This window comes from Anopheles nili, chromosome 2 (genome assembly GCF_943737925.1).
Source record: "Anopheles nili chromosome 2, idAnoNiliSN_F5_01, whole genome shotgun sequence".
NCBI lineage: Eukaryota > Metazoa > Arthropoda > Insecta > Diptera > Culicidae > Anopheles > Anopheles nili.
Window position 1 is genome coordinate 43963247 of NC_071291.1, and position 141031 is coordinate 44104277.

Genomic DNA, 141031 nt, shown 5'->3' on the forward strand with positions numbered 1-141031 from the left:
TGCGCTTGCACCGTACCATATCTCCCTAGAGCCCGTCCGATAAGCTAATGCTGTCGATGTGAGGGAAAAAAATCCTCAACCCAATTAATTAAAGCGTAAGCGTCCGCACAGCCCCACCCCCATCGTCGCCGCCAAGAATCCCCGCCACGCGGATCCGGTGTTGTACGTGTTAATGCGAAAAATCGCGTTGATCGCTCTCGTTCCGGTGGGACAAAATTCGGACATCGATCACGGCGATCGATAAGGGCGCAGCGACACAGGCAACCAGCAGCCGGTTGCCTGCTGCTGTTAGGCGTTTCGTTAGCTTGCTGTTGACCGAAACCCATAGCCCGGAGACGACCGGGCGGATCTCGACGATGACATCCCTACATCGGCCGATAACGCGGGCGTAGCGAGCGAGAAGCAGATCACACCACCCAGAGCCCGGAGGGTTTTTTTTTTGCTCGAAAAAGTCTTCCACCACAGAGCCGGAAAACGCCCCAAATCCCCGCACCAGATTTGGCCACGGAGAAAGGCCACAGAGCCACGAAGATGGCTCGAAAGGAGAGCGAAAGATAAGCGTCCGCGCGAGTGAGCGCGAACGGTGAACGCGCAAAAGGGCACGAGCGCAAAGGCGCGCTCGCGAGCCAACCCACGGAAAAGGCCCCAAAGAGGGAGAAGAAGCCCGTAAATGAATGCCAGCTTGCGGGTCGCGTTCAGTGGTCCGGGAAAACGCAGCTCCGAGAGAAACGGTCCAACGGTGCGCGCGCGACTTGTACCGATCCGGGAGATTGCACTTACAACACTCATCGCGGAAAAATATTGGTTTTGATGTACGCAAATAATTGGCCACCCACAAATGAGCTGGGACGTGCGAGGGACCCCAGACGCTGATCCGAACGTTTGAGACCCTTTCAAACACACACACACACACACACACTTCTTAAGGGGTCGATAAGAGTCCCACACAGGCGGACAGAGTCACAGCCAAACCCAGCAAATCGATCGATCGCATCGGCTGGCCAGTCGCGGGAAAGCCGCGGTCCGATGGCCAGACAAGGCGCGTTCGAACGTGCTCAAGTGAGACTTTGTTCGAGTGGGCCCGCTACAGAAAGTGTCACTTCATCGAGAGAGAGAGAGAGTGAGAGAGAGAGAGAGAGAGAGAGAGTGAGCTCTTGTAGTTGCAGTGGGACCTGATCGGTCAAACGACGGGTCCGATGATAGGCAGGCAGACAGCATCCGGATGGATACCCGAACGTTCCGGCCGGAAAAACGACTCGCTCGAGACCGTACGCATCCCACACGGAGACGGTGGATGATCGCGATAGGATCAGCGAAGGACCCGGACGACAGCCGAGAGCTTCAAGAGCCGAATGGTGGACAATTTTGGACCGTGCGCGGAACTCTTCCGAGAATGCACGGGTGCGTCGATGAGGACGTCTTGGCGCTCGAGAGCCCGCACGAGATTCGTAATCTTGCTCCCGGTGAGACTGCGATTTTGTTGTGGCTAGAGTGAGCGAGAGAGCTCGGCGCAACTGCCCTTAATTAACTCTTTAAACTGTCCCCGTACCTGGCGGTGAGCCACCACAAATTCGTTCCATCGCTCCAGAGGTCCGTTATCGGGCTGAGAAATTCTACCGGTACGTATCGGACGTACCATCAATGCGTCCGCTTGGGTTTACGGCTCATGTGTGTCCTTGTTTTTTCATCCCTTTACGAGAAGAAACGAAAACAATCTCTCCGCATCGCTGATCGTGGATTAGGCGAAATATGGCACATTGTTCGGTGGGCATTTTGTCGCCAGTGACGCTGGTATGCTTTTACGTAAATGATTCATTCTCTGCCCGAAACGCCATAGCATCCTGCTAGTAGATCGCGTCAACAAAGCCATCCACCAGTGTCCCACGGTGTACGATCGAATTGTGGGCAAAACCTAATGAATTGGACGGTCAATAATGGTCCACCGATGGCTTGATCGTTTTGCGCGCTCACCCTCAACCGAAGTGACAGTGACGAAAGAGTCGCTCGTGGCGTGAAGCCACGAACCCGTCAAACGTCCATCAGGCGCAAGTAAACCCCCACTGGTGGGAGTGAACGCGACGTTTATTACCCCCTGAATGGGATCATCGCAGGATCGCAGGCGCCCTAAGGGACAATGGGACACTAGCGCGAATGCAAGGGGCCCATATGGATTCGCCAGCAGAACGCTACGAGATCGATCGGTTGGGGGGGAGCAAAAATCGAAACAAAGACCAACACGCCACCAAACGCTGACAGTAATGAGTTCAGGTTCTCTGCTCCCACACCTCGCGGATGGCCTCGGACGGACAGAGGCAACGTCAGATGCGAACGGATCGATATGCAAAGTAGCGATCCTGCAGCACACCGCATTCGGATTCGATCCCCAGAGAGAGAGAGAGCCATCGGGTGACAGCTGGGAAATGGCCAATCATCGACGGTAAAAGGGGCCCTTCTTTGGGGCACATACATTTCAATCCCACGTGTCGCAACTCGTCGTCCTGACCGGTGAATGAGGACAATAAAACCGAGCGTTCACAATAGACGGTGATGATGGCGCCGGGAAGATAAGCACGTGTGTGGTTGGGGACAGTTCTCTCTTTGCTTTTTTTGCGGAATAAATTCATACAAAAATCACCAAAACCCAGAAGAGTGCTTTAATTGACTCTGACTCGTCGGTTGCGCGGTTTTGCGTTATTCGGTCGCGTATTAAACGGCTGCCATACGAGCTTGATTGACCCACTGTGGTGTGAATTTCGTGCGCCTCTGGGCACGCTTTTTCATGCCCTCCATCGTGCTAATCTCGGCCGAGTCTCTTAATGCCCATCGACAGCAACATCACACTTGTCCGCAGGGCGACAACTGGCGTGTCATGTGCAGTGCTGCGCGAGATAAATTACGCCTGTGTACGTGTGTTTGTATGTGCTGCACTTAGCCGGTGATCTATTTCCCAACGGGTAATAATTTTTTACCACCACCCTGTGTTATTTGCCGTTTTCCATCGCTCTGATGGTTTCTCGCTCTCTCTCTCTCTCTCTCTTCAACTCTACGGTTATTTACAGAGTCTTACCAATGCGTTATGCTCCCCCATGGGGCACAGTGGGAAAAGATATTTTCCAAGTGGCCACAGTATGGCCCTTAGCTAGTTGAACGCTCCCCATCCACCTGAGTCTGCATTCCTACCGCATCGGGTGGTGTTAGCAATTACCCGCAACGAAACCACACACAGACACAACTGCAGCGTGGCCCTACACAACTCTGCACTGCCAGCTCGTCCAACGTGTGAAATAACGGCGCGGTAATTATGTCGGACGAAATTATACGCCACAAACCATGCACTATCGATGCGTTATTGATGGAGCGTAAATGACTCATGATCGTATTTAAAAAGAACGCATCACGACTAGCTTGGATGTTTGATTTATTGTGAGCATCTCTTTTATTCATCCCTTCACACACTTTCGATGTCATCTTTCGATGCTCGCTTGTCTTCCAAAAATGAGCCCGAAACAAAACAAAAACACTAGTTTGCCCTTTATGGCAAAACTGCTGGCACGAGCGCGGATTTCGGTTGTTGTTGTTTCGGTGGATCTGCTTTTCACACCGAAATTAGAACCTTACTCACGGTGACCGGACTGCTGCGTCCTTCCGTTCTGGAACGTCACGTTAAGCGAACCCGCCCGGCAAGGTCTTGAGCAGGCTCGAACGCGAGTTCAAGACCATCAGACCGAGAATCTGCAGCCACACGGTCAAACAGCACGGAAGCAGGTCGCACGCGGCAGGTCAGTTCCTGGACAAAACTAGCTCACTCGGACGCGCTCGGAGGACATGCCAGGAGGGTAATCACCCGGTGGGTCGGTCTGTTTGCGTGATCACTTCACACCCAGCGTGCCGAGGTGTGGACCACGTCAACGCACTCCCGGGCGTCCGGGGCGCAATTAGAAGCGATGTGTGACTTATCGATCGCTGAGGTGAACCTGCGCCCGGTGGCAATTGGAATCGGTGTGGGGACGCGATGACCCCAGCATGCGATGCTGTCCGGAAAGCGTGGAGCTTCCCAAACCCTTCATACACCCCAATCCCGCCAAGAGAAAGTCCCCCAGACGGTAGAACTCGAGCGGCAAAAGGCCGACGAACGCAAAAGGCCAAAGAAGGTTCTGCCGACCGACCAGACGCCGGCAAAGCTGTGAAGTGGATTCGTTTTAATCGGCTCGACCCACCAACTTTCCACCCGACTTACACGTCATCTTCAGATGGGAGAGTGAGCGAAAAAGCGAGCGAGAAAAAGGGAAAGAAAACACCTGAAAGCCTGCCAGGCGCCCTCTGATCTGGCGGCCACAACGGAAAACAATTGCACCGAGATCAAGACGGCGCTTTCACTGGGCCACCGTGCGTCACCCAAATCGAGCCCGGTTTAGTAGCCACCCTGAAGAGGTCAAAACACGCATCGACACCTGCGTGTGTGTGTGTGTTGCGCACAGAAGTGGAAACGCTTTAAGGACTTGTCAATCCTGGAGCGCATTGGAAGGCCACGATTTTAAAGGCGCCCACCATCCAGGCATCCAGGCTGGTTACACTTGTGATCGCTTAAAAGCTTTTCGATTTTTGGCAGCCCAAAAGCCCCCGCCCTCCGGGTGGCATTCCACCTTCGGAGTGTTTTGATTGATAGAACTGTAACGCGGGTTAATTGCGCGCGCGCGCGTACACTTGGCCACACACACAATAGAGTGCTCGCGAGCCTTCGGTGGCTCGCGATGCTTCACCAGGGACTGGAGCGCCATCGAAGGGGACTACGGGTGCTGGAGAGGTACCCAATACTGCCTGACGGTGGTGGAAAGTAGCAAAAAATTGGAAGCAAAACAGAAAGAACAAAAGCAACCCGAACCCAAAGAGCCTTTCGGCCGTGCCGGTGCTGTCGGTCGTATAAATCACGCGCTTAGAAAGGCGCTGTCTGTCGTACATTATGTTTTAAATGGGGATCGAGATAGCGTATCTGCTACATTAACATCTTTGCGCCATCTTGTTTGTTGGCGGGATCGAATTTGTTTGCTAAATGTCAACCGTAAGAGAAGGTTTTTTTTTTGGTGCAAGACGATCAGCGCCATCTAGCGTAGGACCAAATATTGTGCCCAAGCATAAAAGGACGCAGCTACTTTGATCTCTTTTACGTGCGCCTATGGTAAATTACATTTTCAAGTGCATTTTTTGGGTTACCCATGTGATAGTTTCCGAAAAAATTGCTTTTTAAAATATACGCCTGCATGGACAGATATTAACATTCCTTTTACTTTATTTTTAAAAAAGGTCTGCAAAATATTTACGAAGCTCTATTTCATACGATAAACCAATAAACTTCTCTAATCATTAATAACAATGATTCACTCATGTTGATTGCTATCCATTTGTCAAATAATATCATGAACTTATTCGTCATAAAATTGTTCCTTGTATGTTGGCCTACTAAATCTCGCGATACCATTAGATAAAAACATAACTAACACATTTAGATTTATGAGCCCCCATACCGATACAAGGCGCTTTCAAACATGCGAGGACACGCATTTTTATGTTCCATTTTCTGTTCGTTCCGTTCGAAACGGTTAACCCTCAAAACCGATAAATGTCACCCAAAATGGCTACAAGTGTCAACCGTAAAAATCACCGTTGAAATCTCCCCCCGAACATCGGGTGGGTTCATTAAATGCCTCACTAATAAAATGAGAAAAAAGGCACACACACACACACACAGGCTGAAGATAAAAATAGCCCATAAAACGCACCGTCCAGATTCGAAGGGTAGAAAAATCAATAACCATCCCCATCGCTTTGCTCGACTTGCTCCCAAAGGTGAGTGGGGAGTAAAACCATCGTGTGACGAATTAATCTCCCTCCAGGAGAACCAACCACGAAACGCAGCTCCACAAAAAGTGGATCGACCGATCACATTTACGGAAGCCTATAAAATTAATTACCTTCCTCCAGCCGAGCAGCTGGGCCGAAGTCGCACGGACGGTGGGCCCTAAAAGTGGGCTCTTAAATTTGATTAGCCTAGCCATTGTTCACACATTAAGTGGAGGGACTCGGCTTTAATCCCATCAAACGCTTCCCCGCGGTCGCGGTGAAGGCGATTTTAAGTCCAAAATCCACTTGGCTTAGGAAACGCACTTGCGTGTACGTGTGTGGTTCGATTTGAAGTGATGGAAAACGAAGAACGAAACAAAACGAAGCTTGACACGGATTGGAAAAAAAATGTCCTATCCCAAGCGGGATGAGATTTCTATCAACTCAATAAATAAGAGGCAAACCTGCCTCGACGTCACCTTTAAGAAAATACACAGGTTACCGTTGAGTAGTACGCTATAAAATTTGGTTTGACACGAAAAAGATCACCCCAAAACTTGTGCGATCGTTCCAGCACCAAGGCAGGGCTGCAGCATGCCCGTGAATCAACAAGCATATAAAAGTGCCGCCTGCCAGGCTCGTGGAGGGTCGCACCTCGAGACGGCGACAGTGTGCCGTTCTGCTCTTACGCCTGTTACCGGCCTGTTTCTGGGCGGTCTATTATAATCAACGCCACACGCCAAACGATAATAATGAATGCCCGCGCGTCGGTGACGAGTGCCGCACGTCCGGGAAGGCGAACCTGGCCGCACATGTGGCGCGTGTAAGACTCATTTAAGGACCGACGAATTGTCGAGCGCCGGCCAGGAAGGGTAGAATTAAATCCAAATGGGGAAAGCGAGCGGCGAAGCGGAAAGACCGAGCGGCACGAGAGCAGCCCCGGTGTTCTAGGGAGGATGAGTATGCCGGGAAAAAGGGCCGGAGGAATACCGAAATGTTTTACGAGGCGCTTATGTTTGGGGAATGTTAATTTGCATGCTTCTGGTGGTGTTGCCGAATGGTGCGCGAGGATCGCCCGGTTTCGCTTTGTTTGGTTTGTTTCATTCGTGTACGCATTTTTCTTCGCCTTTGCTTCATTTCACTTTTCAAGCCACTGCCGTGCGATTGCTGCTAACCGCAACCCTAGCAGCGATGATGTTGTTGATTACTAATTAAAGCTATGTTGCCCGGTCGCGGTGGAGTTATAGGAATTTCTTGGCGATCACCCTGCTTTCGCCGAAATTTGACCCGTCGTGAGGGTTCGTCGCTTGAAGTCTTTTGATACACGTTTCGCTAAACGTACACGTGTTCGGTTCCGAATGGGACGGCTGGTGCGTGATGGAAAGAGAATGGCTTTTGCTGAAAATTTGCTGGCATTTACAAAACTCACCTGGTGAACATTTTGGGGTGAATATTTGGCCGTTTCGCTGCCGTTCGGATGAAAGACTGTTGCGTAATCGTATCACAGCGCTTCACACACGCAAACTCGTTCTACAACCGGCAACACTTTCGGCACAAATTCATCGTAGAGGTGGTTGTTTGTAAGATCACTAGCGAAATTGAACTATGTACGACACTCACTGCACAACGCACTGATATTCTAGTTCGGCACTTTATACTCTTGCGAATAGGAATCCGGTTGGTCCCGGTTACAAAAGGACAGTATGTCTTTCCTTTTTTCACATCTTTTATGATTTGAACGAGTATTGAACCTTTGATTTAAAATAAATAAATAAAAATAAAGTGATATTTCTAATTGAGACAATAACCAGTGCACAAGTTTTGTTGTCCCTCAAAGCATGGTAAAAGTGTGGGAGACAGACACGGTTCACTACCAAAATAAAACATTTTAATTCCACCATTCCAAGTGGCAAACGTTACTCTCACACGCACCTAGTCGCACTTTGCACCCAGTTTCCCAAAGCCGTGGTGATCCGCGATCGAAGGCACACTTCACAATCAACGCAGCCAACGCCGGCTCGCACGGTATCATCCCCGGGTGGTAACGCAAATAAATGGCATCCTCAGCGGACAAACTGCGTGTCTCGCTGGCGTCTGCCAGTGCAATTCCATTGACCATCGGTCGAGTTGGCCTCTGTGTGCTTTCTTGCCTACTTCTGCTCACTATCTCGCTCTCTCTCTCTCTCTCTCTCTCTCTACTGTGCACCCCCGGCGTGAAGTTGTCGTAACAAAGTGATGTCATTAAAAAGAAGACAAAAAAACTTAAACAAATCCACCGGTGGCCACTGGGCACTACCAGCTCCATCGTCAAGGGAGCCGAGTCTGGCACGTTCAGAACGCATCGCAGCTCGAAGCGCCTCCCAAAGCGACAGGACTGGGCAAAACCCAAAACAAACAAACGGATGGAGGCAAAAAAAAACACACACACACAGATCTAGAGGGAAAATACGACCCAAAGCTAGTACGGCGGGAAAGTGGCCTGCCAACGCCCTGGGTGAACCAACGTAGCGAACGTAGCAGCAACAATAACAGGAAAAAAAAACGACACAAACCGCAATCCGGGACGACAACGCGACATGGAAACGATCTTGTTAGTGTCAGCAAATGCGTTGTGCGGGTTGTTCGGTTGTCTACCGTTTCGCCCGGAATGGGATCGATAAATTTTAGGACCATCCCTCGGGTTTTCTCAGCCAGTTGCGCATGGCCGATGGGAAGCTGCGGTGGTTAGCCGCCGAAGGAGCTTTTCTCCAAGACGGGACGCGTAAATGAGAACCTTTCCCGGGCTCGCGGGCTTTCGAGCGGCCGTTTTGACCTACAAATGATGCGCGTCTCGTGAGATGCGGGTGGGAAAATTGGGTTCCAGCACTAGGGAAGCGTCTGTTTGTACGGTTATAATGAAGCCCTCCGTAGGACATGATCGGTATCAATTGATTGACGGCCCGTCGAGTTTTTCCGTACAGTGCGGATTGTAAATATTTCCCTCATAGGCATCCCGGACAAAAACGTCCGCTTACGGCGGTGTGCTTACAAAATCGAAATCGAAAATTGTAATCCCCTCAAAAAATTCGTACATTTTTTGTTGCTGTAAATATCTACAAAATGAACCCATGATTTATGCAAATACGCTGGAGTTTTTTTTTTTGCTTATGTTTCAAGCAGCAAAAGTTCACCACCCAAAAAACGTGTACCAGCCACCGCGCCCGTTGTTTTCGACATGTCCTCCTCCCAACCAAACCCTTTCTCTCTCTCACCAACCCTTGTTTCTCTTCCCTGAGTGTGTCGTCTTGTAATTGAACTGTTGCACGATACAACCGACTGCAATAGCGTCGAATAAAGGCACCACGGGCGGAAAAGAATCGCTGGGCGCGGACTCGACGAAACACGGCGAGGAAACTCTCGTACCGTTTCAATCTTACCGTGAACGCAAACGCATCCCAGGACGACTGGCTGTGGCGCACGGCTGACGGATGCTCGGAAAGCGGGAGGTTGAACACAAAAAAAAGTCACTAAACCCATGTCGCAAATAAACAAGCATCATGTAAAATAAAGTTCACTATTTTCCGTCCCGCCGGCAGCCGACCCGTGGATGCGTGCCTGCGGAAAGAAAATCACTCAGCTAAATGGTGCTATCTTCGGTCCAGATTTAGAGGCTCCCTGATGCGGACAAGCGCATCGTGGAAACATGCGGGCCAGCGCTTGTACCAGCGCAATGTGGAGCTGCGGGAAAACGGCTTGCGTCCCGTTTGCTGGCCGGTTTTCCATCAACACCCGAACCAACGGTCGCAGCTCGGAAGCGTGTTTGTCGTCGAATGTCGAAGCGCTTGCCACGACTGACGCATTACCGCAGGCTGCGATTGGTTCCATTCCGTTTTTGTGTGACAAATCGGTTACATTTTAATTTTTATATCAGAGCGTCGTAGTCGTTTTAGGGCCGCGCGAGCCAGCAACGACTAATCGAGTGGTCGGGTGAGCATATGAGCTGTGACATAAACTCGGGGACAGGTTTCGTGATAGACTCTAGGCCATGATTAATACACACCGGGCAGATGAATTCCATCGGGTGTCTTATCGCTCTGTTTCTTGTATTAGCCTTTTTCGTCGGGTGGAGAACATTTGGAGCTTTAAATTTGATAATTTTCTGTTCTGTTTTGACTTATCAAAAAATTTAACTGTATTAAACCCAATGAAACCAATACTGCATCTGGAATAAAAACCTTTTATTTGTTAACATTAGATCGTCTTCAATTAAATACCATTCGATTAAAATGCATTTTTTTGCTATCATTGTCCTTAACGGCCTTCAGCTTCATCTTCAGTTCAATACCACTTATGCCTGTAAGCTACACCCATTACCATTGCCAATGTCTCCCAGAAATTGTCCGGTCGTGAAGCAAACCGTGCTGGGGCTGGGAAAAATAAAATCTTAAAATACCACTCCGAATCGGCGCGCCGAATGTTGGCGCTTATCGTGACAACCGCGTGACCGAGCCACCGGGCACTAGCCACCGATTTTCTCCAGTGCCCGACGACCTTAGGATCGTCATAAAATTTTTCCACCCTCGATTGGGTTGGTCGTTAAAGAAAACGTGTCGTCCAGCAAGCGTATATGTGTGCCTTACTGGTGCTGCCCTAGCCACTCGATTCGCTGGATTCATTATCAGCGTTCATTTTCAGGCTCAAGAAGCAGTGAAATAAAAGAATCGGGCAGATCGTGCCGTGCCTGTTTTGTTTATTATTCAGCTCTAGCAACATGCTAGTTCTTTTATTAAACGTCATAGGCCGGAATCCATGCTGAAATCGGAAGCTCGCCAGCTTGGGGTGGTGAAATCCTTTTCAATGATAGAGCGAAGATTTTTCAACAACTAATGGCCCGATTGCACTCGATCGCACGGTTTCGTTGACTTTCTCGAAAGATGATAGTTTGCGAGAATTTGAGATTGCGATGAGAAAAATTCATACACGGTTAGGTATCGCTATAAATGCCTTTTTGTGTTTTTGTTTAGGGTTTGCCACACAACCCAGACAAGAAAATCGGCTAATAGAGCATTTCATATGGGAAATTATGATGGTGTTACATATTTTGGTTTACATTCCCAATAATGTACTGTTTGTACTAATTGGCCGTTCAATGGAGCATATATCATTCTGATAGAAAAAGATTACCAATACTTGCAACCAATACTGCTGTAGTTATTTTCAAATACCACCAAATTTCAATTTTTTCAAACAAAAATTGATATTTATAATAAATATTACGATTTCTGCAAGACGATCAGCTTAGTTTATAAATACGTTTCACGTATACTGTAACGAGTTCGCTTACGATCTCACTCACAACTTTAGAGAATTTCATGTTCTATGTACTTTACCGGTCAATTTCCCCACCGTTCCGGTAAATTTATTAATACAGTAATTGATAACGCTCAACCCCGATGGTTATCCGTTGCAGAACATTCTTCCCACGGTAGCTCCACCACAAAAGCTCGACGCAAGGATCAACAACTCCACCAGCTGGGCTATCGTTTGCAGTCAAATGCGAACTAATATTGCTACACCCGTTGGTCGCTCGGAGTGGCAATTTGATCTCATTTAAATATAAGCCGCCCTTTATACCACCCCGGGTGGTCACCATCCATCCATCCGCAATCGCTGACGGCGTTGATCGTTCGTAACTTCTTTGCGTGACAGTTCACTTCTGCTATTTTGTGTTGTGATTTGAGCTTTGTGTTTGTGTGTATGCGTTTGTTGGTCGTGCTTCCCTGCGGACATGGCGTCTCCGTTCCGTTGCATTGCCTTGCATTTTTTTTATATTATTATGATAGGTTGAGAGTTGCTGACGATCAAGCTGCAACCGAATAATACCTCCAACTCGTGCACAAAGAACGGACTACGCGAATGAGGTGCAAATGTGCGCCACCCGGGTGCAGACCGGCGCCAAATCCGATAGAACCGAACGATAAAACTGCAGCGACAAATGAGCTGCTTGTTGTTTGGGTTTTATTTTGTTTTCTTATGGCATCATACCCCGCAAAAGTGGTGATGATTTCGATCGCGAATTCGATACCTGAACGGTGAAAGCAAGAGCGCGTGGGTTAGAACATTTATGATTTATAAATAAGCAGCGCTTCAACGCACCAACACCAGCGAGCAACAGTGGTTTAGCGTTACAAACCTTTAGAAAAAGGACATTACTAAGGGACTCGATGATCAGCATATCGCACCAGTGCTCGTGCTGTAACGAACTCTCTGAAGAAGGCTCCGAAAACGGAAGCTTTAAGGAGAAAAAAGACAACCCTCATGCCGTTCGAACCCTTTGGAGCCCTACCATTTGACCCACACACACACACACACACACACACACACACACCGCCGCCGCCAAACACCCAACACCCAACGAACACATCCCGATGCCCAATGCCACCCAAAACTAGCAACCGAGCAGCGACGCTTTATGTTTGCTTTGCATTCGGATGTGTTTCCCGCGCTTGAAATATTACCGATTGTGCGGGGACAAAAGAAATCATTCGCGGTCTCTCGTTTCAATAAAATAAATTTCCCTCCCGGTTCGCTGCCCGGCCCGTTGCAACCGCACAACATGTAGCCCTTTTTTTTGTTCGCTTTCCCTAGATTCCGCGCTCGAGGGTGACTGTTGTACGCCACTTGCGTTGCCAAAGCGTTCTTCAATATTGTTCAGGCGAGACGATGGCAAAAAAGTAAGCCACGGGAAGCGGCAAGGAAGGACGAGACGGACCCGGGTCGGTGAAAACGAACCGAATGCTTCTGGGCTTCTGAGGATCCGGCAACGGACGAAATTAAGACGAGCGCAATAAAAATATAAACACAAAACGACTCAAAATGCTCTTGCCCACCGTCTGCTGCTGGTTCTCCCGGTTCAGGCCGTGCGCCACCCAACGATCGGGGCGCCCAAATGCTGCCGACATTCCGGACGCCACTCCTCCCCTTTATCCTTTCGTGGGTGAATGAAATAGCAAAATATCCCAGCCATGTCCTGCGAGCACTAACCCCTCGATCGCTTTTGGCTTTTCGGGCGCACGGATTTCGCGTACGGCGCGGGAATCATGGAACGAGTGCAACAAGGGGACACAATTTTCAAATATTATGTTGACAATATAGAAATCTCGAACAAGACATTGTTCTCCCGGACAAGGATCGAACCCAGCGGGGCAGACCGCGATCGGCTTTCTTCGCGACATGAGAAACGAAGGAGCAGCTTGGAGCTCTTCCGTGCTGCGTGTATATTTATATCCTTGCCTACTGGCGGCGACCGTGGCTTATGAAATGGTGTTCGCGATCCCTCTGCCGAGCGGCAGGATTCCTTTTCGAGCTGTTTGATTTCATTTTTTTTTTTATTCTTTTTTTTTCATTCCACTTCTTTCTCTTTCACTCCAGCCGGTGCGTCGCGAGAGATGAGGGAGATGCAATCGGATTGAAAGATTTTATACTTCGTTTGTTCAATTGTTGCTCCCGTTTCGTTCCCATCGGTCTCCTTTCTGCTGGCCTATCGCTAAATTGCACGCTGATCACAGCGTAGTGATTCGCGGTACTTGTCGCATTCGCGATCGGTCCTTATGGAAACTGGATGTTTTTTGTGTGATCCCGAGCCTGTTGTCGATGGAAGCGCCCCCACCGCGAGCGATCTTAACTACCGGATTGAATGGGAACAATTACTCGGTTGACTCTTTGGCGGTCTGGAACCGCGATCGTTCCATCGACCGCTCGTAGTACAGAGTTGTTTGAACGATTTTTGGCTTTTCTCTCTTGTGGGGAAGGTAAAGGCCGGATGGTGAGTGAAAAATGGAGCCAGTTATTAGTAGATCGCAAGCTACATATTTAATACTCGCAGAAGAATGGTCACACGCTTGATACATTTCGGTCGCTCCAGCTTTTTCTCTCATTTTTCCAACCCAACCAAATGGTTCAACAATGCATCAATAAGTAAGCCACGCGGTTGGTAAGTACGATCGGCTGGACGGCCGGGAGCTCACCTCACAAACAGGCGAACCGTTCAGCACGGGACGGGTCTTGTAGCAGATAATCGGGTCGCAGCAGGAAGCTTATCGACTCGCCGTCCTCCCCCAACACTAGCGACCGCCGGCGAGCCAGGGTAGGCTCCCCGAACCAAGCCCTATCTTGATGCTAATACCGATGATGGCTGATACGATCCGGTGTGGTGCATTTACCAGGCGCGGACAGCAGCACCGGCACAGGACTGATAGCAACAATGCATCGAGCTCGAGGAAAATGTTGCGCACGGAGCGTGTTGCGTTAGCGCTTTACGCGTTTTATTATGTTTTTTTTTTTACTCGCATGTACCGCTCACACTGCCTAGCCGTTTTCGGACTGGACCGTGTCCTACGCGAGCTGCGAGCTATCTGAAGAATTCCATCACGGTACCAATCCTTTCACAATTTCAAGGGCGATAGAGAGCGAAAAAAGAGGAAGAGAGAGCGGAAAACCATTCGAGGGAAAATAACGTATGCGGATAAAATGATATTCGCCCGTTATTACGCCTCGTAATGGATTAGTGATGTGGCTTAGATGAGAACAGGGGGATATTTGCCCGATGAAAGTATGTGAGATATTCCGCTAATTTCAGGCCCTTGAGGGCTTGATTATCTAAAGTTTGATTTTCTTTAACATAGACCGAAGAATTGATTAAAATTTAAACACATATTTTTATGCTAAAATGATGTTTGATGCTAAAAATACGACTAAAGCACTGCAAAATATTTAGTGAATCCACAGTACATGCGACTACCATATTCCTCAAAATGCACAGTAAATACGACGACATTGCTGCTGGTATAAAACAACGTCCACCAAGCTGTTCTTTGCATTGCTAACAAATCTTCCAACACTTCTTGATGGGTTTTTTTATGGCACAGAATACTAAAACAGCATGACTATGTCGGAAGTAATGTCAACAGCCGATCCCGTTCGCAATAATTCTCTAATTTCTGTCAATGATTTTCCTCACCAATGTGCCAACAGTACTCTAATTGGTTTTGTTTCTCGTTTATTCGCTTTCATTAGATTAGGTGAAATCAAATAGGCTGCAAAAAATGGCTCGCTAATTAATTACCACAAACATTTGACGCTCATTTCTGCTTATTTTTTCGTTTTATATGTATGCGTCAGATGTAATTTTGCCGATAAATGAAAAGCATCAAACGTTATCTAAGTAAAAGTCCTTGAAAAAAGGGTTCGTCGCTTATCCAGCGTATGTCGCTCATTGAAGTCACTTGTTTTAATGTCAACCTTAAAGAAATTATTTGTTTTAATTTTCACGGAATTCTTTCAAACCTTGTACACCATAATTCATACGTAAGGAATACAATTCTTTGAGAATAATGTAAATTCTAAATGTAAATGCACTCAGATGCTAAAAAATTTAAATGTACTTGGATGCTAAAATCTATTGCGGAAATAGTTGTACCCTGACACATTGTCGGTCAAACTTTCTCACACTGACACAGCGATCTCATCACCACCCTGATGTCATTTGCTCTCACATCAAACACATTTTGTCACATGCAGCAACACTACTCCAGAAGCACGCAAGCTTCGCTTCACTCTATTTCTTCTTGCAGACCGTCTGAAAGAGCATCGGACCAGAAAGCGTCACTTCCAAAATCAATCCGGCCGCAGTGCGGAAGCGAAAAAAAAAAATAAAACCATTTCGCGCTCACCCATTCACTCTGCATTGCTCTGATTTCACTTGCTAATTCAGCGCTAATCACCTCGGTCAACAGTTGGCTTATGCCTGAGCACTTGTTCATTTTTATTCTATCTCTCTTTCCACCACACTCGCTCTTTATAAGCACGACAGTGACGTGGACAATATTTTGAAGGTTTTTTTTTTAATTCTTCAATGAACTACATTAAAAAAACGTTATGTTTCTGCACAAGGAATGTGGAATGAAAACCGGCATTTTGTTCCACTATCTAGTTCCACTGGGGCACTTACAATAGGTGAATGTATTCACGTAAACCGTCTCACTTACTACTGGTTAGGCATTTCACGCAAACATTACTGCTTCACAATTTTAGCCAAACACATTAGCTAGTGTGTATTTTAGAAACTTTTATCAAGTACAGCTTGATTAGTTTGCCTGCGATTTTCCTGCAGCCTCGTCAAAACACACGATCGCGACGTCTCGAAACGATGGCGGTTCAACAGCACGCTACCGGCACGACTCCTCGTGCGACCAACTTCATCCGGGGCGATCGAGTAACACACTGATCCGATCGCGCACTGTTGCGTCCACATGGAGCGCGATCGCTCACCGGCTTCGAGAGGCAACGTTTGTGCCGATCCCGGCCCGATCGAAGCCGGTCTTGGGAGGCTCTCCACGTACGCAAAGCCTCTCCAGCGCGCATAGTATACGTGAGCATGGCTTGCGAGCCATACCGGATTCCGAGCATAGCCACCCGTCGACTGGTCGCCACCCAATCAGTAGCTTGCTGCAATTGCTAGTGGCGGACAACAGGGACAACCGGATGGCCAACTGGGGCTCCATCGCCCGGCTGAGTGAGCAGATCAGCATGATGCTTTAATCCACCGTACCGCTCACAGGCCCTTGGAAAACTTTTCACCTTACTCCTCCCACCTAGGCACGTTGGAGCGGCTGGCGTTATCACTAGCCGGCGCTCGCTTTGCGCCATTCTGCGACATTTTCCGCTACCCTTGGGCGAGGCTCGTCGATGCGTATCTGCAACCGATCGGTGATGCGATCAGTCGGATGAGATTTGAAGATTTGGTCACGAAAACAGACATTCTTTCTCGATCCATCAATCGGTCGAAAGAGTCACGATTGAAGGAGGACTGACGATTGATGCATCCTGGTGGGAAGATCGTGTGCACGTTCATTCAGCGTTTTTGGCGAGCAGCATTCGTAGGGTTTGCTTTACCAACCTGAGAAACGTTGTGCTTTGCTACCCAAAAAAAATGCTCGGAATATTGTAGATCTAAATCGAAATCATTTAGTGCCGATTATAAACCAAATAAAACCAAAATCTTTAAAGATAAACCAAATCGTTTTAGTGAGTTGCTAAGCATTGTATGTGTGGATTACCAGTATGCTTTGTTTTGAGTAGTCCAAAGAGCCGCCTTATTTTAAATCTTTACAAAATGTGCTTTCTAAACTTGAAACGTAGGGTAAATCCGTTTGTTCAAAACTTAGTTTTATAATGAACATTTACGCAGCTAAACCTCAAGTAGCAAGGATGCTGTTGTAAAATAAAACTTGCTATATGCGTTGTTGAACTCCACAACGTTTTTGTCAAATTCATGATGCAGCAATATCGATAGGGATCATATGATGGAACTGTTGTAAATCGGTGCATTTTACAATCTCATAACGGTTTTGTACATTGTATGCTTACAAATTAATTATGTTGATAATCATACAATGTATCGTTAGCTAGGTCAAAACTTTTTAGTAGGTTTTCAAGGGGTGTTGTGGATTTGAAAATATGAAATTGTTTTACAAAAAATAAGAAGAATGTGATAAATAAATTGTTATTTAAAACTTAAAGCTATCCGATACAACTTTACATAAATCACTGGGACACATGCACTGAAAGAACTATCTACATAAAAGAAAAGTGGAGTGTGAGCTGGGAGCACACACAAAAAACAAAAGTCGCTTGTCCCCCCTTTTTGTCACGACATGGGCGTGGTCGTGCGAACATTAACTCCACTGCGAGAAAAGGTATCATTTCAAGTGTTATAAATATTGAAACAACAGCAGAAGTAGCAAAAAAGTAGAAATTATCGCCACACGAAGAGAGCGAGCCAATGGTCAGCGTGGAATCGTATCGTTGGCATAGCGATCGTTTCTCCACAATGGAATATCAATCGCATGAAACATCTAATTGCTGCAATCCAAATTCTACATTGCTTATTTGAATCATTTTTAGTATCAAATTCTTTTGATAAGCTGATGCTTTCAAATGATGCCTCACAAAACCCTTCCCATTTTTCATTTGAAGTCAGCATTGACAGTATTTTGCTGAGAAGGAATCAGATTTAAATAAACACTCCACATTCGTGTCCCTTATGGGACTCTACTTTCGTATGCTTCATAGGTAGTAAGCTTTTACTTAACTCACGTTCCATTTTTGTCTCACCTTTTATAGAAAAAAGACCATGCGTTCGAGGAGGATCTTCCTGATAAATTGGGCAATTAAATTCAGAGCAATGCTACGGTTAACGTCGTGGAAGTAGTAACGGGTTTGAAAACGTCTAAAAAAATCTTCGAGAAACAAAGGCAAAAGCGTGACCAAAGAAGTCAACCCGTGCGTAGAATTGCTAAGTACCGTTCTTTAACATGTTGATGAGCTGACCACGGTATTCCACGACTGATGTCATCGACTGACTGAAATCCAAGTCGGAATTAAAAGGTGCGATAAAGCTCTTCATTGTTTGAACATTGGAACAAAATAAACTCGTCTTCAAGCTTAGTCAACAGGCTGCTGCAAAACACTCAATTCCAACAGCCAGAATATCTAGCAGTCAATTCCAGCAGTCAAATGTTCCAACAACCATTTCATAGGCTGCACAATTCAATTGCATTTTATTTACTCTTTGTAGACTTTAAGAATAGATTTTGCCGAATTTCTTTGTCATTTTTTTTTCAAATTTTATGAATGAGTAGTAAAAGTTTTACATTGAGTAACAATTTATTTTTGTCATTTGAAATGCGATCGCTGGAGTAAATTGGTTGCATTGAATTCATGGGTATATTGATTAGATTAGGTATCCTATCCTGTATTCAAAATTCAAAATTATATATCCACGTATCAGCACAATGGATATATTTCTTTATGCTTTTGGGCAGTGTTACTGGTTACGTAATGCATTGAACTGTTCTGACACTATTGTTATTTTTATTTTTTGAACCATTAATACATTAATTAATGCATTAATGCAATGAAAATAATGATATGAACGCAATGAAAATAATGATATGCATTAATGCAATGAAATATATTAATATGAAGTAATATTTAGTAAAAAACAACTAATTTAGACAATACTAAAATAACAAAAAGCTATCGAATAAACAACAGATACTACAATTTCATAATAAGTAAATTTTAAATATTGTTTGCCCATCACTATTTCTGATAGTAATAACACGCATATGTAGAAGCAAGGTTAGCTCAATTCGAAATGACACAATTTGATCTAGTGCATTGCAATTGTATGCCTGAGGAAGTGTTTTTGAATTATCGGTGCTGAAACTGTCAAAATGCAATTCAACATGGCAGCATAAAGGTTTGCCATGGCCGTACCACTTTAACGTGAACAAACCGTGGCAAAAAGTGAAAATCATCCTGAAATAAGATGATGCTGTAGTTTATTGTTTCAACAGACTAATACCCTTCGCTTTAGTACAGTGCAAATTGTCGAGTATTAATCCTTACGGGAAATATACCACCAATAGTTACGTAGTGCGCATCGGGAGGACGCGCGGACGATTACGAACAAAAACATTGCTTTCACTGAGCTGCAAACAAGTTCCGGTTGTATTCGAAACCATTACTTCTACCTTACCACCTCAAACTATTGAGAGATTAATTTAGTGGTAGTTTATTTTTGTTGTTCTCGTTCGTTTCTCTCAATTATTTTCTTCTTTTCTGTGACGTATCGCCATTCTCGCAGTGCGCCGTTGCGTTTACGTACAAATTTTGTCATTTTTTTATTGCGCTATGTTTTGAAATCGTCACTGTGAAGGACGCAACGCTATCAATAATATAAACAAACCCCCACATTTAACCAGCAAAACATACGTCAACGAAAACACGCTCATTTGTGCCGTAGCTGGGAAAAATGGCCGATAAGTGGGTTGGCAAATCGGTGTCGATACACTGCCGCAATGATCTCGGTATCTTCCAGGGCATAATTAAACGAGTCAGCCCGGCAGACGTGGTCATCACCAAAGCGGTTCGCAATGGAATTCCGCTTAAGAAAAATAACGTCGAGGTGACGGTGAGCGCACGGGACATCGTCAAGCTCGATATCATTTCGTGTAGTAACGTGCCGAGCATTCCGTCGAAACCGGTGGCCACTGTGGCGGCCAACTCGGGTATGGTCACCTCACTGGATGATCAGTTCGATGGGATGAAACTTATGAACAACGGCAAGCAGCACCAACCGCAACAGTTTCAGAATGGAGCCGGAAGTGCATTCAAGTTGGCCACAAGATCGCCGGCTCCAAACAAACTCCCAAACGCCACCAATAATGCAACCAGTGGCACATCGGGCAAGGGTGAAAATGTTGGCTCCAACAAAAGCACAAGCCATCCGATTGACATCAATGGCGCAACATCGAAATCCAATCACATGGTCGGCGCCTCGTCAATTTCGTCGGGCAGCTTTGTTGGATCCTTCGGTAACAACCGCCCAATGGTCACCAGCCAATCCTTGCCACATACGGATGGGAGCGCGAAAAAGAATGCCACCAATGGCAAGATGTCGCGTAGTCGAAAGAATCTTGCCAAAGACAGTACCTTCGGATCACCGGACGATGATCCGCTCATGATGGACGTTGAATTTGATTTCGAGAAAAATCTGGCCCTTTTCGACAAGCAGGCGATCTGGAACGAAATCGATGCCAAGGCTACCGAGGGCGATCGTAAGCAACGACATGCATCAAATTCAGCTGTAAAAACGAAGTACCGCCACGATGAAAATGTGCTTGTATCTACCCCCGCACAGTACAGAAGGATCGAGATCAAGTGTTTGGAGAACGTGGACCGGGACAGCCAGGAGTACGTGACAGACGAAGGATTGGTCATTCCATCGATACCGGAAACATTGCGCCACACGGTCGAAGAGTTAGCCGTGAACATGGGGTTGTCACACGAACGGCAAAACGATTTTCTGGCTCGCGGAGCCACCGAGCTCGCACTGCAACTGCTGGGAGGTTCCAGGCGACTAACGCCTAACAATCAGCACCAGTGGCCAAAGATTGTGATCGTGTGTGAAGGCGCGCTCGATGAGGTCGGAATATCCACAGCTAGGCAACTTGCCAGCCACGGCCTAGAGACGGTCGTATACTTATCCTCGTTGACGGAAGCCACACAAAACAGCACAGAGGTTCCGTTGTACATGGCTACAGGGAACAAATTTACTGTTGATGCTAATAGTAAGTAATATTGGAACACCATCCGTTCTTTTATCCGTTCCTACAGATATCCGTTCTTACACTATTTTCCATTTCATTCTCTGCAGCTCTACCTCCGTGTGATCTCGTGATTGCTTCGATCAAAAATCCAAAACTTGCGAATCGTTTACGCAAATGGATCACCGATTGCCGTGCGCCGGTTTTGGCGATCGACCCTCCCGGTACCGGTATCGAAGGCATTTCAATTAAATGCTCCATTCTACCGATTCTACCGGTGGACGGCATCGATCAAAATGATGCCTGCGGACGATTGTACCTTTGCAACATCGGTATCCCGAAACAGCTGTTTCGACGGGCCGGTATCACGTACAAAAGTCCATTCGATAAGTTCGTCATACCGATCCACCGAAGGAAAGATGATTAATCGGTGCATACCTCGTGTCATCATGAGCGAAGTAAGACAACGCGGATAGTTGAACGGAAGAGACATGGGCACTCAGCGCTACCATTTGATGCAGGAAGAACGATTACTTTTTTAATTCTATCATTTTTATTTATCAAACCCTGCATCAACATGGGAAACCACGCAAGACGACAAAATTTATCATTCAACCATATGACATTAAAATGCCAAACAAGAGCTATAAAATAGAACGGTACAATTCCTCACGAATCACATGCGCGAAACAAATTGTTAACGGCTCAATCACATCGAAATATTCCATCCAAAAGAACAAATAAAAATCCGCGCAAAAACAACAGCAAACCAAACAGTTTCGTCTTGAATCTGTCTTTCTATACATACAATGGTACTTTTGTTAGTTTGATTAGTTTTATTAACAAGATTATACGACTAAGTAACATAAAAAACACGGTAAATTAAAATTAAGCGGCGGACAAAAACGATTGTTCTATTTTCTCTGCTCATTGTTAATCATAAGGAATATGATATATTGTAATCGATATGTTTACTAGCTGAACATAATTGTCTCGATAAAATGTTACATTTCCTCAACTGTTTCCATATCTAGGAGTTTCAACAGTAGCTCCAATAGCTTAAAAATAGTTCTCAGCAAATGTAATCGGGCAAACATTACTGGTTCCAGTTTAGGTCTGTTTTCCGTTAGAATTCTTATCCTACAGTAATACTTGCTAACGCACTTTACCAAGCTCAATGTAAAATCAAGCAGGTGATAGGGGGCAATGCGAGCAAATTCTCCGTGGCCGAGAGTTTTTTCCAGTATTCGTGGGAAACGAATTAAGTACACGTACAGCAGATGCCATTCGTCCGGTTCGACGAGCAACGAGAAATTAATTTCATTCGCAGGCGGTACTTCCGACAAAACCTTTTGGTCTACCAGTCTAGCGTGCTTCTTGAATATCGACGCCAACCGAGCGTAATTGTACAATATAAATGCGGCTCCCTTAGAAGAGGTTTGTGTACGAGTCGTGTCATGCTGGTTTCGCATATCGATCGCGCTGGTTTGCTTCGTGTGTAGCATATCGACTATGGCTGCTGATCGACCCAAACTCGCAACAAGTTGCTCAAGTTTGGTATTATTAGCGATGCGCAAACCATATCGGTGCTGTGCAATTAGCTGCATATCATTCGAGCGCTGTTGTATGTATTGACTCGCGTTTTGCATGCTTTCTCCAGATAGCACAGGGCCGCATAGAACTTCCACGTGTTGCTCATCGGGTATTTTACTTCGTTTCTGAACAATTTTTACATGCCTAGCATCTTGCTGCAAGGCTATTTCCTCCTTTCCAATCATAGTGTATCCAGCATGAACGAAACAGTTTTTAATAACCACTCTCAAAATGTCCATACGGAATTCTGTCAACGTGGTTAAATCCATCGCTTTGGTGGTTTGATCTTCAACGGAAATTTTCGCGGTACTTGAACTGCGTCTTGTAGCCGGCAAATGCCAATCCATACCAGTTCCATCCAGCGCCATTCGGAATACTTCAATCCGATCAAACCAAATATGTGCAGCATTGCCGTTGAAACGAATCATCGTCACCGGAAAAGGCCAAGACTTACTGGCAGCAATGAGTGCCTGATCGTTGAACTGAATTGCGGTGTCCGTTTTGCTTTTTACTATCACATCGCCCATTTTGCAGAGGTTTTTATCGAGAAATGTTATTGCCGGCGAACAGCCAGCCGTGCTAAGGTAATCCAGCAGAAGTTTTTCGGTGGCAAGTAGAACTCCCTCCATTTCGTGAAACAAGTCTGTAAAACTGAACTAGTTTCGCATTCAACAGTAGCCTGAATGAAATAAACACAAATGACACAATTTTTGAATGACCTTTTATGCCAAGGTATAGACAAAGTACCCGGCAATCACCAAGCTTGCTGCGACAACTATAAATGCTTACCAATCAAACTGTAACAAGTGCGTGTTTTCTAGCTAAAGGACAATATTATGTTTGAATCCCCACGGGAATTTCCTAAAATACGCGTAATTCAACCGAAACGACTTACACGGTCCACCATCCAACTGAACAGCGTTTCTAACAATCTTATTCACATCAGCTGTCAACTATGCGCTGCGGATAACTGCGACCGTAGTTTTGTATAGACACCGAAAGAATTGTGCGGAACGGAAAGAACATAAAGAAATTGCCCCTAGCCTACTTGTAGGGGGGATTTTTGCTGCGTTTTCGTTTCCGGTGTTGATCTCCCCATGAAGTGCTAACCGTGAAGTGGTTTATATGATACGCGCCATGTGATATTCGTGAATGTGCGTTTCCAGCATGGGTTTCATATAGCGCCGCATTATAATTTCCATTGCCAAATTAACTGTTTGTGATTCTAGCATAGTGCAACACTAAGCAATAATCTCCTGCAATACGTAAGCGAAGCAGGCTAGTGAGGGCAGCGCGTAGACCGCAAAGTGTTAGTGCAAAAAGTAATATTGCAGCCAAATACTGCTGAAAGGTTCGTGACGTGAGGAAACCCCGTTCTGCCTCTTTCTTCTCCCGAGGTGATGCACCAATTTTGCTAACGCTTCCTGAAGGGCAATGGAATGCGTGTTCCCTTGCCCCCGTACGACAAACTGCCCGTTTCCCGTGTTCCCGTGCTTCGATGATTGTACCTCCTCTTCGCATCATCCGTCGCAAATCGAGTGCATCGCCTGTGCAGCACTACGGTAGGGCATCCGTGTTGTAAGCGGTGTGAGACCCACCCGTACGGGCATGCGATCGCAGATCAGCAACATTCATTCCACGATCCTGCAGCGTGGCTCACCATCCCCGTCAAATTCGCCGTCCCCGACCGCCGGTTCTCTCATGACTCCTCAGCGGCCACCAAGGAGAAGGGCTCAGTCCGTGGGCAACTCGGCCTACGGTTCGAGTCCCGCCCTGACCTCACACATACCCCGAGGGTCTCTTTTCACAGCCGTAAGTACATGGGGATATCGGTAAGCACAGATACACGCAAGCAAGGACATATGTCACTGATTCCTTTTTCCGTACATCACACACGATCCCGGCAACGGTACTCGTACGACATCGAGCTTATCGGAACAAAAGCCGAACGGTATTCAAAATAGGAAAAATTACATGCCCACCGATGCACAAAGACATATTTTTTGCTTCCATTTTCGAACCAGCTCAAAGCGGAAATGTGTTGCATTTCACCCGACAGCCCTGGCTTTGTTACATGACGCTCGAGAGCGCAATTGGACGCCCCTGTGAGAACGATAGCATTTCGATGCACTGATAAGGACCGCTCGCCGCAATGGATACATGCTCGACAATGATAATGACGATAACAATGAAAGCAATGCCTTTCGTGCTCGCAATAGCATAACACCGCACCAGGTGCGCACTGTTTGCTGCTCACTGTTATCATCTCACGTGGTGGATTTGCCTTAACCTATTGTTTTGGGGCTAGCGCGGTTTATGAGATTTTTAAGGGTGTCTTCTTGATTGATGAATTTAACACAATACACAGTACAGCTGCTATTTGATAGCTACTCTGATTCAACATTGTACGCTTTTCTCAAACATCGATATGTGGTTGTTAAGCCAACGAGCTGTTAATTATGTTTTGTGACCAAATGCTTTATTGGACCACATTATTGGAAATAAGGTAGGGGGTCTGTATGGAGATTTGATTTTTGTAATCAGTAGTTTGGGTTGACGTTTAAATTTAAATTGAAAAGCCCTGTATCGATAACTTCTTTTTGTATCACATTATGCATCATTTTTTAGTTCACTTTCGCTGGATCACGACCGGTTACACTTGCGATCATAGTTGGCTAAACCACTGTGAAAAATTCCGCATTCTGCGACAACCTAGCTGACAAAGGCTTCTAATTTGTAGGCTCTGGTACTTTTATCCAATCACCATGGAAAAATGTCTGATCCCATTTTTAATTGCATTTCTCTAGTCTAATAATTTGTCTATTTTTCAACAACAAACGCTGTTCGACCCATCGGTTCCGATCCCGATCGCACCAAAAAGAGCACTTGTCTGTACCGCAGGGTTGTGCACATTGCGGCTCCGAAAACCCGCACAGCCGTTACTACAAAGAATCAAATTGTTTCCATTCGAACCACTGCTCTGGTATACCTATTCACCCTATCCTATCATTCGCATACGCGTACGATTTTAATTTCATCGTCTCTCGGGCCAGACCGGTTATCTTGTTGGTTCGGGGAGTCTAGAGGCTTTGCTCCTTAATTCCGCTAGACTTAGCATATCGAGCCACCGATAAAAGTGTGACGGTGTGTAACGTCGAGGCTATAAGCGAATGGGGTTAGAGGACAGTGAGAGAGGTTTAGCGCAAGGATTTTCCGTCGCTTTTTCTCCAGCAGACGGTATTAAATAATCAGTGCGTACCTAACAAAAGTAGTAGACTTGTTAGTGACATCTCCCTGCATCAGTCAGGAGAACGTACGTGCAAACCGGCCGGATGTTTCCACCTCCACCGTGTGCCCCACTATCAGCAGCCCATTATCGGTGATAAGTGCTCGTCGCGTCGTTTCTATCGTGTTTGGTTTCGGCGTGTCATCATCCAGGCTGGTGGAGGGGACAACGACAACTTTCGTCGCGCCGTGGCATTGACAGCAGCACGGTAGTGTGTTGGCAAGGCAAAGCGCATGTAAAACGAGCGTCCGGACGACAGACGCATCGAAAAACATACCGTGTTCACAAACACTGCTCGCGAGAGCCACCCGAGCAGCTGGTGCTATTGCTGTTGTTGTTGCTGCTGCTGCTGTTGCAGCAGCCATAACCCCGCTTGCTAAGATATCCCTCTGAAGGGTACGCACTTACCACTACCAGCAGGCACGCGAGAGTCAGGAGGTAGTAGAACCAGAAATAGCTCCACTACGTTCGGGTGGTCTCGGGCTTGGTCTCGGTCAGGCTCCACCGCGCGCCGGGGAGTAATTTTCACGATGAGTAGTCGGTGATCGGTGCGTGTTTGGTGCGGCTGGCAGATGCGTTCGGTTACTATCGAAACGGGGGGTTTGATGGACAACAGCAAACAGTAATTCTGGAGGAATACCTGTGCCTACCTTTGCCGATTCGTGCCCGCAACCGTGATTCGGGACTAGTGTGATGTGGCGACCGGTCAGTGCACTATAGATATCGGTATCGGTGATTGTGATGGGGTTGCAGTGACCAAAACCGCGTGAAATAATTGCAAGATATTTCGGCAAACAAATCAGCAGTGGTGACATCAGAGCTGACACAAGGATCCTTGGCTAGTTCAAGTAATCCTCATCCTCAGCGTTGGTGACAGCAAACAGCAACCCAGCCTCATGACGAGAACCGGGATGTTAATAAACTTGGTACGAATGTATGACGACATTGCCAGGCAAAAATACCAACTCTTGGTGATGCCGCGTTGCCTTAGTTGGTGTGTTAGGCTTGCGAGGGAATTATTTGATAATACGCGCGTTCGATTCCGCAGGCGAAACGCGTTTGCTGATAAACAAATCTGTCCTCTGTGCTTCGTTTGGTCGATTAATTTGCAATCCACTATCGTTCTCATCATTCCGGGGATTCGCGATTCCATTGCGCTGCTTCAAATCAAAGTTTATGCTTATTTCCATCTGCTTCTGCTAGTTGATTCACCGGCGCTCCTGTATGTAATGGCAGATGACTGTTACATTACGCTCTCATAGATCAAGAAAGATGTTTGCCGATCTGTTGGCTTACCGCTGCTACTAACCATCGTTTATGTTCGATTCTATTCTCTTCTTTTCGGTTGAATCATATGCGCTGCTGCACACCACGGGATGACTATTACGTTACACTCGCAGAACGAAGAAGATGCCTGTTTCGTTCGGATCAAGGTGCTGGGGGCGAGTGGTTTGGCGAAAAAGGACATCTTCGGGTATAGCGATCCGTACGTTAAAATCGAGCAGAATACAATCACCGGCGACGTGAACGTGGACCAGATGATGACGAAAACAAAGCGAAGGGTAATGGCAAACGATAACGTCAGATGTAGAACGGAAGCTGTATACTAATATTGCTCGTCTCTGTCTGCCCTCTATCACACCAGACGCTCAACCCTGTTTGGAATGAGGAGTTCGTGTTCCAAGTCAAGCCAAACGAGCACAAACTGGTGTTCCAGGTGTTTGACGAAAATCGGCTCACCCGGGATGGCTTCATGGGGCTCGTCGATTTGACGCTGATTAATTTACCGCATGAAACCGAAGGCAGAACAATTGCACCGCAGCGGTACACCCTGCGAGCGAAACGGCAGTCTAGCTTGCGAATCAGTCCTAAGGTGCGTGGTACGCTCGAGCTTTACCACGCGATCATGCGCAACGATGATTCGGCCATCGCTAATCGAGCAGCCCTACTGGAAACCGTATCGTCCCCATCGTCATCGGCCAGCACTGGCAATCGGTCGTCCGGCACCAGTACCCCTCTGTCGACGCCCCGGAATGCCGGATTGTATCCCCAGCAGCAGCTACCTGCGCAACATCCTTACTTTCGCTTCCATCATCAGCAGACGCCGGCACCGCAAACGGATCCGCTGCCCCCGGGTTGGGAGGTGCGACACGACCCGGTGGGCAGAATCTACTACGTTAATCATGTCGCACGAACTACGCAATGGGAGCGACCCAGTATCGTACCAGCCCAGCCGGGATTGAACGATATGGTGGCCGCTTTTCAGCGCAGATTCCACATCAGTAACGATCCAGATAACGGGGGCAGTGGCAGCACTAACACGAGCATGGTAAGAAAGAACCTTGGCCAACGTGTGATATTAGCCGACCGATCGCAATTATATTCCTTCATTTTCGTTTGTCAATGAAACCGTATCTCATTTCTATGCACAACCGTTGATGCTATGGTTTTGATGTTTTCCTTCTTGTGCACATTTGCTAGTAATTTTTTTTTATGAAATGAGTTTTGTAAATGTCCCAAAAAAAATCTACAATTGGTTGGAAGCGTTGACGCATTTATCAAAAGCATTTTCTTCATCCCTGTTTCGTCTGTAGCTACAGTTTTTGTACATTTTGTGGACGAACGACTGGCGGGTATTTAGAAATTTCAAATTTCATTAACGAAAATTTTAATCACTTGCGGTCGTAATGCATCTCTTCATTTTGTATACCACCTGCCTTCTCCGTTATTTATCCTTTTCCTATTCAAGGCCGACAGTGCCAGTATTGCCTCGGATAGTGGCGACGCCGGTGGAACAGGCGGTACTGTTAGTTCCGGTACGGCTGCTCTTCCATTATCCCCAGCGGTAGATCACTCTCAGGGTGCCTTACCTGCACCTGACCGGACCGTATCCGTCAATACGTCCCGTGACGGTGAGACCGAGCAAAATGGTCTCTCCCCGTCACTCTCCAGTTCGTCGCTCGCTAGCAGTGGAACCGGTGGTCTGATACGTCCAATACGTACCGCCCCACCACCCCCATCGGCTTCGTCAACGTCCTCTGCTTGTGCTAGTCCGTCCGGTACGCCGGTGCCCACCCAGCGGCGCCGATCGTCTCACAGCATCGTCACCACCAACGAAAGTGTCTCGGTTGCGGGCCCTGAGAATGGAGATCTTTCCACGCCTGCGACAGTGGGAACCGCTGGGCGAGATAATTCCGTTTCCTCCAGCTCCATCGCCAATGCGGTCGATGCGGACGTAGAAGCAGAGAATGCTCCTACCGCTCGGGAGGTTTGTTGCTTGTTCCTTTTCTTTGGCACATGGCAAAGTTTTTTCTTTTCTTCAACTAAATTTCTGGTGAAATGTAACTCCGCGGGTGGGTGTTGTAAACTAAACCGTAATGTGTACTTACCCCTCACGTGCTAGAATGTTCGCGTTAAGCAGCTACATTAAAATGCTGTCTGACTTTGTATTGATACACAATTGTCTAATTAACTTACATGACTGTGATACGAATCAATGGATCGCCTCGCTCAATAACTGTAATATGTAACAATTGGCAAAAGTGAATGTATAGCTGCAACTAAACATGAAGTGAAGCATTCCATTATTCTACCAAATGTTTTATTGCATACACTACTAGGATGCAATGTTCCGTTTCCTTTCCCCGGGCTGTTTTATACTGTTTCTCTTAGTCTATTTCCTACCGGTGTACGGGACCTAGGTGACGGTCACTGCAGTTATTTATGTGCTTTTGTTTCCTCCTGTTTTTCGTCTAACTTTTTCCTCGCTTAACCTAGAATTATTTTTAATTTGTTGATGTTACATGTTATATCGTTTAACAATACTATAAAATAAATTACTATCGCAAATAACTGCTTTCTGGCCCAACAACTGCTAACCACTAACCGAGGCACTTGCCAACCATAAGTAAGCATTCGCCGCCTTGCTAGCCATTTAACAATCGCAACGAAATACTTATTCAAACTAACTTATGTGACTGACAAAATACTAGATGATGCATAAAATAATGTATACGAAACGTTACAAAAACCTTAATTCAATCCAACACATTCTGCAAATTGAGCTCCGCTAACAGTATAAACTATAAATAACAAAATTAACACGTCGTTAAAGCACGCGTTTAGTAGACAACAGAAAATTGTTGATTATGGCTATCAACTGCTTAGATGGTTTTCGAATGTTTGTTAACAATTGGCAATGAAAGCGTATGTCAGTGGTTCTAAAAGCCTTAACCAGTGCATCGTTGCATGGTACAAAGTAAGGATTCTGTTTGAACGTGGTAATTAATGGGTTTATTTCTATTTCATCTCAGATCAATGATGCCGCTACGTCTTCCAGCCAGGCGTATTCAGATTCCCCGAGTGCTTCGACCGGATCTCAACCGTCCCCAGGCCTTCTATCTTCGCCCGCACCGGGCTCGGCTAATGTTCCGAATGCGACTGGATTACCTCCCGGTTGGGCGGTGCAAGTTGCATCCAATGGACGGCTGTTTTTCATCGATCATATTAACAAAACCACATCGTGGGTAGATCCGCGAACGGGACTCGCCAGCCCGATTCCAAATGCCGGTACCGACGGGTCTGCCAACACCGCGAACGGCGGTGCCGCTGGTGAAGGAAGCGGAGGTCGTGGAGATGCTCGCTCTGATGACAATCTGGGCCCGTTGCCGGAAGGCTGGGAAGAACGTGTGCACAGTGACGGTCGGACGTTTTTCATCGATCATAACACACGCACAACACAGTGGGATGATCCGCGGCTCTCGAATCCAAAGATTGCAGGACAGGCAGTCCCGTACTCGCGTGACTACAAGCAAAAGTATGAATATTTTAAGAGCCAGCTGCAGAAACCAAGCAACGTGCCGAACAAAATCGACATCAAAGTGCGACGTATTTCCATCCTAGAAGATTCTTATCGAGTGATCAACTCTGTCACGCGAGTCGATCTGTTAAAGACGAAGCTGTGGGTCGAGTTCGAGGGTGAAACGGGTCTGGACTACGGAGGATTGGCACGCGAATGGTTCTATTTGTTGTCAAAGGAAATGTTCAATCCCTATTACGGGTTATTTGAGTATTCGGCGATGGACAATTACACGCTGCAGATCAACCCAAATAGTGGTCTGTGCAACGAGGAACACCTGAACTATTTCCGGTAAGTGTGTGCAATCGTTGGATAATGTTCTGTTAGCTGATGAAATTTTTGGCCATTGTTTCATGCGTACGCAGGTTTATTGGTCGCATTGCTGGAATGGCTATCTACCACGGTAAATTGTTGGATGCATTCTTCATCAGGCCATTCTACAAGATGATGCTGCAAAAACCAATTGACCTGAAGGATATGGAAGCCGTCGATACAGAATACTACAATTCGCTCCTTTACATAAAAGAGAACGATCCAAGCCCGCTCATGTTAACGTTCAGCGTGGATGAAGAAAGCTTCGGAACAACAAATCAGCGCGAGCTTAAACCAAACGGAGCTGATCTGGAAGTGTCAAACGACAACAAGGACGAATACATTCGGCTCGTAATTGATTGGAGGTTTGAGGCGCGCGTCAAGGACCAGATGCAAGCATTTCTAGAAGGTGTGGGTTCGCTTCTGCCACTACATTTGCTCAAGATATTCGACGAGAACGAGCTCGAGCTGCTAATGTGTGGCATCCAGAGTATCGATGTGAACGACTGGAAGAAAAATACAATGTACAAGGGTGACTACTATGCGAATCACGCAGTCGTGCAGTGGTTCTGGCGGGCGGTACTATCTTTCAACAATGAGATGCGTGCACGATTGTTGCAATTTGTGACCGGCACTTCCCGAGTGCCTATGAACGGCTTTAAGGAATTGTACGGATCGAACGGACCACAGCTGTTTACAATCGAGAAATGGGGAACAGTAAACAATTTCCCGCGCGCCCACACTTGGTAAGGGAAAGCAAACAGTAATAATAACCTAATCCAAAATGCGTTCATCTATTCGTCTTTTATCTCAATTCACAGCTTCAACCGATTAGATCTGCCCCCATACGAAAACTACGCTCAGCTGAAAGAGAAATTAATTAGCGCTATTGAGGGCAGTCAAGGATTTGCAGGAGTAGACTAGAAAGTTGTGCTGGTGGATAATTGCTGAAGTGATACATGTGTTAACAGCTATGGAAGAAAGACAGCAGGAGCGCTAGACGAAACAATTGAGAATATTCTTTTTTTACTTTCGTTTGCCATAGTCAATGTGCGATCTTGACGATGCGTATTTTTGTAGCAGTAATTATCGTCGTGCTATTGACTTTTACCGGTAGGAGAATACAAGAACGGAGATGGTTTAGGAGTTAGCGGCCTTTGTTGGCAATTCAAGCAGACTTCCCCTCCTACTTTTGCTTACCGTATTAGCGTCGGAATTTTCGCCTATAGCAAATGAAGCGACTATACATTCCATAGGAACAGGAGAAAACAAGTTGTACAAATCTCCCAGGCAAACGTGGAAGGCGAAGGGGAAACGCATAGTTGAACAAAATTTTGGTAACGACAAAATTGCTAGTAACGCAAGAAACATCGTAACCTATACGAGGCGCTTTTTAGAAGCATGATATCCTAATGACGTTGATCGATGATGAATACGGGCTAGAATGTACGATAGTTGGCACTTGATATTTTTGGAAAACATTAGTGCCTTCAGATGCTCTTTTCTATTTTTATTTTTTTTTCAAGCATATTTTTTTTTTTCATTTTCTTATTATCTTTAGCCGTTATATCATAGCATTCGATATAATTTATAGAACTCCCTGTAACGCTTTTCAACCTTTAGTTGTATTTTGAAATGAGGAAACGGGAACGGAATATTAAGATTAGAGCGCATGTATTCACTTTCGTTTACGTACATCACACACCAAAAATATAGCAACATCGTTAATAATTAATACGGATACATAATTGTTCGATGCATCCGGGCGGAATGTAAAGAAACCTTGAAACAGGAACAACCAAATGGCCAAATCGCAACTGCGGTGCCCAATGTCTGTCCGAAAATGTAGGCAAATTGTGGGTTTCGTATTGAAGATGCAACACTGTTACTGAGGAAGATAATTCTTTGAACAACTTTAACAATAGCTTTAAGTTACCGCAGACATGGAATTGTATGCGCACAATGTGAAACGTGATTATGAAGCTATTATCGTTAAATCGCTCCTATCTAAGAGAAGGTTATCATTATACAATCCCGCCCAGTTCCATGTAGCCGATGCCACCTCTAGTAGTAGAACTGTCAGCGTTAAGCGTTAGAACCATCGTATGCGTGGCTGTTAGGTAGAAACGAACGTTGTATGCCGTTTTCATTATTGGCATATTTTTCTTACGAGATTATGCAAAAAGAGAGCGCTCGAAGTATGTGCCCAAGCGCAAGCACGCGAATGAAATTGAAATGTACCATAGAACCACAAAGTGTGATGCTAACTGTAATATTTGGTAAAAGAGAAAATAAATACATTACACAAACGGTTAATATCGTTGGTTGGTTTCCTTTAATCTTGAATAATAACTATCCATGCCTAATGACCTGCAATGGTGGATCAAGAGCATTAACAGTTGCTTAAGTAGAGGAGTAAAGTAACCCAAGCGAAGAGGCAAACTCTATGTAAGAAAAATCACAATGTCTGGCAAGGAACATACCGTATCAAAAGGAAATGTTATCATATTTTTTCAACCTTACGGGTTCATGATACAACACCATGTGGCTCTACATACCTTCCACCCACATTAGAGAATATTTTTTGGCTGCGATGTAGTGAACCCCGTGTTCCAACATCGAGAATGGCTGTTGCATTTGCCTTAACGAAAAAGGCGCCATAAGAAAAAGGTAAAACGGGAACATGATGTTAAATGACCAAGCCATTGTCCGAAGCAATCTGATCCCGAATAGGTATTCTCGAGCGTCTTGATCATAAGGCTACAGTAAAATTTTCGCTTGCGCGTATTCTTTTTGGTCAATAGAAATACAGTCTAATTGCTAGAGATGCCAAAATGTTAACGAAACCAAATAAGTGACAATACTCTTTCTTGGAGCAAACAGTCTAGATCGTTGAGCATTCCTTGTAAATAATGGTTAAGGATTTCATGGATTGCAATTCTTCAAAAACGGCTATCAAACGGTTTGAATAAACATATTTTGTCACAGCCGTGTCCCTGCTTGTTTTCTGTCATTCTTGTGGTTGATGACATTGCTGTCATAAAAACACCGCAAAGAATGCATCCCCTAAATTTATGAATCGTGTTAGTGTGAACTGAAATATAGCCGGGGATAATTAATCAATCCTTAACACAACTATTGCTTTATTGAAACAATCGTAGGGAAATTTGCATATTATGAATTATTCACATTTATTTGTTGTGTGCCTGGTTGGAATAGCGTTGGTGCCGAATGTGCAAGCGGAAGCTAAATTGAAGATAGGCGTGAAGAAACGCGTCGAAAATTGTACTGTTCGCACGAAGAAGGGTGATCTGGTGCATATGCACTACACGGTAAGTGAGCGCAGCCGGTGTTTGCATGCTTCGACCAATCATGCGTCATATTGCACTATTTTTGATGGATTTTTAGGGAACGCTTGAAGATGGCACGGAATTCGATAGCAGCATTCCACGCGGCAACCCGCTTACGTTCACGCTTGGCATGGGCCAAGTGATTAAAGGCTGGGACCAGGGACTGCTTGGTATGTGCGAAGGCGAGAAGCGGAAACTAGTCATTCCTCCTGAGTTAGGCTATGGTGAACGTGGGGCTGGTGAAAAAATTCCTCCCAATTCGGTACTCATCTTCGAAGTGGAGCTGGTAAAAATCGATCGAAAGTCTGAGCTGTAATTATGTTTGGTTCTCCCCTAACGATATAAGAATAAAATCTCCGACTTTATACGTTTAATTGAATAATAATTCTGAATTTAGTTTATTGAAATTCGCTTTTCGTGTGGGACAGTTTTAGTAGATGCATATTTTGAAAATGGCAGTCAATGTACAAAAATATCATATTTATGTAGCATGAATGATTATAAATACTAGTTGTTATTTCTATTGCTTGAATATGCTAGTATTTCTTAATCGCTTTCCGTATCAGAGCTAGTCGTTGTTTGTGAGCTTCCGTTACTGTCGCACGCTTGTACGGCCGTAGTTCATCCGTGCCAAATCCAGGGATCCACATATTCCAATTTCGTTCTAAGGGGACGAAGCAAACAGAAGTTAAAGGACTCAGTCACCGTCTGCTATGAGCTGAAACTTACCGAGATGGAGCTGTACATCCCGCACTTCTACCTTGGGGACTTTGCGATGTTTTGCGAGAAGGCATGCGGCATTCACCGTGTTTTCAACGAAATCGTCCGCAATTTGCAGCAACAATTCCTCTACCTCCTCGTCCAGCTGTTCAGTGGGATCTATCTCCCGAACCAGTTCCTGCAGTCTTGGCTTGGTTAAAAGCTGTGTCACACTGTCCCCGGCACTGCTTCCTGAAGCAGATGATCCTCCCGCTGCGTTACTACCAGTTCCAGCCGTCTTTGTAGCACCGCTGGCATTTGTTATTGCAACCGGGTTGGTTGTACCAAGCGCTGGGCTGTTTTGTGAAGGCGAAGCCATCCTAGATCTAAGTGACTGCACTAATCACTGTGGATAATAGATAAAATTGCTTTTCAAACTTTTTGCATCAAGTAATTATAATCTGAGGACCATGAAAATTCTCCAGAATCATCATGCACCTAGAAAAGGACTTCCGTGTTTGCATAGCATACTAGCAATTATTTTACACATAAACTCGAATTTTGTGGTTTGCTAATAAAGATAATCGTAGATTGCGAAGATAGAAATGAACATAAGACTGTCTGGAAATTGAAAAAACACGAATTAATACAAACCCGCTTTGGTCGATTATGTCGGTCGGCTTGCTTGTTTGTTTTGAATGAGAAAACAAATTGACATGTTCAGCTGCTGTTGTCATGTTGTCGCATGACAGTAATGGATTTTCAAAAATAAATGCATTTAATATATTGACCAGAGCTTAAGAGTAGTATTACTTTATTTTCGAATATTGTGGTGAATATTTAATTGGATAATACTAAGTTTTCCTCTTATTTATGTCAACGATTTACCATTAGTTGTGCATCACATTTCAGTCACACATGCATGTGTAGGTGCTAACGTGTCCAGCGGTACGTATGCGTTTACTGTGGCAGAAATCATTCTCCATCAATTAATGTTACGTATCAGCTTGTAGTCGTATAATTCGCACGAACTTGTTATTCCTTTGGAAACATACGAGCGCTACGAAGTTCTTATCATTCCCGTCAACAAGAGCTAGAGCAAACAGGTGGTTGGCCTTGCTTGGAACCGCGAATTTGACGTAATCAAGGTTGCACGAATTCTAGCTGTAGTTGCTGTTTTTTACTAGCTATTCCGCTGTTTTCCTGCAAAATGTCTTTTCTTCGTACCATTAGCAATGTTCTGATGCACAGAACAACTTTCTTACGGTCAGTTGCAACAACGGGAAGGGTGGTGAGTATCATGATCAAGTTTCATGCACGTTCCAACTGGTGCGGCGCATAATCCGTGAACTGCAACACTGTAATAATGTTATTCAAATCTCCATTCCAGTGTCTTTCGTCCGATGTTGCCACACAAAGTCAAGGTGTTGGTAGCACCACGCTGCACGCGAAGTTCCCGGGTGCGCTCGAGGCGTCATTCGTGACGGCCCCAAAGCTGGCTCTGCCTGAAAACATCGAACCGATTCCTATTTACCGGGTGATGAATAACGAAGGTATGATCGAGGATCCAACACAGGAGCCGAATCTCGACGAGGCAACCATTCAAAAGATGTTTCGAGATATGGTGCTGCTTAATACTATGGATAAGATCCTTTATGAATCGCAGCGCCAGGGTCGTATTTCATTTTACATGACAAACTTCGGCGAGGAAGCTAGTCACATTGGCAGTGCGGCAGCTCTGAGCCCGGATGACTGGGTTTACGGGCAATATCGCGAAGCCGGTGTACTGGTGTGGCGTGGGTTTACTATATCAGATTTTATCAACCAGTGTTACGGAAACGCTGAGGACCAGGGCAAAGGCCGCCAAATGCCGGTGCATTATGGTTCACGAAAGCTAAATTTTGTCACCATTTCGTCTCCGCTGGCTACACAGATCCCGCAAGCCGCAGGAGCAGCGTATGCTTTCAAGCTACAACCGAATAACCAGCGATGTGTGGTTACGTACTTCGGTGAGGGCGCTGCCTCAGAAGGTGATACCCACGCGGCGTTCAACTTCGCGGCCACCCTTGATAGTCCGGTAATATTTTTCTGTCGAAACAATGGCTTCGCTATATCGACACCTTCGAAAGAGCAGTACCGCGGAGATGGCATCGCTGGACGGGCAGCCGGATATGGAATGGCGGCCTTACGGTTCGACGGAACGGACATCTTTGCTACGTACAACGCAACGAAGCTGGCACGCGAGTACGTGTTACGGGAAAACAAACCGATCGTGCTGGAAGCGATGGCATACCGTATTGGACATCATTCGACGTCGGATGATAGTACCGCGTACCGGCCGGCTGAAGAGCTGGAAGTTTGGAACACGGTGGAACATCCGATTGCAAAACTTAAGCACTACATGATCCGTCGCGGTTGGTTTAATGAGGAGAAGGAGAATGAATTCGTAAAATCAGTGCGCAAGCAAGTTCTCTCACAGATTAATCAATCTGAACGTATTCCCAAACCAGACTGGCGTGAAATGTTCCAGGATGTGTACGCAGAGATGCCGAAGCACCTCAAGGAGCAGATGCGTGAGATGGAAGAACACGTAGAGAAGCATAAAGAGCATTATCCGTTAAAGGATTTCAAACAGTAACTGTCGTTAGACATCGACCCATTCCGATGTATGGTTGTCTGGCTGCGAACCTCGTTCACCACAAGTGCATTTATTAGCTATATGAGACGCCTGTTGTCGATTTTGTAATTTGTTCGGACTTTATGAAAAAAAACATGAATGTTTTCCTATCCATATTTTGTGCTTTGTGTCTTACTATTTGCTTTCAGCAAATATATACTCATATAAGTCATTATACTTTTGATTGAATTAATTAATTATATTGAATGATTAGCGACGGATTGAAAAATCTTTAAATGAGTAGCTTGAAAGTTCCTTTGGTACATTAAACACCGCTTTTTCAATACGGCTTGAAGGACTTCCCTTCGTTTGAAGCCAATGTTTCCTATGAGAAGTAGAAAAACAGAAAGAAGATTGTTTTTGCGATGGTAACCAGATTCGCTTGAATTAAATACAGTTGTTACGGAAGCTGAAGAAGCTTACATTTCATTGAACGGCTTTTCTTCGCCCTCGAGCTGTCCTTTTACTGTGCCACCATGAGTGTTCATGCACCATCCGCGTATTCCTAGGCTATTTGCCTGCTTTTGAGTGTACTGCATAACAAATGATCCACCGGAGATGAAAATAAAACCGTATCAAGCTGTCTATTTATGTACGCTTACCTTGCGAAAAAATACCCCTGCAAATCATATTAGATATTATTTAACGATGTAACAAATGCAATAATTGTATGTAGTTCAGTACCTTGAACAACACCGAAAACTTCAAAATCACATGCTAAAATTTTGCTCGACATTTTTGAATGAACTATGGTTTTGGCTTCGTAGGAATCGCCACTAAACGTATCGGTTTTCCTGCAGCAACTTGCGTCGGTTTCAGTAGAACATAGAACTATTCCATCTGCGGTTGCCAATGTTACTACGTTGAAAGCAAAACAAACGAAAATCAACAATAAAACAGCTGTAGCCATCGTCATGAGGATACTGTGCAGCGTCAAGGGTCAGGGATGCTCAACAAGTATATACAGTTTTAAGATAGTACCAAATGAAACATTGAACTTTTGCAAACAATGTTGAATCTCTTTATATTCAAGCTACGTATTTATGGGAAACATTTTGTAAGGATTACCGGCTTTAATATAAAATATAGAAGAATACATCGTTCTGAAATATACGATGCAAATAGAATTCAAAGCCATAGCTATATCGGAGTAGTTGCATCCGATGTATTGAGCATTTGATTTGCTACATTGATACAACCAAAGCATGGAATTGATGAAATGTTTCTAAATCAATTACTTGCTTGCTGAAGGCAAAAAATGGTTTAAAAATCATACGTCTTATTTCGTCTATCAATCTTCTGTAAAGGTCCTGTCAATTGTTGGTTCGATCTGTTGGCGCCAATACCAGATGTCAAATTTTAAGCGCGACATCCAAACAACGCGCATTTCATTTCGAAAGAGTAAACGAGTCTTGTACCGTGCATATACGTTTCAATTATTGTTGAATTAGTGCATGTGCTGTGTGCAATCGAACATTCTAGGCAAACAAAGGAAACACATTCAAATATTCAGGAAATCGTGGTGCATGTTTATCAGTCATGCCATTTCTAAAGCGACAAATGCTTGAGAAGATGTCAGACCCGGAACCCCTCAAGGATAACGACGAAGTGTTTGTTTGTGAGCAGACGCAGGAAATTTTTAGCACCTACGATGATTACTTTAACCGGATTATGCTGTTATCGTCAACTTCTTGGAGCTGCGAGATGACGGGGCGGACAAATCTCACGTACGAGGACGCTCTCGCAAGCGAAGCAGACGCTAGAAAAACGTTGAGAAAATTTCCCACCGTTCTTAAAGGACCGATACTACTAGTTGCTTCTCGCACGAAGCGTACCGCAATCAGAGATTTGGCTGGAGATGTATTCGGGTACGTGAAGGATGTATTTTTTAAAGGCGAAACAATTGTCACAAAATCGGGAGAAACAGAGACTCCACGGAAAGCGAAAATTACTCGCGTAGCAGTTGCCGACACATCGAATGGTCAACAAGAGTCGCGGTTGACCTATCATGTCGCAGCCAACGATAATCAATCCCCTGAAATGTATTCCGTTCATGGAAACATGGTGATGCGTGAACGCAATGTATTGACTCGTGAGAAATGCAAACTGTTTCTGAAACAACACGTCGAGCTAGGACCGGATCAAATGTTGTGCATTAAGAAAAAATCATTGATCTACTTCGTCACTTCAAAGGGCTGGACCGAAGAAAACGTGTTCTATGGGCGTGTACCTACATTTACTGAATCAAAAAAACGGAATTACGGAAAAGCTACCGAAAAATCGAGCACAAAAGCAAATGCAACAAAGAAAAAAAATAATCCACCCGACGCTAAGAACCTAGCCAATAAGCCTGTCAAAAAACAGGATTTAGTAAACGGCGCGAGCAAAAATAAAAATACGTCGAACAAAAAGCAACAGAGTATAGCAAAGTATTTACAACAACCGTCTGAAGACAAGGAAGCATTGAGAGCTAGACTTGAAGCAGAAAATAAGACACAAGTGAAAAAGGCCGAACAGATTGCATTGGTCAAAAAGAAGAACGAAGAAATTAAGGCGCTCTTGTTACAGCAGGTCACACGTGCCCTGAAGCAGTACAGCGCCGTAAAAGAAGATCAAGAGCTAACTGACCAGCGTGTGCTACCACCTTTACATCCCGTGTGTTCGCAAATTGGAGGAGCGCATTTCTCCAACTTTATGTTTATTTTGGAATTTCTGAGTACTTTCGGAGATTTGATCTCGTTAGAAACAAGGTTCCCAGAAGGTGTAACGATGGACCTGCTCGAACGTGCGCTGCTGCATCGTGAAGTGAATGGTCCACTGAGCGACATCTTGCAAGTGCTGCTGTGTGCGATCTTCGAGCAGCAGATTGAAGAACAAGAAGAGCAAACGAATGAAAACTCAGGAAAACATTACGTGAGCGGTTGGTGCTTTAAATACTTATCCACCAAATTGACGGATCTACCGATGGACTCGGCCACGATAACGGAGTTGCTGCGACTACATTTTCTAGCATCAGTTCAGCCCAACCAAAGCGATGACCCATGTTTTCAGGTGTTACGTTATCATCCTAACATAACCCGAGTTCTAACATTAGGCACTGTTTATCACCTCTCCGTTAGTAGCGTTATCCTACTGATTTCTGCTCTCATCCATCAACTGCTTGTCAGTAGCAAGGTGCGCAATAGAGTCCTTAATGCACGGAATGTTCGCGCCAGTTACAGCTTGAATCGGATCGAAAAATATCGAATGCCACATAAAACGGCAGCGTTGAAGGAGCTAGCTAGGGAAAAAATGAAAAAAGAACTAGCAACGTTTCAAGGTCAAACGGCGGCAGAGGATATCGAGGCACATCGGAAGCAGCTAGTACAAAATCTAGAGGCCGAGGACTTACGAATCGAAGCTGAAGCACGGAAACGAATGAAGCAGCTTGAACACGAGCACCTAGAGCTTATTGAAAAATATTGCTACTATGAGGGGTATCTTGGTGTGGATCGGGGATTCCGCAACTACTGGCAGTTTCAGTCGCTACCGGGACTATTTGTAGAGCATGACCGTGTCTTTGCAGGCCCTTGTATGGAGCGAGGAACTAGCAATATACCTGCTTTGGCAAACTGTGATGCGAAGTTACGCAAGAAATTTATCACCCAATCGATTATGATGTGCGCTGGAAGCGGTAATATTTTGCGGGATGATGTGAAGAACGAGATGCTGACTGGAAATGACATATTCGAACAGCTGCTGATTCGTGGAACCTCTCAGATCGAAGCAAATAGTGCAAAAAAGAACAACTCCTTTGCAACTGCTAGAGATAGAGAAAAAATATCACCATTTCTGGCAGCGAATTCAGTGGAAAAGGACAGTGGTGTAGATGATACCGCACCTTCTAAAAACAACAATATCCCTGTGAACCCTCCGACGAATGAAGAATTGTTCATGTGTACTGGTCAACCGGAGAAATGTCCCGTTCATACACCAAGTCATCCCAGCTGGGGATACTACCACACGGAGGAGGAACTAGACGCACTTATTAAAAGCTTGAACGAACGCGGAGTACGCGAGAAGCGGCTTCGTCAATTGCTTGTATGGGAGCGTGAGGTTATCGTGGCACACATGAAGAAATGTCCGCTCGAGAAACTCTCCATTTCGCAGCACGAAAACCGTGAGAAACACGTGGTGGAGAACTCGAGAAAGTCGCGTAAAAAATATAACGATGCAAACTTCCATCACGATGCAGGCACCAACCCGAACGAAATATTCGAATTGAAATTTCGGGATCTTTTACTCGAATTAGAAGAAAAGATATCGGCCGGTTGTTTGGGTAAGCTGCGAGTAAACGATCGCAACGCGTGGCGCGAGGCGATCGTAAGCCGATCATACGATTCGCAAATCGACGGCCAACTCCAATGGGGTACGAAGCGCATAGAAGTTGTACAGACAATCATAAATGCAAAGGAGATGTCAATGGAAACTGACGAAATTGACGAGATGGAATGGAGGGACGTTGATGTAGTACTGAAAGACAAACAGTTGTTCTCTAACACAACCGATGCAGGAAACGTGAGTGAAACGAACCAGAGCAACGACGACGAAAGCATTGCTGCGCAAGATAGCGAACCATCACCGGATATTGTGCGTTCGATGGCCTGTGCGTTGCTACAGGTACAACAGTGCATTGATCCTAAATTCTTTCGCTATCCCTTCGGACCGAAAATGAATGTGAAAGTTCCTGAATTGATTACCACCATGAAATATGAGGGTCAGCAGAGGCTCATGTTTTGGGAAGAGGCTTTGATGCGTTCCACGTCGTTTTCGCAACTATTTCTGTACTATCACACTCTGTATGATGGGATCCAGTGGTCTAGGTCAATTGAGCGTGCGTATTGTATGGTATGCAAGCGTAAGGCAAATCCAGATCAGTTGCTGATTTGTGACGAATGTAATCGAGCATGCCATATGTACTGTTTGAAACCAAAACTGACTGGCGTACCAGCCGGTGATTGGTTCTGCGAACGATGTCGTCCAAAGAGTAAACGACAAGCAAAAAATTCCAATAAACCCAAGCGGGATGTCATCACATCAGAAGAAGAAACAGAGGATGATATTGAACTAGAACAATCAGAATCAGAAGAGGAAATAAGAGATACTAAAGATGAGATGAAGCAAGAAGATGATGAAAGAGAAGTTGATTATGAATCGACTGCAACGGTCAATTATGATACAGATTTTGCAACTGAAAACCGCCGATCTACTCGTAAACGTTCTGGTATCATAAATATAAACGAAGTACAATCGCAGAATAGCCCAGCTGCCAAACGTACTCGCTATTCGAATGGGGATACAAAAGAACAGATAAATACCAAAGTTTCAAATCTACGTCGATCAATCAATGAAAAACACACTGGCAGCAGTCACGTGGTTGAACAATCCCCTTCGAGAAGGGTTTTGAGGTCGAGCTTAGAACATCAGAATGGCCATCGGCGTTCACGTAGGACAGTGGCTAACTAACCAGTGGATAGCCACTGGCAAAGAGATTAATAAGTTAAATATGAGCATAAAAAACATGAAACCCGTCCCACTGATAGCTGATAGGTGTAATATTGTTTAGTTGTGTTTCTCTCATTGTATTTCAAATGCTTTGAATATAAAGGACATTTTGGGACCAATTTTTTTGTTTTGTTTGTTTTGTTTACGCGCTTCGTATACTTATGTTTTTCGATTTCCCAACACATAATATTACAACCCGATTCCGCACGCAAGGTAATAAAAATGAAAAGTGGAGAAAAGTTCAAGCATTGCTTATATGAATAATGTGGGTTAGACTTTAACATTGTGTTTAATTGTCTGAATCTTTCATTAGTGATGCTAATCGCAGATTTTCATTAGTTATGAAGGCTGAGTACGAATATATGTGTACGTTCGAAAAGATTATTAACGGAAAACCAATTGAACGATGGAATTGTCGTTCAAATTTCCTCTCATGTCATCTTTCGGATGTTAGCTGTCAAATTGGAATTGAAAGATTTGTACTGTCAACGGAGAGAAAGAAAATGCGACGAACAATAACAACAACAATAGACGCACGGGACCAGCAACAACACCCGTAGCACTGGTTGCAGTGAAGGTGAAAGAAAGGCAGAAAGAAGAAAAGTGAAACGATAATCTCCTTGAAAAGAGAAAGTAATTGAACCCGTAGACCACAGCCATCGCCGTGTTTTTCCCGTTCGGCAACAGTCCCCGCGGCTTGTGTTTGGAACGCCAGCAGTGTTCCCCGCTGAGTGCCAGCGTTGCGAGTGTATCTGTTCTAAATTTCTTCGCCCCCTGATCACGACTCTAATCGTCAACTTCCCATAGATATCGAGTGATTGGTTGCGGGATTTTGATTGATATCAGATAAAGTGAACGGTACAAGGATAGTTTGTGCGCGGCAAGGATACAAGATGCTAGGAGCAGGCTCGACAAACACCGTCGCCCCAGCTCATCCGTACCAACCATAAACCGCAGTATCGCGCTGTTTCGAAATACGCCTTACTGAATCGTGTGCCGTCTTACGTGACACAATTTTGCCAAGGCGCTTTTTTTCGTTTGGTGTTTTATTTTTCGCTTCGCGCGCGTAACCGTATCAACGCAGCACTTGGCCAACGGAGCACCCGTCGAGGGAAAGGAAAAAGAATAAATAAATAAACCACCGTAACGTCAAACGCGTTCCGTCCCCGTGGTATCGCTGGTTCGCTTGATAGCCGCAACTGATAAGGCCGGGTTCAACGGTAGTGAAATCGTATTATGGTGCGTTAGCGGCTTCTGTGGATCTTTTCGTAGTTTTTTTACCTTCGTTTTCGAGAAAAATGTGTGTGTTGTCTTATGCTTAAGCACCACGACACCGGTATCTTACCGTGGCCGCGGTCGGTGTTTTTGGATCCACATTTGTAACCTGTCTTCCGTTCCGTTTGAGTTACACTCCGAGAACCACATATTATTCCAAGACCGGATTCGGATCCGTGACGCGTCGCGGTGAGTGTGTTTGTGATCGGTGGCAGGGCGGGATCGCTGAGAAAAGAGCATCGTGTGGTTGGCAAGCGGCGGAAAAGCTGGGTGAACTATATCTAGGTCATCTGGTGGGGATATTGATAGCACTATTCGTCAACTTGGAGGAGGCAAGCAGACTTTGGTCGAAAATACGGAAAAAAATGGATGGCAGCAGTGGTGGTGGCGGCGGTGGTGCAAACAGTGGCTCACCGAGTGCAGCACACCCAGGCTCCGCATCCTGTCTGATGGCCACGGACACGTTTTTCAACCGCCACGTTCCGGTGTTCTCTTCCCGGCACGACGGGAGCAACGGTGCGGTCGGTGGCGGGTCATGCACGGGATTTTCGAACGGAGTCCCCACTCCCGGACGATGGGGGACACCGGGTGAAGGACTGCCAGCGTCCGGCAGTTCGCAACCGCGCAAGAAAAGCTGGTCTGAGCTGAAAAGCATCGTCAGCGAAACACGCCATCAAATGGCCACGACAATGGCCGCGTCATTTCCGATGAACGTCAACTTCCGCACGCTGTCCGACGGAAGGACACGGGTGTACTTTCTGAGTCCGCCTGAAGCGATTCTGTTCTACGTGGACGTTCCACTTGAGGTGATCGGCAAAGCAGCGAACAACACCGACGAAGACGATAGCGATATTGAGGATGTTGTACGCCTGGCCAACTCTCGGCACCTCGTGTGGCATCAACTGCTCGAGTCCGTGCTGGGTCACCTGCCCACGAGCAACTCGCGTGAGGTGCAACTTCTGCTCGAACGAAAGCGACTCTCTATTTGGGGTATCACCTCCTACGAACTGCACAAAGCGAGCGGAAAAATAGTCTTCCCGGCCTGTAACACGCTCTATCAGTGTCTGGACACTGGCTACGAGGTACGGCGATTGCGAACTACCTGCATGGGCATTGAAAAATGGCTAACCTAAATTTACGTATTCTTTTTTGCTCATCAAAATGCAGGAAAACACGCTGTTCCCTTCGGAGCTGCGTATCTTTCAGCGAGCGGCCGCAATCGATCCGCAGATTTGCCCGCAAAATTCGGATCTTGTGGCGTTCGTGTGCAACGGAGACATTTGGGTGGTGCATACCCACAGCGGCCATAGCGAGCGCCTTACGTACGCCCACGACGGGAGACGTTCGCTCGCGGATGATCCGCTAACGGCGGGAATCCCTTCGTATGTGATGCAGGAAGAATTCAGTCGATATCAAGGCTTCTGGTGGCAACCGGAAAGTACTGGTAAGTGCTGACAATCTGTTTCTATTATGTTGACGCACCTTGTGTGGTATGTTTGATGAATTTTTGTGGAAGGGGGGATCTTTGCGTAGAACAGTGATGTTAAAATTGCGGGCCGGTTTTCAATCAAAAATGATCTTGAACCCACCTGGCTATACTTACTATACCTCACCGTTATTCATGATTTAAAATAATAGTTACAAATGCAAACACGATGTGCGAAATATGTTCCTACATTTTCCAAGCTACACAACAATTTAAGCGAGATATTGCTTTGTTGTCGTTAGTCCTTTTCGGCTTTGAAGATACAACTGAGTGACCAAGTGACTTAGCAGTTTTATTAATTTCATACTTGCGCACATGCACGGCTGAATCAATGCCTTATCATTGCTTGAATTCTGTTGAGTTTATGATTGATTGTAGCCACTATAAATCTATAAAAGTCGTTCTCTCATTAAATTTAGTGGATGGTAGTAATATAATGTCCATAACAATGTAGATTCTTGAGCAGTATATGTGCTAGTTATGTCTAGGGCATTGCACTTGGGCTTAAAAATCGTGTAGGGATCATTCTCCTATAGGAAAACAATCCATCGGCGAAGGTTTCATTGCCATGCATGTGATATTTACTGTCCTATCATGTTCTTGTTAGGGCTTATGTCTCTGCTGGTTCATGTCGTTATATTATTTGCCTTCCATTGGTTCAAAAGGGCGTAGATTGATTACATAAAATTGCATAAAACTCAGCTTCATGGTCATGCTACGAACCGTAACGGTAGCTAAACTGATTTGCTCTTTAACCTGAAACCTGTACTACATAGAGCGTGTTGTTCTTTGAGTACTTATTAGCATTTAGTATTATCCAGATCATCTATTAGCTTTTATTTAGTATTATGTAGATTTAAATTCTTTTTGTTTTTTCTCTTTTTACTTTTTACGAAATTGCTATTAAATACATCGGTAAAATGCACATACAATGCTTTAGTATTTTATGTATGAAATATGTGAAAAATACTCTTTGAAAACGTTTGGAATGTTCAGATGTTCACTAGTTGTAATAGCTACAACTGGTACAACACTTGTTTTGTAAAATAATAAATCTGTAAATGTTAAGCTAAATTTTGGCCATTGCTTCATATTAGTCATCTTATATTTTTTATACATTCTACAAATATCGTATAAAATATTCTGATGATGGGGTGCATAACTTTTCGCATTATAAGGACTCGGTTTAATGTGAATAAGAGAACATTATGGTCATACCTAAGATGGTAAATATCTAACTGCAACAAAATTGCTGGAAATGGCTAGATGTGCTGATCGATGATTTGCCATTTTTTACCACCAATCATTGTCGTCATCTCCGGCACCCAACGCATGCTGCTTGTGCACGGCAGGGAACAGATTAAAAACGCCCCAAGAAACCCCCCCCCACTCCTCTCTCGCTGCCTCTTCATGAAGTAGATGCCCCCAAAAATAGCGTGCATGCAATCGAAAACCGTGGCGCATTTTCGATGCGTTTGTTGCCGATTGTAAAGCAATTTCGCTGCGTCTACGCTCTGGCGCTGATAGTGAAAAGAAAAAAAAAAACAACCAAAACAAAACATAAATCGAAAGCCCTACTATACGGGGCCGGGGCGAACAAAAGAGCGTGCACGTGTGACCTTCAACGCGTTTGACCGCAATATCTTCTATTCAGTAAGAGATTTTGGGAGTGAATGGCGGGTGAACCGGAGCGAAAGCAAAATCCGATGTTGCGATGTTCTCCTTTCCGAGGTGTGATGAAAATTGGCCCCATACTTTCCAAATGAAGCAACCAAGCAATGTGTGGTGTTGCTACATCACCGACGCAGCAGTAATAAGGATTATTCAAGCCATTTAAACTCCCTGCGCCACTGCGGATGAATTTTCCAGCCGGAAGGCCGAACGTCCACCTTGTGGGAATAGTTTCTTCAAACAAATGAGCACATTAAAGTGGCTGTCGTGACATCTCGAAAAGTAACCGGCTCGTGCACTGCAAGTACTGGAAGTAGGTTTCGTAGCAAGGCTTTGCGCTTGAATTGGATATTACGCCGGCTATTGGTTATCGATCATGTTTGCTGCCTGCCTGCCTTTACCAGCCCGATTTAAGCATTGCGGCATGCAAAATCGTATCACGGTGTAAAGTTCAACCCCCACGGGAGGGGTTCCATCATTGTTGTCCTCTTGCAGCTGGCCCCTTTGGTCAGGCACACGGACAAATTACACCCGGGGGCGTGTGTTTCGCTAAAACCGCGCGCCCGATGCCGAAACAATACGGAAAACCATCCACAAACCAAACAATTATCAATGTTCGATTGCGAGCACCGGCATGGTTGTGGTGGCGTGTGGTTGATTGGGCCAGAGCCTGGTTCAGTACGCCATTTCCCACCTTTTGCTGGTGCGCGATATGATACGCAAACCGACCAACAACCGCGTGCGTCTTTTACGCACCACACTTTTCTCTCGATCCACCCTACGGCTGATTAACCGTGCCACTGTGCGATTGTTGATGCCTATTGTGTGTGTGAGTGTGTTTTTTTTTTCCACGAATTGGCTACCCATTTCACCAGGCTGTGCGCCGCGAGGACGTTTCAACATAGAACGCGCCACGCGGTCTGCGCACGTTCAGCATACGCAAAAGGCGCGCATACGCAAAGACCGCTTATCGATGGCCGGGTGGGTGGGCCATGCATGAGCGCAGAGAGATGTTGAGGGGTTTTTTTTCCTAGCTTCCCTTTTCGACGACCGCATAAAGCGGGGCGGGAACACCCTTAGCCAGGGTGCATCTGAAAATTGCATCGCTAAGCAGCCATTTAGGCCTATTTGCATTGTGTTATGGTTGAGGGTTTAATGGGTGATTTTTTTTCTCCCATCCCATCGTTGTAATGGCGCCTCATCGATGTGCGTGTCGCGAGTACGTTGGGCACGTAAGGGCTCTGTTTTATTACAGCCTAATTTTTATGCCCCACTCGCATTTTGTAAAAGTACGCGGCGATAATGTTCTCTAGCAAAAGCTCGCAGACACCCATTAATATCCGCTGTTGGTTGAGCTCGCGGTGAATATCATAATTATGAAAGTGTTTGCACGGTACTTTGCAATTCCATACCCGTTTCGCGGTATGATTATTATCTTGGTGAATAAAGTCAAACCAGCTGCCGATGGTTGTGCGATTAATGCGTATATTATTGCGCCCTGTGGTAATAAGGTTTTCGCCCCTTTCAATGATGCGCCTACTCGATCCGGACCGCTCCAATCACGCTCGATCATCTCTCACGTCGGTCACCATTTGGCGACGTGTGTAAAATGGTAAAAAGCCGCCCTCTGCCGCCGTCGGTTAAAAACTAATAAATCTTTACGTAAAACCACCCCACAGCCCACTCACTGGCGGTTTTGCGTTCTCTTTACCGCGTATCTTGCGGGACTAATCTTCGGTTTGGAGTTTGATTCCACCCGCCTGATAGGCAACTGAACAATCGAAAACAAATCCACTAACTCCCGCATGTAGGCGAGCCGAACGGCTTATGGCTTCTGAACTTAAAGAGGCTCGTAACACGGGCTGGGAGCTCTTTCAAGGAACTCGAATCCGCGTCCAAACGGTCGGTGGCCACGTGCCACCAAACCATCGCGTGACACGATTTGTTTGCGCACGCAGCCATCGCAACAGTCACAGTTTTGGGGTGTTCCAAAAATTGGGCTTCGCAAACCGGCAGCTAATTGCCAGCGCTTGGAAGGATTGCCTCAGAAATCCGTATGCAGCACGATGCACCCGAAGAAGAGGAACCATTCCATTGTCCCTTTCCATGCGCCATTTTTGCCGGTTGCTCGTGCCCACCGAAACCACCGAGGTGGGGTCGGTCAGCAGGAGTACTATAAAACCTACCGGTGACCGCTGGTGTAGCATCATTCGTCGGTGTTCTGCAGCCAGGCACAGGTCGAACCGGTGATCCGCGAGTGTAGTGTCAGCAGTCGTTCCATCGAGAGAGTCTCTAGTTTTTTGGGAGTTCGGATTTGTGGCTAGTATTTGTTCCACACGTGCACCGAAATCACAATGAAGGTATGTTACTCGAGGTGCGAGCCCTACTCCAGGACACTTTGGTTACACACCCAACCCATTTTCACCCTTTGCAGACATTCGTTGTGCTGTCCATGGCATTGGCCATCGTGGCTGGGGCTACGGTTGAGGGAGGTAAAGTTAAGCGGGGACTGTGGGATTTCGGTTCCGGCCACGAGTCGTCCTTCAGCAGCGGTGACTTTGGTGGGCATGATTTCGGTGGCCACAAGGAAGAGGTGAAGCACGTTACGGTCGTGAAGAAGGTACCGGTGCCCTATCCGGTGGAGGTGACGAAACACGTACCAGTGGAGGTGAAGGTACCGTATCCGGTCGAGGTGGAGAAGAAGGTGCCCGTGATCGTGGAGAAGAAGGTACCGGTCATCGTGGAGAAGAAGATACACATCGATCGTCCTGTGCCGTATCCGGTGAAGGTCCCAGTTAAGGTTCCGGTCATCCACAAGGAGTACGTCGAGGTGCCCAAACCTTACCCGGTGCACGTTGAGAAGCCGGTTCCGGTCTACATCAAGAAGCCGGTGTACATCGAGAAGACGGTTCCGGTTTCGATCAAGATCAAGAAGAAGTCCCACTGGCACTGAATAGGGGGCAGATTCGTTGCCGATAATATGAGGGCAATCTTAGGGCGCAAACCTTATCCTATGTGATGCGTTTCTGTCGATGCGTTAGGCTTTGTAAATAAACTAGAGACTACATCGTGCGTGTCTGCTGACAGACATGAGAGATACTAAACGTTTTTTGTTTCAATGATTTTGTTGTACTGTCAAGGATGAATGTGGAAGGATGTACGTTATCTGTGGGGCTAATCTAACGTTTGCTAAACTCCTATTCCTGTTGATCACTATCGGTTGTTTTATTCACATCATTAGAAGGGTGACTTATGAGATGAATCAGACGGGAATCGAAAAATTATTCGAGATGTTGACTTGATTTATTGTGAAGTTATTTTAAAACACATAATATTGTCGCGGCTGTTCGTCGTTGTTTTTTCCTATTCATCATTTGATTGAAGATATAACCAGTTGTAAGTTATAGAGTTCACTTTAAATAAATCTATCTGTGTTACACAAAGCAATAGCTTGTTTCGTGATGAGGAGGAGCGCACTTTGAAGCAAATTAACATATTTGGACGAGGGTTTACTCCTAGTCGAACATAAATAAGCACCGCCGTATATTCAACATCGAATCTGGAATTGCATACATTCATCTTGGATACGACCGGAAAAAAAACCCACAACAAATGTACGACCACGTGAAGTGGTTCTTACGAACGCATCCCGATAACTTCGAACGTTGCATAATCAAAAACTGCACCGGTTTCCGATTAGAAAGCGATGCATCTTCGATGGTCCATTAGCGGAAGCTTTGTTCCGCTATCGGCCAGAGTGCCAGAGTCGTGCACATAAATAAAGCTGGTGTTGTCCCTTCTGGGAGTCCGAATTTTACATGCTTCTAAACTCTCGCTTCATGCTATTAACCTGTCAAAAGCCACACCGTGCACCACCACCGGGTTGCTTGGGAAAGGTTAACAAGGATCGATCATGTAATAATGTACACACGGCTCGCTCCTTTTCGGGTTAGCAGGCCATCAGGCCATCTGGCAGAGTGCATGAAAGTGAAATGCGTTCGACGCCGCTCGAGGGGCACACAACTTTTCTATCAGATCATACTAGGGGCTAGATCGGTATCGGCCCGTACAAACGCTAGCTCCCGGTCACGTTGTGTCGTCGCCATCGTCGTGTGCATTAACTTCTGCAATAGTGCACTCACAATTCCACCGCCAGCAGAGGCTGGCTGGTTGGGCCTAAGATCGTTAGGTAATTGCGAGTACTTGGCGCGAAAACGGGTGTTCGATAGAGAGAAAAAAAGAAGCTCGCACAAGCTCTCAACTGGTACATCCTGCTCCAAACTGGTGTGGCGTTGGTTTCGTAGTGAAAATTAATCGCCTGGTTGGTAAATTAACGAGTGCGGTTGATCTTCGAAACGATCGATTAAATTCTTGTGCAATTTGTACAATAATGCGGACAAATGTGGGTTGTGGTGCGAGAGAGCGAGCATAAAAACACAATACGTGGTATAGAAATGTTGTTTCATTCTGCAACTCTCGAGAGGCATTGTAGATAGATGCAACGGCACTCCATTCATCATATGCGGTTGGTGCAAGTTTTTGCAAAACATGTGATCTGTCGCATGAGTGGAATTGTATGCTTGGCTTATGCACTGTTACAATGTTTTCTCATCCATCCATTGGAATGGTGATGCTTTTTTATGTTCAAAAGCTCGACAAGCGCAACATAAAAATTAAATGAAAATGATAAACAGAAAGTCCGCATCACAGAGGGGACCAATTTTTTTTTGGGAAGATTTGCACCCGTTAATTGCCTCAGAGGACCCGTGATTATTATGTGTCTCCTGTACAGCTGCTCATTTAGCTTGTGACTGTCTACAATCACCGAAGGTTATGCTCCTATTTGGCAACTATTACCTGCGGCATGATTAAAACTCATGTTTTGTGGCTGTTTATTTTCTTTTTCATCCACGCCAAACTGCCCTTTCTCCATTTTGACGCCACAACGGAATGGGAAACCCGGGGTTGGAGTGGTTTAGAAAAATAAAAAGAAACAACCCTTAACACCAGTTACATAGCTTCGGAATGGTCAGAACATGCGCGCTCAAATCAAACAAATAGCGACGCAATGTCGAGCAATGTGGGCGAGTGCGTGATGGTTTTGCGCTAAAATTGTTGCGCAGTCACGCTTTTGTGGCAGGAAACGAACTAAAACATCGCTACGCGAGATTGGCAACACACATGGTCCGTTTTCCTAACATTAGCCCCTCCTCGATCACATACACTAGGATTTTTCGGTCTTCGAGCGCTAACGAACACCTTTGGGGGGTGGTATGCTAAGTCAGCAGCGATCTTGCATTTTTGTTAGGTTTGTTAAACCCTTATTTAACTGCTGTTCAAATTTTATTGTCACATGTTGCTCTTGTTGCAAACATTATCGCATTTTAAATAGGGCGAATGTAATCGGGCACGTAATTTTAATTGTTTTTTTTATGTTCCCTTTTTTTACCCCCATCTGTCAGATGAAATCTACCGCATCGTGTACGAGGAAGTAGACGAAAGCGACGTCAGCCTGTTCACGTTTCCATCTTCGCAATCGTCTAACCGGGATTACGAGGAGTATCGGTTCCCGCGAGCTGGCACTCCGAACGCCAAGTCGAAGCTAAAACTGGTGCAGTTCCGGTTGTCGGAAAATTTACGCATCACGGACGTCTGCATCAAGGAGCTGCAGTGTCCACTAACGTTCGCTTTCCCGTGGTTGGAGTACATCGTGCGTGTCGGCTGGACACCGGACTCGAAGCAGTAAGTAACGGCTAAGCTAATGGTGTTGATGAATCCTTAACCGACTCCTTTCACTTTCCAGCGTTTGGGCTCAACTGCTGGATCGACCACAGCAGCGTCTCGAGGTAGTCCTGCTGCCAGTGGACAACTTCTGCGAAATCTACAGCAGTTCTGCACCCTCACCGAACTGTGGTGTGGACGCGTCCCTGAGCACTCCTGCTGCGAATCACACTGAGCAGCATTCTCAACAGCATGCTGGTCAGCAGGTGCAGCATTCCCAGCGAAAGTTGTCTTCAGGCTGGCGATCCCCGCTGGATAAATCGACCCGTCCCCTGCAGGTGATCTACTCGGAAACGTCTAGCAGCTGGGTGAACGTGCACGATGTGCTGCAGTTCATCGAGATCTCCGAGCAAGAAGTGACGTTTCTGTGGGCCTCCGAGGAGACCGGCTTTCGTCATCTGTACTTGGTTACATCTAGTCTCAATCCTAGCGGCAGCGACAGCAACAGCAACACCAGCAGTAGCAGCAGCTGTAGTGGTAGCAATAGCAATAATAGTCACGGTAGTAACAGTCAGCCGCATGAGCACGTGGAAGCGACCGGTTCCCATGTACATCCTACCTCGATCGACATAGATCCTTCGCTTCCGTCGATAGCATGCGTCGGTAGTACGCTGGTGGCGCGAGTTCTCGCCAAAATCGCCCTAACCGGAGGCCAATGGGAGGTGCTAGGACGTAACGTGTGGTACGATCGAGTACACCGGCTTGTGTACTTCATGGCTTTGCGGGAAACGCCACTCGAGAAGCACCTGTACGTGGTGAGCCTCGCCAAACCCAACCAGCTACGGTTGCTTACCATGCACGGGTACTCCTTTACGGTGGAGTTTAATGACGTGAGTTTTGCATGCTTACAGCTGTCCTGACCTGCGACTTACCTATTCAATCTATATTTCCGCAGGACTGTACCATTTTCCTGCAAACGTACTGCAACATTTACACGCTGCCATCGTGGGAGCTGGTCAGGATAAGGCATCGCAACGATGGTGGCGCCGCTCTGACGTCGGCGTCGGCCGGAATCGACGCACTGGAGCTGATCTCAGTGGGCTACTTGAACGAGGGTGAGCCATCGGAAAATACTCAGTACAATCCCTCCATTCACAGCCCGCGCATCTCTACCGGGGAGGTACTTTACGCGATGGTGTTCAAGCCGCACAATTTCACGCTCGGCGTCAAATATCCGACCGTGCTGAACGTGTACGGTGGGCCGGAAGTGCAAACAGTTAGCAATACGTTCAAGGTACAGCTCGATAGAAGATATATTTAAATTACGCTCACCGCGAATATTAACCGCTGTGTTTGCTTTACGGTACAGGGAATGCGCCAGTTGCGGATGCATATGCTCGCTTCGCAGGGCTATTGCGTGATTTGTGTGGATTCACGTGGTTCCCGGCACCGGGGCGTCGAGTTTGAGTCATACATCCGGTGTCGAATGGGCACCGTCGAGTTGGCGGATCAGGTCGAGGTCCTGCGGATATTGGCCGAACAGCTCGGCTACATCGACATGGATCGCGTGGCGATACACGGCTGGTCGTATGGTAAGAGCGGCGTTTCCTTATCGTTATATTGTCATTAACAGCCGCGTTTTTGTTTCCCACAGGTGGCTATTTAAGTCTGATGGGATTGGTGCATTATCCTGACATATTCAAAGTGTCCATTGCCGGGGCACCGGTGACGAGCTGGGTGTACTACGATACGGGTTACACCGAGCGCTACATGGACCTGCCCGATAATAATCGTTCCGGGTACGCGGCCGGATCGGTTCTTAACTACATCCAGAGGTTCCCCGACGAGTACGTTAGCACCTCCCATTAGCGCCTGTTCGCCTAGACCTAACTAACGTTTTCGCGCACCTTTCCAGGGATAACCGTTTGCTCATCATCCACGGACTGATTGACGAAAACGTGCACTTTTACCATACGGCGCAGCTGGTCAATCGGCTCGTCAGCGCGAACAAACCCTACCATCTGCAGGTGTACCCGAACGAGCGACACTCGCTACGGAATCTCGAAGCCAGCAAGCACTACGAGACAAAGTTGCTCTCATTCCTGCAGGACAATCTCTGAACCACGGTTACCAGGAGCAAAGCGAGACCTACCGGTCCAGCGTCGATCGATAGACGTTGGTTTGGCACTGGCACAGCCCGGCAATCGGTGTGGAACAGGTTGCGGCACGGTAGCCGCCGTCTCTGCTTTCGATGGCAGGCCAACCAACGAGCAGGCAACCACCATCTGACCGTTACTCGTTCGACGGAATCGCTCCAGGTGTCCTGTTCGTTACGTTCCGTGATGGTGGGTCTGGTTCGAAAGTTGCGTCTATTTCGCTTATGTGCACTGTTCGATCGGTGCTAGAATGTGTACAGGTCTGAGAGCGTGTCGTCTGTTTGAAATAGGAACATAAACAAAAATCACGTGCTTTGGTCGCCATCTTGAAACACGCTAGCTAGTGCACAATGTTTCCATCCAGGTGCCTGCATGTTGGTTGTTCTACAATTGCTCCCCTTTTATCAAGTCGCTGAGCTAAACTCTGCTGGTGATCCTGCGGCAACGGGTTTTAATTATGTAGTGGTTTGTTTTTATTCGTTTTATTTAATTTGGACGGTTTTATTTGTGGAAAGTAGCAGTATAGCAGTAGCAAAAGAAGCATACAGTAGGCTCGAAACACAAAACATGCCCCGGGTCGCAAGACACATTTTGGTTGCTCTTACGTGTCCTTGCTCGATCAACTGCCTTTCCCTTGTTCCGTGTTTTCCCGGTGATACGGGGTGTTTCAGTAACGACATGTAACCCTTAACGAATGAACCCACCTTCCCCTCCCAATGTGCTCTGCTACTCATGCCCGTGTGTTACGTTGTCAGACGATGTTGGTTTGTACTTTTTTTTAGCTTCGTTGTTTCGCTGTTTATGGGTGAAAAATAGTGTATCGTGTATAGCATAGGATGTGTCTGGTTAACAGCTCGAAAGGGTAGGATTGTTGATGCGGTTCTTGTTCGTGTTTTAGTCACTCTCCGCGCAAAATGCGCTCTTCCTGTGAGGGATACACTCTGATAACATTATTAGCATTACTATGCTTGCCGCGGAAAAGGGGTGCTGTAGTCAGGAGAGGGGGCTCTTCTCAGAAATGCGCCCACGTTTTAGGTGATTTAAAAATGAAAAAAAAGAACACACACACAACTGCTTGCAAGAGCTTTCGTTTCGTTTTTGTTGTTAAATTTATATTTTATGGAACATCCAAGATAATCACAGTATATTTTAAATAGCTCAGATCAGGTTGTGTATAACGCTCTGTATATTTGCCTGGCCGGTTCAGCCGGCTCTTTTTTGGCTTGGTGCTTACAGCTTTTGGTCGGTGCACTCTTGCCGTCGTTTGCTGTGTTGTTGGCTGCGCGATATGAGTGAGGTGCTTATAGGCTGGGCTCATTTCCATGATCCACGCAATAAATGACGCTGTTTAAAGGAACTCATCACTACTCTAGACATCACACTCTGGCGCGACCCAAATGGCTGAGCAGTATGCGAAGTGCGGTGAAGTACAGCTTTATGAGTAATTCTAATAAACGAAAAACGAAACGAGTATTTATTGCAAACGAAGTATGCTCGCATCGTGTTGTTTCGAGAAAGAAATGCCTGCAAAGCGTAGAAAACAGGCCGTAGCGATAAACCAAAACCCACCGTGATACGCATGTTTGATTTTGTTGGATTTATTTCTTAACAAAAAAAAAGTTATCTTGTATCGTAATGTAAAACGAGCCACTCACAAACTTTAAAATTCCTGTCCAGCGTGTGACAAAAAAAAACGAATCAATCGCCCTTTGCCCACATCTTTGCAAAGCTTGGTGCTACATTCCGAGCATGTTTCACCGGGGCGGTTATTTGTGAGCTGGCTTTTGGTCCGGTAGCGTTTTCTGTCCTTCTCGGCTTTTTTTTTAATAAATAATTGTAAAAAAATCTTCCCACTATCGTAGGACGACCATATGGAGCACTACTGTCTGCTGTTGTTGTTCACTCCGGTTGGCGGTAGACACCGTTGAACAGAACCGACCGGGTTCCGTAGTCGTAGATGATGAAAACGAACGGATGGTTGCAGTGGAACAGAGCCGGATCAGCCGGGCGAGACGACCGGAACGAGAATGCCACCGTAGCTGAAGCTGCCTCCGAGCCCTCTTCGTTGACTTCAATCTTGGACTTCTGGAGCACCTCATCGAAACCGATTGGTTCGCGACCGTCGGTGAACTCTTCGAAATTAGCTGTATTCTCGAACAGCTTGCCCATGCCGAGCCGCTCAAGGACCTGCTTCATCTCGACCTGCTTCTCGATGCTAAACTTAGGCAGCTTTACGTCGACCTTGCGCGAGATGCCATCGTTCACGACCTCGTGCAGGATGTCGGTTTCAGCGGCGAGCCGGCCCAGCAGCTTTGAAAGCGCGTTTGGTTCCGCCGGTGGCAGGAACACGAACATCGACACCTTGTTTCCGCGCTTGGCCCGTCGCTCAATGTCCTCCTCGGCACCGGTGCTGTACGGAAGCTCTAAGATATGGCAACCCAGCTTCTCGTTGGCGGCTACGGAAGCGACAAACGGATGGGGTAAAGTGAATTTTGTGCCACCCAGTAACGTACAGCTAATTGCGGCTGAAGGTCCTTACCGTGGCTGAACGTTCCCTCGACGTGCATCATATTGACAAACTCTAGTCGCGAGGAGTTGACGTAGAAGAGTTCCTTTTTCGTTTCGCTTGCCTTGAACTTCGTCTGCCACGTACCCTGGAAGATGGTACACGAACAGGAACAGGAAGATTAACACATATGCTGCGTGTTGGAAGAGATCGTAACACCTTACCTTGAAGTAGGCCGCATTTGCGATCGCAAGTTTGGTGTTGCGCGTGATCGCACCCGGAACCAGTAGATCTTTAATCTGATCACGCGTCGCATTGCTCACCCAACGGTTGATGTACATCCGTTGCTCTTCGGGTTGCGTTTCATAGTCAAGCAGCTCGATCGTGTCGCCAAACTTCTGCTGCATGCAGGTCGACACGGGAATCTGACGTCCGAAGAACAGCTTATCGACCGAGCTAAAACCAACGGCGGAAGTCTCATCGAAGCGCCCCAACAGCGACTTCCGGGCAGTATCATACGCCTCGTGTACGGTCGACTTGCTATCGGACCACTGCAGGTTAAGCCCAGTATGGAGCAGCTTCTCGGTGGAGTCCCGTGCACCGAAGTACATCATCAGCAGCACGTTGTACAGACTGTACGGTGAGAAGAACAGATTGTCGTTCGGTGTGGCCGTGTTGATGGCATCGAGTAGCTGGAGCGTGAAAATCGACTCGCCCTTGTACAGACGGGTGCGCGATTGTTCCAGATCCGGTTGTACTGCGGGTTTTTTGCCGTTGTCCGATAGACACTGACCAGCCGTCGGTTGGGCGGCAAGAAGCGCGAAAAGGACGAACAGGAGCACCACCAGGAAGGTGGGGCTTTTCGATATGCCCGAAAGTCTCATCGTTCGGTTCGTTTGTGTTCTGTATTCAGGAAAAAGGACAACGGATTTGAAGGTGTTTTTATTAGAAGGGTTTTTTTTAACTTGCTCTTTTTATGAGGAAGTAACTCTTAAACATAAAAAAGCAAACTACTTTCTACTTCCTACTTCCAAACAGGTCAATCAATAGTTTTAATATTAACTACTGAATGTGGAAACATGTCCTTAGAGTCTGGACGTATTCGAGTGGATCTTTGCCGGGTTGTTCAACACGCTTTAGAGGAGAATAGCATTTCTACGTCAATCCATCTCTTTAAACATCTTCTCAATAACATTAACAAGGCAAAAGCATTGAAAACCCCCACAACATGTACTCATTCGTTGAGTAGATAGGTTTAAAGTTGCCATGAGTGTATCGCTCGTGGTCAGGGTCACACATTGTACAACTCGTCCCCAGATTGATTGATGAGGGATTTCCCCAACAGATGGTGGCAAAGTCACTCTCTCTGTTTGCTACGAAACCGGAAGGTGTTACGAGCATCTGATATGTTTTTACTAACCACAAAAAGCCGTCGTTATTGTGCACTATTTCAGATTCAAGTTTAGCATCATCATCATCTTCGTGTCATCTGTAGGCATAAAAAATGTGTCCACAAATGCAAATTTTCGGTAGGTACGCATTCAAAAGCATTACTTTTACTTTCATTCTGTCCTGCGGGTCCATGTTTAACGCATGCAGGCGAGAAAAAGTGAAACGAAGCGTGTCCGTTGGCGGAGATAGAGTCGCTCATTTGATGTATTACGTAAATTATTGCACTCCAGCAGCTTGTTATATGTTTTGTAATCATTCCCGTGATAGTAGTTGCAAACATGTTTATATTTTGGCTCATATTGAGAATTTTCTATGACAGAATAAATTGTGTATTGCATCAACATTCCCCCTCTCATCGATACTGTTCGAATAGATAACAAGGTGCGAGTTGAAAGGTGTTCACCCTGAACCGACACAACGTATGACGTTGCATTGTTACGTGGATGCACTTCCTCTAAAACGGCATTTTGTGTTGTTGTCTTTCCACTTAACTGAAGAGCCAAAACTCTGATAATGTTCAATAACAAGGGAGAGCTTCGTTGCTTTGATAAGAATGGGAGCTCAAATATTCACAACGACTCTCAACATTCAAAGGCAAACGAAGCCTAATGTATTCTTGATTATACATCCAGCAATCGTGGGCTCGATTATTGATGGCAGCTGTGAAACGTGGAACATTGTAAAGCACACATTCCCAGCGAAACGAATTACTTTTCAAAACAAATAGAAACCCTCAACCTATGAGGAAGTTAAACTTTGAAAAAGCTGCATTTAGAAGCGCAAAATACGTTTATAAATGCTTAACAAACACACCACCACGTGCAGCCAGACAACAAAAGGCAAAAAGAGTTCAACGACTGTGTGCGCAACGAGACAATGGAAGGTGAATCGAGCGAAATGGTTTTTATCAAGTGCAGCAAGCATAGCATATGCAAAAAAAAAGCTGCCACTAGTTTGATTGAAATCAATTAGCTAAAACATAACGCATGCTCTAAAGTGTGAAAAGAAAAATAGCAAAGAGAAAAACAGGCACAGGAGGAAGAAACACTAAAAGCTGGACGAATTTAAACGCGAACAACTCCACCCCGAACGTTGCGCCCACTGGGAAGGGTTCATTCATCGTAGCAAAAAGGGAAAACTGCCCCACGGTTGCATGGCGGGTCGAGTTTCCCAGACACCACTGTAGGGCGCTATGCTGTGGTGCATGTTGTGCGGCTACATAAGCGAGATTACATTCACGCGGAATTTTGCGCGGATATAACGCGGATGTTCGCACGTATGTTACGTGTGTGCAATGTTGTATGTTCATGCGTTTTGCGATTTTTCCGATATGATTATAATTTACTGTTAAGAAGGTGGCAACTCTCTGGCTTTCTAGTTATTCAATTCTGCGGTAGTTAGCTTCCTGATCTTCGCCCTTTACGATGCATTGGCAATGAAGATCAGAAAAAAGCCAATTAGTGAGTTAAGAAGCTCCGTGTTGGGGACACGTTTTATTCCACTGTTTCAATTGTACCCGCTTGGAACGATCGGAGTTTATCTCAGCACATCCGCTTTACGCCGATTCGCCGGTTTCTGTTGTCAGCGTGCATCGAAGTTTCCCAACTTTCCCAACATGGTTGCGAACCCGCCCGACGGTGAGAGCTGCTGTTGCGTGGGGGGTTTCAACCAACTGTGGGGGTTGATAGGGGCTCTGTGACTCATGTGCCCGACATATTGGTTTAACTGCTGGAGGGGCATTCGTCACAGACAATCGCACGAGACGCGTGTTAATGGAGGTTTTGTCAACTGTTGTAACGGCATCCCCACCTAGCTTGCTTCACTTCAGTGAAAATTTGAATATTGAGTCCTTGAAATGAAGGCACACACGTCGCAGGGGAACCCACTACTGGTGGTAAGAGCAGCACATAGGGGTCGGAAAATCCGAAAATACAACCAGGCCGCGTTTTAGGGTGGCACAAGCGGGCAGTAATCTAACCCAAATATTGAATACTTTCTAAAAGTAGAAGCTCTTTAGACTCACAAGAAACTCCATCAGATGGAGACGGGAAGAAAAGGCTTCTTTATTCAAGGATCAATCCAAGGATAAATTTGAGCCGGTAAAAAACGTCCTCCAACCGGAAGCACTACGGTATAATTTGAATTAAAAAAAATCACAAAAACTGAAACGCATTCACGTGGATACCACAGCTAGGTAGCCCAGCTGGTCGAGCACTGTAAACCCCGTGAAAACGAGCCGTTGGCAGCAACAAACAAAAAAACGGAGGAACACGATAAGCCCAAAGTAGGCCCCAAACATGGCCAGCAGCTGCGGTAGCTTTTGGTGCAACCACCACATTCGGAGGGTTGACTCAGCGAAACCTCACGGCCACCCACCCACATACATAAACGAGACGAAGAAGCAAAAGAAGAAAAGAAGATCAACCCCTCGAATCCGGAATAAAGAAATGCACGCGTGTTTGCATGCAACTGGGCGCGTGTTACGACAGCCCCGGGCTGTGGAAGGGACGGTGCGGGCTGCATTGGGTCATCGTCGCGATCGTCGGACACTTTGGACGCCATTATGTAATGCGATGGGTGCGTGCGTGTGTGCAAGCTGGCCTTACACCGACGCTTGGTGGTGATTCGCGCGCGTAAAGCGAAGTATCGCTTGAAACACCGGGAGGAACCGCGATCGTGACCAGGTGGGCGGGAGGATGATGACGAGGACGGATTTCCTCCTCCCTCAACGTCCCGCACATGGTTTGTCCAGGGACCGGACCGGATCCAGCGGCCGCCACAATGGGGCCTGACCTCGGCGTGAGAGCGAACCGGTCAATTTCTCTTTCACTCTTTCGCTACGACACACCCGGAGTGAAATGCGGTAACTTCTCTGCCAGCCGTTTCACTTTCGGTTTCCGTAGAAGGGTGGGGGAAGGAGGGAAGGGGCAAGGGAAGGGGCAGGAAGGAATCTGGTTACGGAAGCTGAGACAGCACCGTATCACCACCCGGTGCTCATATCGCGAGCTAAGCGTGGTCCATGCGGCGATCGCGATCGATCGTGATTTCAAAATGGAGGCCACCAATGCGTGAAGCGCGTGTAATTTTTTTTTTGTGTTTCGTGTGCTGGTTTTTTCATCTTTTATTCAGCGTTTCAGCCCCACCGACCACCATTTTATATCCGGTTGCACGACGGTTACACAAAGGCACTTGAGCCCGGTGGTACGCACTTCCTCGACAAGTCGGAACAAACTTTACGGCACCAAGCGAATGGAGCCAGCGTGTACTTGCGCTAACAGCTCAGGTAACGTAAACGATGCTTGTTTTGCGTCGCAAAATGCACGATGCCGGATTCGTCACAGCGAGACCTTCGATTTACTAACCTTTTTGTGGCACACGAAGCGACTACTGTGAGATGACACTCTAGCTTAGCAGCAGACCTTCTGCACTGTCCTAAGTCACCCACTCGATGAAACACTGGTGATCGCGAGTGACGAATGCAAATTAAACGACAAACGCTACGGTTTTAGCGTTTCAAACGGCCGCGAAAGCCTCAGTTAGTCGATGCGCGTCCGACGCGGTGTAAGTTTGCTGCGGAACTGACGTGCGCCGTGCGTTGGCTCTGACGCTTATGGCGATCGGGCCTCGTTGAAGCTCACGATCCGTGTTCGGCAGCCAAGGGTACAACCGTAGCAGTGCGTGTCGCGGCTGGGCTGTGTTGGAAACGAACAAAACTCTCACGCACATAAGGATGATCGGTAGTTGATCTTTCAATTGGATGCTGCGATAATGGGTGAGGGTTCTATATTAGCGCAGCAATCGAGAAAGTCGCCAGCGCTTGTGGATAGGGTTTTTGTGACCATGGGTGTGCTCTAAAGCTCGAATGATCGATCAAAGCCTACGCCACGGTGCACTTGTGTTCGTTGCGTGAGCGATCGCATGCCTCGTTCGCGGTTGCATTAGGTTGTTAGATGATTAGAGCATCGCTACAGGCAGCCAGGTTGAAACGAACACTAAGACAACGTGCGTGGTAAGATCAGCGTCATTGGAAGCTGCCGGCGTAATTCGTTACCGCTGCAATCCAGACCATTTGCTGTCGTTTTACGTCAAAGGACACACACTGCTTTGTCCTTTGTCGTTAGAAGCAACACGGAAGTGCGTCCCTTATGACCGTGGCAGGCGTACCTATGCCGATGACACCGATATATCCTACTGGAATCCCCCGGGGAGTATGATCGCGGTAGAATTAATAATGCGCCTGCTCCAATCGTTATGCCCAAATTCGAATGCTTCCTTGACGTGACGCTCCATAGAGAAGCAAAGCTCTCTTGCCGTCAGCTCGAAAAAAAAAGCCCCGCTGGTGGATTTGCCTGGCCAAAATGTGAACGATCTGGCGTATTGTGATTTCGGCCATGACCACGGTCGACGTAAGGTGAACCGGTGTGCAGAAAGCGAACCCACAGAAAAACCGCCAACCAATCTAGGTTGGCGCGCGTGCAATTCGTGGAGTGAATTATGATTATTGTGCCAAAGGCTCAACCGAGCGGTGGGGTTTGGAATTAAATTTACAGACGTAATCAAGGTTGCGGGAATAATTAGACAGCTGCAGTACGTTTGGTCAAGGTGTGATGGGATCGTTTGATGTCAGGATTGTTTTCAACAATGTTTATCTCGACTAGGAAACCGCACCTAACCGATCGATTGCCTGTGGAGTTTATCACATTCGAAGGCGTCTCTAAGCGCTGCATGATATGAATATTTATCATACAAAAATCCGTGTCTCGCTCGGTTCTCGATCGATTAATAGCAGCGTTTGGGTCGCGAATATGTGCATTCCAGCTCCTTTGCGACATACCGGCACGTTGACGTACATTGTTTTGTTAGTTCAACCGGTTTTAGAGTGACGAGCTCAAACCGAGCCGTAGGAGTGCGTGTCAAACTAGATGCTGCACTAATGCATGTTGCCACTAGCAATTAGAAGTTGGGGAATCCCCTAGAATGCGTGTTAGTGCAAGCGAACCAGGGCAACTGCATAAATATTTGCACCAACACTCGGTATAACAATCGAACACCCGGTGGTCGGCCATCGCCGGTCAACCGCTCACGGTAAATGATTGTTCTATTCGCGGGTTTTCCCTTCTCGAACGACACAACAGTAAGGGATTATGATCGCGTGGTAGTGAATTCACTGCACCCGTGAGATGCACTTAACTGGTGCTAATAAAATGCACCAAATGGTGGCTTACCGCAAAACCTGCGTCGGCGTATGAAAGCGCGGGAAGGTTGATTTATCTTCGTTAGACTGTTTAAAAAACTGCAGTGAGTCACGTTTTACGGTTCCCATTTTACGATAGCTGATATGGGGCTAGGGAAGTAAGTAAATGGTGTCGGACGTGCTCTTTGTCTATTGAGAGAAGCATTGACGTGAGTGATTTTCCCTGTTCACACGTGGTTTGACCTCACATGACCGTGGCATTTTATGATCCTGCACAGCGCTGCTTGGTTCATGACAATGCAATTTTACATTTTCGTCAAAAGAGCTTCAATTTGTAATCTGTGATGAGTCTTCTCTTGGTCCGTTGCACTCCGATCGATGTTCAATGCTGGGTGATTCCGTACGATCGGAAAGAATCGTACCATTTTCCAGTTACGTCAGCATGGGCCCCGTTCTACAACTCGCCGATAGCGAGTTTTCACGGACTATCGCCGCAAGCTACTTTCAACTGCCTCCGCCACAATGCATTGCCTACCGCTCATTCAAATCGCCGATGGGATTGAAAACAGACCTTCGATGGGAAATGCTAAACGGAAACGGATGGCCGGGAAAGAAAATGGGAAACGAGTAAACCCAGCTAAACAATGCCGGTGCTACACTGCCTTGTCGACGAGCGGAAATGGGTTATTGTTTGATGATTTCTGGCCATAATGATTGCAGGCTAATAGAGGAGCGATGATGGAGCCGCACGATCCCGAGAGTGGATCGTGATCGCAGGCTGTTAGCCGAAAATCACGCTCCGTGGCAGCTTGGTTTGCTTTCATCTTGCCTGACAATTATGCAAAGTGGCGAGGCGCATGTTAGCCAAGCTGTTTGTTGGGATATAGATTTGATATCATTATTGCATTGCTTCTGTACTGTTAGCCCCTCATATTAAATGTGTATGAGTTGCAAATCTAAATAAAAATTGCCCTAAAAGGAAAGCCAATCTGAAACCTGCGCACAACAACACAACACTCTTTTAACGACAAAATAGTGGCGAAAAACAACGGGTATGTTTGTCAAGAACATGTGTTAAATATTTTCAAACATACTCTTCCCAAACAATGATAACGGTGTGCCTAATCTCGTATGCCGGCGTCGAAGGCAGAACCCAACGACTGCATATAAACGGACTGCCAAACGTCAGACGACCCTGCTTCGTATTAGCGCATATATGCACAAACCAACACTAGCCATTTTTTCCCCGAGTGCTGAACGGTCACGGCATTGCGTACGGTCCGTGCAAAAAGTGAAAATGTTGTGAAAAGTGATACCACTGCGCACCGAAATCATTACCAAATGGCTACACAGAAACCGGGCGAGTGGGCCAACTCACTGTTGGCCCGTTTCGAGGAGCAGGTACGTCGAAAAAAGAGGCCCATCTTCGGCAGCACCCTGGAATATGCCTGCCAGGACAGCGCCCCATTTGGGGCTACCGCTGGAGCTCAGCAGACTCGTGGGTTGCCCGGGCAAGGCGGGTCCTGGGCGGAAGCTGTCATCGGTGCGAGGGGAGGGCACCGAAAAATCGATAAAATCTGTCCCACCATCCGCCCGCGCACTGGAAAACCGCGCGTGTCGGGCATGTGCGTGCGTGTGTCGGCGTTTGTTTGCGTGCGCGCGCCTCGCTTTGAACGTGAAGGATTGTCGGCCGTGCCAGGACAGGCGCCGTAGGACAAAGTTGTGAATGAATTTTCGCCCGGTCGCATGCCCACGGTGGGTACGGTGTGTAAGTGTTGGTTGGAAGGGGTAAAGGGAGGTCTCGGTAGGTTTGTTTTTGTTTTCATTCGGTAGCGAACTGTTGTAGTGCTCCGTTGTAGGGGAAACGGTTCGAAGGGGAAGATGATGCTGTTAAGGAGTGTGGTGGTGGAGGAAGCGAGGAGTTTGTTTATGTTTACAATCGCACACGAACGACGACGATGCAAACCAAAACGGGGTTCTGCGCCGGCCTACACGCCTACAGGTTGTTCAAGGTTCCGATAAGGGCGGCAAGCAACAGTTGCGCCCTTGTAAAGCATGCGAGCATGAGTTTCTCCCCGGATCTGTGTGTGCGAAATTACGATTGAGAGCTGTCACCTTTTGCATGAATGAAATTCTTTCGCCTAAGCGCGCGCGCATACAAGGGACGCTCAAGAATGGCGTTTTAGCGATTGGGTGAAAATGTGTGAATGGTTAAAACAAAATTAGAAATGGCGAGCAGCAATGAATGAACGAATGTGTTATAAAGCTATTGTTTTTTCTTGCCCCCATCAATCAGCTTCCTTATCGCACTGGCCCACACGGCACCCAGGCGCGGCTCAGCATTGACGAAACGATGAACTGCTTGATTCAGATATCCCGCTATCGGTTTTCGCTGGTGATCTCGGGTCTGACAAAAATGTTGCAGCGCGTCAACGAAATTGTGAGTATTGAGTTTTGGCCCACCCGACCGACCGTTCGCTGGCGCTGCTTGGAACCTGAGCCTAGTTCATAATCTTACAGTTTCAACCGCCTGCCTGTCGCGGTCATGAGCCGGAACGCTGCTGCTACGATTCGCTGATCATCATCCTGGAGACACTCGAACGGTGTCTATCCGGTCAGTCAAAGGATACGGCCCGCTTTGAGGAGGCCATGAACGTCAAGTTGCTGCTCCGAGAAATATGCCAGTTTATCGGTACGTATGGCGGGAGTATGGTTGAGAGCAGAAGGAGATAACATGAGTAAAATGAATGCGCTATTTATGTCCCATTTATAGACATTCAAAATGAGAACAATCAAAATGCCACCTCACTGAAGGCGCTCGCCTCGAAGGTGCTATTTGCGTTATCGCAAAACCACTTCGGAGCGGTGTTCAATCGCATCTCGGCTCGGTTGCAGGAGCTGAGTACCTGTGCCGAGGAAAACCCTGATTATAGCGACATCGAGCTGATCCAGCACATCGATCTGGACGTGCATCGTTTGACGAAACTACTCACTGAAACGATCCAGAAGTTCAAATCGCTAAAGAAATCCGCACACATGATCCTGCTCAGCTCGCTCGAGAAAGCGCTCTGGAATTGGATCGAGTTTCACCCGAAGGAGTTCGAGGATCTGCAGCGCAACCCAAATGACGAGCTGAGCAAGTGCTGCGAAACGTTCTTCGACATACTGGATTCATACTCAGAGAACAAGAAGGCACGGGCCGCCGTCTGGCCGTTGCAGATTATGTTACTGATACTCAGCCCGAAAGTGTTGGAAGAGATCGTGAATGCGGACTCGGGAGCGCCATGCTCGCCAAGGCACCTCAAAAAGAAACACTTCATGGAAGGCATCAAGAAAGGACTCGGAACGCACGCCTCCTCGAAGCAGTCAACCGAGTCGGCGGCTATTGCATGCGTGAAGTTGTGCAAAGCGTCCACATACATCAACATCAATGATTCGAACAACGTCACCTTCCAGCTGGTGCAGAGCGTAATCAACGACCTGAAGGCGTTACTGTTTAACCCTGCGAAACCGTTCTCCCGCGGACAGGGCTTTAATTTCCAGGACATCGATCTCATGATAGACTGCTGGGTGTCTTGCTTCCGCATTAAACCGCACAACAACGAGGCGCTGAAGGTGTGCCTCAGTCTCAACTCGCCACCGGCTTACCATTTTGTGATCGTTAGCTCGCTGTTGAAAATCGTCACTCAAGCTCGTTTGCCCTGGTGGCCACAGATTGATCTCGTATACGCTCGATCGGGCGAGCTGCGAGGTCTCTTTACGGACACGTTGAACAAAGCTACCCAGGGTTACATCGCGCACACTCCGCTGCGTATGATCACGTCACTGACGCTCAAATCCAAAGACGCCCAAAGTCGCCTGACCCGGCCTGATGAGGGACCGGCTCATAAGGCGCTGCTGTTGCTGATGGTGCGCTTGATCCATGCCGATCCCATGCTGCTGCTAAACAGCCTAGGAAAAGCAGGCCACGAAGTGCAAAGCTCAACGTTGGAGCTAATCAACGGACTCGTGTCTCTCGTACATCAACCAACGATGCCAGACGTCGCGCAGGAAGCGATGGAAGCTCTGCTCGCGCTTCACTCGCCCGATAAGATCGAGGTATGGAACCCAGAGGCTCCGATCAACACTTTCTGGGACGTCAGCTCACAGGTGTTGTTCTCGATCTCGCAAAAGCTAATCCAGCACCAGATTGCGAACTACACGGATGTGCTCAAGTGGCTCCGGGAGATTCTGATCTGCCGCAATACCTTCCTGCAGCGGCACAAAGATTACGCGAATGTGGGCAGCCAGATTGCGATCTGCCGTCAGGCGCACATCAAACTTGAGGTCGTGTTTTTCATGTATCTTTGGTCGGTCGATCTCGACGCGGTGATGGTGTCTCTGTCGTGCTTCGGGCTTCTGTGCGAAGAAGCCGAAATACGGTCCGGATCGGACGAGCTGACGGTGGGCTTCATTCTGCCGAACTACCACCTCTACCAGGAGCTGTCGCACACGTCGGCAACGCTAACGTCACCGCAAAATGCCGAATCACGGTACAGCTTCTTCGAGCACATGCATGGCCGTGTGACGCTGCAACGGAACATCATGTCCTTGCTACGTAAAATCGAACACTGCGTCAACGGTGTGCAGCCTGCTTGGGAGGAAACGTTTCGCAACTGGGAGGTCACGAGCAAGCTACTGCAGAACTATCCCAAAGGCAAGCCTGAAGAGTGCCAGGCAGAAGTTTTCCATCGCAGCATGGGCAAGAGACGAGCGAGTCACCAGAGTTCGGAACACGACCTCGAGGAGCAAATTACCGAGTGGGCCAATATGACGTGGTTCCTGCTGGCGCTAGGTGGAGTCTGTCTACAGAAACCGCGCAACCAGCGGCAAGCGGCACAGGGCTACAACCTTCCAATAGGGACCGCGGGTCCGTCGTTGATGCAATCTACGACCTCACTCTCCAGCTCCAGTTCCGGCCGCGGGTCAATGCATCCGATCATGGGCTCACTGGTGTCGTCGATTGGTCCGGGCAGCAGCCAAGAAGTGCAGTATTGCCCCGTGACCCAATTCATCGGGCAACTGTTGCGGTTACTCGTGTGCAACAACGAAAAGTTTGGTCCTCAAATCCAGAAGCACGTGAAGGAGCTGGTCGGGCAGGAGATGTCTGCCCAACTGTACCCGATACTGTTCGATCAGATCCGTTCGATTGTGGAAAAATTCTTCGATCAGCAGGGTCAGGTGGTCGTAACGGATATTAATACCCAGTTCATCGAGCACACGATTTACATCATGAAGTCTGTGCTGGACGGTCGCCAGAGCAAGGATCAAAACGATCAGCCAGCCAACGCGGAACATCTCGGTGTCACGAGCATCGAAAATCTAATGCTAGCGATCGTGCGCTATGTGCGCCATCTCGACATGACCGTGCACGCTATCCACATTAAAACGAAGCTCTGCCAGCTGGTGGAGGTGATGATGAAACGACGGGACGATCTTGCCTTCCGACAGGAGATGAAGTTCCGCAACAAGTTAGTGGAGTACCTGACCGATTGGGTCATGGGTACGTCTCATCAAATCGCACCGCCCGGTTCGGGTGATGTGACCGTTATTACGCGAGATCTCGACCAAGCGTGCATGGAAGCGGTGGCAGCGTTGCTGCGAGGTTTGCCGCTACAACCGGAAGAGTCCGATCGGGGTGATCTGATGGATGCGAAGAGCGCACTGTTCCTGAAGTACTTTACGCTCTTCATGAACCTGCTGAACGATTGCGTGGACGGTTCCGAGGCGGACAAGGATACGAACAATCCGCCACTTTTACCACCACGTCCACGAGTTGCGGCCGGAAAGCTAACAGCTCTCCGGAACGCAACGATCCAGGCCATGTCGAACTTGCTGAGCGCAAACATTGATTCTGGGCTGATGCATTCGATCGACTTGGGATACAATCCGGATCTGCAAACGCGAGCCGCATTCATGGAGGTGCTAACACAGATCCTGCAGCAAGGAACGGAGTTTGACACGCTCGCTGAGTCGGTGATGGCGGATCGATTCGAGCAGCTGGTGCAGCTGGTGACGATGATCAGTGACAAAGGTGAGCTGCCCATTGCGATGGCGCTGGCTTCGGTCGTTACCACCTCGCAGATGGACGAACTGGCTCGCGTATTGGTTACACTGTTCGACGCTAAACATCTCCTTTCGCCACTCCTGTGGAACATGTTTTATCGCGAGGTGGAAGTTTCCGACTGCATGCAAACGCTTTTCCGCGGGAACTCGCTCGGGAGCAAGATTATGGCGTTCTGTTTTAAGATTTACGGTGCGAGCTATTTGCAGGGGCTACTGGAACCGTTAATACGTCCGCTGCTTGACGAACCAACGAGCAGTTTCGAGGTGGATCCTGCTCGACTCGAGCCAAGTGAGGATATCGAAGAGAACCGCAAGAATCTGATCGCACTAACGCAGAAAGTGTTCGATGCGATTGTCAACTCGGCCGATCGCTTTCCGCCGCAGCTCCGGTCGATGTGCCACTGTTTGTACCAAGTACTGAGTAAGCGGTTCCCAAATTTGTTGCAGAATAACATCGGTGCCGTGGGTACGGTCATCTTTTTGCGCTTCATCAATCCAGCGATCGTTTCGCCTCAGGAGCTCGGCATCGTCGGTAAGCAGGTGCCAACTCAAATCAAACGGGGCCTAATGTTGATGTCGAAAATACTGCAAAACATCGCCAACCACGTCGAGTTCTCTAAGGAGCAGCATATGCTTTGCTTCAACGATTTTCTGCGCGCACATTTTGAAGCCGGCAGGCGGTTCTTCATCCAGATCGCGTCCGATTGCGAAACGGTCGATCAAACATCACACAGCATGAGCTTCATCTCGGATGCGAACGTGTTGGCGCTACATCGGTTACTTTGGTCGCACCAGGAACGCATCGGTGACTATCTATCGAGCAGCCGGGATCACAAAGCGGTCGGTAGGCGTCCGTTTGATAAGATGGCAACGCTGCTCGCTTATCTGGGTCCGCCGGAACACAAACCAGTGGATTCGCATCTGCTCTTCTCGTCCTACGCGCGCTGGAGCTCGATCGACATGTCGTCGACGAACTTCGAGGAGATTATGGTGAAGCACCAGATGCACGAGAAGGAAGAGTTCAAGACACTCAAGTCGATGAACATCTTCTACCAGGCCGGCACGAGCAAGGCAGGCAACCCGGTTTTCTATTACATCGCTCGCCGTTACAAGATCGGTGAAACGAATGGTGATCTGTTGATTTACCATGTGATCCTTACGCTGAAACCCTTCTGTCACTCACCGTTTGAGGTTGTAATCGATTTCACGCACACCTGCTCTGATAACCGCTTCCGCACCGAGTTCCTGCAGAAGTGGTTCTACGTGCTGCCGGAAGTGGCGTACGAGAATCTGTACGCGGCTTACATCTACAACTGCAACTCCTGGGTGAGGGAGTACACCAAATTTCACGATCGTATTCTGGCTCCACTGAAGGGCTGCCGGAAGTTGATATTCCTCGATTCACCGGCGAAGCTGAACGACGTGATCGATCCCGAGCAGCAGAAACTGCCCGGTGCAACACTCTCGCTTGACGAAGATTTGAAGGTGTTCAATAACGCACTCAAGCTGAGCCACAAGGACACGAAGGTTGCGATTAAGGTAGGCCCAACGGCACTGCAGATCACGTCGGCCGAAAAGACGAAAGTTTTGGCACACTCGGTCCTGCTGAACGATGTGTACTACGCGTCGGAAATCGAAGAAGTCTGCCTAGTGGATGACAACCAGTTTACGCTGTCGATCGCAAACGAAAGCTCACAGCTCAGCTTCATCCACAACGACTGCGACAACATCGTGCAGGCGATCATCCACATTCGCAACCGTTGGGAGCTGAGCCAGCCGGATTCGGTTACGGTGCATCAAAAAATTCGACCAAAGGACGTACCAGGAACCTTGCTTAACATGGCTCTGCTGAACTTGGGATCGTCTGATCCGAACCTACGAACAGCGGCCTACAACCAGCTGTGTGCGCTAACGGCCACGTTCGATTTGAAGATCGAGGGTCAACTGCTGGAGACGCAGGGTCTTTGCATTCCATCAAACAACACGATCTTCATCAAGTCTGTCAGCGAAACATTGGCCACTAACGAGCCGCATCTGACGCTCGAGTTTCTGGAGGAGTGCATCCAGGGTTTCCAGCGCAGTACCATCGAGCTGAAGCATTTGTGTCTCGAGTACATGACACCGTGGCTGGCCAATCTGGTGCGCTTCTGCAAACCGTCGGATGAGGGTAAACGGCAGAAGCAGGTGGCGCTGATCCTCGAGAAACTGATCAATCTTACGATCGAACAGAAGGAGATGTACCCATCGATACAGGCAAAGATATGGGGCTCGATCGGTCAGATACCGGAGCTGATCGACATGGTGCTGGACAACTTCATACACAAATCCGTCAGCTCAGGGTTGGGATCGCCGCAGGTTGAAATCATGGCCGACACGGCCGTTGCGCTGGCATCCGCCAACGTGCAGCTGGTGGCGAAGAAGGTGATCGGGCGGTTGTGCCGTGTAATGGACAAAACGTGTCACTCTCCGACGCAGTATCTCGAACAGCACATGATGTGGGACGACATCGCCATCCTCGCGCGCTATCTGCTGATGTTGTCCTTCAACAACTGCCTCGACGTGGCACGTCACCTGCCGTACCTGTTCCACACGGTCACGTTTCTCGTATGCACCGGTTCGCTGTCGATGCGTGCCTCAACTCACGGGCTGGTGATCAACATCATCCACTCGCTCTGTACCTGCACAAAACCGTCCTTTTCGGAGGAAACCCAGCGTGTACTGCGTCTGTCACTGGACGAGTTCTCACTACCAAAGTTCTATCTGCTGTTTGGCATCAGCAAGGTAAAGTCGGCTGCTGTGACCGCTTTCCGATCGTCCTGTCGTCATCCAAACGATCGCTGGCTGGGTAACGAGCGTGTATCGCAGGCTCCACCGGCTGATCGCGAACGGCTTGCGTTGCCATCGCTTGAAGTGATCACTGAGGCGTTGCTGGAAATCATGGAAGCTTGCATGCGCGACATTCCCGACTGTGATTGGCTGCAGACGTGGACGTCGTTGGCGAAGAGTTTCGCCTTTTGCTTCAATCCTGCACTCCAACCCAGGGCACTGATCGTGTTTGGGTGTATCTCGAAGAGCATCACCGATCAGGACGTGAAGCAGCTGCTTCGGATCCTGGTCAAGGCGCTCGAGTCCTTTAACGATATTATCCTGCTAGAGGCGCTCGTGATGTGTCTCACGCGTCTGCAACCACTGCTGCGACCGGAATCACCCATCCATCGGGCACTGTTCTGGGTTGCCGTTAGTGTCCTGCAGCTCGACGAATCAACGCTGTACGCGGCCGGGTTGGCACTGCTCGAGCAGAATCTGCACACGCTCAACTCACAGCAGCTGTTCGACAACCAGAACATCGCCGATGTTATGATGGCCACCCGGGAACCACTTGAGTGGCACTTCAAGCAGCTTGACCATGCCGTGGGTTTGTCGTTTAAGTCAAACTTCCACTTCGCCCTCGTTGGACATTTGCTAAAAGGCTTCCGGCATCCCACGCCAACCACCGTATCACGCACGTCCCGTGTGCTGACTATGCTGCTTGGTATCATCGCGAAACCGCACCGACGCGACAAGTTTGAGGTGACCCCCGACAGTGTGGCCTATCTCACCGGTAATGTACAGCACCAGAAGTACCCTATAGTCCCTATAGACACATGGGGAATTAAAATGTGAGGTTAAATTAATCCTTTCATCCTCATTTCAGCGCTCGTCTGCTTCTCGGAGGAGGTACGCTCGCGGTGTCACGTCAAGCATGCCGTACCGAGATGGCCAGTCGAATCAGGAGCTTCCGGTGATTCAGCCAGCGGCAGCAGCAGCGACCCATCGGCACCCAACTCGGCCGGTGGTGGACCACTGTCGGGTGGGTCGGGTTCGGCTGGATCGGGTGCATCCGGTGGCCATAGCGTGCGGCGTCAAAAGTCCTGGGATATGCTTGACCAGTCGGCCATCCAATACGCCCGGCAATCGCACAAAGTACAACAGCACCAGGTAGGTTCGGAGGATGTGTTTTTGCGAAGGGTTTATTGCTACAGGGGCCTTTATGCTGAGGCTTGATTAACTCCCACCAGGGTCGATTTTGCGGACCCTCTACTGTGATACCTTCGGCTCGAAAAATAACGCAAAATAACCTTATCGATCACTTGATAAAGTGAGTTTGATTTGCGATCAGCAAAATCTTTTGCTAGGCCGCATCCTTCCATTCGTGTAAGTGCTACTCTGCACAAACCATACAACGGATATATTCCAGAGTAACCTAACTCTTTCTATCGTGTCTACTTTCTTTGTCAAAATTATTTTTTGTTTTATGAAGTGGTTACAATCAAAAGCAAGCTGACACATTTTTTTTTTGCAAGAAAGTGACACTCACTTCTTTCCTCTCGAATAGCGAATGATGCTCTGATTCGTCACATTTCCTAATTCGTCGAAGATGAATTCAAGTCCTTTTATGTCGTCCTCTATCGTCCAAACATCGTCGTTAGATTCAATTGCCCATAATTTTTGGGAGAATTGCCTGAGTGAGCAAAGTTGGTTGTTAATTATCCGGTTCTCGTTGCCCACTGGCTATTCGTGTACGTCTAATTGATTGCGTCTTTTGTTGATATGATTTTGTTATCAAAACCTAATTCGATTTGTATCGTTTGGTAGCATACAGTTTTATTTTATGCATAGTTCCGGTTGGTAGTCTAACTGCTACGATTTCTCTATGGTTTTACTTCGTCGTGTGGGTTGGTTGATTCCGTGTTACGTAGACCGCGACGTCACTGCCACTGTACATACCTAGTTGCATTGTACATACGTTAAAATCATCCATCATTTGTCCAACGTCATTTAGCCACGAGTTATCATTATGCACTCGAAACTATTCTTTCTGTGTGTGTTTTTTTTTTGCTACTTTCGTACATAGGACACGTGGGTGGTGTAGTATGTTTTCATGCCCGATTTAATAAAGGGCCGGGTTCGCGCAGAGAAACCAGTACGTGAATGTTGGACACTGTTACGTTGTATTTTTCTTCTTCGTAAGGTAGACGTTGATCTTGTTGGTTGGTTGTACCCTGTAGGTAATTTCATTTTCATTCTCAAAAAAAAAACATTGTACACCACTTACAAAAGCCACCGTTTTCTATCACGGATTTCAAATTATTCAGGTTATGTTACAACGCAAGCGTACGGCAATCGGCTGGCATCAATTTTGCATTGCTCAGACAGCACACAAAATGTATTGACTGCAGTATTTTCAACACAAAACTGAACACGCATTGTACATTGGCGGCTCCTACGTTTCCTTCTGGACAACTTCTTCCAATGTCCCACTTAGGGCGCTCTACTGCCCATGTGCAAAATGATCCTTGTAATCAAAAAACTAAAAAAAAAACAAAACAAAACAAAAAACAATGCCTCCTTGCATTTTGCCTTTTGCCCGATTTTATAGGAACCGGTGGTAATACGAGGAAAGTCATGGAGAAGCCTTGATTCGGCACACAATCCGCACCTGGGAATGATCAGCCATTCCTCTTTCGTTACTCACGGTACCACCCCGAACAACAACAACAACAACAACATGATCAACATGAACAACAACACTTCCAACCCCACCAACAACATCACCACCACAGGCATGCCCAATCTCAACAACAGCTCCATCCTATCTAACATCAGCAGCAACACTAACAATTGCTCCACCGCTAGTAGCCCGTTCGCGGCCAGTCCTGCTACTTCGGCCGGTGCTGGCGGTGCTATCGGCATCGGAGCATACCAGAGCCAGCGGAGCGATTTCCGGAATCGCCGCTCGTCCTCCGAACCGGTCAATCACGGTCAGATGGTGCTGATGAACCCGAACATTGCCAAACTGATCGCGCTCAATCAGGGCCACACGCCCGCGTACGGCTATTACGGCGGAGGTGCTGGCAGCAGTGCGATTGGAGTCGTTCACGGGACAGCAGCTGTTCAGCAGCAGCAGCTTCCGGTGACTGGCTGCATCCTGCCACCGCCAGCATCTCCGCTGCCGTCGTCGGCATCCGGTGGGGTCGCAACGGACGAAGAGTCTCCGGAACCGGCCGGGGCCAAGCAGGGCGCAAAGGACGAAACCGAGAACTTTATCGTCGACTGCTTGCAAGACATATCATCGATCAAAGTAAGACCGCCCGATGAGTACCCGTTTCTTCATCCATCCTGTCCAGTCTGTCCTTTTGTTCGGCATTTACTTTGCTACTCTACTCTTGCTCTTCAACTCGGCCACAGTCACGCCACCCACAACAACCACCACCCATACTAACCGCCACCTACAACCGCCCGATACCGAGCAATGTAAAATCCTAAACTGCATACAATGTTAGCAGCGTTTTACAAGTTCTCTACGTTAGAATCTTTCCTCTCTGGTTTTGCATCCCTTTTACGCCATTCTCTATCTCGAAGTGCACTTAAAAAGTTCAACTCTCGAACAACTATTGTCTTACTCAGTCAGGACATCTGAGCAGCTGCAAAGGTGTGTTGTTGTTGTTGTTGTTATTATCAATGTTTACTATGTTGCAGTTCTAAGCGTTCGTTCTAAGCGTATGAATATTGTTTCTATCCTTTTTTGTCTCGTGTAGTTTTTTTTTCGTTGGTATGAGGATTATCCTTGTAAAGTTCTTTTATGCCTTCAATATTTATTTATCTTATTACTCTTGATGTATAGTTCTAATGGTCATTCAGCAAAATTTTCCCATTTATGTGTTTTCACTGGGCATGTTTAGAAGCGTTTGTTCTCGGCGTCATTCATCGATTTTATGCTACATCCGGAACCAGTAATAAGAGTGGGTTTATGTGAGAAGGGATGCTGTACGGTGTTAGTTTCTGTTCGCAAAATAAGTCAGCCGTTCGTGTATTCCTGTGTGCAACAAGGATATATCGTTTCGTCGTGTACATACATCGATGATAAATTCGAATTTGTAACTCCACATGCATTATCAATTAAGCTTTTGACGTATCTCACACTTTGGTGTTCTCTATTTGTATTTTTTCTCTTTTCTCCTTTCATTCTTTGCTTCACCTAATATCTTCACTGCTCATCGGATCTCGTCGATGAGACTATTTGAACTTAATAATGACGTGCTCCGTGAACATTCGAAACATCCTCAACTTACTGTTGCATTGCCCGTCGCATAACGATCGACGTTTCACACATTTTACATTATACCCACCCCACTTCACGCTATCACATCATACTGATAAACACATGCCATCTGTTGCGTATTTTTGCTATGTTTTCTGCGATGATTGGGGCTTTCTATAAATATTTTTGATGCGATATTTTTTTTTTCACCAACTTTTCTGTGCTCTTATTCATGGTGTCAACATGTTGTATCCATCCGTGTTCGTTTCACTATACTTTCACTTGTTCATCGTCTGTTCGTCTGTCTGTATTTTCTGAATTTCACCTGCTCCCCGATGGGGTTTCTTTTGTGTCTATTCATATCTACTTCTGCCTTGTCTGGTTGTTCCAAACACTATTTAAATGTTTCCTTGCCACGATTTTGTATCACCGTTTTTTCCTCTTATTCTCTTGTTTTCTATTTCACTCTCGTTCTTCATGTTTTCTTCCTTCCTGCTGCATGACGATGTACACCAATCGATAACGTCGGCAATGATTGATCAATTTAAATTAACATCTCATTTTTTTCAAATAATCTTATTATTTTATAATAAAAAAATTATAATCGTTTTCTTTTTAACAAATCAAAATATAATTGCTATATTGCTTATGGGTTCAAATGTTTATTTCATGATTAAAACGTTCAAATGAATCTTGATTTTTTTTTTCTTTTTGCGATGTATTATGAATCTTTTTTGTCACACGTTCTTTTTTCACAACCGTTCGACATCTATACAAACCACAAAAATATAACATACTTTCAAAAAAAAAAGATTGCACGAATGCTCTTCAAAACCCACCGATCCTTCTCCGTTCCAACGACCAAAGAACGCCTGGGTAAATCGACGCGGATTGCCAATCGCCAGAAGGTACTGGATTTTAAAACACACACAACTTAAAAAAAAGAAAATTGTCCTACAATTTTCTTCACCAACTTATTAGCATACTCACTGTTAGTTAACCCTTTCTATGGCTCTCTAAAACCTACTTTCTTTCCGTTTCTGATGCTGTTTTGTTGAACACAACACCGACTTTTGCGTGCACAATTTTTATATGTTGTAAACTGTGCCCTTGCCCTCAAGTAGTGTGCTTTTCGTCTATCCTGTGCAAATTTCCAACAAAAATTTGATAATTCTCTTAGTTTTCTGCGTGATTCAGAGAAAGGCCAAATTCTATGACCCATTTATTTATTGTTTAAGCCGTACAAAAACCCTTGCATGGAACACTCAGCCACGAGTTGTGGAGTGTTGGATTTTATTCTATTGTATTATGAATGGAGTTAAATATCCATCGTCTTTTTTACCAATTCATTCAAATCCACACTGACGACGTTTACTAGAAGCGTTTCGCGCTTGGTGCTGATTAATTGATTTGATGTTTTCTATCACGTCGCTCGCGATCTGCATTTTCTTCTTATTGTCATCTGTGGTGCATATATTTTTTGTTCTTTCAATGCATTCTGTATATATCTACAGGCTCTACGTATTTCTCTTTATAGCTCTTTTTTATTTCTTTCGATTTGTTTTTCAATTTTTCCTCATGCGAATACTCTGAGTCTCGCTATTTCTCTATCTCTGTACACCTTTAGCCGACACCTCTTAGACGGCGATAAAGGTGTCGAAAAAAAAACCATAGCAATTAATGCAGGTAGTAAACTAGTATTAAACATCTTGAACACCTACTCTCTCACTTCTACCTCTACCGCATCTGTTTCGCGTGCTTGAGAAACATTAGCCAAAGTCTAAAGCCCAAACTCGGGAACCCGCCATCGTGCTGCACATCACGCATATCACACACCGATAGTACCATCCGGCTGGCCTCGTCTGGTCACGGCTGGCGCCTGGTGCAGTTGAGTCAATGTCTCACCGTTTTCCCATTTTCCCGACCACACAGGAACGCGGCTCGCGCTCGTCGGTCTCGAACGAGTCCAACGTGCTGCTCGACCCAGAGGTCCTGCCCGATTCGTCCACGCAAGCGCTCGTCCTGACGGTGCTGGCCACGCTGGTGAAGTACACGACGGACGAGGCGGAAACACGCGTTCTCTACCAGTATCTAGCGGAAGGTTCGATTGTGTTCCCGAAGGTGTTCCCAGTGATGTAAGTGCGCCGTGATGATCAGCCAGAACTGACGGCGATCATTTTAAACCTTCACGTTTTTCGCCCCACAGTCACTCGCTGCTGGATCAGAAGGTTAACAACGTGCTATCGGTGTCGAACGATCAGATCGTGCTTGCCTCGGTGCAGAGCATCATCCAGAACATGCTGGCCAGCGAGGATGCAAGTCAGCAACCGCTGCACTTCCTGCAAAGCTGTGGCTTCGGGGGACTTTGGCGCTTTGCCGGGCCGTTTACCAAGGTTCGATTGTGCAAGCCTGAGCCGGTCTGAAGTATCCTCACGTTAACCTAATGTGTTCTACATCTCTGCCGTTCCAAACAGTACAACATGATGGTCGAGTCGTCGGAGCTGTTCGTGAACTTCCTCGAGGCGATGGTCGAAACGTGCCTGCCGGTTGAGGAGAACACCCCGATGCCACCGTCACCCCGGCCGTACAACCTCAGCTCCAGCCTGAGCAGCCTGACGCTCGGTTCGCCAACCGATAAAGGTTCCTCCTCTAATTAATACTAGACCGAGATGTTCCTCTGTTTTGGTTCCGTTTCGCTGTTTTCTCGGTGTATGGCTGCGCGCCGCGGTAGCAACGATAATAACCGTCCTTCGCCCTGGTCGGCCAGTTTCTACCGGCGGCTGCGGTCTTTCTTTACTCGCTGGTTGGACCATTTTCTGTAGACCTGTGCTCGTTTTTTCGGACACACGATGTGTTTCTTTTTTCCTTTCTTTTGTATAGTTTTCCTTGCTCATTCGTCACCGGTTTTAGTTCTGGCTGCGTCCATTCTGCATCCTTTGCCGCTCCGTTGGATATTGTTAGCATATCTAGTATTTACATAGTCCTAACTTCCCCATTACGTGCTGCTCCTGCGGAGTGGCCTTCGCTCACTCCGTCACGATCGATGTCGTCTTGTTGTGTTTCTTCGCGCTGTATTTGTATACTGTACTCCATCGTTTTTTCGTAAATTATTTTCGTTGTATTACAGAGGAATTTGATCTCTCAATCGATAAGCATAGTAGAGCGATAACATGCTACCATATCTAGTGTACCTGTACGTCCCATCAGCGTGCTTGTAAGAGTCGTGAATGCAAGCAGTTGTTCATGTTCTTTGCCACTACCACTATCGCTGTTAATTCTGACTGTAGCTAATTTCTCGTAATCCTACATTTGTCTTCCGTCAATGTTTGTAGTACCTGTATAACAATGAACCAGGCAGCTAGCAGTAAGGTGTGTTCTGGGTAAACACGTCTTACATGGATTTAGGAGGAAACATCTTTTACATAGATAGTCCTTCCGCAGGCTTCTGGCGGGGTCTGGAAATGCGACCACAAGCTAGATCAGGCAGTTGAGTTCCTCTGTGTTTGGAATTAGTTTTTATTTCATCGCATTAGAATATGTTAGCATTTCAAGTGTTGTAGCTTGTATTTAATGCACTTCCGAACGCTTCCAATCGCGACGCGTACTCCGCCATTGTAAGGATCTTTTAAAGATAAGTGGCCAAGTATCTAGTTTAGGTTATGGAAGATGGTATCTTATGATACCACAGCTTCCTATTATTTTTCTGCTAGTCTATTTCCGTTACATCAAGTGACAGTAAAATCTCATAGCGTGCCATTTCTGAGAATCGTTTAAACTTCGTTGCAATACTTGATATTTGTGTGTGTTTTCAATTGAGCATGCGTTTTATACTTGATATATCTGGTGTATTGTTTTATTATGTTAAATGGTATTACTACCTCTCCACAACTCTAAGATTCTATAAGCTCTTCATGAACATTATGTCCTTTTTTCTTTCTGCTTTTAAATTTTATTTCATTCTGTCTAATTCTCCATTTCTGTTCTATATATACATGCTATTAAATGCGAACATTTTCTCGTGTGGAACTTTTTTTATACGAATTTTAAAAGTACCAATTTGTTCATCCTGCTTCGATGTGCCTTGCGCTCTTTTTTTTGTATGCGTGTGTGTGACTGGATCTTGATCCTTTGGTTTGATCATATTTTACATTGATTGCCCGATGTGCGTTACGCTCGATCGTGTTTGTTCTGCTATCGATCGGCATTTTATATCGTCCGTCTCACTTTTAATACGTAGCATTCTCATCAGAATCCCTAGATCACGATGGCTTTAGTGGGAGCGTTAGCTCTTTGCGGCGAGCGTCCTGCAGCAAGGCCCGGACAGGCACAAAGCATCGTTTCATAGACAGTCCGACACATAATATCTAGTCAGAGGTCTGGTGGGGCGCTGGCCGGATACTGCCATCTCTTATTGCGGCAGCAGGCCGCGCTGGAGCTACCACCAGCGATATCGAACGATCTCAGCGACGAACAACGAACGAGCGACCGACTTCTTACCGGTCGTCCGAGGGTTTATAGAGAGCTATTGATACGTTTACAAGAAAATCATGGAAAAACCGTCATTAAATACCGCACGCTACTAATCACACGCTATCTGTAACCAGCCGACATTAACAAGTGTAAACAAATCGTCTGAATGTAGAATTTGGTGTATCAGTGTGCATATTTCACTACAGCCATGTTTCGCAAATCAAACGAGAGAGGCGCTTTTGATGAACGCTGCAGAACTGAATATTGGATTAATAATAGTAATCGATACATTTTATCATGCACGCACCGCTAGTCAATACTGTTGCTGCAAGACATGCCATTCATATTGTAATCCTTTTGCTGACAACCAACATCGAACATAGTTCGCGATCAAGTAGCCCAGCTCAATGCTATCCAGCCTACCCATCAATGATAGTTACTTCGATAAAAGGTATAATGTTCAAAATGCGCCCAGTGGATTATGATAGGATGCATTTTATTTTCTCATGCAAGGCTAATGACACAAGTTTAGTTGAAGTGGCAAGAAACACCCATACCCAAACTTCACCAAACACCAGCCGTTTGGCTGTGGAAAGGCACAAAAAACGAAATATTTTCGATAGAGAGATTTAAAATCTAGTATAATGTTAGTGTTGAATAACTCACGTTGAATGTATATTTTATATATGGATTCTATCAATAAATGTTTCAGCGCCCTGTAGCAAATTGTGCCAAAAGGGAAATAAAGTTACAGCGTTTCCTTTGTGTTATGTACACCAATGCTTCAGTCCGCCCGTACCCAAAGCTCATCATGGAAAATCCTTTCCTTTGTGTTATGATACACGTAAAATCCTTTGAACAAATCGACTCATAAAATATATGGAAAGTTTGCGTTGAAACATGAAATAAATGATGTAAAATAAACTGAATGCAAACAATGCTGGAATGCTCTAATTGGATTTCAAACAATGCTTTGTACGGTATAATTCTTTATCAACATCTTTCCATCGTCCTGCAGGTAAGTATAGATGTTGCATCAGCCCTGGATAACAAATGTCAATATGCATTCAGGCGGAAGGGGGTTGATGTACTAAAGGATATGATTTTAGATGCTCAGATGTACTAAACATATTTTCAGGCAGTGATCCTTAATGAAATTTACTTAACTATGAAGGAATACCACTCGTGATTTGATATATTTTATTTTCTGACGGAATAATTTCTAACGTCTGACATTCTGATTTTTTAGATTTAATTAGTTCATTTTTGTTCAATTAAAAAGAAAATAAAACTACAATTTAGAAACTCAAAAATTTATCTTAATATCACATTCAAACCCTTTTCTTCGCATTATCAGTTGTCTAAATTGGTCTCCGAACTCTGTGATATCTTTCGCCACGGTTAACATTATTTAGCGTCATACTGCGGGTAGCTCAATCTGCAAGCCTAGTAACAGCTTTAGAACTACATGCGACGAGAATCGAATCGAGGGCGTTGATGGTGCTCCCAGTACATACCAATAATGCACTAAAATAATTTATTTTATCGTGCTTCATTAACCAATTTTCTAACAATTACACATCAACAACAACAAGTACCGTTTTATCATGTTTTATTTATTTTTTCATAAAATATATGTCAAAATAATAAAAATATTAGAAAAACTTACCATAACGCAGCTGCAAGGTAATATGGATGAGTAGGCCAGATTTCCGCAAGGCAATTGTCCATCGTGTACAGATATTACTTACATTAGGGTGTATCTAAATGTGTTGTAAATTTGTGTTTGGCAATCGGTTATTGTATATAGCTTTTTAATTAAAAGAGGATCTTAATTCTCATTTCATTCATCTGATCAGAATGAAACAAACTAGTGGATAAGGTCTTACCCATAGTATATAGCACATTAATCAAATTTAAGGCCGTTGATTAGAATCTATAATAGAAGTGAGAGTGCTTTTTTACTTCAATTTAAACGGATTTCTAACAACTTTCGCGGTTGTTTGTAAAACATTTAAGAACATTTGCATTGGGGAAGACATACAAGTATTATAATTACTTCTTGTTTTCTGAAATTTACGTAATATACGACAAATTCTTAAGTCGTTTGATATTTTGTAATGAGTTGTATAATAAAGTTCGTTTTCTAAAATCGAATTCTATAAATGCAAGTTGGACAACTACCAAAAATACTTATTTGGGTATTATTTGTAACATTAGTTTGTGCATACAACCTCACAAGGAAATACCCCCGATGAGAAATAACACTTTCGTATACTGATGTTTCATTGATTTCTAATATGGAAAATCAATGGATTGCTTTCGTAGTAATGATTATTTTTTTAAGTTTCTTGCAATCTATTGTCCCATTGTAAAAATAATCGAATAGTCCACGAAAAAATATTTCTTCTCTACTCACACTTGTTGGGCAATAATTACAGATACGTTGGAGGATGGTACGCCGCAGTTTTCAAAAGACGCCAGATTTCTTTTGCATTCAGTCTAAAGACGATTGATTTACGATTTGAACATTCTATAACAAATACGTTAAGACAAGATCAAATATGTTTGTCTTTCATTTTCAATTATACGCCTCTATCGGTCTCCAAGCTTCACGAATTTCGATTTAGTGCGCATTCGACTGTCGGAAAAGGATGCTTTCCAAGCTGACTCGCTAATATTGACTGGGAAACATTTATTGCAACGTACTTAACGAGCATTTAAATCCACTAGGATCAATCATATTATGAATATTAATTTCATTCGGGTATGTGATTGCATTCGACTAGAAAATTGGACATTCTATCCCCTGAAGAATGTTTTCTATGATCCTGATGCAATATATGAAGGAGTTTTTTTTCTTTTACATTATGAATCATTCAAAACATATTCTTAGGATTGGTAAGCTGCATGATTGTTTGTTTCTTCAACAGCAATATTCTGAAATATGGCAGTAAACACACCAAAGCAAATCACATCACTTTCAATGATGTTTTGTGTAGTTTTTGATAGGTGTTTTTGTAAATAGTTTAAAAAAATTAAAAATTGATGAAATTCTCTACGATTGTAATAAAATTCTTTCGATTGCGTTTTACCGTTTGTAAGCTTTGCTTTCTGTAAACAAAGGCGCATGACCTTCATCGGTTCAAACGTTCCCTGCAATAGGCCAAGATGGCTTAGTATGTAAATTTCCCATTTATCAATTATTTTTCACATATACGATTTTTCAAATTCGATATGTTATTATTATTTACTCTATGCCAAGGCGATGAATTGCTCCCGATGTTGAACTTGACACATGATATCACAATACTATTAGTGTTTTACAATTGTTGTTTATAAGCATTTATAGCTTCTCCGATCTGCATTTCCAACCGAAGTATTGTATACGGTTAATTCTATGGCATTAAAATCATCCAAAAACAAAAATTCTATTTTTACTCCACTTGTACAAGAATCTGGCCCATTTGTACAGCAAAATATGAGCATTTCCTTTTATATTATCGTTCAATTTAACTTCTCAAATTTAAATAGTTTAAAATCACATACGTGCTTCTCTCTACTTTTGAGAGAATTTTTTTCTAAAGTAAAACAAACAAAATGTCTAAGTCAGGTTTTCATATGATTCTGAACAAAAGTTTGGAAGCACACTATACATTTGTTGGCGCAGGAGATAAGGATTTTTTTCCAAAATGGAATTAATATGCTTTCGATGACGAGTAAAGAATAAAATAAATGAAAATTTCATTCAAAGTAATATCAACGTCCCTTATGTTTGGTTCGTCCGATGGCAACATTATTCGATTCACATAAATGTTAATATAAGATATTCCGCATAAAAGGTATTCATCTGACACGTTCATCTCAAAATTCTATTTATCACCATTTTTGCATGACCATTTGCAGTATGCTTTGACCATTCGCGTAGTTGTCATAGTTTATTATATTTGCATTTCAGAATTGTGTATTTCTCCGTTTCTGTTTTGGTCAATAAAGGAATGAAACGCGACCTATATGAATACGGTTGTTACCAAATTTATTAGTGGATATTTAAAGGATTTGCTTGATTTCCATTATATTTTCATTTGCGTTGAATGACGATCTTGTTCTGTACACATGTTACCTGTTTTATCTCTATCAAAGCTGTCATAATTACTGACTCACCCTTATATTGAACTTCATACTTGCGCGATTACGCTTTGAAACTGGTTTACAGCAAAATGAACGACGTTATACTTTTTCCCTAAATGTCTTGCTGTTCTAGAATGGATTGAGTTTCTGTCAAATTTTATCTCTATTGAGAGATGTTTTTATCACTCAATTTTTTCTCTCTTAGTTACCCTAGTAACTAGCTTCTATTAGATATTGAATATTGATTAGCAAAACGTTCGCTAACTCGCAGAAAGGATTATTCTTATTCTTTGCTACAAGATTTACGCAACCAAGGAATCCTGAGGAATCATGGGAAAGGAAGAGAAAGTATCAAAAACAAATGTACGCTTATAACTGCCATGGGCGTCAAATGATTCTATAAAAACACTGCCTACTTTTTAAAGCCGATAGTGTGTCTATTTAGATTCTTTAAAAGATAAAATTTAAGCCACGGCTTCCATCATTATGATGCTATGGAAATTTATGTCAGTATTTAACACTAAACTGAAACAATAATTCTGAAACAATATTTCAAAAAAATAATTGATATTTCCAAAATAAATCACTTAGAAAACGATCAAGGGAAAAGAACTTCCTGTGTCACATGATATACGATTTACGAATATGCCAATTTATCACTATGCAGCAGTACCAGTGTAGGTATTATGAAACTCTCATTTCCAAAAGATTTAAATTATATGATTCTAGCTTATACAATCTTAGCCCACTTGAGTGATCAAGAGCTTTCCTTATGACTGTAATTTGCGTTTAAGAATGTATTAATTCTACGATTTATATGTTGCGGTTTCCTGTCTCTCTATCTGTTTTTCGCACTTTACGTTCTCGCTCTTTCTTAAATGGCTTCTTAATAAACGATATTATTATTCCTTTTGTAGTTAGTATTACACCAATATGTAGTACTATCCAAACTATGTGACTAATCTAACTTCTGCACACTACTGCAAGCTTCAAACCGAACTATAAACTTATGTTGTATATTTGCCTGTTCCATTTAAAAACTGCATCTAATTGGAGAGAACCTACCGCTCCCAGATACTGCGTGACTGACTATCCACAAATTATATTTTCGACAGACGTAAGCCTGTGTCGACGTTGCTTTTTTTAAATTCTGTACAAAATTTAAAAATGATCATTCAGCTACGCATCCGTTTCGGCGTATTGATTTTGTAAAACATTGTTATCGTGTTTTTGGTCTTCAAAATGATGATCTGTACCGCCGTGTTGAAGGCTAGAGCTCGCTATTTGCCATCGTTTTACAACACCGTTACTGGTGCTGCACTATTTGCTTTTCTATTTGTCCCATTATGTTCGCTCTCCATTGATTTCTGCGTCGTATTAATAGTTTTTCGTTTGCACCACGGTACTGTGTGTTGACTATCGCTTTTCCGCTGCGCAAAATGTTATTTTTGTGTACATTTATATACGTGGTGGATGCGCCGTTAGCGATCTGTAAAAGCAGCTGTAGTTAAGCTTGCAGATGCAGCGGGATGTTCTCTCAATCTCTTAAATACCCATTTTGCGTTTTGGTTTGTTCATCTGTTTTCTCTTTAAGCCGTTCAATAGTAACCGCTGTGCGCGTATTGATCGGTTTTGGCGTAGCCCTGCGAATACGCTTGCGCGTCTATTGGGAAGAATGAAATATTTGGTTGATGGTTGTAGGGGTATTAGGTTAGATAAAAAAATAACCAGTGATTTTCAAGGGAGGGAAATAAGGCAAAAAGGAGGAAAAAATTGATTCATTTACAATTAGCATTTTACTTAAATTATAGACTTCATATAAATGTTAAATAGGGTTGGTACCTAATAAACATGTATCAATATGATTGGTACGTTCTTTTGCGCTTCTAAAACATAATTCATTGAACGTGATTCTTAATATCACCGTCATTTCGATGAACAAAAACTAAAAATCCTAATAAAATCACAGTTATTTTAAATCATTTTCATATGCAAGCAAAACTAATAAATAATACTTATAAAAACCTCTATTGCTTCCCGACGATCGCAGTTGAGTTTGTTTTTCGAAGAGTGTTTGATTTTTCGTTTTTTTTTTTCATTCCAATGAATACTCATTGCAATTCGTTTTTTATACTGTTGATTTGTCTTGTTCTAACACGATAACTTCAATATTCTTGTAGCCAAATTTTTTGTTTCTTAATCTTAGGCGATGTACGTGTTCGTATTACTGTATTATTTCTGCTTAATTATTGATTGTTTCATTGTAGCCGCCTCTGATTCTGATTCTCTTTTGAAATCTGATTCTCTTTTGTTTTCATTGCATACCTGCATCGTTTCCAGTCTTCATTTTTGCAGAGCGTGAAAACATTTTAAAATCGTCTATTGTTTTATAAAAATTATGATATATTCCCTCTCCTGCTGATTTCATTTATTATGATTTGAACTATTCTTCCTTCAATTGCTTCATTCAATGAACACGGAAAAAGATACGTTTGTGATAAATATCTTGTGGTTTGTCATTGTTCTACTGGAACACGTACCATACGTTCTACACGTAAAACGTCATTGTTTATCTTCTTTTATTTAATGCTTTCCATTCATCGCTATATTTGTGCATCTATATCGATCTTTATTTTGTGTCAATTAAACACTTTTCATTATTTCCATTTTACGCTCAACTACGACCGTTTTGTAATCCCCGCTGTCTTTGAAAACTAATAAATACAGACAACAAAAACAAAAAAATAAGGTTGCCATAAAAAATGCTTTCACGAAGCTTTGTTAGCTATCATTAAATTCAAGTGTCTTCTTCTTATCACAGTTTTGATACTGATAAGTTCATCATATTTTGGTTGAAGTGTCATATATTCGACGTAGTTGCCGAACACAAGAGCAAAAAGCCGATATCATATTATAGCCTCTACTTGCCGGTATCTTTGTTTATCCTTCTTTTAACATAAGTTGGGCACGTTAGCTATGTCAATTAACGCGATTGCCTTTTCATGAAATAATTCTGTTTATGAGATTGCATAACGAAAAATCATTGAATTTGCATCGGAAATTCTAAGTTCGATCTAATTATCGGCAAACTGGAATAACATCGTTTATAGATCGACGGGACCATTAAAATAGATAGTATTTGCGAGGAGGTAGAAAGTAATAATGCTACTACACAAAAAGGATCATATATTTATGTAAATTTGTACTTACCATAGCCACTGTATGCTGTGGATCGATCGTCATACTGCTGACTGGCGTATGTATCCGTCGACACAGCACTATAATCCGTGGTAGTACCGTACGGTTGACTGTAATCCTGCGTATAGCCAGATTGATAACGCGTGTCGTACGTCGCGGTGTTGCTGTTAGGAAGTGAAGAAAATAACAATGTGCGATCAGTTACTACATGCAAGAAGTAGATGGAGGTGACACGAGCTAGATATGCCACCAGAAAATTAATGGCAATCCGAGCATTCCTGTAGCGTATAAATAATTCCAACGCTAACTTGGAACTCATCCCCCCGAAAGAACAGAAGCAAGCAACCAGAATAGCATCCAAGAGCTGTTACATCTGTACCTATAGTCGTAGTGCGTAGTATCGTACTCCGTGCCGGTGCTGGGATAGCCAGTGCTGGCCATCGTTGTCGTGCCGTAAGAGCCTTGGCTGTAGCCATTGCTCGCGTAACCAGTTTGTTGTGCGGCCGTGTTGCCGTACCCGCCCGTATTAGCCGAGGCCGTGTGTGTGTACTGATGCTCCATCTGAGGGGCATGCGCATTCGGGTCGCTGTAGCCACCGTGGTTGGGCATCTGCTGCGGGGGAGCGCTGTACGAGGGAACGGGAGCCGCCGAACCGTGATGCGGAGGCATCGCTTTTGGGGGCAGGGCTCGGCTAGGCGGGCCGGCATCGTAGCGGCCACGTTTTGGACCTGGCGGTCCGCCAACACCCGGTATTCCTCCACGTTTGTTAATCGGTGGCACAGAAGACGGGTTCGAGGGTTGACGAGAGTCGAACTGGCGCGGTGGCGGAGGACCTTGACCGTATCCACCGCCTCCGGGACCGCCGTTATTTTGTCCGTACCCTCCCATCGGATTGTAAGATGAAGGAGGTGCATTGCCATATCCTCCGCCACCACCACCTCCTCCTCCCATGCCTCCACCACCCCCGCCATAACCACCACCTGACGGACCACCTCCGCCGTATCCTCCGCCACCACCACCGCCGCCGCCGCCACCGCCATAACCTCCACCGCCGCCACCTCGTCCACGACCACCACCCATTCCACCGCGGAACGGTTTCGGCCCACCGTAATCGCCCCCGTATCCACCTCCCCCGCCTCCACGGCCGCGACTCATTCCGCGGGACATAAATCCGCCCCGTCCGCGAGACATGCCACGAGGTGACGAATGGTACGTCGATTGAATCGAGGACTCCTGAGATGCCACGGCGAGGCTACTCGAGTCGGCAGTTTTAATCGACTGTTTTGGTGACATATGCTCTGCATCGGATCCACCGGTAGCGCCACTTTGTGGAGCTCCAGATCCTGCATTTCCGGAGCCACCGGCACCACCCTGACCTGCACCCGATCCTCCCGAGGTTGTCGAGACGGCTTTCGCAGTGCCGTTTGTGTCTGCCGCTTTTCCGCCGTCACCGTTTTCTACGGCTGCAATCGAAGCTGGTGGTCCCGATCCGTTCGACACTGAGGACGGCGGACCACCGTACCCGGAACGGCTTCCCATCGGCCGACCGCCCCCACCGTAAGGACCCCCGCGAGACATTGGAGGACCGCCTCCTCGTGGCGGACCACCCATACCGCGTGGTGGACCGCCCCCGCGCATCATGCCTCCTCGCACTCGCATCATCGGTGGTCCCCCACCTCCCATGCCCATCCGCGGACCCATCGGTGGCCCTCCTCCACGACCACGGCCTCTGAACGGAAATGGTGAACTGCGTATGAATAAATGAAAGAATAAAGTAGACATTGAGTTACCTACATTGGAAACAGATAAAAAGATAAATGTATCCTTACCTGCCCCGGTCACTGTATCCACCTCGCGGTGGGCCTCCTCGGCCACGGTATCCTCCCCTAGGAGGACCAGATATATCCATCATGATTAATGCCTACACTCTTTACGCTTCGCAAAAGGTTAGTGTCAAGAGATCTGTAAAAGTGGAGGAAAAAAGTAAAAATCGATAATGTAGGGGTTTCCAGTATCCCAACTGCAAAACCTAATAACACTAATACTGATGATTTTAACAGAGTTGGAATATAAATATGTAATGCTTGATTTCACATCCCGTAATAATGGTAAGATTAATAATCATCAACATGAATATAATAATTTTAACACCGCAATTGACAACCATTTGAACAAAGCAGACAAGGCCTGAATATACACTCATCTCCACTGTAAAATCAAACGCAAACAAACTCGCAATTCACCTGAATTTCACTGTAAAAACTATAAGTTAGCTTTGCGCTATCAAAAGAGTTAAAAACACGCGTTCTAGGACGCCAGGACGAATCACAAACAGTGATTTTATCAGCTTTTTTGCACCGGGTTCAGTTTTTGCTTTCCTCTTCCAAAATGGCGGCGTCGTTTTTCACTTGCAACAACGACGGGGTGTGTGTATGTGTGTGAGTATACGATGCGTTGAAACGATGACGGACTGACTGACGTTTACTTGATAATGTAGAGCTCTTCAGATTTTACCGGCAGGCGGAAGTCCAAAGATAGGTGGTAAAAAATCTATTTTGAAAAATTTTATTACATGAACATCAATATAAATGGTACTATTTTCATATTTTATTTTTTTGGTTTTTTCAAAGATTGCTTAAGTTTCGAATTCAAGCAGTAATGTTCAATGCCCGATAATTGAACAGGAACACGCGGAAAATGAAACGTTAAAAGTGGATGTGTAGTTGTAGTAGAAATGCAATAGTTGAGTAGTGTTTGTAAAACATGTGTTGAGTGATGAATTGGAAATTCACGATTAATTAAGTGGTTTTATAGAATAATGAATTGTGTATTTGAAAGAAAAGTGCCGTGAGAATACCATCGAGTTTGAAGTACATGACATTATGTGTGCATTGTTTGTATTAAACATGGTTTGGACCACATTATACGCACAGCGTGCGGTTAGCTATGGGTGTGTGGGAATATCGCGAACGACATCACACACACAGTCGTATGCATGCGGTGTCAAAAGAAGCGTTTCTGCCCTAGAATCGTCCATTTTTGTTTCTGCCGTCGACGAGAGTAGACCTGCGAGTCACGCGTTCTTCTGCCGGGCGCCGGTTCGAACCGTGCGACCCGGCAGAAGATGCTGTGAATTTAGCATACAATAATTGAAGTCAGAAAGGTGTGAAAGTGAATTACGTGCTGCTGTTACTAAATTCAGCATTGTGGCATTTTGCGAAAATAGTAATTTTCAACCCAAAATCCACTTTTGTCAGCGATAGACGCTGCGTGCGTGCCGATCCAAAATGGCTGCCATCTTGTGGCATATTAGGTGGTTTTCTTGGAAGCGTGTTCACATCAAGTTGTCAACTACGACCAGACCGGCTACGGTGGATTGCCTCTTTTGATAGATTTCTGTGATTCGAGGCGGAAAAATCGTGTATAATACTGCTCACGGCAACTTATCTCAGCTTCAATATAGATCTCAATCAAATGGTAAGTTCAAACGTAATGCATTTTCTAATGGCTAAAACTGGCTCGTTCGCATCTCCAGCATCCATGCACTAATACGCTACCATGTAAGATGATTAATTTTTCTAATTTTTTTTATTACAGAGTTCCTTGAGGGATATCTCCCTAGTGTAACTTAGCTTGATACATAGCTATCCTGACCCCTTCATCAAGAAAAGATTTTCGTACCATGTGAAGTAAAGAGTGCGATTGATGAACTTATTTCAACGACACCCCCTTACCCAGCTGCTGTAAAGCCTCTCGCCTGGAATGTAGATGGAACGTCGGCGAATGTATTGAAGTATAAGCTTCAATTTATAGCGGATCGCTGCGATCCGCATTATAATGCATTGTGCATTAATCTTAATTAGTGGAGCCTCACGAAAGATACTATTCTCTTTTTGTGCAGCTTACTAATATCGATAACAACCATTTGAATTTCGGATGTAACATCTGGTAACAAGACTAAAGCCTGTTTACCGTTAGGTATTCTGATACATACGATATAACCACTTGAATTTCGGATATTATTCAAAGCATATATCTTTGAATTTAAAGATACCATTATTGGTATGAAAACTCGATCAACCACTTGAATTTCGGATGTTAACATGTGATATGCGTTACTCCTCGAAGTTGTAGCTGATAACGGATTAGGTGCGTGATACTCTCGATAGGTATTATGACATATTGATTCATCAAAGCGCCTGTACTGTAATGTCAAAATATATTATGAAAATTTCAATTTTCGTGCGTTTTTATTACATTTCTTATTTAAATATTACAAAAAAGCTTATATCACATAACTTAAACATATTCGCTGAATAAGACAAATAATCAACACGGCAGAAAAAACTCACTTTATGTAGTCATTTTCTTAGCCGAAATTATGATTAACTAAAACAAAAACTGAAAATATATCGCAATGCAAAATAGATAGCTTACGTGATATACCCCCGAAGCTAATCAACGAGGGTGCAGGGATTAAAAGGTATTCGTTAAGCTGAAAATGTTCTCATTACTATATTAAGCTACATCGTAAGCTTAAGGACCCTAAAACGCTTTAGCAGTAGCTTTTAAATTTCAATGCCGTTAAAATGAAATGTGCTGAACAGCTTCGGAATGCTTTTTGAGCTCCACTGCAATTGAATGAACACGCAGAACTAGGATGAATGAAGTAAGGTTCATTTTTACTTCTTCGTGAATTGGCGGCTTATACACTGCATCCGGTATCTGATAAAACCAACGAATTTCTTACCATGGGCGAGTGGTAGGAGCTTTCATATAAAAACACTTCACCCTTGTGGTTAAACTTATCCAAAAAGTTGACTCAAAATTACGACACAATTGATATCTTTTTATTTCGTATTTTTCCGTTGAACGTTGAGATGTCTGAACTCTATAATACCTTGGTCGAACATTCATTTCTCTCGCAAAGATTCATTCTCTCGCATTAGTTCACGCTCTCACTATCCCTAAATATTTCTTTCTCTCTCTCTCTCTTTCGCATAATATCCCCACTGACTGATCTTGACGGTGGGCCGGTTTGACTATTTATTGTGTATTTATTTCATTCTAAACTTCGAGCGCGGCGGTCGCGTTTCTCCGGCGTCGAGATTTCCGCGTCAGTTCGCGGCTGGCAATCGGCTGGTGGTTGTTTTGGTTTAGGTCGCGACCGCAATTCGTCCGTCGTTCGTCCGGGTTGCGCGTGACTTTCCGCTTTTCATCGACCAGCCGGTTCTCGTCGATGCACCTGGCCAAATCCTGGGTTCTCTTTCGCGACCAGTGAGTCCTTTGATTCGGGACGGCCCGCAAATTAGCCCTAGAGCGTCCGGTGTGAACGAGCTTGGTTGTACATGTGTATATGTGTGTGTGTGTGTGCGTGTGTTAGCACGTGTAACAAAGTTTGACCTGTCAAATGGTGAACCTGGGCCGGCTCTTGTCTCCGCCGTGTAGTCTGCTGGCGTGAAAGGTGCCGTGTGTATTTCGTGCGATCGTGATCAAGCAACCGGCGGTGCAAAATCGACCAGCACCTTCCCAAACTGGAAGAGTGAAGGGAACCGAGAGTGTGGCGTAGAGTGAAAAAGAAGACACAAACCCACCAGGGAGGCTGCGCCAGGCGATATCTTTCGCTCTCGCTCTGATCCGGTGGCTGTTGCGATCCGACAGACGACGGAAATTCACGCCGGATCTGCTGTACGATCACGCGCTCAATCCGACAGCGTACGCAGCATTTGTGGTTAGTAGAGCATGAAGCCTCATTAAATTATGAAATCCATGTAGCATCCACCTCACCAGAGGGCCCATTTTCCAACAGTGCCATCCTGTTCATTGGTGCACCTGTCTCGAACAGCCTATAGCGCGTTCTTTTCTCGACCTGTTGGGGTTTGTCCGCAAAAGCAAAAATTGCTACTCAAACGAACGCGACCAAAATGGGCGCGGTAGCGCTGGACAGCAGCGCGTTTGATCTATTTCGGTTGGTTCCTTCCAGGAATGCTGCTCGGCGAAAAGAACAACGAAACAACTTAGAAATCTTCTTAAGCCGAAGATGGCAGTGGGTCGTAGAGGTGCCGAGAAAGGTGTGCCGCAAGGGATGAGCGAGGAAGCAAAATGTTGTTAAAAAGGGGATCCGATACTAGATCGATTTGAACCGTCAAAGGAATGCTGATCGAAATCGGCTGCTTGGGTCGAGCTCGATCTCGGTAAGCTTTTTTTTTCGCTGGAGTTTTGTTCGAACAAGACGAAGCAAGTGAACGAATTGAAGGCGAAACAGCTAAGGGCGCATAATCGGATCGATTACACTGACCCGGGCAGTGTGTGAACGCGAGGATTTGAGGCTGTTCCTTCGCTGGTTTGGACCTTAGGGCTTTTGATGAAGAATATTTTGTGCCGGAGCCGCCATCCGTAGCATTTCGGTCGGTTAACACGGTCGAATAAAAATATCTGCCCTATAAATCTAGCGAATGGTTTGTAATAATTCTATTTGATTTGTATTTTGTTTAATTTTTATTTTATGGTAATTAATATGTTTCACAATGATCGTTGTTTTGAAACGGTTATACACATACAGATGGGCTTGCAATTGCACTAGGTATACCATTATAGCATTGAGTTTGAGAAGGTGTTGAAAACGACTGTAAAAGTACTCACTCTTCAAAGCGAACAGTGAGTGGAGAAAACCCCCACCGGTATTATTGCACGAAGGACGTGCAATGTTTGTTTTCCGTTTTTCCGCCAATCCACGGCACGGTTTGATCACGAACCGCCCACATTTGCCAGCTTATGGTCGGTTTTTCCATTGCGGTGCACGGTGAAGCAAAGGAAACCGTGTGGAAATCCAATTTCACTTCGATTGAAATGAATTCCTCACCAAAAACAAAATCTCCCTGCAGGCCGCCGGCGAAACAAGGTGGCCCCAAAACGGGAGGGCGTTCGTTCGAATTGAATTCGACCGGCGTGTCTGCCCGACCAAAGAACCGACCTTTGGCTAATTACTTTTTACGGCACATTTGGCAGTACGTCCGAAACCGCACCGGCTTCGGGTGAGCAATCTCTGACGTTTGATGCTGCGCCTTGTGGGAGGCGAAATAGTTCCTGCAGCAAAGTGGAGTGAAATTTCCGTGCCATTTTCCTTGACTACCCTGTTTCGCTCACGGCGTGGAATTCTAAATATTTAAAGCTCCTTTTTTTTTGCTTTCCGCTCTACCGGAACATGCTGTCTTCTTTGTGCTCGATTTGCGCTTTTGCTGCCCGCAGGAATGCAACATGCAGTTTCTTAGCTCGTCGGAAGGAGGCGTTGGCTGTAAGCCCTTTGGTGTGAGAAGGAGATTAGCCCGTAAAGGGAGCTTTTGCTCTTCGATAGACGATGGGTTGCGGGCTCGATTTGGTACACGGGACGGTGCTTAGCAAAATTATCGAAACCTCTAAGCGCTCGTAATTCGTCGACGCGTGGTTGTAAACCGGGAATGTGCCCATCGAAGAGTTGCCCCTTGGGGCAAACGTTAGCTGATGAGTTGTATTTTACACCAGCCAGTGATGCACACGAGTTGCTCCAAGTCCTGGAAGTGGTTGATAAAATGTTGAACCACACGTTTGTGTATCGGCTCGTTTGAACACAGCTTCGGGTTCGTCTGCGGTGAAACAAACAACCAGCAAAAAAGGCGAATGCTCTCTACAAACGTAGAAGAACCCTTACGAAGCGTGAAACGGAAGAACTGCCAAATTCTAATCCTTCTCGACCTTCCAGGGTCGTGGCTTCTTCGCGATCTTTGCGGGCGCGAGATGAAGCCAGACCCAAACGAAGGACAAATTCCGACGGTTTCATTCATCGTTTCGATGCGTTCTGCAGTCCGATGGTTGTGCTTGAATTATCCCAAGGTAAGCCCATTTTCCACGAACTCTTCAGAGGAAAAAGAGTCTGCCTTGGGAAGTCCGACACCATCCGCTTTTGCAGGGACATTCCACGCGGTCTAGGTATTGCGAAAAAGCTTCATGGAAGGCTGCATTCTTTGGGATTTTTTGTTCCAATGATTGTTGTGCATAAAGTGGCCTTTTGATCAACTATCCACCCAAAGCATAAGTGGTGGATTAGTTTTGGTCGAGCGAAGAGCTGTTTCTTATTTTGTTTTGGCGTATAATTTGACATAGCTAATTTCGAAGAGATTCCACGCACTGCGATCAGTTGATCGGTAAAAAATATCATCCGCATGAGCCATGTGTTGTGGTCTTATTGAAGCTTGTTATTTTATAGGTGTTACTTTTTTGGGTGTGTTCACGGTAACCCGAAAGCAACGTTTAATAAAGCACTTCGTCATTAGAAAACAGCGTGAAAAAAATCTCGCTTCATGGAACATGTCCCCACAGCAAAAAAAGGGCCACTTCTTATGTTCACATGCTTCAGAACGATTGGTATGTTAAGGGTTTTTTTACCCACTCAAAGCGAACCGTATGCGCCCCCCAAAACGAGCAAATGCAGGAGAAAATATAAAAACACAAGCCCATCAGCTATCTACGTCAACAAGGTCTAAAGGGGAGGCATTACGGCAGCCATGTTAGGGTGCGCGAATTCGAAACCAGGAACAATTTTGTTGCTAATGAAGTAAGCAAGATACACCCGGGGCTAGGATGTCGGGCAAATAGTGACAAAATTAAGAAGCAACGTTGCACAAAAAAAAAAGATGCATTTCACAGCACAATCCTCCTCCTCGCGACAGTTCCCTTTGGTCCTCGAAACGTGCAGCACAATGCGTGAGGCTCTGGCAAGCCTTCCGGGTATTGTCCGCTGTGCGGTTGGAGAACCAATTTCTCCGTCGTAAGCGCAATTCTTTTTTTTTTCTACTGTTTGGATCCTTGTTGTAATTTGATTTTTTGGCAGTAGGAGAGATCGTGTTGTTCGGCGAACAAATGTTTCTGTCCACATTTCGGTGCGTTTGGCAGTTTTTGCCCTTGAGTTTGCACAATATCGAACATCGGCTTTTCGGCTTTTGCTTTCGATTGCGTGTGATTTTTTTCGCACTGTTCATGTATTTTAAATTCTTTTTCAATCGGCTCCATGCGACTGAAGGTAAAAGGGCGTTTTTCGGACGACAAAATGATTAGTTACTAGGTAGTTCGCTAACCTTTTTGTTTTTTTTTTTGCAACACACATTTCTGCGCAAAAACATACGGCAGTTTGCTCAAAAACTTGCCCAATGAAAAGACGCATTTTTTGCCCCCTTTTCAGAGTGATGCAACTTCGTGCGGTATTAAAGAATTTGGGCATGATCATTTTTGCCACGATTGGTACTTGTTCACTGTGTGCATTCTTTTTGTGTCCCTGTCTAGTTCTTCGTCCAGGCATCGTACAGCAGTCGCTTGCGTTTCGTGCCATTCTGCGCCGAGTCGATGAAATATGCAAATTTTGAGTCAATTTTTGTTTTAGTACGCGCGCGCGTTTTCCTCCGCGTGTCGTATTTATATGTTCCAACCCCCTTTTTCCGCGTGTCGTATCCTTTTTTGACCTCCCCCCCCCTCCCCCGTCATCCCCCGGTTCCCGTCGTTCGAGTTTCGTTCCGAGAATTAATAATAAGTTTCATGCGGCCGCGTATCTCGTCGTGCCGCATCTTTGTGACCGAATTTAGCCCGCTCCGGGACGATCCAGGACGATTTCGGGTTTCATTTGCCTTCTGCTTCTTGTTGCTTCAGCCTCGCCTTTTTGCTCTTCTCGGTGCGATGCATCCCGGTGCGTTTACCGGGGCTTGATGAAGTTATCCGATCGCCCGCGGCCAAAGAGCTGACATTTTCGGCCCGCGTAGTTGAGCTGCGCCGAGAAGCATACTGGAAGGCTTTCCAGATTGCCATATTTTTTTTGGCCACTCGGTGCGTTTTTTTTTCGTAAGGCAATTCCGCGAGTGACGCGTTGTTGTGGGGTTTTTTTTGGGTGAGGATTTTTTTGTTGTTGTTGCGGGCATGCCCATTTCAAGTGACTGGAGGACCACCGGCCCGGCGTAGGTCATCGTTTGAGTGGGGGCGAACTTTCAAATTAAACCTCGCAGAAACAAAAAAACAAGCCAATCTAATGCAAACATTCCATTTAGATTTCTGTCACTGTCGCGGGCATGTTGGCCGTGTCATAATTCACCGGCTGAAACGACCGTTGGTGACGAGTTTTTTTGTTGTTTAAAGGAACTTTTAGGTTCGGTTTGCCGCGAGCTGGGTGTTGCCGAAGTGGGCCAACATTCACTCGGATGCTTAAACAATACGGTTTATGTGGTTAATGTTAGTGATAGCGAGAAGGTTCATCTTTTTCGGCCGTCCGTGGATGTGGTAGTTAGTTAAATGTGGCACACGGTTAGCTAGTGCTGAAAGGAATGTGACCAGTTCTCATGAGAAAAATGGGAAATTAATCTAATTGAATTAATTTAAAAATGGCCAGGATCTAAAGACACATTAGAGAAACAAAATTACAGTAAATTAAACGATCGAAAGGAAGAACTGATAGCGTGGAAAAAAAACCTCCCAGTAAATGAACGATCGATTTCACACAAGATTTCTTTCTCGACTTAGCAAACCCTTCATTTCTTTCGAGTTCTAGCATCAGTAAATCGACTCAAAAGTCGCTTTCGCCAGCCGCAAACGAACACACATCAACACCCCGCACTGTTCTTCAGCGGCATCGGTTTAATGTTCGCTAACTCCTCCGTTATTATTGTTATTATTTTATTATTACATTATCATGATCATCACGACCCGAAATCGCGCCAGATCACGCAGGATGCCGGACGCGCGCACGTTCACTTAGTCCCGCGAAGAAAGACCCCAAAGGCGTATGGAAATGACGCAGCTTTTCGTCCAAATCGGGCTCCTTTTATTTCTTTCCCTTGGATAGGCTTCCTTCGAGACGATTGCCCCATCAGGATTTCGCGCTCTTGCACTTGGCCATTCAGCTGGCACGATATGTTGCACTACTTTTTATGGTCACGCCGGTCCTGCCACTGCCCGAAACCGGAGCCTTACGATGTCCTCGCAATAAGCTGCGGGATGCTGATAAGCGTGGCACGAAAAACCCTACGGTTGGGTTCCGTTTTGATCCCCTTGCGAGTCCCAGTTGGACGGCACGAACCGTACCAAGACCAAAAAAACCGGCTGCCGTGACGAAAGAGGATGTCCTTTTTTCGCCACCATGACACTGACCGGATCGCCATCGCCCATAAATGGATGCTCAGCAAAGATGCTCAAGGCGGACGACGAATTCGAGCCCTTCTGGAGCGAGTTCTGGTTGCAGGCTGGTTGGGGTTTTGAAAAAAAAAAGAGTAAATGCACCACACGCGTCCGGTTCTCGCCATTCTTTCGGGCCCTCGAGAAAGCCCTCGCAAAGAAACATGATGCGCTTGTGATGGCGCCAGCTGCAACCGGCCCCGTCCATTGATTGGTCTGCAATTGCAAGGCCCGTTCGTGGCCTGGGTTTCGATTTCGAAGGAATTTTGGAACCACGCGGGCACGCGTTCTCTGCTCCCGTCGCTGTTCAAGATTCTGACGTTTCTTTTTTTGGTTTTTTTCTGTTTTTGGCGCAACGCAAGACCCAACACAAAGGCGGAACCGGTTTCTGGGGTTCTTCGCTCTCGGTGGGTCCCTTTTGACGTTCCACCCAGAGAGTAGAATGCCCTCCAGACGGCCCTTTCGTCCAACCGAGCTGCGTTTTAGGCTTTCGACACACGGGAACGTCCTTGCACGCATGAAAAACCGCGCACCACGCGTCGGTGGATGCAATAAATTATCATCCCGATGCAAGTGAACGCGAAAAGGGCCAATGTCGTGACCGGGAGGGTAAACATCAGACATCGTTGTCCTCGTTGTCTTCGTGGTCGTTGCCGTAGCATAAGATCGTGAGCGCGTGCGTGTGTGTATGCAAAACGACCCTCGCAAAGGGAAAGCGATGTTCCAGGCGTGATCGTTCCTCGGAGATGCTGCGGGTTTCGTTTTCTTTCTTCATGAATTCGCACAAGAATAATTCGCATGTCTCGCTGGGTTTTTATCTGTACCAAGACACACACACACACACACACATGAGACGACGCACATTTCGTTGCACATCGAGTGCGATATCAAGTTTTTCCCTCAAGTTCACGTTCTCCCGAGTTCCCGGCCATCATCGCCATCGTGCTGGTGCGTGTGTGCGTGTGGCATTATCTTTCCACCATGCCAGGGGGGTTTTTCCTTTTCGTAGGGTTCGCATGTGCCATTCTTTGGTCGTCGTTCTCATCCGCGAAAGGGACACGCGAACCATCGACCGGTGCTCGAGGGAAATTGTGGTGTCCTTTCGTCACGATTCGTTTTGAGTCGCCAAAAAAAAGAAAACAAAATAATAGCACGAACTGGTGGCCCTTTGCCGTACCAGCTGCCCGGTGCTGTTGCATTATTTATGACCTTCTCGGTTCGAGAAGCGGACGTTGCATCCAAAGTGCAGTGCCGAGAAGTGATTAGATAAAGTGAGGCATTTCTTATGCTGCGCTTCGATTGGGCCTCTCATGTTGCTCCTGTTCGAATGCTTGTGGTTGTTGGAAAACACAGCCTCAACTAGATTGTTTCGTACCCGTGATGCCGCGTAAATGAACGACCACGTGTAGGATGACTCAATCGCTGGCAGACACATCAGCTTCAATCTCTCATCGTGGCATGATAAATCGTATTTTGGCTGCTTCCTGGTGCCGGTATGAATTGCCGCTTGAAATAGAGTGCTTGCTGGAGGTTCAGACGCGTCGATTTCTTCGACTAGACGGACGTTAAGATCACACGTTCGCGTCCTTGCGTATTTTCTTTTGGATAGTAACCTTCCCCCTCGGAGTAAACTACGCTATATCGCCCACTCGGCATGCCGGTTGTCGGTGGTGAAAAATTGAGCCATCGTGTGCACGTGGAGGAAAATCAACCCGAAACCGGAGCAAAAAAGTAGTGGGCCGTGAGACGATAAAAACGCTGAACACAAGTCACATTCCGTAACGTCGCGAACCAACCATGGGAGGACGCGTTCGAGCACGGAGAGTTTTTTTTCCCCTGAGCACGAAAGTCCATCAACCGTCTACAGACGACTTGAAGCAAAACATACAAGATGCGAACCACACCAGGAAGACAAGTCTTGCGGCGGTACTACGTACGCTGGCCTCCGGTGGGCTGTATTTGTTTAACTTCTTTATTGGAAGCACGTTGTACGTTCCGTTGATGGAGGGCGATGTTTTTCTTTGTGTTTGGCTTTTTCTCCCGGATGTACTCTACCTTTAAAACCGCATTGAAACCAGGAAAATCATCCGGCAGCCGGGAGTTGAAACGAACCTTTGAGCTATGCGAAATTGCTACAACCTGGTATCGAGCCGGTTTGGGGTTAGTTGGATGTTTGGAACGGTTGGTGAATCGTTGGCAATTTGCCAAGCAGACCAAGACCGATCCAGGCCATTCCCCAGCAGGCTGTTGCCGATGTAGACAGCTCACTGTCCGCTGAAGAACGTGCAGACTCATGAGCAACATCAGACATCAACCAGGCGACAGGTGCAACCGTCCAAATCGGCATCTTTGGCGTGCTTTCGCAACTTCCCAGCTAGCCAGAGAAACGTTCGCCGAGCTGTCAGTGTCAGTCCTTCCGATCACGGTTGGGTGTCTTTCCAGGCGTTTCCTTTGCTTCTTCAAAGGCTCATTACATGCGCACGTGCCATCCGACCAGCGGAGTAATCGACGCCATCAACGCCACTCAAACGCATCTGGATTGAATCACGGCACGTTTGCGTCGATGGTTCGTGCAGTTTCTTGAGCACTTCTCCAATTCGAAGGTCAGGTTCTGTTTGCATTCGAGTCTAGGGCGAATTGGTCGTGCGATGCGTCATACAAGGCAAGAGCTCTGACGTTTCTCGGTCTGTTGGGTGGATCTGCCTCACGAACGGTGCTGTCGATCGCGTTGTCATTCTGAACGTTCAATCGTGATCGTCGAGGTGATCGACTACGTCGTTAAACCCAACGTCGGAGTAATTAGTACGATCTTCACTAACATCCCACCTCGCGCAGGATGCTCGATGTTCTAAAAACAGCTCGCACGGCGGAAAAGGTGATCGTAAATTTGATTTTCATCCTCTACCGGAGCCAGATAGAGAGACAGAGAGAGAGAGAGAGAGAGAGAGAGAGAGAGAGCGAGGCGAGCTCACGTCCTTGGAGATGGGCGAATGGCAGGGCTTCTTGTTTTGTCGGCCCTTCCAAGTCCCGGAATGCAACGACATGCGTCTTGCCTGAGTGCCAAGCCAGAATGCTGGTGCAAGATGCAGACCTCGTTTTGCTTACGCTCGCAAAAACCGCCCGGACTCTTTTCGAGCGAATGGCACGCGATCGAAGGGTGTCTAGGGTGGATGGTGTGCTCTTTTTTGGCCCACCAAAAGCCAGTAGGGCTGGTGGGGCACACACCCGTTCTCACTGCTGCTCGGGTGAATCATAAACCTGCAAAATGGCGCTTTCACGTGGGCAAAATGCCAGCTTCGAAACGTCGTAAGAAGTCAGCTTAAGAAGGGTTCGTATGTTGGCCACTACTACACCGTCTCGAACAGACGCCTTTGGAAGGTGTTGGAGCATGGAAAAAGGGGGCCAATCGGGCAGGGGTCGCTTAGCTGGCAAAAGTGTGGCTTTTCGGCTCAAATTTGTGTCGTCTCTCGTTCCCCTCCGTCTCACGACGTGTGACGTCAGACGTGGTCAAATAGTTTCGCGATCGGCGTCACCAACTGAGAGCTGGGCGAAAAAAAAAACAATGTTTGCTCGCTTTTCGTCAGCGAAGGGAGGAAGAAGTCTAAGTCTGTGGACTCGAGTATGCGCGAAGCAAACACACCCGGCTGGATGAGTTCATCTGAGCCACCCTGTGGTAAACATAGCTGAAGCCTTGTTTGCGGATGAGTTGTTGCTGTTGCTTCTTTGGGAAAAAATACACCACTCCCGAGGATCGATTTTATGTGCCACCGGCTGATGGAATGTTAGTGGACAAAATGTCCACTTTGCGTTTGAGGAATGGAATTCGATTTGAATTACGCCTCGATTAACGCGTCATAAATATTGATAGCACCCTTCCATTGTAAAAATAGTTCGATGACACGGTGGAAAATGAAGCGCTAAAGACAACGGCGCTACACATTACTCCACGTGTGCTCGCTCCCTGGGCTAATTTTACATGCATAAAGTTTCATGTTCGTCTAGGACTGCCCACGAGGGAACATCCGGTACCGGGAGACAATCGAAGCGTGAATTATTTATTCACCAAAGGGCGTGAAACCTTGGGCGAATTGGCTTGGCGAACTAGCTCGCCAGGCTGGGTCGACGACTTTGGGAAGGATTCTGGATGGGAATGCCGTCGGTTCGTGGATTTTGCATAATTTCAGCATCCCCGTTGTGGGGCTTGGAAATCGAGAAAGGCCACCCACAGGATGCTCAGGACATTACACCCACATGTGAAGCAGATCCCAGTCCCGGTGTCAATTACACCGTCCACGCGAGACTTCTGAGAACGCGTCCTTTTCGGTGGAAAATTCCTCGCTCTCCGCAAGATGCAAATGTCCTGCCCGAGTGGGGTTGTTTCGTTGGAAAATTGCTCGCCCCCCCCCCCCCCATCGAATCGTTGCGCTTTGCCATCGTAAGCGAACCCATGACTAGTTTTCCCGCCCCGAACGATGCATCCCAGCCCAGTGGAAAACGCGCCTGGAAAAGCGTGCCCGCCCAATTTGTCGCCGCGGTGCAAAACTTCCCATTCCGTAATTAGTTTATGAATATTTATTGGCACTTACAGTGATTTTATGCCACTCACCGTCAACCGAATACCGTCGGTAAGGGCTCTGGGGGGTTAAACTGCCGCCCGTGTGTTTAACTAAAGCTACCGAAACGAAGGGCAAACAATTTCGTGCCTCACCTGGCCAGTCGAAATCAAGCGGCGGCATCGTTAAGCGCCCAGTGGTGAGGGGTCTCTGACAATGAGGGGAGGGACAATGTGGCGGGGGGGTGGGGAAAAGGGCCGGAAATTCCCAGCTCCAATCACGATGGAAAAACGAACCTGACCGGCTAATGCTATGTCATTTTCGCTCACTGCCCCATCGCAAAAGAAGGTGTGCGTCGTAAATTTTATCGTTCACCTTAATCTCAGGTTGCCACCCACTTTGCCACCCAGGGCCAACCCGTGGGATGGGAGTAAGTGGCTGGGTGGTGCGGTTTAATTATTTTTGCGGCAGCAAAACGCAAAACCGGCCCTTCGGTGTCCAACGCGCCACCGGACGCGGTGAAGGTGTTTTTTTTATGGCTTAATGAATAAGGGGTGGTTTGTGAGTTTTCCCGTGGAGAAAGTGCACATTCGCGAGAGCTATACGACATCCTGCCAGTCCTGCCCGCAGGTGGACGTTGAAGGTGGTGGGCTTTGGTCAATCGCGTGTGGTTAGATTGAATCGCAACCAATCGCATCTGTATTTTTCGTTAAAAAAGGATGTACCGGGATGCGGGAAAGTGTTGGTGGGCTTTATACACGGTTTCCTCTTCTTGCTACCGATGTTTTCATCTGGTTTATCTAAACCCGCGTGTGGCCTAATGGCCACCAGCGAGCTAAATTTAACCCTCAATTTACGCATCATGCAAAAAAGGGGCTCTTTTCGGGTCGGTTGTTTGGCAGCTGGGTGAGTGGGTGGGGCTTTTTTTTTGCCACCTTGTTGGAAAATAAACACGAACCAATTTTCGCCGAACCGATTTTCGCCGCGAGAAAATTCCCCAACTCTGGCCGGCCAATTAGCAGAGCAAATAATCAAAACCAAAGATCCCGTGGGATGACCGGATCGTCCGGAACCGGTGTCGATTAGTGGGGTGGAAAATCAAGCCCACCCCACCCCACGAGAAGCGAGAATGTTTACTTCGATCGTCGATATTCGATCCGGTCTGTTGGTCGATGAAAGAGCGACAATGTAGAAAATCGATTAATGCGCTGATCGTTAGAATCGCGAACGCAATGTCGATGGAAGGATGAGCACTTTTGGGGGTTTCATGACATTGACTCATGAGGTTTGTACATTTTTTGGCAGTCATCATTTGCCATGCCGCTTGATGCTTTTTGTCCCAAGGATAGCTTCAGCTGTAGTTCTTTCGATCATCAACAGACGGTTCATGGAAGGGCGAGTAAAATTTATTGGCTCCTAGGAAAATTATCGCCGTTTAATTAGCTAAACAATTTCGATACATTGTATACCTTCCGAGAGCGCGGGTTTAATTTGCTTTTTTCCTTCCTTCGATTTTCCTGGACTGACCACCAGCACAGCCGCGATTCGCGCGAAAGTGTTCCGCTACAAATTACTCGATCCTCTTTTTTTTTGGTCCACACCACAGTCGAAGGAAACCCGTTTGGGTGAACCTGCCGTGCGTTACATCTCACCGGCATTAATGGTAACCGCATTGATGCATTACACCGTCTAACGTCGGTGATGCTGGCGGCGTAGTTAGTGCAAATAGCGGACCAGGCCGTCACCCTGGTCGTCGGTGTTGCAGGAAGCCCACACGAACGAGACCCTTCAGATGGCTTGCGTCACCTGGGTGTGATTTCCAGCCAAAGAGGCACATTTTCCAGCCTCAAACCGGGTCCGACCGGTTCCGCAATCAATCGTGCGCCCATTTCGCACCTGCTCGCAGCTCGCGTGTTTACATTGCCGGCTGGGGTGGTGTTCTTGGTTGGCAAATGTTGCTGATGGTCCAGGGCCTGATGTGTCTAAAGGGATCACGATGTAAAGGATTTATTTCGGTTTCGCTGGTGGATTGGTTTTCTGCCCCAAGCGAGACGTTGTTCCGATGTTGCTGAGAAGAAATCCGGTGTTAAGATCAGTGCGGCAGTTTGCTCAGTGGCTCTGTAAAACAACTCCCTAAGGGCAGGTGAATGAACGATTCGCAAGCGAAAAATCCCTTTTTCCCAAGCTCCACCAAAAAAAAAAAAATACTCCCCAAAAACCGCTTAAAGCCATCACGTCGTTCCATCGTCGTGGTGTTCCATTCTAAAGCAACAAAATTACGCCGCCTGGTTGAGCAGTAAAAACGTGCGATCGTTAACCGACGCCTCGTGGCGCTTCCGGTGAACGTCTTATTTTAAATCCGTCGCATCCGTGCCGCCACACACGTTTTTGCGCTCTTGCGCGGAAGCTCCAGGCGGCGGATAATTTATTCACTGTCACCAAAATCTCGCACCAACAGTCTCAGTTTGCCGGTTATTACACCGCACGCGAGAACGGCGGCTGCTTTATTTGTTGAGTATGTCTTTTTTTTTTTGCTTTGCCTGTCTCTGCCTCAATGTTTTAAAAAGGAACGCCAACTTCTGCGTACCTTGCGTGTGGCGTTGCGTCGTTACGCGCCGTGCGTATTACGCCTCGCTGGACTCGTTGGATTCTGGTTGCGTTCCCGGCAATGTGTTGTGCGTTGTGAAATGGATATCCTCTCATCAATAACTGTCAACGGCGGTGCCTCGTGGACGACCGCGAACGGGGCACTCTTCAACGATCTGGCCTTCACGCGGTCGGAAAAAGGGCGCGCGAGTTTCGTACCACGTGGCGTGATGCGTATACACAGCGCGTTGGAGCGTTTTTCTCGCACTCTAGCAGGACTCTGCTGGTGCGTTGGTCCGTGACAAATTGCAGCGTATTGTGGGCATTGTGTGCCTGAGGACTTGTCGATGTGACGGGACACTTGTGCCTGTCGAGTATCGATTAATCAGACGCGTGGCAGCAGGGATCGGATTTATGAAGGGGATTTAATCGCGAGCTGTTTCTCGGAGCAAATTGCTGCAAACACGAGGGACCCGCGTAATAAAGTGACTTACTATCAAGTGCCCAGACACGGGACGGTGTTCTATCGTACACTAGGGAGCACTACTTTTCTGGGTCAAGTTTAACATTTTCCTCGCCCAACCCAAGGTATCTGTCATTTTAAATTCGAAATCATCACCCCAGCGCTTGAAATCGCGGCTCGAGTCAAAAATCCCACGCCGTTCGTCGATCAGTTCGGCCATTATCGTGCGTTCCGATTTGATTATCCAATCTAGCCCACCTTCAGGGCAATCAGCCACGAATGCAATTTCTCTCCCGGCGGCGGCTTCGAGCCGGTTTTTTTTAAAGGAAAGCTAAACCGAATCGTCCACACGGAGCGAGGGACGGATTAAGACGGTTGCCGGGTGTCCTAAATTGGATAATTCGGCGTGACAAAGCCGAGTCGACCGCCGCAACCGGTGGCTCTAGCGGGACCAACCTGAGGCAAAAGGAAAGACCAGATACGCATCTTGCGGGCTATCGTTTCGGATTGCCGTTTAACTTCCTACCGGCTCGCGGGCGAACTAGGCGCGGTGATCGTGTGATCCCTTCCCGGTGGCAAACTCCCATCTCGTCTTCTTCAACCGGACGGTTGCTCCCGTTTCCTGGTGGATGGTTTTATTCCGCCGACTTTCATTGGCGATCGAGCGAGATATGCTAATCGTACGCATGGCCGCTGGAAGCCTGGCAGTGGAATGAAGGCTTAAAATCGACCGTGGGTTGCGTACTTCCCGGATCATTGGCCAGTGGTGAAATCGGGCGCATTTAAGAGTGGGAGGCCAACGTGGCAAGGTAAACGGATGCCGCACGGATGGCAAGTTCCGTGGGCAATGCAGATAAATGAACCAGAATGATCGTCCGCTGGTGTTACACCTCTCAAGCTGACAGTGTGGCATTTCTCACGTTGACTGGCGTACGAAAGACCTCACAGCCAACGCACAGCAGGGATTGAACGTTCGTGCAGGCCATCTTGAGGTCTAGAAGATGTATTTGAACTGGTTTTGCTTTTCGGTCGCCACGTGCTGGAATTCCGATCACATATCGTTGGAACGAGCAATAGCGCAAAATGTTGGGTGTTAGCTTATATCTGGCGGATAAATTCCCTACAATCATTGCCCTGGAGGGTTACAAATGGCCTCCACTAGACGGCTTCAAGATGCAGCAGCTTCTTTGCGATCGTGTAACCACTCACGTGCATCTTGGGACGAAAGAAAGGACCAACACACCCCGACAGTGGCCCGCTAATTCGAGACATACAATCAGTGGAAATTAGATCGTTAATAAACAAGAGGGACCTGAGCAGGGTAGCGAGTTCTTCACGATGCCAATGTCGCCCTTGAGCGAGTGTGTATGATCGCAAGAAACGCAGCTACTGGCTCAGGTCAAGCGGTCTTTTTTTTCATATCCTCGTTTCGGGTTGTTAAGAATATAACTCACATAGCTCCCCATCCCGGGCCGGAAGGCGTAGGATGTTCGTGGCGCGATCGTTCCGGTGTGAGGACGCGCACTGACTTCGGAGTGATTTAATAAACACTTTTGTAGGTCGTATGATCACCAGCTTGTGTTGGCTAGCGAGATATCGCTCAATTCGGACCTTTTAAAGGGGTTTTTTTTACGCTTTTTGCCGTCACATGCATTCGGAAATTTGAAATCAAAACCATTTATATGTCGAAAAACAAAAAAAAAAACGATAAACTACATTGCCGCCATGATGGATTCAACACATCACATGACATCACACACGCCCCCAAAATGGATCACGATCCATTTGCGTCCGGCTGGTTTGTCAGCGAATTTGTAATGCATCTCAATTAGCTGTCACGCGATCCAGCCACGATCGCGTCCAAAAACCGAGACGATGGACTCCCAAACTCGAGACTCAACATCACGCCAGATGCGCGATCGAACGCAAAAACGATCTTTATTAGGCAACATAAGCATTGAGGCGTAAACAAAAGCACGCCAGCCAAAACCCCAGTGGCTGCCCAAATGGTAACCCCAAAATGCGCCCGTTTGTTTCGCCGTTCGACATCTGCCCGCGTCAAATTCGTCGTTCGACGTCTCGGTAGCAACGCTAATGTGCCACCCTCTACCATTCTGGTGTTCGATCATTCTGGATACTTGATCCGTGGAAACACTCGGTCCGGTTTCGAGTAACACCACCCGAATGCGCGGTTTCCGAATCGCCGGATGCGATCACCAAATTCTAAATGATCCATCGTAGAATAGACGATGCTGCCGGCGTATGGCGGAAGCGTTTGGTTTCGTTTTTCCACACATTCGATGGCTCACCATGATGGTGTATTTTATACGACGGAAACGCTCGCAAATGCTTTAACCAGTAGCCAGGAACTCACCAGGCGGCCATCCGTTGCCTGTGTGTGTGTGTATTGGGATGCTTTTAATGAACGATTTGACGGCGTTCCCAGCGTGCTTGGTTTGTCACGCCGACCGGTGTCAGTTGTCACCGCTGGCTGGGGAACTTTTGACGGAGCAATGATTGCTTGGTTTGACGTTTCGCGCTAAAGTGAAAAGAGACCACGTGATCGACTCTCCGGGTGTGCTATTCTGGAGAACGAACTTCGGTCAAGCACGCACTCACACATATCGATTGCACCACCATCATACAGGAATCAGTTTTCTAGTCACAACCTTACCCGGACGACTGACTGCGAGATCACTTCCTTATTGCCATTGGCCTCAACATGTTTGACTTGGCCATGTGTGCATTTTGCGAGTTCGAGGCGCCGTCATATGTCTCACGTCAAAGTCAGCGAAGAAGTCGAAGAGAACCGCTGGCCGCCAGATCGTGCTGTTCCCAAAATGGCCGCCAAGCAGAGGGCCGAATGGAATACTAAAAGAACATTCTCACGGGTCGATTTTTGCTTTCAGCGCTTACAAATGCGCGCTAGCGAAGGAAATGTGTCAAAGGAAAATAAAACGACCCATTTAGAGTCGTCCGGCTCCGTGGTGCCCCTAAATGGATGTTGAAATGAACAAAGCAAAGCACCAACCTCATGTCTTCCGTGGGCTTTTTCCTACTTGTTGTTCTGTGGCTCGTTACTTTCTTTTCCAGGCGGTGTTATTGCGTTTCCCGTCATAAGCAAATCGTCGATTGGAATGTCTCTATCGGAGTTGGGTGGATGGGTTTTCCCGAAATGGCTGTGGGGCCAGTTTTCGGTCGTAAACCATCTGGAAGGGTCGTTGGTGGCCTGCTTCAGGAGCCACCGATGGGGTTGGGAATCGATTCGCCAAACCCTTCGATGCGCGAGCTTTCGCGTTTCGGTTCTCGTTCGATAATACGAGGGCACCATAAAAGAGACAATGTTCCCGTTTTACGGCCTCCGGGATCGATGTTTTCGCTTTTGTATGCTTCCCCCTGGGTGGAATTTTTCCCACCCACAGATTGCCCTACCCAGTAGCCGGGAGTAAGAAAACCAGTGTTCCAATCCTTGGTGCCTTGCGTCCAGTCAAGCTGCCAAAGAGCGTGCTGCAGGAGGATTCAATAAGCTAATATGATTTTCCAGCCTCCAGCCAGCCAACCCGCTGCAACAATGGCCTCCGTCGGGACGGTCGAGGCACGTGACGTGGAAGGTGAAATATGATGGGACATTTTTCCTGCCGGCGGTCATTGCAGGACCTATTGCAGGGAACCGATTCTCCGTCATCGATCGATGAGCTGATGATGAGTGGATCCATCCGACCGGGGTGGTGCGTGGTGCGTTTTGTCCCTTTTTCGCTTCCGCAGCCGCTGGAGGCGTATAAATAGAAATGTTTACGAGAGCAATATGAATTCATATCACACATATGTTCGGCGAATGTCCGAACGGCGTCCAAGCGGCCGGGATGCGAATGCCGGCGTGATGAATATTGAGATTTTATGGTAAGCACGCCAGGGCAATGGATTGCGAACGAAGCGCCGATATGGAGATCGCTGCCGCAGTTGGGCAGTTGGGCAGTGTGACATGCAGTGTTAGGTTAAATCCACCCCTAGGCGAAAAAAAAAGCCTATCGTGAGCTCGTGGGCTGGAAATCAGGAAATGTGTCATGTAGGCATCTTGCGCCTGGAACGCCGATGTTTCAATAAAATGCTAGAATATATGACTTCTTCTGGCAGCAGTGAGAGCAGAAAGCGATATAACCTCATAAGGACGTGTAAGACATCCTTTTAGAGGGATCAAACAGCGGAAAAAGTATACCAGGAAGTTGAGCTCGCAGAATTCTAAATACCTCAAAATCGGGAAATTTTATTGCAGTTTTTTCTGTGCGAACATATTTTCCTCGAAGCCACAGACGATTTTTGCAAACATGCTTTCACAGATTTCCGCGTGGCTGAGACGGTGTTCACTTTTCCTTTCTTGCGCTTTCCACCGCATTCGCCGGCGTGGTGCCGTTTTTGGCAAGGACTCGGAAACCAATCGCCCAGAGTGTGATGTTAAACATGCATGGAAATGTTCGCTTCGATTTCGAGGGATTTTCGATGCTCGCTGGCCACAGAAAACTTACTCTAATGTCTCCAAGGACGGACCAAACTACCTTCCGGTTGGAGCCCCGTGAAAAACTACGCTAGAGCAATAGAAAGGATTTTTGAAAGTTGTTCTTTGGGAGATTTTTTATGTGTTGCAGCTCCCAAGAAACAATGTGCCGTCCCCACCAGATGAAGTACGACTACGTGCCTTGGAGAAAATTGTTAACTACCCTTATCCTTATCCATCTTCATCGAGAAAGAATAGCTGTGGTGGATGAAATTTGTGCAGCAAATGAAACGACGCGCCATTACGAATGAAAATTCCCCCCATGAGGCCAACGCTCGCGTAAGGTGAACAACACTAAGCAACTCGTATATGTATGTAACCAGGAGCAGGATGGTATGCAAAACGACGCTCTCGACGCTGTCCAAAGGTGGCGCAGGATGCTCGTGATTGTCACACATTTTCCGTCCACTTAACCCCGTTTTGATGGGGCCAGCGTTCCCGGTCTCTAATACCGTTCTCGGTGCATCATCGTCCTCGGAGCGCTCGGGCCGGAAGTGGCGTCGTTGTCAGGATGGTTAGGTCTTCCATCTTTCAACCGTCACCATCCAAATGATGCTGTTGGGTTACAAGATGTTGCTCCCGGTCGTTACTTCATGTTCCGTTCAGCTGCCATTCGGTGTTTGTCTTCGGTGGCGTGTAAGGATAGTAACTTCGCCGTCCATTTTGTCTACTTCATTCGCCACTCGCTTGGTGTTTTTCTTTCCGCACATACTTTTGCCTCTGTGTGGTCCGCTGGATGTTAAATAGTGTGCTAAATCGTTGGCGAAAGGACGACGTCCGAACAAACGTTGACATCAGCGAATGGAAGGGATTAGCTGATGAAGCTGATGGGTTGCCTACTCCAAATGCCTGGAGATGGACAGGGGGAATATTTTACTTCGACATCCAATGCTCCACAAGGATAGCGAAACACACACACCCACACACGCGTTCACTCTCCCACAGGAATCATAAAGCATGCAGTGGCGCCGTAAAGTCGTCGTATGGGGGACAAAGGAGCAAAAAAAAAACAAACAGATGCACTTATGGTAGCCCGAATGTCCTGTGGGCGTTGAGCGTGTGGTTGTGCGCTGGTTAGTGTGCTTTCGTGTTTTCTTTCCGGCAATGCCCTGTGACCAAACGGAGCCTTTTTTTAAGAAGCATAATAAAATGCCTCCACACGTCACTGGTCACACGTTCGCAAATAGTTGCTGGTAGTTACTCCAGCGGTCGTGGCTTTAATTCTCGCTGTGCTTTCGAATAGTTTGCGCCCACCATGGTGGGGAGTTGTTCGCATCTCATTCACTCTCCAATTGACTCGTGCACACGGTTTACACCACGGACGTCCGGACGTCAGTCACACGGCGTCTGCCTCGGGCGATCTCGGGCGAAAGGACGATCTCGGGCGTTCTCATGGTGGGTCTCCCCTTTTTATTATTCCACTGTACTGTTGGCCGATACCGAGAAGCTTTTAGCACACCAACCTCCGATGGCCAATGGTCGGCTTTTGGTTACCCGCAGAGGAGTTGGAATTTTTCCTTCGCTCGGATGACACCGTGGAAAGCGCGTTTCGTGAACGCCACATTTTCGACTTTTCGCTATTTTATAGCGAGGAATTTCAGCCCTCATTAATGCCTTCGTGACATCACTGAGCTGCAACGGCAAGTGCACCGTTGGATGGAGAATAACCACAACAGTGTACAAGCCACATAGTTTAGCTGCATTTTGAAAACCAGCCTTGTTCGTGCGCTTGCAATTAATAAACGGGAACATCCCATTACACACAGCAAAAGAAGCACTCCGGGAATAAATTAGTGATTGAAAACGCACATACACACACACAATGGCTTGCGTAATGTTCGCGAGCTTCCTCGATTGACGTTATTAATCCCTTCCGTGCGCTAGGCCATCGCAATCGAGCCCTTCCAAGCTCGCCCTAAGCCCTGCAGACGCGATTGGCACACGACCGGTACGATCCACCCATAACCGGTCAATCGTCGTGTGACACAGTTCTGTTTTGTTTGCTGGACGGATCGAAACCGGAAATCGAAAGCAATCAGCCACGATGGCGGCGGGTCGCCAAAGATGAAGCCATCCAAGAAGGCAGAAGGTCGGGAATGAGGATACGGTTCCTATTCCGCCACTGTTGAAACCGGATCGGAAGGTTGTCACACGAGTCGAGAGAGAGAGAGAGAGAGAGAGAGAGAGAGAGAGAGATAGCGAGAAAGGCCGATCGATGAATGGAAGTTAATTTTAGCTGGTGCGGGTTCGCATTTCGGAACCGGCTCTTTTACGTGATGGAAATGGCCATTTCTTGTGTCTGTCATCCATTCAAGCGCCTGTTCATTCATTAGCTTCCAGCTCGCTTTAGGATTGGGTGGGGAAGCCTGGTGCCCTGCGGAATCGTTTGTCTCCGGGGGTCCTTAAACGGGAAGGTGGTTGCCACAAAATGGCCAGCAACTCGCCGTAGAAAGCGAACCGTTTCTCAGCAGACGGACGGACGAACGGATGGCGTTGATTCATTGATGGCTACGGAGGCGCTGCAAAAGGTAATCAATTATTGAACGGGTCGAATTTAGCATTTGTTGCCCTTTGGGCCCTTCTCGTCGGGGTATGGGTAAAAAATCAGTGCCCAGCGCTTGATTAGGAACAACTCCTTTTACCGCTCGATCAAGTGGATTCTGCCGCCATTTTGGGATGTTCCGGAGGAGGTGCACCTTGTGGGTGGGGTGGTTCGGAAGGAAATGCCGAAAATGGAGGTCGCGAGGGAAAAATGGGCCGAACATCATGCGTCGGCCAGACAAGGGCCGGTTGTCTGGTGCGAAAAATGGTAATCGGACCGGTTTATTTTTGCGGTTTTTCCCACCCCCTTTCTGATAGCCGCTTTTAAGGGTTGATTGGATGTACGTTTTTTTTTACCGCCATCGCAGTAGGCGGCCTCGCGAGTTGAGAAAATTGCAATCCACCGGAGAAAAGGAAAAGGAAAAAGCAATAAAAAAACGTTGCGAGATCGCATCACCAACATCGTCTTCCACGGAGTTGAAGAAAGGTGAATGAATTGAATGGAACTCCATCCCGGTGGGGAGGGAAAAGTGGTCCCATCGGGAAAGTCATGAAGTGGTGGGTTGAAAGCACGTAAAGATGTTTTCCCTAATATGGCACCGTAGCAGGTGGTTGCTCAAAATAAGAAGAAAAAAAAAGCAAAAAAGGGAAAAACGAACGGGGAAAAGTATAAAAATGCGAAAACTCCAGTCCCGATTGGGTTAATGTGATGACATACATAGAAGAGGGAGAGAAAAAACGCTGCTTTGCCGCGGTTTCATGCAGACTGCTGTCCCCTTTTTAGGACCGTAAAGCGATGATTCAGAAAGCATCCACCGATTCAAACTCCCCACTCGATTGGGTGGGGTTTTCCCAGACCCGTTACTCTCGACGTTGAGTGATCGATCTTAAGCGGCGCGTGAAGCATAATTTCCCAAATGGAGCAACATACATCCGTTCGGTAATCATCGGTCTGCTGCGGGAAAATCTTCTGAACGCAAAGGGGCATGTAATGTTGCGTTTGATTCGCTGCAACTCAGAACTTCAAACCCATCGTTTTGGCCTGTGGAATGGGCAAAGGAACAATTGCACCATCGCGCATCTTTTTCAGGCGCCATCTGTTAACGCTTGAGCCTGCATAAAATTCGCTCAAATCAACTGACGGAACCCAACGGAGCGCCATTCTTCCCGGTGGCTTCCCGACGATAGGAATCGCTTTTTCCGTTCCACTGCAAAATGGGCGCCTTCCTTCCGAGCTCCATTGTTTTCGTGCACTCGCGTACCATTTTCTACCACCCGCTTCAGGCGTTCTTTGTCTTGGACGTCGTGTGGGTTCATTATTTGCGTCTTAAAAATTCCATCCCCACTGGGAGATCCGACCTCAACGACGGTTGCGCGATAAGACCACCATTAGACCGCAACTATCGTCGGGAATGCCATCCAAATCGTACCGGGGAAACGATTAGTCTGCCAGCGAGTTGCCGGAGATAATCGGGCGCAAACCTTTTCCCATTCTCTCCAGTAGGGCCCGTTACTAGAGCCAGTGTTACAGTAGTCCGTGTACACGCCACCCTGATCGGGGAAGACTGGAGTGGATTTGTGGCACTCGTGGGCCGAATTTGTCGAAGGTTAAATGAAAAATGTTTACCGAATCGCGTGTGCGCTTCTTCGTCGTTGTTTGTGGTCGAAGATGAACAGGTAGCATGGTGCAGATCCTGAGATCCTGGCGAGTATATTGTTCCGTCAGACAAATCGAAAGATGCAAGAGCTCCAGTAGATGGTGCTTTACGTGAAACAGGTTTCTGTGCCTGAAGCGTGTCGAGGCTGTTGCAGCAAAGCAATGCTGACCAGGCATTCGCAGCACCAGGTTAGAGTGTCTCACAGCGACGAGAAACACGTAACCACCGTGTAACTATCGTTTTACGATTGTGGTGTAAAATGGCATGTTTGCAGGTTGATTCATTTCGCTTACATGCAGTTACTTCGATGCAGCTGGGTTCTTCCTATTCGTAGCGTTCGCTTGAAAAAGGCGTTCAAAATGCTGTTCCTGCAGACGACAAACGGGTTAAAATTGGTTCGATTTTATGAGGACCCTCTCAAAGTTTCGCGAACATTCGCGGACCTCGCGTGTGACGTTAATGGGGTCCTACCAAAGCAACCCATGACCGTCGATCGATACCGCGTGCGAAACGGAGCAGGCCATGTAATGCATTTTGGGTTTCGCCCCATCACGGCATCACGAAATCCGGACTCTACAACAAATCGGCGTCCATTTAAACAAACTCACCGACCCCACAACCCACGGTTCGTGTCTTTATTTATTTGGCATTTATTTTCGGCGAAAGCCCACCGGAAGTCCTCGGTGGCACCGTTTTTGTTTTTGCGCTTTCGTAAGTGGTGGTTTTGCTTGGCCAAACGGACCTATCGGCGGCTGGTTGGCGACCTAGAAATGGCACGAAGCCCTGGTTTGGACGAAAATTTGCAAACATTTCAAGCGGCTCGCCAACAGCAGCACACTACATTTCCGTTCGTGTCCGTCCGTCCGAATGTCAATTTCCGGTGACTACCGGTGCTCGGTTTCTTAGGCTTTCCGGGACTTGCCGGTGTGTGGGGAATCTGGTGGTGGCGAATAAAGATGGCGTTTTTACGAGGCTCCAAATTCGGCCCCAAAATATACCGACCATGCTTCGATGCACTGGCGCTGGAACGGTGATGGAATTCTGCTGTTTGCTTTCGCTCGCCTGTCGTGTGGCCCTTTTATTTCGTTTATTTCGAGCCGCTTCGTCCGCGAGTTTGGCTCCCGTTATCCGGTGGGGATGATGGTGGGGTGCTGGGAAAGTGAACGAAGACGATGCGATTGCAATTTGTGCAATACTCTCCGTCATCTGACAGCGCGCGGTGTCTGTGATTGATGGTGTAATCATCGTTGTTTGTTGGGTTAACTTGTTGTGCAATGTGAGCCAGCGTTTTCCGGTCGCTTCATGGTGAAGTGAATACTCGTGTACGGATCATAAATTCTTGATGCGCAGGAGGTCACGCTTGGGAAGCAATGGAGCAAAGTAGCGGTGAAAGCTATGAGACACAGGACACAAGTATGCTCTTCTTTTGATGGTTTGCTTGTAAGCACAAGAAAGTGTGTTGCTATATTTTCGATCGGGATCGTGAAATGAAGAAATTCTTGTAGTACTGTACTGTACTCAGACGCAGGTGAATGTCTGAAGAATGATATCTCGTCTCTTACACTTCCTAAGACGATCGCCTGTTATCCTTATTGATTGTTGTAATGATTGTAATTGAAACCTTAACTAGATCGACTACAAATACTTGTCTTCGAAAGGAGCAAAATGAAAATGTGATAAACATCGTAGCAACCCCACACGGGCTCTCTAGAAAGCAAAATACCAGCTCGCTAGCTAGAGTCACGTCGCTTAGTGTTGTTACGTGAAGACCCCAAACAGCCCATTTTAAGTTTCTCTCCATCTTGCTCGCTTGAAGGCCGATTGAAACCCGCCTCTAGTGTCAGTGAGAAAGGTCAAGATGGTGGCTTGTTAGCTGAACCGACTGAAGTCTCAGCTTCGTCTTATAATCATAAAATCAGCTTGACATTGTTTCGAGCTAACGTCCCCCAGGTTAGACCTCCACCAGGTCAGACCTTAGGAATCGGTTTGCTTGGGAGCAGACACGCCTAGCCTAGCTCTCGACTGGCCATCATTACTTCGTTCGCACCGGAAACACGCAGCCCACAGCGCGAACGATGAAAATGCAGGAAACACTGGAAGGTCAAGCTACGCCGCCATGTCTGGCCGTCCTCCACATGCGATTCCTCCTCGCTTCTGCTGGCTCTAAATCAATCGTTTCAATTAACGAGCTAATGCCAATGGTTTGGGCGTCCGCCAGCGCCTTTGAACTTTCTTCCGCAGCCCCAAAACGGCCGGCGCCGAAGTGGAAATTAAACACCACCACTCGTCTGAAGCCTTCTGTCTGGAGATCGCGTGCGTTGCCTTTTCTCTCTCTCTCTCTCTCTCTCTCTCTCTCTGTCTTTCCTTTCGAGGCTGTTGAGTTTCACCATCAAAGGTATCCGCGATGGAAGTGCGCCTCTTTCGAGGGCTTTTCTTGCGTAATAGGAGAGAGAGAGAGAAGAAAAAAAAAACACGGGCGATATTTTCTAAGCCTCGTAAAAACCCACCGAGGCTCGTGGCCGTTTTGTCGGATAGTTTCCGTTGGTGCTGATGCTGCGTTTGATTCGCACACGCTCGATCTTCTGCTGCGTAGACGAGCTGTCGGGCGGGATTTATGATTGCGCGCAGGAGTTCCGTTTCTGTGGTGGTAATTAAACAAATTATAGTGCGCCCAGAGGCGGCATTATTGGTGTGGCGGTGTTTTGAGCCCTCTGACGCTTTTCCGGTAGATCAGTTTCCCTTTCCGGGTGGCAGCAATACGGCGCCATAGAGTGAAATGTTGTTGTATTTTAATGTTCGGGCGTGTCGTTTCTTAGCATCACCGGATGTGTAAGCCTTCGGGGAAATCCATGTGCAGCGATTTTAAACGTGAAAACTCACCAATCTGTGGAAACTGTTGCACGATTGGTGGCTCATAATCGGACGTTAGTTTTTTGCTGCTTATGTTGTTGCATCCTTACACTATTCTAACGCACATTTTGTAGTCAAGATTGCTGTGTTGGTTAAAATAGAACAAAATGTCCTTAAAATATCTTTTTCTAGTACACTACATTAAAAATTAAACTAACTTTTACTGAGCATCCTTAAGCTTGCCTCTCGAGTACGTAACCGGCGCACGGGGGAAGGACATTCTCAGAATTGCTCTCGCGGCTGGAAAGAAGCGAAAACTCAGCCGATCGTAATTTAACGTGCCGCATATTTCAGCAGACCTTTTGTGTGTTTTCTCTCTTTTTGTATATTTGTTTGCTGCTTGCTGATTATCATTTCGTGGGTTTTGCCTGTTGAAGGCTGAAGAAGCAAAAAAAACCTACAAAGGGTGCGCCAGCGACTGGTTGAAAACTAAAGCCGCTGAGATTAACAGCTCGTTAACCGCACTCTTTTTCGGCTTTCGAAAGGGCGGCCTTTTTTTTGGTCAGACAGCACAGCCTTGTGGTGGAGCCTTAGCCGGTGGAGTGTCGTTGATGGCGGTTTTCACTCTTCCGGTAGCTAGATGAAAAGGTGCACCGTACTGTGATTAGAAGCTTTTTTTAAACCGGCAATATCTTTTGATCAAATTTCTCGATCTATAAAAATATGGCAATCATTTTCCGCTTATTTAGATGCACTGCTCGCGAGTACCATTTTTTGGTTGTCTCTTAAACAACCTCTAAACAATTTGCCACCATCAACCGCAACTTCCAGCATTATTCGTGTTCACCGAGGTCAGCGAACCAGCATGAGTTTCACAACTTTACGGTCCTGCATCGGACGGGTATGCTCGTGCATCATAAAAAAACACCCCCCGATGAAGGCGAGTGTGAGTTGAAAGTGCTCAAAAATAATTTTGCACCAAAGCACCCAAAGTGCACGCTCATCTCAGGGAGCGTGAGTCATCGTGAAGCCGGAAGCCGAAGAAACCGCCCTTTTCGCCATCTTCCCAGCACCAAACACCGGGCCGAGAAGGCCAACCTTGAGCACGAAAATAATGCACACCAAGCACTTCTTGGACCGGGCTACCGGGCTCACGGAAGTGCTAAAAATGAACTCACTAATTACTCATCTCCTCTGGTCTCGGCCCTTCGGTGGTTGGGGGTTTTTTTTTGGGATCGTTGAGGCGTTGGGCTTCGTTCTCGGCTTCAGCAGCAGGTTTCCACTTTTTCCGAGCCGTTGCTCGCAAGCAGAAGCCGGTAACGTTCAAGGACCGCTCGTTCCCGGTCCCGGTCCCGGTTACAGACAGCAGGACACGAGCATCGGACCGGTGAAGCTGTGCAACTGACACCGGGGATGCTTGGCCCAGCGTTCGTCCTGACGCCGAACCTGTTGGCTTGAGTATGTCCCTTAATGGACTACGGTGTACGGTCGATTTAACACTTTTTCCCTCCACTCTAACTCTCGAGAGAAGAAGAGTGTTGCTAATAGAATCAAACCAACTTTGGGGGGAAGAGACAGCATGTTCAAATTCGTAAGGACATTATTGTGAATGCAAAAAAGAAAAGAAAATTGGTTGAAAAAACACGGCAAAAGTCATCTACTAGCATGGAGAAGTAGTCATCTACAAAGTAGGAGCATGAAGGCACGCTCTATACGTCCGTACGACGGTTCCATCGGGAAATACCGGGATGGCGTTTGTTAGGGGCAGATTAATTGAAAAGGATAGACCCTTTTCCCGGTTCGAATGACGCTCAATTACTCTGGCCTGCGGAGGGTTTCCTCTGCTGCCGAGTTTGTTGCAGCCCCCATTCGGGATCTGAGGCTGGAGTGAACGTGTTCCATAAGGTCCTGTTCCTCGGTCGGGGTACCCGTTCGATACGGGTTAGGTGCCAATTAGATTAGGACTCGCTCCCCAAGCACACTAGGAGACAGACACCGGTCGTGGTGCTGGTAGCAACGTTCGATCTCTGCCAGTGGATGGAAAATTAATGCAGTTTCCGATGGAAATACAGCATGAAAAAGGGAAAAAAAACTGCTGCTCGGACGTTGGTAGGACGGAACCGGGCCTACCAAGCAGGCCGGCGAGTTTCCGGCAAATTAATAAAGCTAACAGATCCTTCCCTAAAGGGATCAAATAAAGCAGAGCATTTAATCATTCATTGCTTTTCACAGCGCGTCCATTCAGGACACGTTAGTGGTGGTGTGCTGATGAGGAAGTAGCCATTGCTGTTTGCACACATTTCCATCCTTTGCTTTTTTTTTTCGCATACACGTCCCAGAGTCGCTCGTTCGATGTCTATCCATTGGTATTTGAAAAAAAAAACGGCCACACAACGGCCTCCTTGGTGAATGGGAATTTTCATCTCATTAAGCCCTAGTGCCTGTAAAAATTTACAACCCTCCAAAGGTGCGTGGGACGGTGTGAGGACTTTGGAAAACGAAAGCAATACACTTCAAAGCCACCCATTCGTGGGCACCATTAGCGTTAAGCAGGTGAAGCTAAACCGGCTAAGGACGCTCGAAAGGACGCTGCCCAGGTGCTGCTGGTTTGCAGGATCCATTCGGTTCGCAAAGCAACCGTTAATAATCCACCGTTGTGCGCGCATTGGTTGGCTGTAATTTCAGCCTGAAAGCACGCTTTTGCTTTCTTCCGCCTGTGGGCTGCCAATTTTGGCTTCCTTCGCCAGCCTTTTTTTTTTCTTACTCACCCCCACCTAAGGGGCTATCCAGGGCGTTCCATTTCGGCTTAATGGTTTCATTACGTCAATCTCGTTTAATCTGCACCGGAGGTTTTGTTTTTTGGTTGTTCGGTTCGGTTGAATTCGCCCTTCATTCAGCTCGTCCTTCTGCCATATCCCGTTCCAGGCGTTCGAGTTTGTAGGGCGCCGTCTTCGAACATCGAACATAAATTCACCTGTTATTAATTTGCGGCTTAACGCACGCCACAAAACACGACCGCGAAAGCTCGCCATGTCGCCGTGTCTGTGGCACAGCCCACGTGAGTCCGCGATCTCGCAGAACAACTGGCAGTTCCTTTTCGATGTTGCTTCAACTCCAAAGCTGGACTCCACAGCCACTCGCGCCCAGCACGCCAGCTGGCTGGTGCTGGTGGATTTCGCTTTTCGGTAATTTAATCGCCGCGCTATTACGATGTAATGCGAATTTTTATTACCTCCGGCTTTTGTGCCCTTTGCCATTTATATTCCTTACCGCCGCCATCGTTTGCCTTGCATCCGGGAGGAAGGCCTTGGTGTGTTGGGTTGGTGGAGGTCGCGAACACCTCGATGGGTAATTAGCAGATGGTTGCGTTCCCGTCTTTCCGAGTCTGCCTCATGGGTTCGTTTGGTGCGGTGAGTTAAGAAACCGCTTCTCTTAACGAACCGGGCTCCAGGACATCAGTCGAGGCTGGCTTTTTGCCGTGCGGGCGGCATCTTTGGTCGGTGTTCGATTTCGGTGGGTTTTTGAGCATTCTGAAGGTTCTGCAGGTTTCTTTTGTTTTTCCTTTCGTCTAATTGCCACACCGTTCGTGCTCGATCCACCCTCGACGTGGACACTGTAAGAGTTAAGAGGTAACTCTTTTGTGTACAACAACCGCAGCGAGTAAGCCTTGTGATCATAAAACAAACCCTTTTTTGGCTCGCAAAATTCTTCAGCCAGAACGTTTGATATTTGCTTAATTTCGTTGCTCATTGCGCCTGAAAGGTATGCAAATTACCATGCATTATTATACGTTGATTTTTTACCCCAACGTTGCAGTTACACTCCACGTTTCTGCTTCGCGATAATTGCGTCCGTTGAGAGTGTTTTTTTGTTGTTTTATTTTACCCTAAACGCTCGGAATAGAACCAACTGTGGATATAAATCATTACCGCGTCGTTTTGTTCACCCTGCGTCCCATTCATCCGTCCGTTATGCTGGCGTGCTGAAACTGGCGAGTTTTCAGCATGTGCAAAATTAGCGACACATTAATCATGCTGTGTTTTTTCTTTGTTTCATTTTCTCATCTTCTCTCCCGCCCTCTCTCTCTCTCTCTCTCTCTCTCTCTTTGCTTCTCTTCTCCGTAGGTTTAGACGTCTCCGTGCCGTCTGGGTGTATAGCGGGAGCTCATAGAATTGTAAAAAAAAAACCTCAACCGACCCGGATCCTCGGCGGACGGTGTGACATAGGTCACACTCATTAAGGATCGATCGTTGACGTTTGCGGCAGGCGAGCAGGTCAGAGGGAAATTCCCCGCTAAAACCCTACTGTGCGATCGTTGACCCCGGAAGATCGTAGTCCCTTCGCCATTTTCGTGGATCGTACCACGTGGTGTGCGGCACGTTTAACGCCGTGCTCATCCCGCAAGCTGATCGCGATGAAAAGCAGATATACTGTCATACGGCGTAGTTCCCGGTCCTCTGCATCCACGACGGTGAAGCGGCATTAGCCGACGGGTCACTACGTGCGGTAGCATACGTTGGCAGCTAAGCGAATCGAAGCTCGTGCGTTTATGAGCACAATTAGCGGAGGTAAAATGTGCAAAACGCTGTAAAAACGACCCCAAACCTGCAACCGATCCGACCACGAGAAATGAGCTGTGAAGGTGCGAATGCATTGGTGCATCTCCCGAGCAAACTACTAGCGCTAGATGCGCCGGATAACTCATCCAACCGGGAGCTATGCCAACGGTGAAGCGAGGGATAATCCTGACGCGTAATTATACCACGACAGCCCGGTGCTGTGGGCACGTTTAACGAAACGCCGAACTGTGATAGTGTGTTGGATTTTTAGTGTGAAGTACTCGAGAGGATTTGTGTGTGTGTTTAAAAGGTGCTCTGTATCCTGCGTCAGAACTGAGCAAGATGGGATTCTGTAGCAAGCGAGTAGGGTCAGGGATCGTGTTAAGTTTGGTGCTGTTTGTGTTCGCCGTGGTCCTGCATCTAACGGAAGCCGTAGAACGCAACGAAGGCGATGAATCGGATGCCACCGGCAGTGTGGCAGCCCTTCGTGACGTGCAATCCGATTGGGCAACTTATCAGCACCCGGAACAACACCGCCGAGTGGACGGTACACGTGGAAATGGTAATCAGAATGGAGGTCGCCGACGGCACCATCAGTACCGAGCGACAAAGAACCGACGTGTCCGTGCTCCTCAGGATGGACGTGGACGTGTGAAGAAAAGCGGCACCGGAAGTGTGGCTGGTAATCTGTTGGCACAGGATGCAGTTGGTCAGTTACCTCCACTAGCCGATTTGAGACAGACACGTGAACGCAAACCCAACATTATCCTGATCCTGACGGATGACCAGGATGTGGAGTTAGGTTCGCTTAACTTCATGCCACGCACGTTACGGCTTTTGCGAGATGGTGGAGCCGAGTTCCGGCATGCCTACACGACAACGCCCATGTGTTGTCCAGCACGGTCCTCCATCCTGACCGGCATGTACGTGCACAACCACATGGTGTTCACGAACAACGACAACTGCTCGAGTACGACCTGGCAGACGACACATGAGACGCGTTCGTTCGCGACTTATCTCTCCAATGCGGGCTATCGGACCGGGTACTTTGGGAAGTACCTGAACAAGTACAACGGCTCGTACATTCCACCCGGTTGGCGAGAGTGGGGTGGGCTGATCATGAACTCGAAGTACTACAACTACAGCATCAACATGAACGGGCAGAAGATCAAGCATGGGTTCGACTACGCGAAGGACTACTATCCGGATCTGATCGCGAATGATTCGATCGCGTTCTTGCGACAATCGAAGCACCAAAACCATCGGAAACCGGTGATGCTTGCGATGAGCTTTCCGGCACCACACGGACCGGAGGATTCAGCCCCACAGTACAGCCATCTCTTCTTCAACGTCACGACGCACCAGTAAGTATGATGGTTTCTGCTCCTTTTGAAAAAATTAAAGGGATTTTACGTAACGTCTTGTTTTGGAATTTATTTCTCCATCGGAACACATAAGCTCCAACGTGTCAGAAGGTGTTAATTATCCGTCGGGGTGAGATGTCGTATTAGGCAGCCTGTTAGTATCGGCGCCTCTAGCGACAGGTTTAAAGTCGAAGGTTCAAAAGGCGTCATGTGCCGAAAATTAGCGCTTTCATCATTTGAGGTTATATCAATCAACAATAAGTAACAGCCTTTATTGTTGATAGCGCAAACTCAAATCAGTGTGCATTCGTATGCTAAATAATTCAACAGCGATTCCACAAAGCAAGAAATTTAATACACTGCTCGTTGTGTTGAAGCTGTTTTGGTGTAGATAATAAAATTAACACCAGGTTTCATGCTCACGAGCATGTCAAAACCCCCTGCTTGATGGGTTAACAATAATCCGTTCATTGAATAATGCCTTGGAATACTGGATTTGAATAATCGAGTCCGTCCGATGTAGCCAGTCGTTATCTAACCCATCTAGAGATCAAATCGGGCCAAAGGAAAGCTTGTTTCTTCCCACACTCGAGCCTTACAAGGTGCCGAAAGGTAGAACACGCTTGATTTACATCCATCGACACCAGCGCCGATAAGGAGCCCCGGAGTTGCTCGTGATCGAATAAGACGTATTATACGTGAGCACAACAAATATCCCATTGGCTAATCCAATCGGCGTTGAATTATTAATGCTACACCGTCTGAGCGTTTGTGGTGTCGTTGCAGGAATCGCTCGAGGACACGTGACAAAGTGTCGCCGATTGGCGCTGTATTAATGCGCGTTGTCATCGGAGTTATTAATATTTTGACACTCGTAACTTGAAATGGAGAGCAGCACGCGCCTGGAGAGCTCATCCTCGCAGCCTAAATTGCAACACCATGAAGCCCAGAGGCGCAGTTTCAAAGCCATCCAGCCGGCACCTTCCTGGCAATTAATCACCTCTGAAGGCGCTGGCAGGCTGCCACCTTTCGCTTTACTCGAAACGCATTCCACCCAGTACGGGGAATGGCAAATTAATTAATCGATCTCACGCCATCATCCATTAGCGTCGACCACCGCTACGACTCCATTCCAGGCGGCCGGAAAATCCTTCCATCATTCCGCACCGTAGCTCGATTCCGGCTCGTTAATAGAGTGGTAGCTCGATTTGTTTGCACTGGTGCAATGCTGCACAATATTTGCGAGCTGCACCGCGCTTAAATACCCCCACAATCGGCGCTCGTGGAAGTCTCCTGCGCTCACGCTATAATCGTGTGGTGCATTATTAACACATGCGAAATTGAATTCTTAACTATGCGCACGATTTGCATATGCAAACGCGACTAACCCCTGCCGGACTAAGTGTGGCGTGAGGGATGAGTGATTTATGGTCCGCTGGGTGGCCGTGGTCGGTGAGTTCATACCCGGTTCGTAGTGGAATCTATTTTCCAATCAAACTGTTAGAAACCGGCGAGCGAGAGCACAGTGCGTGCCAATTTTTCATCCATCCGATCGAGCAGGCTGTTGGTGGTTCGGTTTGAGGCGTCTTAAAATGCATCTATTTAACGTTCAGCGAGTTCGAAGAGTGTGCAACATTTCGCAAACGATTCGGATGGCACAGGAACGCGGCATCGGACTGTAGATGGGCAGGCAAATAAATTATGAAAATGCGACAGCGCTTGATATGTCGGCCGCGTGAGGAGAGAATGTGAAGGATAAATCGATCCCGTTGCCAAACCAAACCAAGGCAAGAGTTCACGAAGAAATCGAAAACGAGCACGTCCGTCAGGTTTATGGTGATGCTCGTGAACAGCGCAGATATGCAGATGCTGGAACGCGAATGGTTCGAAGGCCACAACATCTCGGGCTGGTGGTTGGAGTGCCTTCACTGGTGTTGCCCAATAGAGGGTCTGTGGTTTTTATGCGAGTCGAAGCTGTGAGAATATCGTGGGCATAGACACTTGCCAAGGACTCGTTTGATCGCATTCCACAACCATGCTGAGGCGTTCGTGCCGTTTGTTTTGAGCGCAGCCTCTTTGCAGGAATTCCATCGCTGCGATGGGCGTTTCTTTTCCATCAATCGAAAAAAAATGACATTATCTTGCCAGGACGATTACAGGCACACAAAGGTTCCTCTAGGGCGCATGTGATGGCGATCGATCTCCCGGAGCCTGCTGTCAGTAATGAGGGCCGGAAAATGGTGTTAAACGAAATGTAACGAATCGTGCTGCGTGGGGACAACTGTTCGTTGCGTTCATATTAAAATTATTCACCCGCGCAATGTGCCCAATCGAGCGTATCCGACATCGCTGCGCCACAAACCTGCTGGACCGTGGTGAATTTAATTGAAATTAATCACATTCTGTGGCCTATTTGTTCGTATGCTCGGGTCGCTTGGCAGCTTCAGGGAACGACCGACCGGCACGGTTTTGCAAAGGGAAATGTAACGAAAAATTGAAACCGATGCATCGCATACAGAGAGCTACGAGCCATTTCTCGGATGGCATGCCCTGTAAAGCGGAAGTGCAGGAATTCTGTGAATTGTGAGAAATAAAAGCCAACCAGCGTGGCAGACGTGGAAGCAAGGAATGTCCCCCTCCTAGATCGAAGGGATTGGGCAGGCAAACAAAGACAGTAGAATCATAAATCAGACAATTTCTGAAGCATGTAAATGAATAGTATTTATGGATTGCTTCCGCTGTGCCTAGCGGCATCGAAAGTATCGAGTGTTTGCGGTCGAATTTGGAGCCTGTGAGGAGATTCAAATGCAATTGATATTGAGACAGTTGTGGCAAATTTTATGATGTTTATATTTTATTTATAATTTAAAAAACGACCAACAATATTTAGATTTTAGCTTTACATTCGCATAATAGGATTGATTTGCAGTTCATTAGTTAACTTAAGTAAGACGACAGCTTGGAATCATCCTCAACCAAATAGACTAATTGTTTAATGTTTAATTTTATCCCACTTCAGCACTCCGGCGTACGATCATGCACCGAACCCGGATAAACAGTGGATCCTGCGCGTAACGCAGCAGATGGAACCGATTCATCGTAAGTTCACCGATCTGCTGATGACGAAGCGGCTGCAAACGCTCCAAAGTGTCGACGTCGCGGTCGAACGAGTCTACCAGGAACTGAAGGCCCTCGGTGAGCTCGACAACACCTACATCATCTATACGTCCGATCACGGCTACCATCTTGGACAGTTCGGTCTGATCAAGGGCAAGAGTTTTCCATTCGAGTTCGACGTTCGTGTGCCTTTCCTAATGCGTGGTCCTGGCATCGAACCGGCAACGATGTGAGTACGCATGCTAAGAAAAAAAAAAGACCTGAGAGTGCAGATCATGTGCGGGTCAATAATCGCAAGTTTTTTTTCTTTATTTTTGGCGCGTCTTATGCAGCATCGATGAAATTGTGCTGAATGTTGATCTTGCCCCAACGTTCCTGGATATTGGCGGTGTGGCTCCACCGCCGCACATGGACGGTCGCAGCATCCTTCCGCTGGTGCTGAACCGGCATCGGACTGCACTTGACATGTGGCCTGATACATTCTTGATCGAGAGCTCAGGACGGCGTGAAACACCCGAACAGATACAGGAGCAGAAGCAACGAGCGGCGGCAGCACGTTATAGCGCAAGGGTTAACCAGGCCAATGCAAACGGTTCAAACACGAAGCTGACACCGGAAGTGCTCGTGGAGGGTCGTCATGGAGCTGGAGAGGGCTCAAGTGCCGTCTCGGGCGCATCTGGTGGTGGTAACGACCGCAAGGATCTGGACTTCAGCTCGCACGAGCACGAGGATGATGATGAGGATCACGATCACGATCACGAGTTGGACGGGGAAGACGGTAAGGCACTCTTAAGACAAGCAGTACTCTATTGCATCGGTTTGCTGATCTTTTTTTCATTTTGCTTCATCATGCAGATGATGATCACCACGGGGGAATTGAAAGTGAAACGGAACCTGTTGAGCTGAAGCGTGTCGAACAGCCGGAAGATTATGTGATCGATCACCAGGAAGCCCACGCGTTCGATCGTAAGTCATACCTCGTAGAGAGGCAAACCACGAGACATGAGGATGAGCGAAAATAAAAAGTCATTTTTTGTTGTCATCCCACGCAGAAGCACCTCCTCAGCACGACAACCACCAGCTGGATAACCACTTGAGCCCGTACCGTACGAAGATGGATCGGCTCAACACCGAATGTTCGAATCCGGAGCTGCAGCAAAATTGCATCCCGGGTCAGAAATGGCAATGCACGAGCGAGGATGGACGCTGGCGCAAGCATAAGTGCAAATTCCACGGTCAGTTGCAGCAACACTTGGCCGAACTGCACAAGAAGACAGGCAGCCAAGCAAACGGGCGTAACTGCGCCTGTTTCACGCAGAACAACTTTTTCTACACCAGGATCAAAACCAAGCGCGATCACACGAAATGGCAACCGATGGTTGTACCGAACGTTGCGACGCATCAACACCGGCGAAGGCGCACACGCCAGAAGCGATCGCCTGCGTCCGTGGAGGGTGACGAGGTCCTGCTGATGGAGGCCGCTGGCTCGACAATGGAGTCGCTGGTGCAGGTTGCCGCAAGGATCGATGCCATTCAGCGGGCGGTGTACGAAGACGAACGTGACTTCCAGCATGAACGGGATGCTCAGCGAAGGACAAAACGCGAAGCGTCCTCGCCAAATCATTTGACCGATGTAGTGCACGAGCTTCAGCAAACGCTGGCTGAGATCGAGCGTGAATATGAACGGACGGCGTTACTCGTGCAGGATAACCACAATGCATCCACAAGCGAAGGGATGGAACCGACCGCCGGTCCCACGAAGCGGTGCTTCGTTGTAGCGCCTGGTCGGATCAACTGCTCGAATGTGATCACCGAGGACGAGCTGAGCTGGAAAAGAAACCGCATGCGGGTGGATCAGTTAATCCGAGTGCTTAAGGATAAAATCAACGCGCTAAAGGACATCAAACGGTTGCTACGCGAGCATCGCCCCGCCGGGTATCGAGGAGAAGATTCCGAACCGGAAGAGAACGAGGACGAAGATGATGAGGATGCGCTGTATGCCAGTAAAATCGGCACTTCTATTAGCACCGTTAGCTCGTCATCGGTGACAGAGTCCTCAGATCCTGGCGTGAGTACGACAAGGAGTGAACCGCCTAGGAAGGTTCCTCATGGTGTAGCGGTTCCGCGACGTCCCGCGGGAAAGTATCCCAATGGATACGGCCACCGCAGGAAGGTGGTCAAGCCTACTCCCGTTCCTTCGGAGGAAGACGCCGAAGGGCCACTGATTGATATGAGTCACTTCACTGCGGATGTAAAACCGTCACCTTCGGTTGTTTCTGCCCTCAATCGCACCGGCCACGTCGGTGCAAGGCACAGAGGAGTTGGTTTACACAACCGAAACCATCGTAGACGTCCTCAAGGAGAGCTTGGTCAAACGCACGGAAGAGATATTGTATCGACAGGTCCGAGTTCGGTCAGTGTTCCAACCACCGATACCCAAGACGAGGATCTATTAGAATCTAACACTGCATCCGGTTCCGCTCAAGCAGTGCTTTTTAACACGACAGTATCGTATCAGGATACGGTGGAATCGAATTCTACGGAAACCGCCCAAAATATTACGGACCCCAGTGAAGAACAATTCTCCCGAAACGCAATTGATGCCAGCGTTATGTCTACCGTGATGACGACGACGGAACAGGAATCGGTTTACGTGAGCACAAACATCGTTGACCGACGGAATACCATTGATCGCCGTAAAACAGCGGGAAGAGATCATCACAATGCGATGAACAGTACTCAAGAATCACCGTACGGCAGTAACTCGGTGCAACAAAATATGATACCGATTCCTTCGGCGGTTGATGCGACCATTCCTCCCACAGAATGCTACTGCGCGGCGGAAACTGAGAGGTATGTCGTTGATTAGCGTTGAGGTCCTTGCAATTTTTTTAATATCTGTTATCGTCTCTCTTGCCATTAGTCCACAACCGGACGAGAAAGATCTGGCACGCGAAACACGTCGTCGGCTGAAGGAAGAACGGCAGCGAAAGAAAGAACGGAAACGCCTCAAAAAGGTCAAGATGGATAAGGAATGCTTGTCTGAGCGGATGAACTGCTTCAGCCATGATAGTAACCATTGGCGCACGGAGCCTATGTGGGACGACAAACCGTTCTGCTTCTGCATGAACGCGAATAACAACACCTACAGCTGCCTGCGAACGATCAACCAAACGCACAATTTTCTCTACTGCGAGTTTACCACCGGGTTGATTACGTACTACAATCTGAGGATAGGTGAATACATCATACCAACGATGCTGCAACAACATCCGTTTGAAGCCCTCCATTTAATCCGTTTGTGTGCTTGAACTTACAGATCCTTTTGAGACACAGAATCGCGAGTCATCGCTGACGGCGGAAGAGAAAGCGGTGCTGCACGAAACACTGGAAGAGATGAAACGCTGTCGCGGCAAAGGATGCACGATGCCACGACATCAGCATGCTCTTCCGGAGAGCAATATGCTTCCTTCCGGGGTCGGAGCTGTCGGTTCTGCTGGTGGCGTCGGTTCTGCGGGAGCTGGACGTCAAATTGGCGGAATGCCATACGGCACTGGAGCTAGTAGCAACCGGCGAAAATTTCACAACCAACGTGAACACTTACTGCATCCTGGTGAGCATTAGATGATGACCGGGTGTGTGTGTGTGTGTGTGTGTTTATGTGTGTTTCATTGATATATGTTTCCACGTTTTATGTGTCACAGTTGGTGGAGGTGTCGGTGGCGGTGCAGCAGCACATTACCCAGTAGAATTCGATGGTGGAGTTAATCTGGATGGTGCAGCCCAAGGGGCCACCTCAAAGAAAAAGAATAAGTGCGTATTTTAAACAAAAATGCCAAAGCATATGTTTTAACTGAAACATCCTATACTTGACATCATTTTTACGATGACCCTTTTACAGATATGGGAAGAGGAAACATCACCAACCACAACACAACAGGCGGCAGCTGGGAGATTTAAGAGGTTCGCAACTTGAAAGCGACTACGGTTCCGATTTTATCCCGCCCAATGTTGCCGTGGGTGGAACGAAACGTAATTTATCGAAACGTACTACGAGGGCTCCGGTCTGGCGGACGATTTATACCGAGTAAATCTTGCCTTGCTGCATGGAGTCAATGTGTGCAATCCTTCGGCAAGGTGTGAGATCCGATCAACAGAGGGATGTCCTTGTTTTCCATCGGTACTCGCACTGGCATCTGAAGTTGAGGGTGTAGGATCGTGATATGTACAGCGATCGCCATTCCGGTAGAAGTTCGTCTCGAGCATGGCGAATTTGTTTTATTATGTGTTATTCGTTGATATTCTTTCCGCATTCGTCTGTTTGTTTGTTTTGTCAGTGCTGCTGGTTACATTTTCTTGTTTATGGTTGTGCTCAGTAGCCAGGCCTTTTGGGTGATCAGAATTAGGCATGCTTGCGCAGCCGATGATATATTTCTCATTTATAAATTATTTTCACCACGGTGAATAATTTATCGCTTACCTTCTGAGCACTCGGTCCTCACTGCCATTCCAGTACAAGCTTCGAAAAAAGTGCCCTACACAATCATAAACAATAAACAACGGAGATAAGATACTAGGGTGTAGTTTCCCAGTTGAGCTGCCCCCGGCTCAAGTCAGTACAGGTAAATTGCAGCCAGGAGAGCTAGAAGGTACCCGTATAAGCGCGATTTGATTTGGCGTACGTTGTAGCATGCGTTCTGCAAGGAGGCTTTCGTGCAGTTTTTATTGCCAAAAATTTTAAAGATATATTCGAAGTTATCGCCTGTAAGAATTGTTGTGAGCTGATGTGAGTATGAAACAAGGGCAAAATCAGGCAGGTACTCACTGCTCTTTAGCAGACGGGTCGAAGAGAACCCGAACGACACAACAATTCGTAAGCTTTAGCCCAGTCCTTGTCGTTCGCGTTTAATTTTAATTAGTCGTTAGTAATTTATCATATGCTGTGTATGAGATGAATTGATTAAATTTTACTAATCAAACAAAACAAAAGTTTTACCCCAGAGAAAGGAATAGTTTTTTTTACCAGGTGCATTTGAAAGATAACGAATGTACAAGGACAATTGTGTCGCACAAGGCTTCTTTCAGTATAGAGAAGCCATCATGCAAAGGTACATATTCTGGTGCACACCAGCTAGATCAAGCTTCCGTGTGTTCTTTTAGTTATATTAGTGAAATATTCAATTTTAAATTCGTACTGGCAATGCTGCTCCTGTACTCAAAATCCTACGATGCAAGTATAGCTCCACAAAAGTATTTATTGTGTTAGAGAAATATTTTGAAGTAAATGTTTCAATGAAGAAACACTAGGCTCCAAGTGGAGATAAGAAAGCGTAGGATCGAACCCTATTTTCGGTACGCTACAGCAAAGCAACCGGAGAAAGTTAGTAGGCTAAATTGAGTTGCAATATCGGTTTTAATGCCTTATTGTTTTTTTTAAAGACATCTTAGCAGTGTTAAATCAATAAAACGAGCCATCAGCATAGTTGCTTACAATCTAGCCATTTCCCAATCGTTTACTTTGCCCAGCTGTCGGAAGGCGCGAGAACCAGTTGTACAGCTTTGGAAGGCTTCCAAATGCCTATCTGAAGTGGGTATCGATACTGTCGTACTTCCGCCGTGGTGAGGTATTTATTTAAAAAAAAAAACACGTAACACATTACGTGCAGTTAAAGTGAGCAAACCAATAATCTTAACGATAACATACATTATATGATAGTAGCGATGTATACAGACTTACCGAACAAAGAAAATCACTCAACAATATGGAATGCTGAGATAATCGAACAATAACGGTGTGATACGGTGTAGTATTTTATTTTATGCATTCGAAAGAATACCCGGCCTATTTCAATACCCTAGCTTCACACGGTGAACTCTATTGGCATGTTCTATATTTAGGGTAGATTAATTTACGTCCTGTGTAGTAGCATTCGATCAATTTACAAGACCTGTGCACAATTTTGTTTATTTGTACCTTCACTGACCGAATCCGATTATGCTTGGATGAGCGGAAAACAAGCCTCAAATTACTAACACGCAAAATAACCCAAGAAGCTATTAGTAGTTTTTTGGCTTTTCTCTGACGTTCTAGAAGCGAATCAGACGCAGAGAGTGCAATTTAATGTTAATCCCAATCATGTCAACAACCACCACTACTTGTGTGGCTTCTCAACAGTCGATTGGAGCCTAGAGCTAACTGAAAGAAGTGTGGGTTGCGGCTTTTGATACAATAAAACATTTAAACATATGACATCCTTTTCAAAGAATGCAATAAACCTGCATGCTTTTTTGGACAACATGCTAAATTACCACCAGGTGTATTGTGTTCCTTCAAAAGGGTATCATAGATAAAGGATATCATTGAACGCATGTACTACGTTTCTTTTGGTTTTGCATCATTTTCAAACAACGCAATTAACGGTTAAATACGATGTTTACAAACTCGAACCTCTCGCAGCCGCATACTATCCCAATTACACTGCAATCGTTACGTAGGATTTGGCGGTTCCTTCAGCTAGTGCTCCCTCAAGGTACCGGTCCTGCGCGAACACAGAACGGCTTCCTCCGTTCAAGGCGCTGAACTTGAAGGCCAACACCGCCGCGTGATTACTAGCCGCCGTTCTCTGCATTGTCCACAGTGGCAACCGAGGGCTGGAGGAACCAAAATCGAAATATTATCTAATGTCCCTGGGGGGAACTAGGACGTCGTGTCTGCGGATACCCGATACGCGCCTCGTCGAGCTAGGACTGCCGGCATGCGCACGGAAAAAGGGCCAAGAAATCGTCGCCGGGAGTTGCATCATGTGGTCGCGAAAGCCATCCACCAATGAGCGGGTGCCGTGTGGCAGGATGGTCAGTACCGCTTCCCGGTCGGGGTGCAATCCCATTAATTAGCTGGAAAGTGGATCGGTGTGTCGCGTGAGCTACTAGTTAGCTGCGACCACGTGCAGCGTCTTGTTCGGGTGAATCCGCGACGCTGCTGCCAGGTGGACTCGGAAAACTGTGACGTATCCGGTCGGTTCAACATCCTGCGCCTTGCCACGTGCAGGCTGATGCAATTTTGGGCGTTGATTTCGGATCGGCGCGTCACACACCGTGCACAAGCATCGCAATGAAGAGGCATTTGCTTGTGATCGTGCGTAACGCAAGGGAACCTTTTGCGCGACCAAAGATGGCTTCCTGCGCGTGGCTGTGCACACCCCCGAAATTGGCCCCAAATGATGCTGGTGGTTTCGTGCTCTAATTGGTTTACGGTTACAAATATACCCACGTGTCGCGAATGTTTGGTATGTATGTTTATTGCGATTCGCTTTATTGCGGATGGTGCGTAGGTAATTAATGCATTGCGTCACGGGGCGCGAGAGTTTGGAGGGCAATTGTGACGCACGAGGCATGGCGCGATGCAGCGCCAGGTGAGAGCAAATAATAGTTTCTTCTCAAACTAGACAAAACTCAACGCATCGAATGGTTCGATAATTGTGCGCTCGATAAGCTCCACTCGTGCCAATGCTGGTATTAAAATTTCAAAATCAGATCCATAACTGGTTTCGTTCAGTCAACGGTTTACGACTTGTTTAGGCGACGGTTGCGTATCAACACCATATTTTGCACGAGATCACGATCAAAGGTTGGCTTTAGTAATGCAGTACTGCGAGGCTTAGTCTCGTAATATAACAAATTATTTACAAACCACAATGATTTCAATAGCTGGTAATAATTAATTTTGACAAACATGTTAGTAATACAATTAATAATACAATTAATTTTGACAAACATGTTTTATCTCTCCGAAAGGAAAAAAGTTTAGCTTATTATTACTTCTTCTGTACGTTCTGCAGTTTCCAAACAAATATGAGCTCATCTTCGATTTGAAGTCCAACATGTGCTTGCCAGATGGCTTTTGCTCGCATAGAGATTCCGTTCCTACGTTTTCTTCGACAACTCTCATGATTAGTGGCATTGGTGTACATTTCCACTCGTGATTAGTGCATTGCCGCAATTAGAAAATGCATATATTTCATTGTACGGGTTTGGTTCGAGTTTTACCAACAACTCGGCTAGGCAGCGCCCGTGAGCTGCTGATGCGATCTTTCTCATTACTATAGCTCGAAAGGGCGGCAATAATGAAGCGGGAACCACAGCCAAACAGCCGACTAAAGCGGCCCGTTCGCAATGACGCATCGTAACGAGAGCTCGTACAAATTTGCAAATCACACTTCTGATGGTTCTACCCGTTAAAACGGTTTTGCTACCCCTCACGTAGTATTTGTTTCGCACGAGAACAGCCCCCCATTGACCAGAATCAATAGAACATGTTGGATGCAGGCAATCACGGAAGCACGGACTCAGAGAAAGTAACCATTCGGTGACAAAATTTTTTGATTGTAATTTATTTTCACTCTAATTGGCACCCGGTGACCCCAAGAATGAGCGCTCCTGAAGTTGGTTCCTTGCTAGGTCCGATCGCCTCCGAGAGCGCATGCGTACGTTGCGTTTAAGTAGCACGTGGAACAGCGCGGGCAGCGTGTCACGCAAAATAGCAACGGCAACAAACAAAAAAATTGCGCGCATTCGCCGGCCTTCCGAGGCCGTCCACGAACGAAACCAACACTTGCAACGGTGGCATAATCTGCTCGCGGAAACAACCAGGCGCCCCCTCGAGCGCACAGTGTGTCACTCGACGAAGGCGTAGTGGACAATATGGTTTGCGTTTTGTGGGGCCTTTTAAGGGGATTTTGGTAAACGATAACGTTTTTAGCCATTATGTGCTGACTCTTTTGGATGATGACATCATCCATCAGAGGCACGGCTCATTGGTTGTGAAAAAAAGCAAGGATGCCAAATTGGGTTTCTCTAGAAAACGATCATTACGGAAGTGGGTACGGTTGTACTAAAAACTTTAGCACACGTCATTAAGGCGTTTTTGTGCGTTAAACTCATGCTTTTAAATTCCTAAATTTCCGAAATCCTTAATCGTAAAACAGCACCAACACGACTACGAACACAGCTTGCGTTATCCTTTGTCCAACCAACAAGACGGTGGCCTCCTGCTGTCCGATTCACGAACGGAACTCCGCACGAAAACGCAACGCACGAGTGTGCGATGAGGCCCACAGGGTGTCCCCACCAACACCGGTACCGGTCCGCACCGGCGGATCATCCGACGTTCTGGACGCACTTTTGGCGGTGTGCGTTCCGCTAGCGAGTATTTGATAGCGACGCTCGGTACCGCAGCAGGTCAATCATAAAGTGAACGCCGTCGCGGCCAGGTTTCGGCACGATCCGCGCTTCTTTCGCTTATTCTATCCCGGGTGCGTCGGTGCGGTGAGTGAACGCAGTTTCAGTTGCGTTTTCGGCACTCTGGCACGGTGATCGAAATCTCACCTCCCAAAGGACCTCGCTTATCAGTGTGCGTTACATACACAAACGCGTGTGCGCAATCGGTTTATCTCGTGAAGTGTGGGAGTTCATACCAAGCGATCTAATTGCCCCGTAGTTTGAGGTCTCGTCCCTGTCCGTGACCCTGTCATTCTCTCTCTCTCTCTCTCACACACTCTCACTCGTCCGCGCAATCTCGTGGTGGCCCGATAAGAGCACAACACACCGGAAAGGTTCGGATAATCCTGTCACTCGGTACGTGGGAAAGCAGAACACATACGCATTCCCGATCGAAACGTCAAAACGGACGCGCATTCCGTGCCGCAGAAGATCGTGCGAAGGCTGCACAGGAAGCCACAGGCGCCAGTGCGAGTGCGCGATCGGTGCTAAATTTGGTGTAAAAAGTGTCTCCAACGCTTGCAAGAGTGACAAAACGCAAGACCACGTTAAGCGCAGTGCAACGGTTTGGGGGAACGTGTTTCGCCAGTCAACGTGACAGCGTCAGTCAAGGTGAAAGTAAATGATAAAAAGAACCCCGTGTTGCGGATAACTTACGGATTGCGCATCTTCAGCTTTGTGATCTTCTGTTCTTTGCGGTGGCAGGGGAAATTAAATTTGCAGCCTCCACCGGAAGTGCGCATTTAACGCGTGCCGATCGCGTGCTCTTTCGCGCGAGACAAAGAACGATCGAGAGTGGTGGACGACACAGTGATACGTCCAAGGGACGATCCCTTGCACACCATTAAGGGTTGCCTTTTTTGTGTGTGCGCTTTGATGCGCTGTTGATGCCTAGCGCGACGTTACATAAAGCACTTCACCGGAACAAACGTTCCGTCCAAGGAGGCGTGAGGATTCTTCGCTTCCGATCGCGGCACGATCGCGCATTTTTATGTTACAATCCACGCAACGGCTGGCCGGTGACACGGAGAAAGCCACCGTCTACCAGCGAGCGAACGGCGAAACCGGTCCTGTAAGGTAAGTGCATCAGATTGTTGCAACATTAATTCTTATTTTGAGGTCAAGAAACCAAAATTTCGTTCCGGTTTTCCGGCAATGGACTTTCTCCCTAATGTCCTGGTCCTTCCCATGGACTTATCGGTTCATGATAAAGCGTGTCACTTGACTCTCGCCACTATCGTGCGCTCGTATGAACGCGTTCGATAAGCAAACCGGTCGATAAGTAGCCCGTTCTCGACGTGATTCGACGTTGGCCTTTTTCTCGATTCTTCAACATTCTTCTTCGTCCCGGACGCAAGGATCTTCGGGGATGCACTTGGAGCGGGGCGTTCGGGGATGCATCCTGATAAAGGGCTTGGTCGGACAAGGGCAATCGACGGATTTTCCCTTATCAAGGGAAAAGTGCATTATCTTTCGGGTGTTCGGGCTTTAGGGTAGGTGAAAAAAGGCTTACAAATGTACTCTCAAAAACAAAAAAAAAAGAAAGAGCAACCACTCTTGGTTCCTGGAAAATAAAATGAATCGTTGGGATAATCACCGATTCCAAAAAGCGTCTTTCCGTTAAGATTAGAAGGTAAGTCAGGCATGCCCATTCTCACACCCCGTTGTCCCCGGATGTAATCAGTCCTATTTGCTGCCATGCCCCGGTCCCGATGAGTTCAAGTATTTGTGATGACTGATAATGCATTCCTGTGGCAGATAACGGACTTCAGGCTTTTTTTTTTCGAAGCACCCCATCGAAACGCCAAACGGGAGCGTTTCGAACGCCTTTCCGCTTTGACGCGATGACATGACACTATCGCTGGCGGAACCCGCTAACAAGCGCGGTGCATCGCTTTTGGTGACCTTCTGGGTCCTTTGGAAACAAACAATGCAATGAAGGCAAGGATTTCCAACGATGCAGTCTGGGATCTTACGGTTCCTACGCTGCTGAATCAGCACGTGCCGAGAACGATCGCCTTTTTGCGAGCGTGTGTTGTGAAATTTGGCCATGTGTTCTCGAGCTCTCGTGACGAATAAATCCGACGACCCCTGGCGGGCCCTACAATGGGCTCGTATTTTTCGTGCCAGAAAGCTGTTTATTTCCATAACAATCGCGGATGGAAAACTGTAAAAAAAGGCCACATCGCCCATTAGACACATCCTGTCAGGGACTTACCTTGCTCGGAAATGCATTCTGCTCGCGATTCGTTCGCGCACCGTTCACGCCAATTTGATCGGTGCGTTTAGTAATACTTGCAGTAACTGCTAATCGATTCGAAATTTAAACACGCTAGATTTCGATGCGTCTGAAGTCGCACGAATTGAGGCTAGAGTGTAGAGTTTCGTTCGTGTCTTAGACGTTGGAAAAGTTTCCCTCATTACAGGTTGAAATGCATAGGAATGGGAACATGCATCCGCACATAACACCCATCGAGCGATGAGCTCTGTTCTAAAATTCTTCCAAACAAAAAGAAAAACAACCCAATAAAAAAAACCGCTGTCAAAAAAGAATAACCTACCTTGCGTAC

General features: G+C 46.7%; 14 protein-coding genes across 14 annotated transcripts in view; 9 read left to right on the top strand and 5 right to left on the bottom strand.

The window, feature by feature from the left end:
• Nucleotides 1-19696: 19696 nt before the first annotated feature.
• On the top strand, nt 19697-21754 carry LOC128732026 (enhancer of mRNA-decapping protein 3). Its single transcript, XM_053825185.1, has 2 exons — nt 19697-21014; nt 21101-21754. Exons 1-2 carry the CDS (start codon nt 19697-19699, stop codon nt 21415-21417), a joined length of 1635 nt encoding a protein of 544 aa, XP_053681160.1. The 3' UTR covers nt 21418-21754.
• Nucleotides 21755-21994: 240 nt separating this feature from the next.
• Nucleotides 21995-23212, bottom strand: LOC128720752 (DALR anticodon-binding domain-containing protein 3). Its single transcript, XM_053814447.1, has one exon. It carries the CDS (start codon nt 23210-23212, stop codon nt 21995-21997), a length of 1218 nt encoding a protein of 405 aa, XP_053670422.1.
• Nucleotides 23213-24191: 979 nt separating this feature from the next.
• On the top strand, nt 24192-31963 carry LOC128721998 (E3 ubiquitin-protein ligase Nedd-4). The gene is made up of 7 exons (XM_053815809.1): nt 24192-24395; nt 27270-27431; nt 27515-28198; nt 28619-29137; nt 30183-31018; nt 31093-31785; nt 31861-31963. Exons 1-7 carry the CDS (start codon nt 24192-24194, stop codon nt 31961-31963), a joined length of 3201 nt encoding a protein of 1066 aa, XP_053671784.1.
• A 2161-nt stretch (nt 31964-34124) lies between these two features.
• On the top strand, nt 34125-34768 carry LOC128731011 (peptidyl-prolyl cis-trans isomerase FKBP2). The gene is made up of 2 exons (XM_053824106.1): nt 34125-34371; nt 34448-34768. Exons 1-2 carry the CDS (start codon nt 34216-34218, stop codon nt 34703-34705), a joined length of 414 nt encoding a protein of 137 aa, XP_053680081.1. The 5' UTR covers nt 34125-34215; the 3' UTR covers nt 34706-34768.
• Nucleotides 34769-34804: 36 nt separating this feature from the next.
• LOC128731613 (transcription initiation factor TFIID subunit 12) lies at nt 34805-35467 on the bottom strand. The gene is made up of 2 exons (XM_053824745.1): nt 35119-35467; nt 34805-35053 (listed from the first exon to the last, which is right to left on the bottom strand). The coding sequence occupies exons 1-2, from the start codon at nt 35465-35467 to the stop codon at nt 34926-34928; spliced, it is 477 nt and encodes a 158-aa protein (XP_053680720.1). The 3' UTR covers nt 34805-34925.
• Nucleotides 35468-36298: 831 nt separating this feature from the next.
• LOC128730460 (2-oxoisovalerate dehydrogenase subunit alpha, mitochondrial) lies at nt 36299-37875 on the top strand. The gene is made up of 2 exons (XM_053823507.1): nt 36299-36379; nt 36479-37875. Exons 1-2 carry the CDS (start codon nt 36299-36301, stop codon nt 37724-37726), a joined length of 1329 nt encoding a protein of 442 aa, XP_053679482.1. The 3' UTR covers nt 37727-37875.
• Nucleotide 37876: 1 nt separating this feature from the next.
• Nucleotides 37877-38501, bottom strand: LOC128730461 (acylphosphatase-2-like). Its single transcript, XM_053823508.1, has 4 exons — nt 38450-38501; nt 38368-38384; nt 38189-38298; nt 37877-38090 (listed from the first exon to the last, which is right to left on the bottom strand). Exons 1-4 carry the CDS (start codon nt 38499-38501, stop codon nt 37976-37978), a joined length of 294 nt encoding a protein of 97 aa, XP_053679483.1. The 3' UTR covers nt 37877-37975.
• An 836-nt stretch (nt 38502-39337) lies between these two features.
• Nucleotides 39338-44127, top strand: LOC128723823 (bromodomain adjacent to zinc finger domain protein 1A-like). The gene is made up of 2 exons (XM_053817592.1): nt 39338-43079; nt 44117-44127. Exons 1-2 carry the CDS (start codon nt 39338-39340, stop codon nt 44125-44127), a joined length of 3753 nt encoding a protein of 1250 aa, XP_053673567.1.
• An 822-nt stretch (nt 44128-44949) lies between these two features.
• On the top strand, nt 44950-55582 carry LOC128721986 (dipeptidyl peptidase 9). The gene is made up of 8 exons (XM_053815797.1): nt 44950-45666; nt 45752-46028; nt 53204-53483; nt 53545-54352; nt 54418-54756; nt 54832-55054; nt 55117-55309; nt 55378-55582. The coding sequence occupies exons 1-8, from the start codon at nt 44950-44952 to the stop codon at nt 55580-55582; spliced, it is 3042 nt and encodes a 1013-aa protein (XP_053671772.1).
• A 1610-nt stretch (nt 55583-57192) lies between these two features.
• Nucleotides 57193-63170, bottom strand: LOC128720958 (serine protease inhibitor 88Ea-like). Its single transcript, XM_053814660.1, has 4 exons — nt 62939-63170; nt 58349-59027; nt 58158-58272; nt 57193-58074 (listed from the first exon to the last, which is right to left on the bottom strand). Exons 2-4 carry the CDS (start codon nt 59006-59008, stop codon nt 57518-57520), a joined length of 1332 nt encoding a protein of 443 aa, XP_053670635.1. The 5' UTR covers nt 59009-59027; nt 62939-63170; the 3' UTR covers nt 57193-57517.
• A 2941-nt stretch (nt 63171-66111) lies between these two features.
• LOC128721662 (neurofibromin) lies at nt 66112-83167 on the top strand. The gene is made up of 11 exons (XM_053815436.1): nt 66112-66171; nt 67067-67210; nt 67276-67462; nt 67544-74476; nt 74570-74853; nt 76295-76996; nt 78769-78864; nt 79889-80091; nt 80163-80349; nt 80431-80596; nt 82194-83167. Exons 1-11 carry the CDS (start codon nt 66112-66114, stop codon nt 82322-82324), a joined length of 9093 nt encoding a protein of 3030 aa, XP_053671411.1. The 3' UTR covers nt 82325-83167.
• Nucleotides 83168-88109: 4942 nt separating this feature from the next.
• LOC128720458 (uncharacterized) lies at nt 88110-91712 on the bottom strand. The gene is made up of 4 exons (XM_053814126.1): nt 91585-91712; nt 90135-91502; nt 89768-89919; nt 88110-88220 (listed from the first exon to the last, which is right to left on the bottom strand). Exons 1-4 carry the CDS (start codon nt 91665-91667, stop codon nt 88156-88158), a joined length of 1668 nt encoding a protein of 555 aa, XP_053670101.1. The 5' UTR covers nt 91668-91712; the 3' UTR covers nt 88110-88155.
• Nucleotides 91713-125505: 33793 nt separating this feature from the next.
• Nucleotides 125506-133276, top strand: LOC128732184 (extracellular sulfatase SULF-1 homolog). Its single transcript, XM_053825353.1, has 9 exons — nt 125506-126068; nt 129088-129414; nt 129518-129963; nt 130041-130151; nt 130238-132038; nt 132109-132422; nt 132505-132798; nt 132890-132998; nt 133087-133276. The coding sequence occupies exons 1-9, from the start codon at nt 125521-125523 to the stop codon at nt 133274-133276; spliced, it is 4140 nt and encodes a 1379-aa protein (XP_053681328.1). The 5' UTR covers nt 125506-125520.
• A 6176-nt stretch (nt 133277-139452) lies between these two features.
• The window catches only part of LOC128720853 (protein peste), an 11024-nt gene continuing 9445 nt past the window's right edge, over nt 139453-141031 (top strand). The window contains exon 1 of the mRNA XM_053814553.1: nt 139453-139538. Within this exon, the coding sequence (XP_053670528.1) occupies nt 139453-139538 (86 nt within the window). The remainder of the gene's footprint in view (nt 139539-141031) is intronic.

Coding starts and splice junctions, on each gene's coding strand:
- LOC128731613 (XM_053824745.1), bottom strand. CDS start 35,467: ATGGCTTCGCCTTCACAAAACAGCCCAGCGCTTGGTACAACCAACCCG. Junction 35,054..35,118: donor GGATGTACAGCTCCATCTCG/GTAAGTTTCAGC, acceptor TCGTCCCCTTAG/AACGAAATTGGAATATGTGG.
- LOC128721998 (XM_053815809.1), top strand. CDS start 24,192: ATGCGATCGCAGATCAGCAACATTCATTCCACGATCCTGCAGCGTGGC. Junction 24,396..27,269: donor GAGGGTCTCTTTTCACAGCC/GTAAGTACATGG, acceptor TTACACTCGCAG/AACGAAGAAGATGCCTGTTT. Junction 31,786..31,860: donor TTCCCGCGCGCCCACACTTG/GTAAGGGAAAGC, acceptor CTCAATTCACAG/CTTCAACCGATTAGATCTGC.
- LOC128723823 (XM_053817592.1), top strand. CDS start 39,338: ATGTCAGACCCGGAACCCCTCAAGGATAACGACGAAGTGTTTGTTTGT.
- LOC128730461 (XM_053823508.1), bottom strand. CDS start 38,501: ATGTCGAGCAAAATTTTAGCATGTGATTTTGAAGTTTTCGGTGTTGTT. Junction 38,091..38,188: donor GAAAAGCCGTTCAATGAAAT/GTAAGCTTCTTC, acceptor TACTTCTCATAG/GAAACATTGGCTTCAAACGA.
- LOC128720458 (XM_053814126.1), bottom strand. CDS start 91,667: ATGATGGATATATCTGGTCCTCCTAGGGGAGGATACCGTGGCCGAGGA. Junction 91,503..91,584: donor GGATACAGTGACCGGGGCAG/GTAAGGATACAT, acceptor ATTCATACGCAG/TTCACCATTTCCGTTCAGAG. Junction 89,920..90,134: donor ACTACGCACTACGACTATAG/GTACAGATGTAA, acceptor ACTTCCTAACAG/CAACACCGCGACGTACGACA.
- LOC128720752 (XM_053814447.1), bottom strand. CDS start 23,212: ATGGAGGGAGTTCTACTTGCCACCGAAAAACTTCTGCTGGATTACCTT.
- LOC128720958 (XM_053814660.1), bottom strand. CDS start 59,008: ATGAGACTTTCGGGCATATCGAAAAGCCCCACCTTCCTGGTGGTGCTC. Junction 58,273..58,348: donor CAAATGCGGCCTACTTCAAG/GTAAGGTGTTAC, acceptor ACCATCTTCCAG/GGTACGTGGCAGACGAAGTT. Junction 58,075..58,157: donor CGAGGGAACGTTCAGCCACG/GTAAGGACCTTC, acceptor TCGCTTCCGTAG/CCGCCAACGAGAAGCTGGGT.
- LOC128721662 (XM_053815436.1), top strand. CDS start 66,112: ATGGCTACACAGAAACCGGGCGAGTGGGCCAACTCACTGTTGGCCCGT. Junction 74,854..76,294: donor ACAAAGTACAACAGCACCAG/GTAGGTTCGGAG, acceptor CCGATTTTATAG/GAACCGGTGGTAATACGAGG. Junction 80,092..80,162: donor CCGAAGGTGTTCCCAGTGAT/GTAAGTGCGCCG, acceptor TTCGCCCCACAG/TCACTCGCTGCTGGATCAGA.
- LOC128730460 (XM_053823507.1), top strand. CDS start 36,299: ATGTCTTTTCTTCGTACCATTAGCAATGTTCTGATGCACAGAACAACT. Junction 36,380..36,478: donor TTGCAACAACGGGAAGGGTG/GTGAGTATCATG, acceptor TCTCCATTCCAG/TGTCTTTCGTCCGATGTTGC.
- LOC128721986 (XM_053815797.1), top strand. CDS start 44,950: ATGGATGGCAGCAGTGGTGGTGGCGGCGGTGGTGCAAACAGTGGCTCA. Junction 45,667..45,751: donor GTCTGGACACTGGCTACGAG/GTACGGCGATTG, acceptor ATCAAAATGCAG/GAAAACACGCTGTTCCCTTC. Junction 55,310..55,377: donor ATCCAGAGGTTCCCCGACGA/GTACGTTAGCAC, acceptor GCACCTTTCCAG/GGATAACCGTTTGCTCATCA.
- LOC128732184 (XM_053825353.1), top strand. CDS start 125,521: ATGCCACGCACGTTACGGCTTTTGCGAGATGGTGGAGCCGAGTTCCGG. Junction 132,799..132,889: donor TGAACACTTACTGCATCCTG/GTGAGCATTAGA, acceptor TATGTGTCACAG/TTGGTGGAGGTGTCGGTGGC. Junction 132,999..133,086: donor ACCTCAAAGAAAAAGAATAA/GTGCGTATTTTA, acceptor ACCCTTTTACAG/ATATGGGAAGAGGAAACATC.
- LOC128732026 (XM_053825185.1), top strand. CDS start 19,697: ATGGCCGATAAGTGGGTTGGCAAATCGGTGTCGATACACTGCCGCAAT. Junction 21,015..21,100: donor ATTTACTGTTGATGCTAATA/GTAAGTAATATT, acceptor CATTCTCTGCAG/CTCTACCTCCGTGTGATCTC.
- LOC128731011 (XM_053824106.1), top strand. CDS start 34,216: ATGAATTATTCACATTTATTTGTTGTGTGCCTGGTTGGAATAGCGTTG. Junction 34,372..34,447: donor TGGTGCATATGCACTACACG/GTAAGTGAGCGC, acceptor ATGGATTTTTAG/GGAACGCTTGAAGATGGCAC.